The following is a 144,179-nucleotide window of genomic DNA, read 5'->3' as shown; positions in this document are numbered from 1 at the left end:
GTAACTCGCTAATGATATAGTTTATTTGTTGATGAAATAATTTAAAGTAACAAACATCCATAAAAACTTTCGCGTTAATAATATTAGTAGGATTCAATCAAAACACCAACTATAGCCGTGATAGTCCAGTGGATAAGACCTCTGCCTCTGATTCTGGAGGGCGCAAGTTCGTATGCGCTTCAGGGCATGCACCTCCAACTTTTCAGTTGTGTGCATTTTACGAAATTAAATATCACGTGTCTCAAACGGCGAAGGAAAACATCGTGAGAAAACCTGCACACCAGAGAATTTTCTTAATTCTCTGCGTGTGTGAAGTTTGCCAATCCGCATTGGGCCAGCGTGGTGGACTATTGGCTAGCCCCTCCCATTCTGAGAGGAGATTCAAGCTGAGCAGTGAGCCGAATATGGGTTGATAATGACGATGAAATCAAAACATATACCCAATTCAATCAAAACATATTATTAAAAAAAGATCAACCCCCTGTTATCAACAGAACAAAAAGCTGTCACAGCGTCCCCTCGAAACGCTAATGTCATACCACTTCATAATGTCTTCTCACAACGTTATATCGGAAATTAAAATCTACAAGAAGAGTATTCACGTAATCTACCGAAGCTCATAAACCCGCTAAATTTAATTCAAATTAAGTCCCCCGTAGCGGGAACCCTTATCTAACGTTTCGCGACAACCCAAGAAACTGGCCCCGAACGGCGCGGTATGGCTTAAACTCATCTAAATTACGTTGAAATTACTCTTGAGGATTGTATGTAATGTTTTGAAAATTCTATTAAAGGCCCGAATATTTATTTGTTTACGTTCTTCAGATTTGATATTTTTGAGATCATTATTAAGGTCCAGTGACCGAATCGAATAAAAAAACGTGTGCGTCTCGACGGAAGTTATAATTTAAACTAATTGCTTTCAATTAATTCATCATCATCTCCTTACCCTTATCCCACTTAAGTGGGGTCGGAAAAATATGTCAATCTTTTCCATTCGTTTCTATTACTCGTCAACTCATCATCCACTCCTTTTACACACATGTCCTCTTTCACACAATCCAACCATCTCTTCTTTGGCCTTCCTCTCCTCTTATGACCTTCCACTTGCACATTCAACATTTTTCTAGTAATATGACTTTCCTCTCTACGCATTACATGTCCATACCAAGCTAACCTTCTACTCCTCAATTTTTCTGTCACTGGCGCCACCTTCAGACTTCCTCTTATATACTCATTCCTTATTTTATCTATTCTTGTCACACCACACATCCATCTCAACATACGCATTTCGTTCACATGCATTCGTTTACTATCCATCCCTTTCACCGCCCAACATTCTGATCCATACAGCACGACAGGTCTTACAACCGTTTTGTATATTTTACCTTTAAGTCTAAGAGGCATTCGCGGGTCACACAGTACACCTGAGACCTGTCGCCATTTCATCCATCCCGCATTCATTCTACTTTTTACGTCTCGGTCCGCATTGCCATCGTTTTGAAAAAGCGACCCGAGGTACCGAAAATCGGAGCAAGCTGGTAGGGTTACATCATTTAAGGCAATTTTGGAAGATTGAGATGTACCGCCAAAGTCCAAGAATAAGTATTCAGTTTTCGTTTGACTGATTCGTAGACCAACACTTTCCAATTTCTCCTGCCATTTTCCCAGTCTGCTCTGTACCTCAGATGCGTTTTCTCCGACAAGTACAATATCATCGGCGAACAGCATACACCAAGGTGCTTCTTCCTGTATGTCTGATGTCAGAGCATCCATTACTAGGAGAAACAAATAGGGGCTTAAAGCCGATCCTTGGTGTAAGCCCACCTCCACTTGAAACTTGTCAGTAACACCAGCTTCTGACCGTATGCTCGTGCATGCATCTCTATACATTTCTTTCACTATTCTAACATACTTCCCAGGTATTTTCTTCACGTTCATAGCCCACCATACAACCTCACGGGGTACTCTGTCATACGCTTTCTCTAAGTCAACAAACACCATGTGGAGATTCTTTTGTGCATTCCTGTATTTCTCACACAGTTGACGCAAAGCGAAAATGGCATCAGTTGTACCCCGTCCTGGCATAAACCCAAACTGATTTAGAGTAACCTCACTCTCCTCTCTTATTCTCTTATCTATCACTTTCTCCCAAATCTTCATAGTATGTGACATGAGCTTTATTCCTCGATTCTGGACATCACCCTTATTTTTAAATATGGGCACCAACGAACTGCTGGACCACTCTTCCGGGATTGACTCTTCGTGCAACAACTTATTGAAAAATAAAGTCAGCCATTTCCATCCATCCACTTTCAGGCACTTCCATGCTTCGACTGGTATACTGTCAGGCCCTACCGCTTTACCACTTTTCATACTTTGCACTGCCATTTTTACTTCATCTATACTCACCTCTTTTACCACTGCCACATTCATTGATACATTCTCTAATTCGCGATTCCAGTCATTCTCTTCATTCATCAACTTTTTAAAGTATTCCTTCCACCGACCTTTTATTTCTTCGTCATTTGTCAAAACCTTTCCGGCATCATCTTTTATGCATTTCACATGTACTATATCCCTTGCATTCTTTTCTCTCGCTTTTGCTAGGCGAAATAAGTCTTTTTGCCCTTGGGGATAATCTAGGGACTCATACAATTTACTGTTTACTTTTCCCCTTGCAATAGCAACCGCTTTTTTCGCTTTCATTTTCTTCTCCACGTAAACATTCTTTTTAATCTCTTTCGAATTGCCGTCATAATCACTCACATTTTTCCAATCCTTAAATGCATCCTTCTTTTCTTTCAGTATATTTTGTATATCCTTACTCCACCACCATGTGTCTTTAGCTATCATACTTTTACCTTTAGTCTCTCCAAAAACATTCTTTGCCTCACTCCTCATGCACAAAGCTATTTCATTCCAGCATTCATTCCCCGATTTATTGTTAAGGTCATCCATGTCAATCATTTTGTCTACCACTCTTGTTTGAAACTCTTTCACACACTCCTCTTTCTCTAACATGTACCATTTTATTTTGGGCAGGGTCTTAGGCTTAGGCATAGTCTTTTGGATTTTAATTTTTATTTCCATTAGTAAAAGTCGGTGTTGTGATACTAAAGGTTCCCCCGGTATGACTTTACAGTTTTTAATTTCTTTAATATGGTCTCTTCTTATAAGAAAATAGTCAATTTGTGTATTATGATTCCCACTTTTATATGTCATCAAGTGTTGATCCTGTTTTTCAAATAATGTATTAACTACTGCCAGATCAAAAGCCGTGGCTCCCTGCAGCAGGTTTTCTCCCTCCCGATTACGGTTTCCAAAGCCCCGACCTCCATGTACTCTCTCATAACTTTCATTGAGTCTTCCTACATGACCATTAAAATCTCCCCCTATATAGACCTTTTCATTATTTGGGATAGCTATCATAACTCCGTCAAAATCATTCCAAAACTTCTCTTTCGTCGCATCATCACAACCTGTTTGAGGCGCATATACACTTACTATATTGGACATTACATTTTCTATAATTAGTTTGACTACTATAATTCGATCATTAACTCTATTTACATCTGTCACACATTTTCTCAACTCATTATCTAACACTACACCAACCCCATTCCTTTTGCCATCACTCCCGCAGTAAAAAAATTTAAAACCCATCCCGATTTCTCTAGCTTTTGAACCCTTCCATCTCGTTTCTTGCAAACAAGCAATGTTCACACGTCTCCTTTCTAAAACATCCGCTAGCTCTCTTCCTTTCCCAGTCATAGTTCCTACATTCCAGCTTACCATCCTCATTCTTACTTCCCGGACTTGCTTCTTACGTCGCACCCGTCCGTGATGCAACAACCCTTGTCCATTTCCCACAGGCGCCGGGTGCTGCACCTGCGCGTCGCTTAGGGGGTACGCCCTAACCTTCTCACAAAATCCGTTTCCTTGTATTGAGATATTTTTTAAATGTTTTGGCTAGTAATTTTTGTGACCGGCCGCCTGCCTGACGTCAACCCTCCTTGGGAATCCTTAGAGTTGTGGATTTTTTTCGAACCGCCACCCACTAGCGACATTTTCCCTTAGTCGCCTTTTACGACATCCACGGGAGGATATGGAGCGGTCCTATTCTTACACCGGGACCGCACGGCGTAATTGCTTTCAATTAATTACTGAATTAAATTAAGAATCCTCTGTTGAGGTGAAAAGCAACAATACAATTTGACAGCAACTTTTAAAATAGTCTGTGGTCATAAAATCAGTCCGAAGTTCGCTCTGTCAATTGGAAGTGTCAAACGTGCCAACTTCAGTTGTAACGCCGTTATATTACCAAGCGGTTTATCCATCCATAAAAAGTTGTCACTTCAAAATCGACTTTTCTTTATTCTAAAATACCTATTTTGCAAGTTTTTTTTAGTACTGGACCAACTGCCAAACTGCCAACTTTGCTCTTGTGGTTCCGCGGTTATAGGGTTATACCTGGAGTCTATTCTTAGATGCCGCCGCGCGATGAGTGGATAATATTGTATGATTATTCTGGGTGCCTCGCTGTTTTGTGTTTTGGAGAAATAAAGTTAATTATTTATTGTTAAACCAATATATACTTCTATTAAACTTTGTTATTTATTGTTTATTTAAAGTTTTTCAATAATAAACAAATCTATTTCCAAGATGCCACTGAAACGTTGTATGAATATATTAGATGGACCCCTTTTAATACTGCTTAAGAGCTACGTCGCTGGAGCCACTTACAAACCTTCTCTACTCCCAGTTTATACAACATTAACTCTTATTTCTAACGCAATAAAAACTTTGTTCATAGTAAATATAAGATGGGAATAAACTTCCTTGCATTTTCCTTGAAGAACATTCTGTTTGTGGCTTTATCTTAAGAATGCGGTATTTTGTGCAACCTGCAGGTATTTGTGTTACCTTAGACATAGAGTAAATAGAATGCATCTGTTTGTTTTAGAAAAAAAAAATAACATGAATTTTTCAAGTAGATGGTTGAGTTTTTATAAGTACAATGCTTTGTATAGTCTCTCTCTCTCTCTATCTCTGTATATTTGAAAAGGTTTTGTTATAGAATGAGAGCTTGCAACGGCTAGATATTCTTCAATTTAGAAAAGCTGCAAGTTTGACAGCTAATCAGAGCTAATGTTCCTACTATAGATGAGTATGGTAGTCAACTATGAATAAGCTCACCTCGAGTAAATGAAATAAGGTACTTAATATATTTTTTTTTATTTAATTATTTATTTATTTATTTATTTGGTCCACCAGTGACTGTCGCAGCATTTACACAAATACAATCTAAAAAAAACACAAACACAAGGCTCTGCACAATCAAATGAAGGTAGACACGGCATGCACATTTCCGTAATATAAAAATAAATTATATTACGGAAGAGACGATTACATTAAATTAATAATTTTTATTACTAATATTTTATTATCTAATGTAATATGTATATATAAAATCTCATGTCGAAATCTTTATGATCGCTCTTCTTTATATGTCCTCAACCGATTTTTTTTTATATATGTATTTGGTTAATAGATTGGAAAATTTTCTTCGTCGTCCTTCACCCCCTATTTCATAACAATCTGATTTTTGTATGAAAGATATATTATATATGGCAGGACAACATTGGCGAGTCAATTAGGTATACATTATATTGTTAGTTTGTACATTTTGGTGTACAATCAATAATTCATTCATTTATTTCCCTGACATTTATTTTAAGAAATTAAATATCACGTATCTCAATCATCGTGAGGAAACCTGCATGTCTGAGAATTTTCTTAATTCTCTCTACGTGTGTGAAATCTACCGATCCGCATTGGGCCAGCGTGGTTGACTATTTGCCTAATCCCTATGATTCTGAGAGGAGGCTCGTGCTCAGTAGAGAGCCGAATATGGGTTGTAAATGATGATAGGATTTATTTTATTTATTGACAGGATTTAAAAAAAAAAATGAAAAAGATTTCCTAAAGGACAAAGACACGGGTATATGCTAGCAATGAAATAACATTTTCAATAGCCACTTCGCAGTAATTACGGCAAAGATAGGAATTATTTATGTAGTAGCGCGCAGTGGAAACGGCGCGTTGTAAATATTGTGTCGATGTTCTTGAATTATTACCTATTTTCAACTGTAATATAAAAGAAAATATTACCAACGTTACAGTCGTTAGTATTACAAATCACCCGTGTTTTTTTGTTCGGTAATTTCTGTTGTTATCTCTTTTAATTTTATTGTGAGATAGAAAAACTGTAGCACTATTGATTTTATAGCTTAACATGTGTTACGGATTCGTCTCTATATCGCTTTACTAGCTAACGCCGCACGGTTTCACCCGCGTGGTTCCCGTTCTCGTAAGAATACGGGGATAATATATAGCCTATAGCCTTCCTCGATAAATGGGCTATCTAACACTGAAAGAATTTATCAAATCGGACCAGTAGTTCCTGAGATTAGTGCGTTCAAACAAACAACTCTTCAGCTTTATAATATTAGTATAGATCTCTAGTATCTATATAGAGAAAGACACACTCAATTTTGAGACTCGCATCTACTGTTGTAAATTATTCTCGTCCCCGTGGGTAAACATATATTATATCATATGTTACCCGCCGATAGTGTAGTGTTCCATTGGTAAAAGAATTTTAAAAATCGGTTTTACCGTGAATGCGTAAAAAGAAACAAACAAACTCTAATAGAATTTATAATGTATACTGGTCGCCCGCGAGTTCGTCCTCGTGAAATTTAGTTATTAGAAATTTTATTTTCACAAATGACTCGGGAACTATGGATTTTTCCGGAATGAAAATGAAGCGTATGTGTTAATCCAGAGTAAAATCTATTTCCATATTAAAGAAGCAAATACACTAATTTTCAAATTTGTGTAATATTTATAATATGTATGGATTTCTCTTTGTTTGTGACTTAAAGTAGGTTAATAAATCTAAAACCTTAATAAACCCAAAGGCTGCGATAAATATAATTAAACCACAAAATAACTTAATATGAATGTAAGGTGTACTTCTCCGAGGTTGAAATATGAAAATTTTCCAATTAAAATCACTCGCACACTCACTTCAAAGGCTTTATTTCACCGTATAATACGCGCCTTTCCACCGAATTAATGCATTTCCACCGTTTCTTACCAACACCTCACGCCGCGTTTCATACATTAGTCAAATTAATTGTAATTTGCGACACGTTCTAAAGGTAAAATTTTAATTACACGTAATAGAAATATTTTGAAAAGCTTAAGCTACATTTACACTGCATTATCTTGTACCTGTTTTAAATTATGCGTCTTAACCCTCATTCGCACGAGAGCTTTTTTAACGGACGTTAATAAGCGTTCAAATACGACAAATGCATACCCAAGTGTATGTTTGCACGACAGCGTTTTTAAAAACGACGCTTTTTTCGAGCAGTGTTGCATTTTCAATTTTGGGCGTTGGAAATAGCTAACTAATAACTTTCATTTAACTTCACTTTTGAACGCTTTTTTAACGTCCGTTTTAAACTCTCGTGCGAATGAGGGCTTAACATACAATTTGCTATATTAATCTTTTTATAAACAACGCATGTATATGCCACTCTTTATTCGCCGTGTGAATTTAACTATTAATCGTGACAAGCTTTAACTTTTAATAATTATTATCTTTATTTTTAGTAAGGTTTTTAGTGAGCTTGGAAATACAAAGAATCTTTCATAAGTAACATGAAAATTTTCATTACTGCTTTGGAATATCAAGTTCTTGGATTATTACACTCTGTTGGGTTTTTTAAAAGGTAGGCACGACGTTTAAGCCTAGATTTTGATTTATTTTCAAAAGGTTCAGAATTTTTTTAGAGAATGTAGAAAAGCACGCCTATAATGTGCTTATAATGTAAATAAATCATTCAATATAATCCTCATCAATTGAAGAAATATTAATAAAACAAAATTAACAATTGCGTTTTTCTAATGAAAATGACATTTTTATTGATAATAATTAATATAAAAGAAAACAGATCCAGTTGATTCCGTTAAAGGCATTCGTTGTTGTGTCTACCGTTGTTGTAATTTCGGATAGTTGTTGTAGCTGCCTATTTCACAATAAAGTTATAGTAGTCCTTAGTTGTTGTCATATGCCAGACAGTCCGCCTCATCGGTAGATCGTGAGATGTAACGGAATGAGTCGATCATGACCAGCGATTGGGGTGCAGCACGGCCCCATAAGACAATCTGGAACAAAATAATAAAGTTATTATTAAATATTGCTTTTAGTATTCATTATCAGACTATTTTATTTTATTGGCTCAAGCTTTCCTCCTAAGATATATAAAGCGGGCCTCCGTCCTACGTTCGTTATCAACCCATATTCGGCTCACTGCTGAGCTCGAGTCTCCTCAGAATGAGAGGGGTTAAGCCAATAGTCCACTACGCTATCAACAATGCAGATTGGCAGACTTCACACACAGAGAATTAAGAAAACTCTCTGGTATGCAGGTTTCCTTACGATGTTTTCCTTCACCGTTTGAGAGACGTGGTATTTAATGCACACAACTGAAAAGTTGGAGGTGCATGCACCGGACCGGATTTGAACCCACACCCTCCGGAATCGGAGGCAGAAGTCATATCTACTGGGCTATCACGGCACCGGCTCCGTCCTTAGAGGAGAGATAATGAGAAACTGCAACGGAGTTCAATGCGGGTTTAGGGTGAAGGAGTCTCATACTCTACTGACTGAGTGATAGCCCAGTGGATATGACCTCTGCCTCCAATACCGGAGGGTGTGGGTTCGGATCCAGTCCGGGGCATGCACCTCCAACTTTTTAGTTGTATGCATCTGCTCCTCGAAAACTTTTTCATAAAATTTAATATGCAATGGGGCGATAAATCGGTCAAGCTAGGTTTAATTTTTGCAAAATATATCAAATATGAAATATCGGACAAATCTCGGTCATCCAGGTACTAACTATAATATTGGTCAGGATTGCTATGTGGCAATAGGAACAAATCTGAGTTATCAGCTTTTTTTTTGTTCTTTACAAGTTAGCCCTTGACTACAATCTCACCTGATGATGCAGTCTAAGATGGAAGCTAGCTTGTTAGGAGGAGGATGAAAATCCACACTCCTTTCACCACACTCGTTTCTACACGACATCATACCGGGATGCTAAATCGCTTGGCGGCAGGTACGTCTTTGTCGGAAAGGTGGTAACTAGACACGGAGGCCTCCCACCAGCCAGATCTGGACCAATTAAGAAAACCCAATCAATCGGCCCAGCCGGGGATCAAACCCAGGACCTGCGTCTTGTAAATCCACTGCGCCACGGAGGCCAGTCAAATTATAATAAAAAGTGTACTCACATAGCCTCTAAATACAGCAGAGCTATCATGTTCCACAGTAACTCTTATGGTCTGCCAAGTCGGGTTGCGGCTTGGCAAGAGGGCTCCCAAGCCAACAAGGAAGTCGCAGCCTCCAAAGAAGTTCTGCCTTACTTCGATCCACACATGATCAGTCAATGACGTTGCGTTCATAAATGCAGTCACTTCCAAAACTCCACCGTTTGAAACCCAAAAACCCTCCGATCGCATGCAAGTCCAGTTAGAATTCACCGTGGCAAAGCGAGTACTTTGTGGGTGCGGGCTTTGTACATTCACAGCGGAATAATTCTCGATATTAAACATGTACTTCTCTGAGCAAAACTCGTCAGTAGTGTTGGACATCTCCCCAAAACCTAGCTCGAAGTTCTCCGTTATACATCTTCTGGCGAATGTGAAGCTGCAGAATGCGAGTAACAATATTCCGTACTTGTACATGATAATTGTTTATATTATTATTGAATAATTAATTGTCCTGTCTGACGAAACTGTTTTAATGTTTGTAATTAATGAATATTTTTTTCGACTTCACTATTTATATGTTGATTTTTGGTTTGAGAGCCAGTGGCAAAATGTTTAAAGTGTTGCATCATACCATCATCGAGTAACAAACACAGTTGAAAATAGATTTTGCGGAGCTTGAACGCTGAAATTAATATAAATAAAGTATATTTTCTATTATTTCTTAAGATGTAGGAAAATTTTTCTATAGTTTAACTTACTTACTTATCTTATTGTCAAATACTTAAGTATAAAGCAGAAAAAACTGTTATCAGCCGCCATTTTTCAATTTACCGCGCCATTACTACGAGGTAGTGTAGTAACAAGAGATCTATTACACAACCTGTTTTTATTATTCCTGGAAATTTATTTTGGTAAAACTAACAAATTGCTGGATCACTAAATTTAAAATATTATATAAATTAAAAAAAATATCATGTTCTAGGTTGATGAAGCTGCGATTTTCCCCTGGTATTCGTACATATAATTTTTACAAACTTCAATTAGGTACATTGTTGCGCGTAATAAAACATACACTGTCTCTTAAGCTATTTGATGACCTAATCGATGCTTATTGGAAATAATTGGTAGACCTGATTAATATCGGATTAACAGAGATATGATCCATCATCATAATGCTTCTGTATGATAATTAAAATTAATAACAATTACCGTATTCGTTGAAGTATTATTGTTATCTGATACGTCATTTTACAAGATTTTAATCTTAAATTTTGAATTTTAATCGTAAAATAAGATCATCATTTTAAGAAAATTATTCGTAATACATTTTTTAAATAAATATGACTTCACTTATAATCTTTAAAGTAATCTATAGGTACATGATTATGATAAAAATTGTAGGTGTTTCTCTATAAAAAATGGAGATCAAAATAAACACTTCTTTGTCATTTGTCTGTTTGTTTATATTAATTAATAAATAAAATATTTAATTTTTTTATTATTACCATTATCGGATGCCTACTACAAACTAATGTTTGGCGCTAGGGTGGAGAAAAACAGACATATTATTAATAAATTATATTATATTAAATTATTTAGGCTATATAATAAGGTTTAGGATTGACGAGCTCTCTCATATGGATAGGGCTGTGATATTACCAACTTCCAAACTCCAGGCTGCTTTTGAAAGGAGAAACAAAGCCAAAACCTTCGAAGCCTTCAAAGCCTTGGCAACCGTCGGAAGGTTGCTGATCTCTCGGTATTTTACAGAATATATTTCGGTGAGTGTGCACAGGAGTTATTTGAGCTCGTACCATTACCTTTTTACCATCGCACTGCAAGACACCGGGTTGATTTCCACCCCTATATCATTGACATCCCCAGTACTCGTACGAAGCGATTTCCTTCTTCGTTTCTTATTCGCAAGGCTAAGGTATGAAACTCTATTAGACCGATTTTAATAATTTAATAGTGGAAATCTACGTTATTAGCGAGTAACATGGGCTTTTTTATCTCTGTGTTACGGGGACTACACGGGTGAAACCGCTTGGGGTATGCTTGTAAAAATAATCTTTACTTATTAAGGTAAATATTCGAGAAGGTATTAAGTTGACAATATCGGCTTACGAGGCCAAATATTTCGCTCACATCTGACATTACTTATTGAATTGGTAGAAAATTGTAAATGTGAGGAAAAGACATAAATATTTTATTGCTCCATACACTCTCATTCCTCTTCGAATATCCTTTTATAACGGTAAGAGGCTTTTTACATTTACATTTAATATGAAAATTAATTCTTGCTACTTTTATTAGAAAATGCCGTTATAAAAATATCTTGGGAGTTGGGAGTAAAATGCAGAAGTATTTTAAAAAATTCCTTACAGTCTTTTGAATTGTGGAACATGAAAGCTGATACCTAATAGCTACTGATTAAAAACTGCTATTTTTCAATAGCTATTATAGATTGTCGTCTAATGCAGTTAATCAAATATTGTGAATTAATGTCGTCTAATGCAGTTTTTAATCAAATATTATGAATTAATGTCGTCTAATGCAGTTTTTAATCAAATATTATGAATTAATTTCGTCTAATGCAGTTTTTAATCAAATATTGTGAATTAATATCGTTTAATGCAGTTTTTAATCAAATATTGTGAATTAATGTCGTCTAATGCAGTTTTTAATCAATAGCACAGAAAACATATGTACAAGTTGTCAATAGCTATTAGGTATGTCTTCTAATCCTTCTTCTATGTTTGTGTTTATTTTTGATTTAAAAGTTTTAGTTAAATTCAATTTATAAAATAATTATCAATAGGTTTAGTTTTAAGGTGATTGACTTAAGCAACCTTTTAACTAAATAAAAATGGTTTTCTTCCTATTGAAAAGAGATTCTTAATTAACTTACCGAAAGACTTAAAGAAAAAAAGTTCTGTATTTGGCTTGTGTGTAAAAAAAACTGATTTTGTACCTATGGATCGTTATTGTTATTGATTAAATTGATATTTTTCACGGAATGCTTACAGTTAGCAAGCAGTTAGTTTTACTAGAAAATAATTACTCTAATAACTAATATCTTTTCCTATTGTTTTCACGTTTATTCTTTACAAAGAGTACAAATATATGTTTATTCTCTCAATAAGTTCAAATTTTTTATTAAACGCAAGCATATAGAAAAATCTTAGTGTTAAGGATAATTTAGAAAATAAATATGCTTGGTATTGAATCGCACAAAAAAATAAATCCTAGTTGAGTCTGTTGTGGGCACTTCTCGGACCAAGGCATTGATTTTCTTATTTTTGTTATCCACTTCTGAGTTTCCTAAAAGTACGATGTATTTACCGTTCAATGATATTAAATAGGAGCTTGATTCGTCGTCATCAACCCATATTCGGCTCACTGCTGAGCTCGAGTCTCCTCTCAGAATGAGAGGGGTTAGGCCAATAGTCCACCACGCTGGCCCAATGCGGATTGGCAGACTTCACACACGCAGAGAATTAAGATAATTCTCTGGTATGTAGGTTTCCTCACGATGTTTTCCTTCACCGATTGAGACACGTGATATTTAATTTCTTAAAATGCACACACAACTGTAAAGTTGGAGGTGCATGCCCCGGACCGGATTCGAACCCACACCCTCCGGAATCGGAGGCAGAGGTCATATCCACTGGGCTATCACGGCACGGAGCTTGATTATAAAAACATTAACTTTTTAAGCAAAAAGCTAATACATTATTCACACAAAATCGTCTGCGATTATCATCAGCCTTAACATAATCAAGTCTGGGCCCATAATGTGTACTGTAATGTCTTAAGTAATTTTGTTGTCTTGATGTTTAGATTAGACTAACGCGTTTTGCTAAAATACCCGTTACTTTGTTATGTAAAACATTAAATAAAAAGCAAGAAAATTGTTTACTTTGCATATTTATTAACATTAAAAACGGTTTTAGAACATGGAGAAAAATACTATATAATTCTGGATACTTTTAACAATTCATGATAACGAATACAGAGAAACATTAAAGAAGATACGAGTTACTAATATAGAAGGAATATTCCGATTTTGGGAAAAGCCGCTGTGTCTAAGAGCCAAAAGTCCAAACTCCATAATAATTAGTTTCCACACTTATGTTTGGTAGAAGCATGGTTTGACAAACTTATAGCCTTCATAAAGTGAGGTAAGTCTGGCTATAGCAGGCGATCGTATTTGAAGTCAAAATTCAATAGTTTAATCAACTGTTGACAACATACAGTCCAATTAATAGCTTGTATATCAAAAGTTAAGGTCAAATTCAATTCAAAAGTCCAAGGTCAAGGAGCTTTCTTTCGTCCCAAATACACTATCTCTTTTATTGCGTTGGTACGAAAGAGATAGGACTGGAACAACTCTGTTGCCATCGGATGATATTTTCTCTTTTTCTCTTTACGTGGTCGCATGTCTCATGTCCACTGGTCTAATCTATATATAAAACGGACACCCGCGACTTCGTCCGCGTGGTATTCAGTTTTTCACAAATCCCAAGGGAACCTGACGGCCTCCGTGGCGCAGTGATATGCGAGGTAGATTTACAAGACGGAGGTCCTGGGTTCGATCCCCGGCTGGGCAGATTGAGATTTTCTTATTTTGTCCAGGTCTGGCTGGTGGGAGGCTTCGGCCGTGGCTAGTTACCACCCTACCGCCAAAGACGTACCGCCAAGCGATTTAGCGTTTCGGTACGATGCCGTGTAGAAACCGAAAGGGGTGTGGATTTTCATCCTCCTCCTAACCAACTTAGCCCGCTTCCATCTTAGACTGCATCATCACTTACCATCAGGTGAGATTGTAGTCAAGGGCTAACTTGTAAAAAATATTAAAAAAAAAAAAAAAAACCATGGATTTTTCTGGGATGAAATGTAGCCTATGTGCTAATCCAAAGTGAAATCTATTTCCATTCCCAATGTTAAATCGCTTCAGAAGCCGCAGCGTAAAGGAGGAACAAACATACACACACAATTATAAACAAACTGTGGCCTTCACTTTAGTGTGATGTGGGATACCAGTGCGAAGCTTGAGCGGGCCGCTATGTTTCATATACATAGGGGTATAGGGATATAGGGACAGAGAAAGCGACTTTGTTTTATACTATATAATAATAAGGAAAGTATCCTGTTGCAGAGGTCTAAAATCAATAATATAATCAACTGTCAACAACATACAGTCTAATTAATAGCTTGGACGTCAAAAGGTAAAGAAAAGTCTAAAAGTCAAAGAACTCTCTCTTTTGTCCCAACGCAACGAAAGCGAGAGCAATATATTCGAGGGTCGTATGTTACGCCCCCAGGTCTATTGTGGTGGTACATTTCAAATGCAACCTCAAAATTCGTTTATTTCAATTAAGCTAAGACTAATTTTTCAAAATTTTACAAGCATTTTTGAAACGTCAACTTAAGTATGTCATGATTTAATCATGATAAATAAAGTAAACAAGCGACCGAGAGACCGACCGACCGACGCGCTCCATATAAATTCATACTAAGCAGTGGGTCGCGCGACCCGGTCGCGGTCGCAGGTCGCGATTGCGCGTCACGGTCGCCAAGAACGGAATGCCACCTTTACGAGCCGAACGCACCGAGAAAAGCCCACAACAAACTCAGCCAAGGTTTATTTTTTTTTTATTTCGGTCTAAAATCGATAATTTTACCAACTGTCAACAACATATAGTCCAATTAATAGCTTGTATGTCAAAAGGCAAGGAAAAGTCCAAGGTCAAAGGCGCTTTTGTTGTGCTCGCTCGACACGTAGTCAATTTCCCGCGAGTCCTGCGGGGTCGCGGGGCGGGGGTGTCATCTATCATATTCATTTTGACACGCACATGTGTTCTGCGAATTGAACACTTTCTCTTCAACGCCCGGTGTGGGACAAGGCACAGGGGAAATGTTTTTTTTTAATGTTCAATTAAATCTATTAGTAATCTTTTGATATCATAAATTGATTTTTTGATAACAGAGGATATTTTAAATTAATGGTCACTCTTAAGCGACTCTTGGTGCTGTGGTAGTTTTTTGATTTCAGTGTCTACCACACAACTCTTCTACATTGGATCTCTTTAACCTTCTAGTCTTACCAAGCTTATTTAACAATTTGTGCAAGATAGCAAGACAATTCGCTCTTGCGTTTAATTGTATTAAGTGAACCATTCTGGAATGTTTCAATATTGGAGTGACTGGCTCCACTTGGCTCAACAGAGCACGTTTGCCGTCAGTTCTGGTATTTAGCATCTGACAGTGATGGTTAAAGAGCCTAAGCCTAAGAACCTATGATGGGTATAGGGTGATAATTTAAGGCCTGGTTGACCTGGTAGGCCAAACCAAACCTGGTAGGCAGGTATTAGCCTTGGTTTACTGGGTCCAGCGTCCCTCTATAATGGAGATTGAGGAGGATGAGATAGACACACATAGAATACGCGATATTATTTGCCATGAGGCGAACATCTAAATCTGGTGCGGTTTGTTTGAAGGTAATCCCTCATGACGGGCGACAGGATTCAGTTTTAAAATATGGACCTTTTATTTTATTTCACGTTGCCATTCTTTTTGAATGTTGTTGAGTAAATTTTTGCCATATTTCTTCTTAATGTTATCTTGTATATAAAAATGAATTGCTGTATGTTAAAACTTTTGAATGGCTTATTTTGTTTAATTTTAGTGATTTAGGAAAAAAAAAGGAAATTTAACAAAATCTAACGACTATTCGACGGCCTTCGTGGATTTACAAGACGGAGGTCCTGGGTTCGATACCCGACTCAGCCGATTGAGGTTTTCTTAATTGGTCCAGGTCTGGCTGGGAGGCTTCAGCCGTGGCTAGTTACCTCCATACCATTACGTTAAATCGCTTTGCTGGTAGAATGGTGAAAACCACCACCGATGCCTACAATCAGACCAGACCTGAATTAATTTAGAGAATATAAAAACCTAAACTAACCCAAGCTCACGAACCTCTGTTGGGCACCACACCACTACAAAGAGATATCTACTAACTGCGCTAGAGAGGTCATCAAAAAATGAATGGTCAGGATGAAATTTGGCATAGAGATAGGTACCAACTGCGCTAGAGAGGTCATCAAAGAATGAATGGTTAGGATAAAATTTGACATAGAGATAGCTACCAATTGCGTTAAAGAGGTAATCAAAAAAAAATCAAAAAATTACCATTAATTTTTTGATGACCTCTCTAGCGATGAAAATAACAAAATAATCAGTCTGGTTTAGCACATTATCTAGTTATATTCCGATAAACTTACAGGAATATGATCTACGCGAATAAAACAGCGGGGTCTATTTGAAAAATATTCCAGCTCTTTCTATTGGAATCGTAAATAATAAGGAATTTACAACAGAAAATCGGAATTCGCGGAGTGCGCGCTACCGATTCTGTCACATGTCGGGATCATTCCCCACAAAAAGAGATTTATTTCACACGCCCCCAATAGAGGGGTCCTAGTTGGGAACAATTGGGGGCAAAAGGGGGGCAACACTAGACCAGTCTGGACACACGCGATAAGTATTTCTTTGAGTTCATAATATAAGTTTCTCGCACGTCGGAATTTAACAATGTTATAATTCGTTTCATAATGATTGTATTGAAGGTAATAAAAGGTAGTATTGAAAATACTACCTTCCAATTGTTTAGATTCTCTGTTAATGTATAGCGATTTGGCTTTCCGTAAATATAATATGTCTGTTTTTTTTTTTTATTGCACATTGGTTAAATTAATTTTGATAAATCTATATAGGTATTTTATTTTTACCTAATTAATTTTTAATATATTTATGTGTGTGAGTATCATTGCGAAAATATTGTCTGATTCTTAAGAAAAGTAATTGATAAAAAACAAGTAACAATTTAAAATTAATGAAAGCCCGTGAATGTTATGAATTTTGGTTTCAGAACTTCTTTATTTCATAATAGAAAAAAACGCCGATATCTTTGGACTGGCTTTTTTAAGAATCATTTTTTAAAACCTCCGTTCAAGACAAAAATAAAACCATTTCATAATCGATTAGTCAGATTTAGAAGATCGATTTTTGAAAATGTCACTTACCCTATTGATTGTCATTACAAGTTAAACCCATTTATTGCTTATTAGTGTGCTGGTGTGTGTATTGTGATTGTTTGTGTTTGTATGTGTCTTTTTGTATTAGTTAAGTGTTTAGCTGTAACAAATGTAACTTGAACAGGCCAGACATGTTTTATTATCAATCATGTGAATATTTAGAACACAATACAACTTTGTGACATAGATCGTTTTTAAGTTTGACGTACTTACGTCGAATTAAAACGAGCTAAGTCACAAAGGACCCCAAATAATTGTATAGTAACAAAACAAATTACTCTTATCCTGTATTACACGAAGATAATGTATCCAACTTCATGTCTAATTACGTAGTAACGTTCAACGGGCGGTTATTATTTTTTACGATCGCCCCTAATGAGCGGGGGTGTAGTATTTCGGTTATTTTCATTATGTTCTCTATAGTGATGTGCCGTACATCCGTATCCGTACGCATACTTATCCGCAGATATTTGAAGGAGAAGAAAGAGCCGTATTAGTTACTTTTTGCGGATCTTTTAGCTTCCTTATTGTATATCAATAAAAATCTACTACTACTTATTGTATATCGCACTATATCAAACACTACTTAGTTTAAAAGTGCTATAACGCGGTAAACGAGTATTTAAATAATGTAGAAAATGAGAAATAAATCGGTCTCCCTACCACCTACACTGACAACAAGGCTTCTGTATTGTAAACATCACGTTAATGCATGAATGCTTCAATAAATAAAGAAAAAGAAAGAAAGAAAGAAAATAAGTTTATTCACTTTTTAGTGTCACAAACAGTACATCCTATCTTAGATATTATATGACTGTCTGTGACACCAAACAGAAAGGGTTTACAGCTCAGCATTAGCCGTTCATCGCAGGAAAGCAATGCCCAGCGCTGATTTTCAGCTGAGACCCTGGTGACGTCACAGTCAGTTATAATTACAAACTAAACAACTAATCAAAATACTTTTAAAACATTCAAATTAAAAATTCAGATAATAAAACACAAAATAAAAACCACTATCTTATAATTTTTCTTCTTTGTAAACATTTTTAGCTAAAGGAAACACGAACTATATCAACGAGTATGCTGCACAGTGTCACATTAACTGTTAACTAAACAAATGAAAGAATCCCGCAATGTAAGTCGAAACATGTCCTGCTTGTCATAGTCGTCGTGTTTACTGTTGTTTCAAGTAGTCTTAGCATGCAACCATGACATATCTCGTGAAGAGAAATAGACAAAATGTCGACCAATCGCGGCGGAGTTGTCTCAATCCCATCCCAGTTTCGCTGCAATGCAATGCAAAAAGAGACAGCTTTATTTCCAGTTGCGCCGATACATATCGCTGGTCACAAGTTAATTAATAAGGCCTCCAGATACTGATGCTGATAGATTATGAAAGTAAAGACACGTATCTATATCCGTATTCCCGGACCTTGACACCAAATATTCGTATTCGGATCCGTGTCCGCGATACGTTTTTGACGATCCGGCACATCACTAGTCCTACGGAACGGGGGTAGAAATATATTGTCTGGCATCCACACTAATAACAGAGTATACGAGTACACGAAATCCTAAACTGTGCTTGTATAATGGATTTAGAGTCTGTCCAAATTAATCTCTAAATAGTATAAGACAAAGTCGCTTTCTGCATGCATATTTATTACCAGCTGACGCCGCGCGGTTTCACCCGCGTGGTTCCCGTTCCCGTAAGAATACGGAGATATAATATAGCCTTCCTCGATAAATGGGCTATCTAGAAACTGAAAGAATTTTTCAAATCGGATCAGTAGTTCCTGAGATTAACGCGTTCAATCAAAAAAACTCTTCAGCTTTATAATATTAGTGTAGATACTACGCTTATTTCTTCCTGGACTATTTTAGCGGACTTTGACGGTTTCCCTTAAATTTTATATGTTAAAAACTTCTATACTATATTAACAGAAAATTGTTTGTAATTTTGTATACTGCATTCTCTTGTTTTTTTTTTCATTATAGTTTATAAATGAATAATATACAAATAATAGGAATTGCCTTCAAAAAGAACACACACAATGTTATTTCTTGTGTTTTAAAGTCAGTTTAATTTTCATCAACCCATATTTGGCTCACTGCTGAGCTCGAGTCTCCTCTCAGAATGAAAGGTGTTAGGCCAATAGTCCACCACGCTGGCTCAATGCCGATTGGCAGACTTCACACACGCAGAGAATTAAGAAAATTCTCTGGTATGCAATCACGATGTTCTCCTTCACCGTTTAATTATTTAATTACCGTGATTTAATTTCTTAAAATGCACACAACTGAAAACCGGACCGGATTCGAACCCACACCCTCCGGTATTGGAGGCAGAGGTCATATCCACTGGGCTATCACGGCTCTCCACTGGGCTACAGGACGTATCCCCCGCAAATAAGGACATTTAAGTGTATTTATAAGAGAATCGTAATTCAAAACGACTTTGTCTCAGTAATTAGAAAGTGGGTAATAATTTTAAACATCCCTATAACAAAGATCGATTGTCGGGAACTCGCAAACTTTCCAACTCAATTTGGGAGTTTCCAATTTGTTTGCGCGGATCTCCAACCGATATACAATATTGTTTCGTTAATACTACTATCTGACAAGTTTAAGGGCTGTCACTCCTTTAATTTACAGTTGGATTCTATATGTACTTAAAATTTTCAGATTAAATACTGAAAAAAAAATGGTGGCGTGCATTCCAATAAATATTAAGTTCCAAGATTATATAACATGTCGAAAGATATTGATCACTTTACTAGCAATGCCTTGCAGCTTTATCCGCAAAACATCTCGTTTCCTAGGATATATTATCAAAATCAATAATATAATCGGTATAATCTATTTCCATTTAAAATTTCAGTGAAATCGGATTAGCACGACTAATCTCTAACGATGATTTGTATAACTCGTAAGTGCAAGTTTCAAATTCACCGCTATCTTTCTCATTCTATAGTATCGTGTTAAACAGAGAGAGATATAGGTGAATTCGAAATTCGAACTTGCGAGTTATAAAAATATCGTTGCAGTAGTTACGGTGTGAAGGTGTAATGCAGGATGCGAAACGATTTTATACCTATTAGATATGTCACGTGCCCACAAAATATAGCAAAAATTTATCCGAATTAAGTATTATATTTTTTACAAAACGGAGGTCCTTCGATCCCTGGCTGGGCAGATTGAGATTTTATTAATTCCAGGTCTGGCTGGTGGGGAGCTGCGGCCGTGGCTAGGCTAGTTACCACCCTACCGGCAAAGACGTATCGCCAAGCGATTTGGCGTTCCGGTACGATGTCGTTTAGAAACCGAAAGGAGTGTGGATTTTCATCCTCCTCCTAACAAGTTAAATCGCTTCTATCTTAAACTGCATCATCACTTAATATCAGGTGAGATTGTAGTCAAGGGCTAACTTGTAAAGAATAAAAAAAAAAAACTTACATAATAGTTTTTACACTTCCTAGACACACAATGTGTACTGCAAAGTTTCCTACACTAAGAGAGGTGGGTGGCTGTTTAGTGCACTGGCACATCCTCAGTCAGAGGAGGCCAGGGCGCTGGTACAGCCTTATAGAAAAAGTATTAAGCAAATTAATTAAATTATAAGATTAGTATTGTTATAAAGTGATAGCCCAGAGGATATGACCTCTGCCTCCGATTCCGGAGGGTGTGGGTTCGAATCCGGTCCGGAGCATGCACCTCCAACTTTTCATATGTGTGCATTTTTAAGAAATTAAATATCACGTGTCTCAATCGGTGAAAAAAAACATCGTGAGGAAACCTGCATACCAGAGAATTATCTCAATTCTCTGCGTGTGTGAAGTCTGCCAATCCGCATTGGGCCAGCGTGGTGGACTATTGGCCTAACCCCTCTCATTCTGAGAGGATACTCAAGCTCAGCAGTGAGTCGAATATGGGTTGATAACGAAGTCAATAGTTAAAGTTTGTTAACGTCAAAGGGCCTTCAAACGTTGTACATAAAAGTGAATTGTCGGGGATTTATTAAAAGGTAACACCCAACTTCAAAATTGCTGTGTAGCCGTGCATACGTCCCGGAAGTTTGTATCGAAGTTCCTTGATTACTGATGTTCAACTCGCACTAAACAATGGCGCATTGATTGTAACTTCAGAATTACCGACTGGAAATATCCTGTTTCATCTATGCTCTATATGAGCTCATAGACGCCGTTATATAAATAAAATTTAAAACAGTCAATTTGTGATTTTTGATATCTCGTGCGGACTAGCGGAGCGCTACTTCGTTGGCATGAAACTCTATGTAAGCTTTCAACTACCCCTACCCTACCCCTACCCTACCCTACCCCTACCCTGCCCTACCCTACGCTACCCTCTACCATACCCTACTATACCCTTTGTACACTTAAACATTCATGATATCACCCTAGCGCCCTCTAGTACATAAGCGTACTGAGCACTATTAAAATATAATATTTACAAACAGCACTTCAAGTTACCACAAACTGTCTATATAGCAAACAAACACCTTGTAAGTTACCTATGTGTCTAGTTTAGCCTACTAATACTAATAAATGTGTCTATTTCTATTATTATATATATTTATTTAGAAAGAGCTCTAGATTCCATGGATAATGTAGGTATTCATACAGGACTATTTTTTACTTGATGTTACGTTAGGTTACACAGCGTCCAGGTCCAGCATGTTATCCCACGCGGCGAGTGGCGCTCGGGCGCCCCTGGGATCGCGGCGCCCGGGTGCAACGCACCCCCTGCACTATAGGTAAAGACGCCTCTGCCTCTTCATAATATTAGTAAAGATATTATGTACTAGCCGACGCCCGCGACTTCGTCCGCGTGAAACTCGACTACCCATAGCCTACCCCTACCCCTACCCTACTCCTACCTACCCCTACCCTACTTTTCTGGTTGATTTTTTACACCTTGTGTCCGAAAAACCCAAATATCTTACGGAACCCTCTTTTTTTTCAAAATAAAATGTAGCCTATGTTACTTGTGGATAATGTAGCTTTCGAATGGTGAAAGAATTTTTAAAATCGGTCCAGTAGTTTTTGAGCCTATTCATTACAATCAAACAAACAAACAAACAAACATACAAACAAAGTTTTCCTCTTTATAATATTAGTATAGATAATGTAAAAACGAGTTTGACAATTTTTGACGGCCTCCGTGGCGCAATGGTATACGCGGTGGATTTTTAAGGCGGTACTAGGTTCGATCCCCGACTGGGCCGATTGAGATTTTCTTAATTGGTCCAGGTCTGACTGGTGGGAGGCTTTGGCCGTGGCTAGTTACTACCCTACCGGCAAAGACGTACCGCCAAGCGATTTAGCGTTCCGGTACGATGCCGTGTAAAAACCGAAAGGAGTGTGGATTTTCATCCTCCTCCTAACAAGTTAGCCCGCTTCCATCTTAGATTTCATCATCACTTACTATCAGATGAGATTGTAGTCAAGGGCTAACTTATACCTAAAGAATAAAAGAATAGAGTAGGTATATGATTTCTGATAGAAGATTTTGAATTATGTATCCTAATCACATAACTGATAAATATTAGGAAAAGAACGATCAATTAAGCAAGATTAACTTTTGTACATAACTATTATCCGCTTACAGAAACATTACCGATAACTGATCGTTCCACGAACTTATCCAATCTAGCTCATAAGATTATTATAGCTCCACAATAATTCATTAGTTCTTACAACTTTATTAGTAGTTCTTAACTCAATGTGCCTACGGGTTTTGTAGCTAGATGTGCAAAAATATTACTTACTTATATTTTTTACACTTTATCTTTAAGGCAGTCATTGGTCCACTGTTTAGAAACACGAGGTCCTAGATTTGTGAGTTCTGGGTCGGATGATACTGAGCTTTTCTTGCTTCTAAGAAATTTCAATAAAATGTGATAGTGATTGTTATTCTTAAAGTTCTTTTACACACCATAGTTCTTTAGTATTTTTCTAACCCTGGCGTAAAAAAGAGGGGTGTTGTAAAATTTAGGTGTCCGTCTGTGCATCGTAGCTTCTAAATTAATGGACCGATTATGATACCGTACTTTCTTAGATATATATTTACAAAGCCTTTGTTGTCTATACAACCCTGTATATCACGGAAAAATGTATGGTCGCACCGAGAATTTCAAAGAAAACCCAAATTTGACTTATGATTAGATTTAATATTAAAAACTACAGCTAAGTTACAAGTAAGTGCCTGTTTACTCCAAAGTTGGGAGTAAAAGTGTTAAAATAATTATTACATATTGTGAAAGAGTAGGTGACGCTCATACAAAGGAATGCGGCCGAACAATGGGTGCAATCTTGCACTTTTGGCAAGGGCTGCCTCACGTACTCGCTGCAGGGTTGCCTCGCGTAACACCTCCCCCCGTAGAACAGCGCCTGAACACCTTTGATGTGAAGGAAGCTGGGGGTTGATCAGGGTCAAACCTTGTTCTGACTTCAGGGACTACAATTTCCGTTGGTGCTTCTTTAATAGATTCTTGGATACGCCAGTATTTCTTATAAATCAGGAACGCAATAAAGGACACACCAATTCCCACGATTATGAGATATAGTGGTATGGTTGTGTGGTATATACTGCTTTCGGTTGCTTCTAACTTTATATTTATCGGATGCTGCGCTGAAACTTTTGTGTTGATCTCATGTAGATGATTAAGGTTGATGGTATTTAACTCTATTGAAGTTGGTGATTGCAGCTGCGGTGATTCCTCTGAAGTTATATCCATAATCTTTAGTACTTGGCCTTCAATGTGATCGTTCATATTTGAGATGACGAAGTCTGATGTAGTAATAGAGCAACTCTTCGGAATAGTTGCAAGGTAGCTTCCTTTTAATTCTTTGAAGAGATCCTGTCCGCAGGATACACGCACTTTAGAGGGTGTGGGAAAGTGCATAGTATAGTGTTTCTCGTCGAGCTCGTCATAAGCTGGGCGATGAATAGTTACTCGAGCCGCTTTGCACGTTGTTAGCTTCTGTTGCTCAGTGATGAGTTGATGGATGCAATCTTCAGTATCTCGGTTCTGCATTCCGCTGTTCTCGTAGCTGATGTACCACTTGCTGGTCTTCGGGCATTCAGCCTCTATGTACCTGAATTCTTTGTCGTATATTGCCAGGAATGGGGAAGGAGATATAAGGATTTCATTGAACTTATTAGGAATCATAGATAATCTAAACAAGGTATATATTTGAGGAAGAACTATTGGGAATTTAAGAACTATAATAATTTTATTATCTTTATAATAATAACCTACTCTAATTATTTCATAATATTCTCTAATATCAACCTCAATTATATTGTCGCTGTTATACAAACTTCGCAACTTGCTGAATATATTATTAAGCGATTTTCTCTGAATAATTGAATGATGTAAAGTCGACACTTTAATAAAGGCTAACACATTTTGCAATCTAAGTATCTCTTGCGAAATCGCATCGACGTTGTCGTCGATTATTAAGAATGTTTGTGCTAAATGTGCATATTTAACTAGGTTATAGTCACGAGTAGCATCTGCCTGACTAATTTTGTAAATTAACTGTTCAATTTTTACCTGATTTTTCGTGATATTATCTATTATGTTCGAGTATTGAGTCATCCATTCCTTAGAGATGCTAACCTGATTATTCAATTCTGTTACTAACTGATTTTCGCTAGATTTAAGATCTTTAATCGCTTGATTATAATGCAATGCATCTGTTTGATCTAGGTTACCCGTTATACTCTTAACTATACTACCAAGTCCATCTACTAATCCTCGTTTTGTACGATGTATTTCGAAGCTTTGTAATTGTTCAAGCACACTATAAGCTTTGTTAGTTAAGTACTGAATATGGGGTGAAAATAGTGAGTTAGTTTTGTTACTAAGCACTGGTTCTATGGCATCTAGTTGGTTAATTACCGAATTAACTTTAGTCTCGATGTCTTGTAGGTTAATGGATTGGATGAATGAATGATAGTGTGATATGATTCTAGTAGGACCTAGTTTGAAAGGCAAAACACCAGGGCCTTCATCAAGGTTCTCAAGTTTTACTTCCTGCGTCCATACAGTTACTGGCAGGAGAAGTAGTAGTATTAGATGAGCCCTGTAACAATTGATTATTTTTAAGCACTCTTTTAAGTCGGGACTTAGCAACGGGTCCTCGGCTTTTCTTAGTGTAAATGTGTATCGGTAAATTGGCAGTGATTTCGTCACGCGTATAGCGTGGGGCCAATTTTTGTCTAGGAGCAATGGGATTTTTAATGTAAACCTGTTGCTCAGGGGAGTACTCTACTTCTGTTTCGCGATTACTATTGCGCTTATTAGTCATATCTGCTCGTTGTGAGGTACATGATTCATGAATTAAGTTATAGACTTTAGTCATTTTATATTTATGGTCTGTCATGTATTGCTGTAAAAGATGAGATGAAAGGTCAATATCAAATGGATCTCGTGGGTCAAAGTGACCAGTAATAATTTCTATTGGCTTACACTTAGTAAAACTGTGTATAGAATTATTATATGCTAGAAGTGCGTAGGGTATGAGATTAGTAGTTGCTTCGCTCTTATGTTCAAGTTTTAGTATGCGTAAATGTTCTAGTAAAGTTGAATGAAATCTCTCAACGATACCGTTTTCGTTAGGTGTGTGAGGTGCCACTCTATGATGCTGAATTTTATGAAACTTAACAAATTCTGTTAAAAGTTGATTTACAAATTCGGGTCCGTTGTCAGTCACTATAGTGATAGGTAACGAATGATGTGTGCAATAGATAAGAAATGCTTGAATAACGCTAACAGCTGTTCCATCGCGTAAGTAATACGCTTGAGCATATTTTGAAAACGCGTCTACTATGGTTAAGAATTTATCACCCTGTATAGTTAGTATATCCATGTGAATTAACTCAAATGGTTTACCGGGTGGTGGTACGATTCGAAATTGTTGTTTTATGGGATTTCGATCATACTTTGCCTGTCCACAGATAGTACAACCACTGATAAATTTAGTGATATGCTCTCTCATTTTAGGCCAGTAGTATCTACGTGACAAGGCTAGAAAACACTCGTTAATACCGCGATGGTTAGTTTTACCATCATGATGCTTGTTAATAATCTCCTGTTGTTTAAGGTATTCTGGAACATTTTCTAACTCTTTCCTTACAAGAACCAAGTTCATGGCTGAACTTTTAAAGTTATTTTGTATGATAGCTGTTATTCTAGTCATAGCGTCAGAGGGATTGATGAGTAAACCTGTCTTTATCTTAGGATTTACATATTCTCTAATCGCATTAATAACGTCTTGCTCTAAGCTAGATTCGGATAACTGAATAGATGTTTTAGTATGTGTATCAAAAGGCTTACTAACTACAGTCTTACCTTTGATATCACCCACGATATTAAAGATAATCTGCTTAGTGAACTTATTTAATGGTTCCTCTGAGATTGGTACTTCCAAGATGGGGTTTTCCGCATCAGTATGAACTGTGATGGTTCTAGAATCATCAGTGCCTTCAGAAGCCGTAAGGGTTCTGGAGTCATCCGACCTTATGGAAGGGTTTACAGCTATTGAACTAATTTCTTCGACATTTAACTGAATTCGAGATAGAGCATCAGCGTTTGTGTTATATTTGCCCTGTTTATAGACAACTTCGAAGTCGTATTCAGTTAATTTCAAGCGCCATCTTGTAAGTCTCGAATTTGGCTCTTTTAAACTCATCACCCATTGCAAGGGTTTATGATCTGTTAATATTTTAAATTTCCGACCAAATAAATAGGGTCTGAAATACTTGGTAGCCCATACGATGGCAAGAAGCTCCTTTTCTATTGTGCTGTAATTCAGCTCGCTAGAGTTCAGAGTTCTCGAGGCATAAGCGATAGGTTTATCTGAGCCAATAGTACCCTGGGATAACACAGCTCCAATAGCAACATTGGATGCATCAGTTGTTAAAATAAATTCCCTTGTAAAGTCTGGGTATTGAAGAATCGGGTCATTGGTCAAAAGTGTCTTGCAATGTTCAAAACACTTAACGTAGTTTTGGTCTAAGGTTATTTTAGAACCCTTTTTAAGACATTGAGTTAACGGTTTCGTAATACGTGCGAAATCGGGAATGAACTTTCTGTAATACCCTAAGAGACCTAAAAAGCGTTTTATTTCGGTAGGTGTTTTAGGAATAGGGTATTCCTTAATAGCCTTAATTTTATTAGGATTTGGCTTTACACCGTCTCTGCATATGACGTGTCCTAGGAAATCGGTTTCCAACTTTAAGAATTCAGATTTATCCATCTGTATTTTAAAATTGGATTCGCGTAATCTATTAAATACTTTTTCGAGATTAACCATCATCTCTTGTAGTGACGTGCTAAAAACTATGATATCATCTAAGTAAACTAGGCAGATATTATTCTGCAAATCTCTTAGCACATTATCCATGACCCTTTGAAAGGTGGATGGGGAGTTTTTTAGCCCCATTGGCATTCTAAGGTATTCATAGTGTCCTTTTTCAACGTTAAATCCTGTTTTCGGGATGTCAGTGGGGTCCATTTCGACTTGATGAAACCCACTTGCTAAATCTAAAGTGGTAAAATACTGACATTTACCTAACTTATCTAATACGTCCGTTATGTTTGGGATCGGATATTTATCGTTAATAGTTTTTTCGTTAAGCTTCCTAAAATCTACAACTATTCGCCATTTAGATTTACCAGACGCATCTGCCTTTTTAGGCACGACCCAGATAGGCGAACTCCATGCAGAATCGGATGGTCGAATAATATTCTGTTCTAGCAATTTTGCAATTTGTTCCTGTATTTCCTGTCGGTGGACATAAGGATAACGATAACTTTTGGTATATACAGGAACTTCGTCCGTCGTTTTAATACGATGTTTTATCTTGTTGGTGAATGTTAATGGTTCACCATCTATGTAAAATATATCTGCATAACGTGAACACAATGCCTGAAGGTTAGCAAGTTCCTCAGGATTCAGATGGTCTGTTCTAAGCTTAGATAAAACTTCGGATACGCGCTCAGGAGAGTTTTGTACATAATTACTCTCAATGTTAAAAAATTCACCTTCAATCGGTCTATCCATAGAAAATATTATGTCATTATCAGAATTATTATGTACTTCGACCCAACCACGATTATTCTCTACCGCAGTTACGCAATCGGTAATAGTGCAGTTACACATGATTTCATCTTGTACTAAGACATCTCCATCTGGGATATTAATAGGTAATTTCACTAACTTAGACGATTGAGCAGGAATTATGTCTTCGTACAAGTTAACGTTACGAGAATCGTAAATTTGTAAAGGTATTTTTGCGTTTCTCGTTGTTAGTACTTTATTCTTAAGGTCTCTGTTAGAATCCCAAGCAGTTAGTAAATCTAAACCTAGTAACCCATCGAAGTACTTATGAAAATCGTACACGAATAAAGTCATGTCGCCTTGTTCCTTGTATTCGTTAAAACAAGGTAACGTGATAGAATGATTATGTGAACTCGTGAAATTTGAATTTGTTACTTCGAATGGTTCATAGTTTAAAGGCCAATTATAGAAATAAGTTTGGACAGCTTGCGGGCTTATAAAGGATTGATTTGCACCCGTATCGATCAAGATTTTAAGAGGTGGATCTTTTATCTGAACATACATAAGCTGTCTTTGCGTTTGCAAATTTATTTCTATTTTTGCTTGTCTGTATTGGGACGCTTCTGAAAATCCTCCTGTGTAGAAGAAGGGTCCTCTACTTCCTCTACTGTCATGCTATCAGTGTACTCGCAATCGGCTTCATAGTATTCAGGGTATTGCTCGCATGTATAGTAATAAGGTTCGTATGTATAAGGTTCGTATTCGAGATAGGCATTATCATAATCGTACAAATAACCTAGCTCGTTGAGATTTACATCACGAGATTTAAAATAGTTAGACGGCGGCGGGTTGCCATGCTGTCTCCAATCGTGTCCAGTCATCGGCATTTGTCTCTGGACAAAAGGTGTTACATCACTCATAGGACGCGGGGAGTTATAATTGAATGTCTGATGCTGAGGTCTTGGAGGCATTCTGAATACATTACTTCCCGGTTTATAATTAGGTGGGGGTGCACGGAACATTTGTTGCGTACGTGTTGTACCCCTTGGTGGTTGTACCAGGCTCGGGCCAGGTCTCCAGCCTTGCGAACCTTGGCTCGTCATGCCATGCTGACGTGATGGTCCAGGCATGTTATTATAACCCGGTGTCATTGGAGGGTTAAAAGATTTTACTGGTGGAACATTGTTAAAGTGATTAAAAGGAAGTCTAAAATTCATAGTAGGTGGTGGTAATTGTCTGTCTGTCAAGTCTTTCTTATGCGGTCCACCGTCATTGCGTTGTTGAATATAGAGGGTGTTCAATTCCTCCTGTACGAATTGAAGTGCTTTTTCCATAGAATTAGGTCGCATACAACGAATCCTAGATCCTAGTGGGTCTTTTAGTCCTCGTAGGAAGGCTTGTAGCGTCAACTTGGAATATAATACCCTTTTCGCCTCGACTGTAGTTGGTATGGTTTCATGCAGACTAATAAAGGTAATTATTGTACTGAACAAGTCTTGGCATCTTTCATAGAACTCTTGGGGACTACTATTGCCTTGACACTGAAGGAATAAATCATTATAAAGTGCGGTCTCATCGCGTTGATCAGCAAAATTATTAATTAGTGCATTTCGGATACCGTGCCAGTTATCTGGAACGCCATAGGAGTTTATAAGCCTAGCAGCCGGTCCTGTTACTTTATTAAGGATGCCGTTAAATAGTGCCAAATTGGATAAATCGTTACCAGGCTCCGATTTAAAATGCGTTAATACTAATTGATCACACAGATTGATAAATCGCGTCAGGACATGTGGATTACCATCAAATTCGGGCACTAATCTAAGCGACTTGAAAATAGTATCTGTATCGTTCGACATGTCTATATTTCTATTCTTGTCTATTGTACTATTCCTACTATTTCTATTTCTAACCCTAGTACGTTGTTTCCGTGGATGGAAAATCTTGTAAAACTAAAAATAATTATTAAATTTTAATTAATTAAAAATCGATAATTAAACGCGGAATTAATAAAGGATAGGAAATACTATAAATAAGGATGGCAAATACTTTAAAGATTCAAAGTACTTACATTTGGTTTTTCTCTGATGAATCTATGTCCGGATTCTTCTCGGCTAACCACGATGTAGATTCGATGATCGCCGGGTCAGGTACTTCAGTTCCCTAATTCCCTAAGCGATTCTACCCAACTGCGCCAAAAATGTATGGTCGCACCGAGAATTTCAAAGAAAACCCAAATTTGACTTATGATTAGATTTAATATTAAAAACTACAGCTAAGTTACAAGTAAGTGCCTGTTTACTCCAAAGTTGGGAGTAAAAGTGTTAAAATAATTATTACATATTGTGAAAGAGTAGGTGACGCTCATACAAAGGAATGCGGCCGAACAATGGGTGCAATCTTGCACTTTTGGCAAGGGCTGCCTCACGTACTCGCTGCAGGGTTGCCTCGCGTAACAACGGAGTGTTTCCCACAACTTCAAGGTGTTGACAAGTCCACTTATAGGAGCCCTACACACCCGAACAACCTGTATATGCTGAAGATCCGTTAAGCCATTCTGAAGATATCGAAGTTTTGTTATTATTAGCCGGGACCAGGACCTATGCGGGTGAAACCACGGGCGTCTGCCGTCCATGGTTTCACCCGCATAGGTCCTGGTCTTTTGAGAATGTAGGCATAAAATATTGCCTGTGACACTCACAAATAACGTGGCTTTTATTGGTAAAAAGAATAGTAGATCTAGAGATTAACCCCTACAATCTCACCAACTCGTAAATTTTTCTCTTTATAATATTAAACTAAACTTAATTATAAGTTTCTTTTTAAATTTTCAACTTTATTTAACATAAGTTTTAACTTAACTTTTTGAATCATGACATACGAGTAACTTGACGTTTCAAAAGTGCTTGTAAAGTAAGCCTAATTGAGATAAATAAATTTGGAATTTTTGAATTTTTATAGATGAACAAAGTTTACCGGGTTAGCTAGTATTAATACAAAATATCGATGTTATTTTCTGTTTTGTATGTACACATTACAACAAAATAGAGTTATCTAAGCACCGATTCGCATGATCAACGTCGAAGATAGCCCTCGGCCCGATGTAATTTTGTTAAAGCGAAGTGTTTTAGGCCTGATCTTTCTCCCTTTACGTGCTCAGAATGTAGTGGAAACTATATTAGGTCAATAAGTAATACGGCAAAGATACGTGTATTTTATACCACTACTTCACTATTATCATATAATTCGTAAGTGGAATTTTGGATTTAAATTTGGTTTTGGAATTTATTTCAAGTAGGCCAGTTTAAAAGCACTTTTGAAACAGCTTTATCTGACTAGTGACTCTACAGCCAACAACCAACACAATAAAGGAACCTTTATGAAGACGTTACGCTATTCCAATACGCTTATGGTGGTGTTGTGGTGTAGTCACAGCAGCAGATTAAAAAGATGTTATTGAAACCGAGTGTGAACAGTTTATTTGACCCTACGGCCCAGTACTTTGTTAGGGTTTACAGACTCTCCCCGTCAAAATGAGAGGTTGCTTTGTTTTTAATATTAGGTAAATAATTTCATGAACAGTAAGGGATTTTCATACGATTGCTGGAAAGTAGAAAGCATACGACGCGTAGTCTCATGTTGAGTAAACATTGATACTTAAAACGAAGATACATACTCACTATTAAAATTTGTTTAGATTTTTAATACAGTTGAACAATTTTTTGTTGTTTAGTACAGTTTTTAGTCCAATTTGTTCTTTAGTACAGTTGTGAATTCCCTGTTTTATAACTTATTGACCTGGTTCCACTCAATAACATACACAGTAGGTATAAATTATTTGGTTTCCTCTCTGTTTTAATTTTCAAACCAGCGCTATGTTAGTCTAGACTGACTTATAAAAATAATTGCGTTTATTTAGCAGCAATGTAGGTAAAGGATAAAGGAAAATAAATAAAACGAATGAACATTGATATATTATGGCGTTAATAAGCAAGGCGGAATTCACTATCTCTCATAGACAGTCGTTCTTAGCAAATTACGTTTAATCTGTGTATTAGGTACTTACTATTATCTAGTACTACAAGATTTAATATGCCTAATTGCTTGCCACCACATGTGATTTTTAATATTAGCAATACACACGTTGAATTGATTGATTGTCCATTGATAATAATTGATTATAAAAAAAAAATCTATTGCATTTCAGATTCTGGCCATAGTAGTGGCGTCGTATTACATATCTTCTTTATGTATATCAATGTTGAAATAAGAATTTGGACAAGACATCCCAAGAAATCGAGAATCGGTGCTACGTGGGATGAATAAATGACGAGTAGCTTTTGGGCAAAAAAAACAGAACATTTTCTTGTCTACCTTGAGAGTCTGCGTCTTAAATTTTTTGTTAACTTTGCTAATCCAACCCACCTAAGTATTTTGGTGAACTTTGGTGGGTTCAAGATCTAGATGTTGAGATGAATTTCCTCTGTTTTTCTTTCCACAAAAGTGGGACATAGATACATGTAGCTCCTCGTTGGTTTAGTGGTTACCTCATGCAGCTACGTATAATGAGGACCTCATGATACGTAGCGTTCGAGTCTAAGGTCAATTTACAAAATTTTGGGCTTTTCTTTATTTTGAGAAACTTTCAATAACAGCCGGGAGTTGGGAACTTGGTATATATCATGCGTGCAGAGAACATTTTTATCAAGGGTGTGGCTAAGGGGAGGAGGGGGGGGGGGGTTATAAAATGTTTTCATCCAATAATCAGCTCAGAGGACGTCGTCGTATACTGGGATCTCTATATAAATTGTTTGGCATGAGTTTAACACGCCATGCATTTTCTCAGTATAGGAACTTGTATGTATTCTGTGGTATAGGTTCACAGATTAGTCCCAGGAATCCAGTAACGTAAGCTAAACAACTAACCTTCCTACACTGTTTATGTTGACAGAAAACTCGATCTAAACAACCAATATCTGCCAATCGGTATTTCGTCGAACAATACTGATTAAAATATCAGTGGAGTAGCTTGACTTGGATTATTTTTTCATTGGTATCATTTGACGACCTCTCTGGCGTAGTTGCTGGGTTCCAGGGTTCGAATCCAAGATAACTCAATGTCAATGTCAATGTTCAATCGTTGTTTATGTCATTGTTTTGCCTTCGTTGTTTTACAAAAATAATTGTGTACCCATTCAATGTCATCCGGTGGATATCATACATAGGTAAATGACATTTCTCAATTGATTTGATGTTTATTTTAATAGGTTGATAATAAATACCAAAATAGTGAATAGGCCAGCAGACCTCATTATTTTAATGCCACTAATAAACCAAGAAATCCATGGGAGGCTATGATGTTACAATCTATTAAATATTTAACGAATCTTCAAGGAAATGGTAACTAAGTCATCGTTTGATCTTGTTTTAGCACAAATAGAGAAAGTAAGCACATTAATATTTATAACTGTTTCCTGCGAATTAGTCCGCGTGGAAGCTTGTTTTTTTATTTCTCTTTTTCATTCGATTTCGATGAAAATATAAAGTTAATAATTCAATATATGCTAGGCAATATAAAGAGTAAAGAATCGGCGTATTCTTTGCCAATATTTTAACTACTTTATTTAATTAAAAAAGTCTGCTACGAGTATACTTATCTACTTTATAATAAAACTGTAGCAGGTCCCATTCTGTACATTGAAGATATTTTGAAAATTTTTGTTGAAGGGTATTAAATAATATATTTTTTAATTTTTTGTCAGTCTGTCTGAAGGTTATAGGACAATTTTTGTCACCAAAATTAAAATCAGAAGGGGGCGAAATAGGGGTTGAAAGTTTGTACGGAAAGTCTTTCATTTTACCCTTTAGGCGTAAAATACTAACACTAACACGCGGGACAAAATAGGGGTTCATGTCATGATTTTCACGAGGACAAAGTCACAGTCGTCCCCTAGTAACCTAATATAATGACTATACAGCAGTGGCGCACTGCACTTCTGTCTGCAGACATACATTTGTTACAAGCTCCTCGATTACAGGTGGTATTAACATTCATTATTTATGTTATTATCAGGGGAGGTATCAGTGTTGGTATAAATAGGAGGGTATTTGATCACTCGAGCTTAGTTGTTTGTTAGGCAGCGTAGACACCGTCACGCTGCCTTTGTGCAATAATGTTTTGTGTTGTAATTATTGATTATCATAAATCGTTTGGTGTGGGCATAGAGAACATGTCGGGCAGGGAAGGTGAGTGTTAATGCATTCTAAAGGGATTCCTTAATCATACTTCCTAGGTCACAAGTCCTGGGACCTGCTCGAGGTGTTCTACCACAAAATAATGATGCAATCACTGTCGCTGCTACCCATCACATCACACTAATCTTAAGACAAAAGATGATTGGAAAACCAAATACGAGTAGGTATTTCATTGTGTACAATTAGTTAAAAACCTTCTGCACTGTTAAACAGTAAACATTCAATTTGTGTATGAAATCCTAATGATTTGCGATTATTGGCAACAACATCGTTTGTGCGTCCGTCATTAACCGAACGTGTATGTAATGTAAAACAAACAGCCTATTTTATTATCGTGCTCCAAATACAGAATACAGAACACCGTTCCAATTTCTGAACACAAATACGAGTACCAATAATAATTTGATAGTTGGTGGAGTACCTATTTATGTAGTTAGTACTCTCACGGTGTGTGACTGTTGAATTTTCAAAATACTAATATGTTGGTTTTCCAAAAATTATTGTAATGGTAAACTCTTATTAAGGCCGCTCTGCTTTCAAAGGCCCACCGACCAATACAACATTGACTCCGGGAAACCAGGTATCATTATCAACCCATATTCGGCTCACTTCTGAGCTCGGAATGAGAGGGGTTTGGCCAAATAGTCCTCCACGCTGGCCCAATGCGGATGGGCATTGGCTCACCGTGGTATAGCTCAGGTATGTCATTGCTCCCCACTTAGCTATTATTTTTAATGAATGCGTGGATTTGGGTATCTTTCCGAACCTAATGAAACATGGCAAACTGTTACCACTTTTTAAATCAGGTGACAAAACTGATGTTAATAATTATAGACCAATTACAATACTGCCAACACTTAGTAAGGTTTTTGAAAAAATCATTTTAAATCAACTTTTAAGTCATTTTAATTTAAATAATTTATTTCACCCTGAACAGTATGGTTTTACTAAAGGTCGCAGTACAACTGATGCAGGTGCTAAACTTTTAAAACATATATATGATGCATGGGAAAATGCTAAGAATGCTATTGGTGTATTTTGTGATTTGTCCAAAGCATTCGATTGTGTTGACCATAACATTCTTTTACTTAAGTTAAGCCACTATGGCATAAAAAGTGTTGCACTTGATCTCATCGCCTCTTATCTTAGTGATAGAACACAAAAGGTATGCATAAATGATTCAAAGTCTCGCGGTTTTTCTAACACAATGGGCGTCCCACAGGGTTCAATTCTGGGTCCTTTTCTATTCCTAGTGTACATAAACGATTTACCACACCATGTTAGCGGCATCTGTGACAGAAGTAAAGATAATTCCGACTATGTAAACCGTGCCATATCGCATGTGTCGCATTGGTTCACTGTTAACAACTTACTTTTAAATGCAAAGAAAACTAAATGTATTGAGTTTTCATTACCAAATGTTATAAAATTAGATAAGTCCATAATGATCAATGGTGAAACACTAGAAATAGAGAATTCCACAGTTTTCCTGGGAGTGACCTTGGATTCTAAACTTCAGTGGGGTGCTCATACAGAGAAACTGTCAGGTAAACTCAGCTCAGCTGCTTTTGCAGTGAGAAAAATAAGACAGTTTACTAATGTTGATACAGCTAGACTTGTTTATTTTGCGTACTTTCACAGCGTAATGTCTTACGGTATTTTGTTGTGGGGCAAGGCTGCTGATATACATTCTATATTTGTACTTCAAAAAAGAGCAATTCGAGCAATATATCAACTAAAATCACGCGAGTCCCTTCGTCAAAAGTTTAAAGAAATAGGCATTTTAACAGTAGCCTGTCAGTATATATATAACAGTATAGTTTATGTGAGACAAAATATTAATTTGTACAAACGAAAAGGAGATCTAAACCCACGTCTTACTAGACACGGGCATAAGTTAGTTATTTCTGCATATCGTCTCCAAAGAGTTAAAAAATCTTTTGTGGGTTTGGGTGTACTCTTCTATAACAAGATCCCCAAGACTGTGATGGACTTGCCAATGCACAACTTTAAGCAATGTGTTAAAAAACATTTACTTAGTCGAGGTTACTACACTATTGATGAGTTCCTTAACGACAAAGGTGCTTGGAGGCCATTGGATCAGCTTCCACCTTCACACAGGAAATAAAACTATAAGAAATTGTAATTTAATTGTTATCAAATGTAAATTGTAATACTGTATGACTTTTTCAAAAGAGCAACTGTTGAGTTTCTTGCCGGTATCTTCTCAGCAGAACCTGCCTTCCGAACCGGTGGTAGAATCTTTACAAATAGTCAACTGACGTGTCAAAAGTGCTTGTAAACTGAGCCTACTTGAAATAAATGAATTTTGAATTTTGAATTTTGTATACCCCGTATATAGAGATGATGATTATCTATACTAATATTATATAGCTGAAGAGTTTGTTGGTTTGTTTGGTTGAACGCGCTAATCTCAGGAACTACTGGTCTTATTTGAAAAATTATATCAGTGTTAGATAGCCCATTTATCGAGGAAGGCTATAGGCTATATATTATTCCAGTATGCCTACAGGAACGGGAACCACGCGGGGGAAACCGCGCGACGACAGCTAGTGATGTATGAAGAAGAATCTGATTAAATAATTGGCTTAATAAAAGTATCTTGCTTACATTTTTATCAGTCTTTTTGCTCAAGAAGTTCGCCGGTGTACTAAAACGGCGAATTTACATTTATTTTTTGAGTTATTTTACCAATCTTAAGCCTTCAAAAAATGTCGTAAAACTTATACTGTATGGTCAACGATTTTTTAAATTAAAGACGAATTAAAAATGTAGAAACTGTAGAGACTGTTTTTTTTATAAAGTAATGATTTCATTATTAAAGTAGAATTATCAAGTTTTTTAGATATACGTACTTATGTAAATTGCCGGGTGGTTAGGGTAGACCAGGGCAGGGATGGGAATTCTCTTTTGTGTAACTGCTTTTCCAAAACGTTATTCAAAGTATTCTATACTATAATAAATAAATAACTACAGTGTTAATGATCAAAAATAAAATCTTCTGACAAAACCTGACGCGTTTAATGAAAAGTTAAGTCAAGAAATATATTTTCCTTACGAAGAAGTTTAATTAACATTACCAAGCAAGTTAGCTATTCAAGAACGTCTACTCGTTACAGCACTCGACGTTGTGGGACTTAATTGACAAGCTGATATGAAACCTTATAGAAACTCGGAACTCGATACAAAGAGGATAGCTTGTCAGGAACAATAAACAAGAAGTGAATATCCCCGATACTTAATATTACTTTTAGAACTAAAAATAATACCGCCTATTCTAAGCGTGTATAGTATACTCGTGTACCTACGTATATACATACAGTGCGTTTTTCCGGTATATGTTGCCTGTTTGGTCTGCTTTGATGCTCCAATGGTTAGACTGTGTTCACAGGGTTCTGGGTTCGAGCCTGAAAGAGAACTAAGTTTTTAGTTCTTTTAATAAAAATTCACTCAATATTGTCACACAAATGAAATCATAGAATTTCTTAATTCCAAAGATTTTTTTATTAAATAACAAACATACAAGCAAGTTATCCTTAATTGGTTCTGTTTTTCCTTGAAAATTCCTTGAAATTGAAAATTTTTTTTTAAGGGTACTACATGTAAAGTGGGGATGATTTTCACCCATGGTATGTGGTATTATTATCGGTATTTTTGTGCATTAAAGTGCTCATTTAATCTCCGGAACCTACACTACGCATGGCCCGACACGCACTTGGACGGTTTTTGTTTTTCATTAAATAACCTGTCACACACAATCAATCATAGGAATTATTTATTAATTAGGTGTTTTGTTTTATTGGACACTGGCCCATCAATAAAACTCTTTCACCATCAATATAAAATCCACGGATAAACCAACACGCATTCGGGTAATACATCGCTCACAACACAACAATGAAAAAAAGAGAGAGAGAGAGAAAAAAAAAACCGAGCGTTGTAATCGGCGAGGATCAATCTCTCATACAACCCAGCTTCACGGCCCATAAAAATGCTTCCCACGTTATAAATGTACCAAACAAAACCGACCCATTGTTTTCGATTGTGGCCATATTAAACCCGACCGCATGAAATATCTGACCGGTTTCCGTTTCCGGGGCGGGGATTATCGCCGAAATTACAATCAACGTACCTTTGTTCGGGGATGAACATCATTAATGAGTGGAGTTCGTAATGAGAACGTGTGTAGGCAGTTTTTTATTTAGATACAAGAGTTTTAATACGCGATACGTCGTGTTGTGGCAGGCGTCCACTGATCCGCATTGTACGCATCGGACGCATGGGGATGATGACTAGGTTTGAAATATTGTTTTTATAATAAATTCGGGTAAATAAGGTCAATGTTAACTAATTTGTACATAAAAAGCAAAGATTAACTGGATAATTGCAAAATAAATAAAATTATAAAATTTAAAAATCTATTAAAAATCTTTGATCGTAATTAGATGAAAATTCATACAGTTTTAGCTTTCTTACATTAAATGTGACATTTTTTAATAGATAAACTATAAACATAAACGCAGAAATAACAAAGATATTAGTAATTTTGTTTAAACGTCCATACAAATCTAACGATCATTAAGTGCCTACAACGTCATTAGTTCGTACCATTTTGTATGGGGCGTTTTTCAGGGATCCGCGGCAGCGCCGCAAATCTGACCCTTTAAATGCCTGTAGCTCCGAAAGTAATGATCGCAGATACCCTGTTATTTTTACAAAATTGCTTTACTATTAGCATACTCTTAATTTACATACAATTTAGAAAAACAGTCATCATCCCTAATTTCAATCAATCGATCCGTACGTTGCGGATCATTAGACGCACTTTTATGACTTTCTATACAAAGAACACTAGAATCCGTTTGATGCGATGTGTCCAATACGTATGATCAGTGGACATAATAGTGTTTTTAATAATTAATTATTTTTAGTTTTTAATGATAATTGTATTTAATGAATGTAAAGTTAATTTACCCAAATGTAAGAAGAAGCCTACAACAAGTTGTTGTTATGCAGTTATTTTTTATTATCACTATCTAACAAAATGATTGAGACTCTACACCCAGATTATCACAACACTTTCAAGGTTCTTTGTTGTTTAATAATACAAAATGATCTAATACATCCTCTTTAATGAAGTACCTATCTAAGATAAGACTATATTTTACAGATAAGATTGTAATGAAACGATAATTATTTTTACCGATGACTAATAAATTGTTTATCTTATAATGTAAATAAACATCTTATCAAAACATAAATGTGAAATGGAAGCCAAATTCTATATCAGAGATGTGTGTTGTTATTGATTGTAAAAAAATAAATTATTAAAAAGTAATCTTCACAAAAAAGTACTTAAACTTAGAATATTTAAAGCTCAAGATTTGAATTGACTTGTTTTTTTATCTTTAGTAATAATTTATGTAATCTTCAAATTATTTTTGTTATAAGAACGTATAATAATTAAGAATATAAGAAAGAATAAGAATAAGAAAGAATAAGAATAATAAGAATAAGAATACAAAACACTATAAAAATTAAAAAAAAAAATTAAAAATATATACCTTCCCTTACCTTATCAGCCGATAGGCGTCCACTGCTGGTATGTCCAGCAGTAGATAGTGGACGTCTATCGGCTGATCGGCCTCTTACATGGATTTCCAAGCACAACGGTCTCGAGCCGCCAGCATCCAGCGGCTCCCTGCAACCCGCTTGATCGTCGTTATCAAACCATATACGGCTCACTGCTGAGTTCGAGTCTCATCTCAGAATGAGAGGGGTTAGGCCATTAGTCCACCACGCTGGCCCAATGCGGATTGGCAGACTTCACACACGCAGAGAATTAAGAAATTCTCTGGTATGCAGGTTTCCTCACGATTTTTTCCTTCACCGATTGAGACACGTGATATTCATTTTTCTTAAAACGCACACAACTGAAAAGTTGGAGGTTCATGCCCCGGACCGGATTCGAACCCACATCCTCCGAAATCGGAGGCAGAGGTCATATCCACTGGGCTATCACGGCTTACCCGCTTGATATCACACAGGGTGGGGGTAAGGTAGGGGTAGGGTAGGGGTAGGGTAGGGTTAGGGTAGGGGTAGGAGTAGGGTAGGGTAGGGGTAGGGTACGGGTAGGGTACGGGTAGGGTAGGGGTAGGGTAGGGATAGGGTAGTAAAATGATTAGTGGACTGTTTATTAAGTATACGTTATTAAGCTTGCAAAAATATAAAAAGAAGGATGTAAAATAGGGGTTGAAAGTTTACATCGATTTTTACGCGGTCGAAGTCGCGGGCGTCCGCTAGTGATTAATAAAGGTGGCAAAAATTATAAACGCCGTTCTCAGAAAAGTAAAAAATCGGCACCTTAAAAACGTTAGACACTACAAAAACAATATCACGGATCATTTTTGCGCGGGCTTCATTAATAAACTTGATTTATTGAGTCACGCCGCTGCAGTTTTTCAAGTAGATAAAACATTTACGTGAGATAAATTATAGTAGGGGAGCCTGGGATGCTAAATTAGCAGTTACTAAAGCGTCATTGGAATCGATTACATTTGGTAGATAGAAAGAATAAATGGTTATATACTTTATTTGCTTTCAGCGGTGGGGAAAAAAACTACAGACTTTAAAGACAATTTTTATTACCTTGGCTTACAGAAATCATCAGAAAACATCAGCGATTATTCAGGAGACTAGTTCATTCAAAATAATTAAAAAATTAGCCGCTCTCGTGGCTCGATAACAGAAATATAAGGGTTTTATTTTGTAACTTTGGAACCCTCCCATTCCTTTATGTTACGCGCAAATTGTCAGATTTTCGAAATGCACGCCTTTTAGCTAATAACTCAGACTCACCTACCTTATCTTATTCTGAGTTTGAGTTGAGTTGAGAGGTTGAGTATTTCTGAAGTTAGTTTTTTTTATACAAATCCACCAATATTAAGGGCTCATACTTGGTGGAGGTACTGAACAATGTGCAAGGTATGTGATGTTATGTTTACCTGCCGCGCCCATGTAACTGCAAAAATCCCCTGTTCGGCTCTTCTACTATTATATTAAATGCTTTTACCGCTTTTTTGAGTAATCGGAAGAAATATAAAACTTTAGTAACCACAAACTTTTACACATTGGTTGTCTGGAAAGTTAATTTCTTGCTTTTTATCTTATTTTTTTTGTACAATGAAGTACCTACTATAAAGTTGAGATTTTCTTGATTGGTCTAAGTCTGGCTGGTGGGTGAGTGGCTTCGGCCGTGGCTAATTACCAACCAACCTGCAAAACGTGCCAAGCGATTTAACGGTCTGGTACGTTAATAAGTTAGACCGCTTTTATCTTAGATTGCATCATCACTTACCATCAGGTGAGATTCTAGTCAAAGGCTAACTTGTAAAGAATAAAAATATATATATTTCATTCATTCACTTATGCCAGTAGATGCTTTGCGGCTTCATCCGGAGTTCCCATTAGATAATATTGGGAAGAAAATATTCCCAACGATATTTGGTGAAGATGTAGCTTTCTTATAAAAGTAGTGCTATATAGGTGATATGTTTTAAAATTTTCAATAATCATCGAATATTTTCATTAAAATTCCACGCTACGTACAGTACAACAAAATGAAAAAAATAATTATCTAAAAGAGAAAAACTACAAGTCTGCATTAATTAAAATTTTAAAGTTTTCATTATTCTGATGCTCACACTCTGTACTTTAGCAGCTTGTCTATTTTACGTATCTAGTATTCTTGCCAGTGGCGTAGCGTGAAGGGGTCCCTGTGTCAAAATTTGTGAGGGGGGCCACAGAACAGACATCGCTAAAAGCTAATGCTTTTATCTGTGATCTGTGGGAGTGGGGGGGGGGGGTATTAGACGAGCGGCAATTCCAAAAATATCTATTTATTTTTCATTTACCCCTACTTCTTGTTTTATGTTGTAACATACTACACAAGAGGTAATACTTTTTTTTGGTTTCGATTATAGAAATAATTAAATAAACAATGAAAATGCCATGATACAAGTAGTAGGAAGTAAACATTTTTGCTTTCACTCGTAAGGGCCCCCTTTAGTCCGGGGGCCAATTATCATTGATACAGCTGATACGGCGGTAGATACGCCCCTGATTATTGCCACCATGCGAGTATTCTTGACACCATACCACATAGGCATGATTTTTATAGGTATCAAGTTACTCGTACTATAATCACAATAAAAAAAGACATAATAATAATAATAATAAAGCCTTTTTATTCCAATATCCTCAGTTTTTTCATTTTACATTGTGTTAGTGATTAATTTTTTTTACAAATGTACTTATAATATAGTGTTAGTTAATGTTAGTGTTTAAATTTAGATCTAAATTATTTGGGATATGGACCCCATTTTGGGTGTAGGCCTCCCCCAACCTTGTCCACCTTTCCCTGTCCTTGGCTTGGTCAATCCAATTTCTCCCCACTGCTTGAGCGATGTCGATGTTTTTTTTTTTTTTTTGACATCGACGAAAAAAGACAAAGTACTCAAAATAAATGAATTTTTAATTATGAATTTAGATATTGTTATTATTAATCGAGAATCATAGAACAGTTTTCGAACCAAAGTGATGAGATTTAGTTTCTAACTTGGTTGCTAGCCAATACAATCCCATTCGAACTTTCTGTTCCGGTATATCCTGTAACAGTTCGACATTTCTCAAATCTCTACCTTTAAATAAAACAATCTGAAAGAGATTGATCTGTGAATAAAACTTGTTCTGGATCAAGCTCGCTCTATTTTTGGTGGCCATTTATTTCTTTTTCTCAACTTTATCAATACACTGAAAGTTCTACCTATAGATTGGTGAATATGTCATCATTATTCATAGTTTAGCTTCAATGATATTAGATTAGATTAAGTAATCTATACTTATAATAAATCTGTAGAGAGGTCAATTCTGTACATAAAATATATTTCCAAAATAACTATCAGGGGGTGATTAGTGATCAATACTGATGTTAAAAATGCAATCAGTAAAATTTTTGTCTGTCTGTCTGTCTGTCTGTCTGTCTGTCTGTCTGTCTGTATGTTCTTTATAGAAACAAAAACTACTGGACGGATTTTAACGAAACTTGGTACAATTATTTTACATACTCCTGGGCAGGTTATAGTATACTTTTCATTACGCTACGACTAATAGCAGCAGAGCAGTGAAGAGAAATGTTGAGAAAACGGGAGAAGTTACTCAATTTTTTAAGCTTCCGTCGCGTGTACAGCCTTAATGGTTAAAGCTACATAGAAATAATGTATGCCGGAAATGTTCTCCTTAAAATTATCTATAAAAACACAACAGCATATATATATCTATCTTTTATGGTTGACTCACAATAACACGTGTAAATCCCGATAGCTTAGCAGTTCGGAGCTTTCTAATTATATTTGTCTACTTTTATGTTTATAACACTCATCACTTATCCCTAATAAGAAAGTTAACATTATTACCTATTCAATAAAAAAAGAATCATAAAAATCGGTAAAGAAACACCAAAGTTATACATGAAATACGCTAAGCCATCGCGCGTGAATACTAATTCATGCTTTAAGGATTATTTTTGTGTAACGGTTGCCGCGCTCGACGCGACTCGCGGTGGGAGGAATAAATAAAGAAGTGCAGCCTTAATGAGTAGGGTAGGGGTAGGGTAGGGTAGGGGTAAGGTAGGGGTAGTGTAGGGTAGGTGTAGGGCAGGGGTAGGGTAGGGTAGGGGTAGGGTAGGGGTAGGGTAGTGGTAGGGTTGGGATAGGGTAGGGTACGGGTAGGGTAGGATAGGGGTAGTTGAAAGTTTACAACGACTTTCACGCGGACGAAGTCGCGGGCGTCCGCTAGTATACTAATATTTATAGACGACATACCAAAATGTATAGCTATTAGTTTTTAAGGCTAAGTTTTACAAGTTCCTCGATTACAGCTGGTATTATCATTATTTATGTTATTGTAGAGGGCAGGGTCAGTTGTTTGTGAGAAAGCGTATGCACCGTCACGCTGCCAGTCGTGTTAGTGATTTTGTGCAATAACGCTTTGTGTTGTAATTATTCATGGTGTTTTTTGTTGTAATTATTGTATATCATAAATTGCTGAGTGTAGGCAGAGAGAACATGTCGGGCAGGGAAGGGAAAAGGGCATCTAAAGGGATCCCTTAAACCTACACCCAAGGTCATAAGTCCTGGGACCTGCTCAAGATGTTTCCTCTGCCACAAAATAATGATACAATCACTATCGCTGCTACATGTCACGTCACATAAGGCTCAAGAATGGCTTAATGGATTTAATTTTTCATTGTCACACTGGAGAGGTTCAGAAATAAAAGGACTATGATAACGCCCGAAGAATAGCCTAAATCTCAAGTATGGAACAGTTACTTGGATTCGGCATTCGTGACGGAGCTATATCGTTCGATAGCTGCGCTATACATGAAATGAAATGAAATGAAATTTATTGTTAAAATAAGTCCTTGTACAATGGTGCTGAGGACCCTGATTTAAGTTTGATAAACCTGTATCTCAGGATCCTCGCTCTTCCTACTTAAAATAAAAATAATTTTAACAATCATGAAGGATATGGATTAATAGAAATTAAAACTAACATGCAAGATAATTGTGTGTGTGTGTATGGGTGCGTGTCTGTGTTTTGAGTGGGTATCTGTGTGTGTTTGTGTGTGTGTGTGTGTGTGTGTGTGTGTGTGTGTGTTTTATTGTGATTCTAATTAGCTTTGTACCAGATAATCTCTAATAACTCAACATACGTAAATGTGTTTGTTAAAGGTTTTGTTTATTTTTCATTTTTTTTTTTTTAGATGATTAAATTTCTATTTAAGTAATTTTAATAATTCTTCGGTATCATACATGACTTTTGTTTTTATTCATTTCTAACACAATAAAGAATGATCCAGAATAAGTCTTTACAAGCAGCGTGGTGAAGCCGGTGAAGCCCTAAAAAAACATCACGCGTCTCCTTGACATCCGCTTAAACAAACTTTTTTCATAATTTTTTAAAAAATTTAGCACTGACAACAATTACGTAAATTAATATAATAATCAATAAAAATATTCCATTTTATTTCTTTAGTTTAGGTATATTTTGTGAACCGTTTTTAAAATAACATAAGACATCATTATTCTTGAATAATATTGACAATTACTAATGCGACGCTTCGTGTCGTACTGACTCGAGAATGTATTAGTTTTGAATTTTGTATTTAAAACGCCTACGACACCGTCATGTTCCGTACGCTCTATTATTCTTTAATCTGTAATTTCTAAATGAAAATTCAAAATAAAAGTTTGTCTAGTTAGACTGAAATTCAGAAAATTATAGGCTAACTAAAGGTTTACTTACGAATAGACTAATCCAAGGGCAAAAGTGCAAATATTATAATACAATACGATCTCCTGGCAGCAATAGTTACTCCGACCTCCAAACCACAATACTCCAGCTCTTGCACACTCCCCGGGAAGGAGGCAATGAATAAATTTCCGAAGTTCGTTACTACAATTGCTCGGAGTTTGTAGGCGTCCCCAAGGGTGCCGATGCAAATTGTTTTATAGATTTTCGAAACTTGATATTACTTTGTTTCTACTTGGAGGTTATTTTAATGTTATTTATTAAATAAACACACTATTTTTTGCGTTTCACTACCATTGATTAAAAAAAAAATATTAAATACACACTTATTGAAATCAATTTAGGCGTTTAAAGGTGCCAAACTTCACACAAATCCTCAGGATGTTTTTCCTTCACCGTTTGAGACACGTAATATATTTTAATTTCTGAAAATGTACATAACTGAAAAGTTGGAGGTGCATGCCCTGGACCAGATTCGAACCTACGCCAGCGAATCTATGGCAGAAGTCATATCCACTGGGCTATCACGGCTATTAAAAAGATTATAGTGAGTCAACCTTTAGATATAGACAATAATCCAAAAAAAAAAAAAAATCTATTTTTCAGTTTTTTAATATTAGTACACAGAGTAAAGATCATACAGAGTCTTTACAAGCAGCAGGTGAAGGCGGTGAAACCCATTAAAAACCCACGAGTCTCTTTGTCATCCGAATATACACACTTGTTTTCATAATTTGTATTTCAAAATTTAACACTAACAACAATTAAGGAAAATAATAGAAATAATAAAAAAAATGCTCCATCTTATTTCTTTAGTTTTTGTGAACAGTTTTCAAAATATTTAAAAACATAAGACGCTATTTTTCTAGAATAATATTGAAAGTTATCTTCTGATGCAACGCTTCGTGTCGTACTGAATCGAGAATGTATTAGTTTTTGAATTTTGTATTTGGAGTGGCTACAACACCGTCGTGTTCCATCCCCTTCATCTGCATATTATTGATTAATCTGTGTATTGGTGCAGAATATATGCAGCGATGGCCCAGTGGATATGACCTCTGCCTCCGATTCCGGAGGGTGTGGGTTCGAATCCGCTCCGGGGCATGCACCTCCAACTTTTCAGTTGTGTGCATTTTAAGAAATTAAATATCACGTGTCTCAATCGGTGAAGGAAAACATCGTGAGGAAACCTGCATACCAGAGAATTATCTTAATTCTCTGCGTGTGTGAAGTCTGCCAATCCGCAGCCAGCGTGGCGGACTATTGGCCTAACCCCTCTCATTCTGAGAGGAGACTCGAGCTCAGCAGTGAGCCGAATATGGGTTGATGACGACGATATGCAGCGATTCTTTTGATTGCTAGTGCGAAGTATTATTTGATATTTATCCGAAATAGAACTACAGGCACAAGTTATAAAGGAGTAGAAGTTCCTCACCGCAAGTTCGTCGGGTCAGAATTAGTTTATAGGCGCTAAACGGATTGCGGCCGAGTTGTGCCACGGTTTTATTATCTCCCCCATTATTTGATTAACCTCCTCTTTATAGAGGCTCTTTGTTTGAGTGTAGTTTCGCCTTATTTTCCAACTGAGCAAATACAGAGTCTTTGTGTGTTTATCTCTTACATTGGGGTTGGCTATTTTATTTATAAGTCTCTCAATTAGTTGACGGTTTTGTTATAACTGGTTTGTAGGAACATTGTGCAGTGATTAATGGTATGTAGAGCCATCAGATGTCAAGTTTTGTGGTGCTGCATTTAGTTAGCTAATGTAACTATGGTAAGTAACGGTGGTAACCTTTATAATGCTAAAGATAATATACGCTATCATATATGTACGTTCGCACATAAGAAAATACTATACTTTTGCTGTAACTGGTTTATTTTCTTTTCTACAAATTCGTAACATTAAATATAATACTTTGACTAATTCTTAAGGTGTTAGATTTTGTACACGTTGTAAGATTGATCGTTTTTCTTTGTTCGCGTTTGAAAGTCGACTTGTATTCTCTTCGGCGTTTTCTTCGGGAGTTACAAGCGCCCTCTTGTGTCCTCTCCGTATATCAGTTCGCGAATATGAATTTAGCGCGCGAACAATATACAAACATTTATCTGTAACAAAAACATAAAAATAATATTAATTAACTTTAGTAGTAATAATTGTAGTTATATTTTGTGCCTTTGTCTAAAAAAGTTTGTGAAAAGTAAAAATAATCTGCGCGCTTTTTCTTTTCGTTGTATTGTTTGAAAATATTAAGTAGTGATGAACTTATTAATTCAACACCGCCAGAAGTCCCAAAGGCAGGGGAAAAAGGTTTCTCTAAGCCTCTGGCCCAAAAAATCGACCTATATAGATAATTACAAGCGTGCCTGTATCTTCATCGTATGGAAAACAAACAAAGATTCAAATTCATTTTCTGAAAGTATGTACAAGTGTTTCCTCGAAAACATGTTACAAAACGTTGTATGATATACGTGCGCTTTGATACTTTACAGCCTCTATTTCCTTTTAACCCTCGCCTACGGCTCGGGCTAGCAATAACGCCTTCGCTGTTATTTTCAAATTACCGCACTTGTATCACAAAAAAAAATATAATAAAAAGCCTTTATTCTAGTACCGTTTTTCAATTTTAACTTACAATCTAACATTAATTAAAAAGAAATAATTACACTAAATACAAGTTGCGTAGGTCTCCCCCAAATCATTCCATAATTTCCTATTTCAGGCTGTACGCATCCAGGCCGTGCCACTAGTTTGTGAGAAGACGTCTCTACATCTCCTTTTCTGACGACCTCTTTTTCGTTTTTCGCCCCTTGGTACCCAGGTTGACGGAATGGTTACTTGTATCACAATGTACTACTTGACTCCTAAATGGACGACCGGTCGCCCATCGTATCCGTTACGTGACATGTAAAAAAAAATATAAAGTAAACTAAGGGCAATAGGTGAGCACAGTATCATGCTCCGCGCGATAGAGGAATAAATTTTTTTTTTTAAATGGCTTACAACGGTAGATTAAAACCGCATTCCCTGACTGTCGGCTTCTTCAACGCAGACGGGCTTTTCGATAAAATACTCGCGGGCAGCGAATGGTTAAAGTACTGACATACGATGTACGTAAGTTCAATGTGCGTATAATATTTGGTAAGCTCGCGTCGCTGTAACCGCCGATCATGCCAAACAATATTTCGTGAATTAAACCAATCATCGTGTTTGCCACCGACAGCAATAATCCTCACAATAAACAGAGTACGCTGTTGGCAGTTTGAGCGGTTAAATGGGACACGTAATATAATGCTATGACAACAACGCCGTTGTATTTGGATGCGCAAATGACAAACTGAACTGGGGCATTGGAAATTGATTAAAAACGGGAAATTACAATTTTAAGTGCTGGCTCAATATAACCGTTTTGCCGATGTAAATATTGGCTCGATACTCAAATGCGACGCTTCGCAAAGCTATAATGAATATTAGACATGTTTTCAAACATCAATATATCTTTTAATCGTGCACTTTTGATAGTGGTCGTAGTTGTAACCGTTTGCAATGTTTTAGTGCAATGATTGCTTCACTTTTGCCAATTGACTGCTTATTGGGAAATCTCTCCCTCTGTAATAAAAGTGTTGCAGCCTTGACTAAGGTTCCCCAAAAAGTTGATGGTCACATTCTGGACATTTCCCCTTCGACCTGGTTGTGTACTTATTACTGAACGCCCGAAGCCTGACTTCAAAACCCTAACCAAAAACCGAATAGAGAATAGCACCAACTTCAATCTGATCCGTAGGTAGAACATAGTAATATTATGTTATATTTCGCTTTTTATGTTTATTAGAAAAATAATTGTAGTTTTTAGCAATTCCTTATCAGCCGATAGACGTCCACTGCTGGACATAGGCCTCTTGCATGGACCTCCAAGCATAACGATTTCAAGCCGCCAGCATCCAGCGGCTCCCTGCAACCCGCTTGATATCCTCGGTTCACCTAGTGGGGGGTCGACTAACATTGCGCTACCCGGTGCAGTGTCGCCATTCCAGCACCTTGGGACCCCAACGTCTATCGACACTTCGAACTATGTGGCCTGTCCATTGCCACTTCAGCTTCGCAATTAGCTGAGCTATTTTAGAAGGCTCAAAGTCACCACTCAGCGGGCGATGGAGCGAGCTATGCTTGGAGTTTCTCTGCGTGATCGAATCAGGAATGAGGAGATCCGCAGATGAACCAAAGTCACTGCTTTGGTTCATCTGCGGATCTCCTAATTCCTGAGTCCATCCATCCATCCATCCATCCATCCATCCATCGCCCGCTGAGTGACTTTGAGCCTTCTAATAAGGCCTATAGTCAGCGACCAATTCTCGAATCCGTAGGTCATCACTGGCAACACGCACTGATCGAAGACTTTCGTCTTCAAGCACTGAAGAGTTTCGGACGAAAAGATGTCGTGGAGTTTCCCGAACGCTGCCCAGCCAGCTTTTAGCAATTGTATTAGTTTAATTTTTGTTTATCTAATATTATTGTAAATAGAAAGAAAGAAAAGAAAGAAAAAAGCTTTATTAGTGAATTATGCCACACAACACAATATGTTCTTGAACAATATCCTGCGATGTGTGGCACAACCCAGTAAACGGATCCAACTCAGCATAATGCTACATACTCTTTAAATAAAAAGAGCATGCAGCGCTTGTTTTCAGTTGGAACCGTTGACCAGATGCCGCCACAAACACAGCGCACAACAACCTTATTAACTAAAATAAACAATAATAATAACTTAAACTTAAAATAATACATTACAATTAACTAAAATAAAAAGGGAAAAACAATAAAATACCATACTAAAAAATAACAACGTGAGAAGAAAAAATATTAAAAATAAAATTATATCATATATACAAATGTATTTACAAATTTACGCAATTCTTATACAGTTATTTACCTATAAGAAAGAAAACTCCGCCACATGATGTTGGAATTCAATCTGCTTTTCAAGTAGAAATCTTGTGTTAGAAATAAAGATATTTCTAACACAAGACTACCAATTATGCAGTAATTACAGCACACTTCGAAGTTAATGCATTAATTTCAATATACGAGTACCTTAGCTAAGAGCTGAATCTTAAACTAGTTCATTTACAAAGCGTTAGTATGCAAGTCGTTTCCGCATGGAATGGTACCAAGAATGCGGACTGCATTTCTGTACTGAATCACTTAGTTCATTCTGTAAGCATAAAAAGCTAGCTTTATTCGTTCCCCCAAGGAAAAGGTGGCAAGAATGCAACTTCATTAGGTATGGTCATTAATTAATTAATTAATTAATTATTTCAGATAAATTTTACTGAGAAGTTTGAAGTAGGTTGTAAGATCTTTCAAATCTTTTTATTCAAACAAAACCTATTATAAACAAAATATTAGTTTATTTTAAATTGATTCCATTGTGATATGTACGAGTAAATTAGGATACAAGTTTTTTCTCTATATCTATATAACAGGTAAAAAGGCGTGACCTTTGCCTTCAATTCGGAGGGCATAGGTTCAAATCTAATCTCTAACTTTCAAACTGTGAAGGAAAAGCATCGTGAGGACACCTGAATAGTTGAAAATTCTTTACGTATAAAGTCTGTTAGGAGTCTCTCTGAAGGATAAAATCCGGAACTAGGAAATCCGTAGGAGAACGAAAATAATTGATGAAGCCCAAAGGATTAGCAAACTGAAGTGGCAGTGGGTGGGCCATATTTGTCGTAGAATAGATGTCAGCAGAAGCATGATATTGTGTTCTAGAGTGGAGACCGTACTAGCAAGCGCAGTGTAGGACGCCCTCCAGCTAGATGGTCCGACGACATCAAGAAGGTAGTGAGAAGGCGGAGGATAGTGTTTGGTGGCGCGCTCTCTGAAAGGCCTATGTCCAGCAGTGGACGGATACAGGCTGTTGATGAAAGTCTGCCAAACCTCATTGGGCCAGCGTGGTATATCAGCCTAACCCCTATCATTCTGAGAGGAGACTCGTGCTGACCGTATATGAGTTGTTAAGGACAGGCAACAGCCAGATATGCACCGGCGTTTACTCTAGTTTCATCTGTAGCACAAACAGCCGCATTGGAGTCCACTAACTTTTTATTATTATAATATAAAGTCCCGTTAATCGCACGCCGAAGCGCGGACCCGTAATCCACTCGCAAAAATTGTGCCAAATTACACAAATTGAGAAACAGCTTGCATTCATGACGGCATTTAAAAGTTAAACTCGTTTTCAGTTTCATTAACGGTTATACCTCAGATTAACGGCGTAATTATGTACGCAATTTGGCCGGAGACTGCAAATGATGTTTTATTTAAGATATTTTTTGGTGGGGAGAGTTTAAATGCACTTTCTATGCATTCACAGTATGCTTTTGAGCTAATCCTTTCTGCTTGAATTTAAACTGATCAGCTGGACTTGATAGCCCATTGGATATGACCTCTGCCTCCGATTCCGGAGGGTGTAGGTTCGAAACCGGTCCGGGGGATGCACTTTTCAGTTATGTGCAAGAAATTAAATATCACGTGTCTCATCGTGAGGAAACCTGCGTACCTGAGAATTTTCGCCATTCTGTACGTGTGTTAAGTCTGCCAATCCGCATTGGGCCAGTGTGGTGGACTATTGGCCTAACCCCTCTCATTTTGAGAGAAGACTCTCAGGCAGCAGTGAGCTGAATATGGATTGATAACCTAGCTGGAATTATTAAATTTAATTGGGTCGTTATTAGAAAATGAAAGACACTGAAATTAAGATTTTATTTACCTTCTCCCCTAATTGCTTAAAGTACTAAGTAGGTAAAATATTGATTAACACAATTTTTCAAAAATAAAGTTTTCATCCAGTCTCGAAGTTCTCAAAAACTCAAAAGCTTTCCAGCTTCACCATTGTTAGATTTCATAATGCATTTTGATACGACTCCGACCGGTAGATTTTGAGAAATCACGAAAACAAAAATTTGCGTAGGTAACGCATCCTTAGCAAGTTATCATTGATACGTAGTAGGTCAAGTATACATGGAGCTTAGGAAAGGCCCAGTTCATTCAATTTATAATACATTAAAATATCGGATAGAAGAGTGTTCGTCCCCGCACACAATCTCCTAATGTAACTTACGTAAGTAAGTAAGTACATTTTACGTAAACTGCATAACATAATAACTATGCAATACATTGAAGGTGCACTGTATAAATAACAGTTGGTGAGGATAAACGGACAGAGTGTTTGCGTTAGAAGCGCGACTGTTTGTGTAGAAGCTTGCTCAGGCCGGAGTGATTACTTACACAAGTAGACTTGAAACTGTTTGAGTGCCAATACAGTAACAAGATATTGTGCTGTGGTCTCGCGCAAATATCTTGACGTTTAGATGTTAAACTCCATTTTCCTTCTTCTATATGATAATTTGTGCTCTGTAATGGTAATTATTGGTAGGCATAAGTTGATCCACTCTACTCTCGACTCGTTCGACCACTGGATATGAACTTTGCCTCGTATCGACGTAATAATTATAGCCGTTACTGAAAGAACTGTCTTTACATCCTAAAACTTTATGATTTCATCGGCTTAAGTTATAGCATCACTGTGTTGGCACCGCCTTCAAAGTGATCAGAAGGTAGCACATACGATGTTATTTTTCGCTTTTAGTTTATTTTGTGATTTTGAAGTCGGTTGAATTTTTTTGTTAAAAAGATTTTATTTTTCTGTTTTTAGTGTGTCCTCTAATAAATGATAGCGCCACAGTACGGGAAATTTCGTTATTTTCATTTTAATACAAAATTAGTAAACCTTTTCATGAAAAATAAATGTAAAAAAATTAAAAATCATTTAAGAAATGACGAAGTTATGAGGTTACAAACATTAAAAAAAGAAAACAAAAACTTACGCGTCGAATTGAGTACCTGCTCCTTTTTTTGAAATCGGTTGAAAAAAGCCATAAAGAATATTAATACCTCGGCTATCATAGAACTGTTCGCAAAGTAACGGCGAACTTATCAGATTTAGTTCTCAACTTGGTAGGTAGCCAATACAATCCCATTCAAACTTTATCGTTCCGGAAAAGCCTGGGCTCAGTACATTTTGCTATTTCTTGAGTTCACTACCTTGAAATAAAACAATCTGATGGATATTGATCATCCAATAAAACTTTCCGGGGATTATAAACCTCCGAACTATTTTTCAAACGACTCTCAGAGGAAAAAGAACGTAGGTATTTCATTCAATCAATTACACGTCTGTTTACGAAAGACTTTTAATATGTATCATTGACAGACTCATTTAACGACCTCCGTGGGGAAGTGGTGTGCGCGGTGGATTTACAAAACGGAGGTCCTTGGTTCGATCCCCGGCTGGGCCGATTGTGGTTTTTTTAATTGGTCCAGGTCTGGCTGGAGGGAGGCTTCAGCTGTGGCTAGACCACCCTGCGGGCAAAGACGTACCGCCAAGCGATTTAGCGTTCCGTTATGATGTCGTGTAGAAACTGAAAAGGGTATAGATTTTTATCCTACTCCTAGCAAGTTAGCCCTCTTCCATCTTAGATTGCATCAATTCTTACCATCAGGTAGGTGGTCAAGGGCTAGATTGTAAAGACTAAAAAAAAATTGTGGAAAAATTAAAGATGAATTTAAAATATCAAGAAACGTAGCAAACTTTTTTTGATAATGTTTTTTTAATAATTAATTGTATCAGTAAAATTATCAAGATTTTTTTAGAAGTAAACTGCCGGGTAATTAGGGTAGGTCTGGGCCAGGGATGGGCATTCCCTTTTAGTTTATAACATAAAAAAATAAGGACTGTGAAAGTCCTTAATTTTTTATGTCAAGCCTTAATCTGGCCCTCTAGCAAAATCCGTTCTTCGCGGGCCTCTACCTACTATCTATAAACTACCTCCCTGCCAAATTTCATCTTTGTATATCAAGCGGTTTTTGAGATTTCTTGATTGACCTTTCGAATTTATATATCTATACTATAATTTTATAAAACTAAAGAATTTGTTTGACTGAATGCGCTAATCTCAAGAACTACTGGTCCGATTTGAAAAATTCTTTCAGTGTTAGATAGCCCATTTATCGAAGAAGGCTAATTATCTCCGTATTCCTACGGAAACGAGAACCACGCGTGTAAAACCGCGCGGCGTCAGCTAGTTAAAGATAAAGACGGAGAGTAAAGAATTCGACACGAGGATTTCACGGACCGAAGGCGCCACTTGCTCCCGCTATCTACCCCCTAATTCGGGGTACTTCATTAAAATACCTGAGTTATTGCGGCGCGCTGCAACAATTTGTCAAGCAGATAAAACGGTACGTGAGATGAATAGCCCTTAATGTCGTTCCTCTTTCCTGAGTAATTGCAGTCGCACCTTGCTCTGAGCTAAACAGAGTGCAAATTTGCCTCTAAATAAAAAATTTAATAGAATGAAATATATATTTTTTATTTATCCCAGTGTTTATAACCTCTGCTTTTGATTTATGTAGGTCCGAATCCGGTCCAGGGTATGCACCTTCAACTTTACAATTGTGGGCATTGGAATTAAATATCACGCGTTTCAAATGGTGAAGGAAAATCATCGTCAACAAACCTGCTTAACTGAGAATTTTCTTAATAACCTACGTGTGCGAAGTCTGCCAATCTGAATTGGGTGACTTTAGTCCTGGTATGGTGGATTATTGGGTGCATGTTGTTGAGTATCACCACCAAGTATTAACCCTCAAAATTCAAAAGTACAGTTCGTTGCATTTAGGATGGTGCGGGTGACAGTTCGTTTCACTCTTGAATATTATGAACGTCATACACGCGACTGTCACCGTACCCATGCTATCTGAAAAACACTTTAGCACACCAGATAACAACGAAGTGATCTTAAAAGTGTTCCGTATTTTCCTTTTGAGGTTCAAAATACAAAAAAAACAAAAAAGAAAAAGGTTAGGCTTTCTGCCCTGTCTAGTCTTCTCTTGTCTCTGGCATGGCGTTTGAAATGCGAGTTTTGAGCACTAAACGCTAAACGCAGACAACACAATTAACGCGCATTGTTCTGGTATTATTTCATCCCGCGCTAATACGATTGTACCCACTAAAGCGATCGCTTTGCATAACACGTTAGGCTAATGACGAGCCATTGAAACGCCGATGCCTAATGCTAATATAACGCAAACAACAATTGGGAATAGCATTCACAATCTATATATATATATATATATATATATATATATATAAAAGAAAGACGGGTTTGTTACAACACTTACAACTCGAGATCTGCTGGACCGATTTTCATGGTTTATGCTTCGTTGGATTTGTCTCCGCCCCGAACAGCAGAATACATCTTAAAAACAATGAAAAATTATTTCAGGGGTAGAGTAGGTGTAAGGTAGATGTAAGGTAGGGGTAGTGTAGGGGTAGGGTAGGTGTAAGGTAGGGGTAGGGTAGAATAGGGGTAGGGTAGGGATAGGAAAGAAGTGCACAAAAGTCAAAGCGAAGCTAGACCGGGTCCGCTAGTAAATAAATAATTGTGACAATATGAAAACCTAAAATGATTCCCAACATTGGTTTAGCGGTGAGAGTTCTAAGCTCTAAAGCTATAAGAATCAAATCTTTATCATCTAAGTAAGGAAAGAGGCTTTTTAATATCACATCACAATCACACTAATATTACCAGAATCTATATGAGGGGCATTATGTAATCGATACTGAAGCTAAAAATATTTTTTTTTCGACTTTTTGTCTGTCTGTCTGTCCGTGTTTTTTTTTTGTAATTCGGCCGTCACGCTGAAACTACTGAATGAATTCAAATGAAACTTGGCACGGTTTAAGAACATAATACGGAAAAGTTTAAAGGATACTTTTTATTGCGAAAATAAAATAAGAAGGGGGTGAAATAGGGGTGAAAGTTTGTATGGAAAGTCGTTCATTTTAAGAGTTACAGTCTTAAAATTTATACATAAAAAATACAAAAATAGGACATAAGGATTTAAAAATTTTTAAAATTCAAACTCTAAAGTGGTGAAATAGGGCTTGAAGTTTACATTGATTTCCACGCGGACGAAGTCGCGAGTGCCCGCTAGTATTACGATAAAGGCGAAATTTTGTGTGTAAATGTGTATGTTTGTTTATCCTTTACGGCTACTAGTATGTATATTTGTTGGTACATAAGAAAAGTAGATGTTAGACCATTTGCCGGGTCAGCTAGTCTATACTAGTATTATAAAGCTGAAGAGTTTGTTTGTTTGTTTGATTGAACGCGCTAATCTCAGGAACTACTGGTCCGATTTGGAAAATTCTTTCATTGTTAGACAGCCCATTTATTGAGGAAGGCTTTAGGCTATATATTATCCCCATATTCCTACGGGAACGGGAACCACGCGGGTGAAACTGTGCGGCGGCAGCTACTATATAAATAAATCACTTTTCATAAATTTGTGACAGGAAACTTTTCAAAGTATTGTTTGTTTATTTTTCTCTAAGTTATTTCAAGTTTCACCAGCACTCCCGTATTTCCAAACCCCCATAGCTTTAATGCCATATCGGTTAACATGCGGGCACATAAGTCACTCTCAATGGTAACCTGAAAAACCACTTAACCGTGGCCCAGCGGGGGTTGGTTGAAAAATGCTCCCTAACAATAAAGAACTGCTTAGTGGATATCTCCTGCTGTTTGGATAACGTTTTTTGTTTGTTGAGATTTATCCCGACTTACTTGGGAACGCCTGTGGATACTGTTTACCTATATACTACTATGTATACATATGTGTATATCATATCCTACTTCCTACTAATATTACTGCAAGCCCAGTGGATATGACCTCTGCCTCCGATTCCGGAGGGTGTGGGTTCGAATCCGGTCCGCGGCATACACCTCCAACTTTTCAGTTGTGTGCATTTTAAGAAATTAAATATCACGTGTCTCAAACGTTGAAGGAAAACATCGTGAGGAAACCTGCATACCAGAGAATTTTCTTAATTCTCTGCGAGTGTAAAGTCTGCCAATCCGCATTAGGCCAGCGTGGTGGACTAAGGCCTAACCCCTCTCATTATGTGAGGAGACTCGAGCTCAGCAGTGAGATGAATATGGGTTGATGACGACGACTTATATTATAAACGCGAAAGTTTGTGTGGATGTTTGTTACTCATTAACGCCGCTACTACTGAAAAGATTTGGCTGAAATTAACACAAAGGCTTCTTTTCATCCCGGAAAAATCCATGGTACCCGGGGGATTTGTGGAAAACTGAATTCCACACGGACAAAATTGCGGGCGATCGCTAGTATTATTATTAGTAGTATGTAATAAGAGTTTCTTAAAAGCATTAATTTGCTTTAAAGTTAGCATTCACATATTTTATACTAAAAGTCTATTTATTTATTTAGCTTAGAAACAATTTGTGTATCATTTCAAAATTAAAATTATGAGTTAACCTTGTATTAATATTAAATCGTTATTAAAAAAACATATAAATAATATAATTTTAAAAGGCTCTATCCGCGATTTTTTTATTGAGAAATAATAAAATATGAAACTTAAGCCAACTCAACCTAATTAGAATACAAATCAACCCCACATGAATTGGTGGCAAGAAAACAGGCTGCATTTCCGCTGGAAAGCCAGGCTGATCCTTATCATTTAGGATCTCTATCCTACAAGCTTGCAACTTCTTCAACCTGAGGTCATTGGCGTATCTAGTATTTCCTAGGGTTGACGCGGCTCCTGACATTCCGCTGAGGAGATACGACACTCAATATAAAAATTTCGTTTACAATGTTTGTGGACGCTGGCCTCTAAAACTGGTCTACTGATTATATTGCTTTTTCTTTGTATATTTTGGCGTCTATCATAGAATTTTAAATCAGTAGCCCAGAATTCTAGCGTGGGCACTGGACTCTTCTAGGGTGGGCACGGCCCACCAGGCTCCCCCGCTATATATGCCTATGCCAGAGGTGTCGTTACGCCAAATATGCCCGTAAAATTAGTCTTTAAACTGAAAGACTGCGCTTGGCCGGTAAAATATCAATTATTACTATTATTTGGAATCGCATTATTTAGAGATTAATTAACATTTCTAAATATTCTTCTTTATAAAAGAGCATAAAAGATTTTTCTTAATGTATCTTTTCGCCGCGGGAGATAATAATTTGTTGAACACGTGGAATTAATAGCCGGAACATGGTAGGTAGATAACTCGTAGATAAACCAGCGGGAGTTCTTTCATTATATTATCTTCTAGCTGACCCGGTAGACGTTGTTTTGTTTCATATAAATTTTGGGGAGGATATAAATTTAATACAATCGGTAAACGAGAGTACGAGTATTAAAAGAAAATTGAAACATTTTAAACAACAATTGTCAAGTCAAGATTATATATCAATTTGACAATAAGGTATTAGTAGATATTAGAGGTACTTGCTAATTGAATGGTCTTAGTTGTTGTAAGTTGTAACCATAAACAAAATATTATAGATTAAGTTATTTTTTAAGTTTAGTAGCAGATCAGGAAAGCGTCAAATCTCCGTTATTTTTGTGGTTGTCCGTGTAATTCTTCCTTTTATTGTAAACTATATATTCTTAGATAATTAAAATAAATAAATAAAAAAATACATGTCTGACACTCTGCCACTATAAAGAGAGATAGAGAAGAATATATCATTAACCAATCCAACAAAATGCAAAAATTCCCGTTCATAAAAGAAAAAATTAAATAAAAATTGCATTTTTAGTTTACACACGCTAGTTACAGCATCAACCGCGAAAAAATAAACCAACAACAATGTGTGGAATCACAAAACATTAAAATCGCGGAAGGCCACATTTTTCACTACGTAAAATATTATTTATTTTCCTTTATAATGTGTAGCTTAATGCTATGTAAACAAAGTGTTGGCATAAAGCTGTTTTCTCAGCGAAAATAATATTTTTATCATACCTATTCAGTACTCAGACGGCACGACATTTACATATCAATTCTGTGAAAGTGTCTTTGTAGTTACTTATATTGAATTACTAGTAGTTCCTGAGCTTACTTACTTCAGCTTTATAATATTAATATAGATTACCTGCTCTGCCATCCTAATTAAAAAGGGCACAACTAACATTTTGTAAATGTTGAGTGAATAGAGTTTAAAATATTTTTTCGTTTTTGTTGGAAAAACCACAACAAAACTTCGTTTTCCGAAATTCTGTAGGTAGCAATTTTTGCATTTATACATAAAATAATGGCAACATCATTTTTTTGTTTTTAATGCATATAACACATTACATCATTTACTTTTCTGATAGTGTTTAATTAGTGTCGTAGGCAGCCTAATGGGACCTCAGCGGCGTCAGGGGGGGGTTTGGGCGAGCGCAGAAGTATCGCCTGGTGAGACCCGAAGGCAGAAGCAGAAGATGTGGGTGGAACGTATCTCTAAGATCGTCTCTTCTGAGACTTGGTCCTCGGCTTAGAGGGCCATTCTGGAAGGGTGTTTTAGCCTAAGTGTATCAGTCCGAGGTCATGGGTAACATCATATATCGGGAATCTCGTCTTTGCCGGCGAAGACGCAACCAGAATTTTGTGTTTCTATAGTAATTGACGAACCAAGCAGAGTAAAAGAGAGAGTAAGAGAGTTGTCTGTAAAATAATTCATGACTATTTGTAGTCAGTAGATTTTATCTAGATTTATCAACAGATTTGCCAGTTGAATTAAAAATATTTTTGTATCTATTTAACTTTATTAGCCAAAAACCATTAGAATAATTAATATCTTCCCAGCCAATAGATAGGAATGAAAATTTTATAAACCTACTCGTAAACGAAAGGTTTCTAAAAACTGATAAAAATGTGAATAAATTTCTTGTGTACCCTCAAATAAATGAACAAAAGTTTCATCCCCGAATCAGCAGTAAAACGCACCTGAGCAGGAGTGAAACATTCAAGATTTTCACATTAAAATGTAATTTACACTCACTTCAAAGTGAGCCCGTCAAGTTGGCACTATCGGCGCTGCTTCAAATAAATCACTTCGCAGGCAATTACTGTTTCCTGCGAAACAGTACTCAAGCCTCAGTACGCTTGTGCACTACTGCCGATCAAAAAGTTCGATTGAAAAAAATTTAGCTATTTTTTTCAAGTTTCACCCTGTCGCCTTGAAAAGATAGACATTCTTGAAATAAATATTACATAATTTAACGTGCCGTGCATATATTAATTACATCATGTACTAAGGTAAGGCCAGTCATAAAGGTAAGTAAGAAGAACTATTAATAATGCCTTAGCTGTTGCTCTTTATTTCCATAGTAATCTGTTTCATTGTGGTCCTACACTACGTATGTATCTGCTAACTCTTATCAAGCTTAATGACTAAGATAACCCATAGTTTCTATTCCTGTTGGAATACGACGATTAAATAAATAGAAATGAATATAATGCAATAATAGAATGTAACTAATAATACTTTTCATTCGTCAAAAATTTTCAAAATCTGTTTTAATGGTCCAAGCGTGAAAACAAAAGTAAACAAACTCACATTCGCATTAATATTATAATAATTTATATATAATTAATATTATAATTAGTCATCATAATACAGTAACTATAATGTTACTGTATTATCCTAACTAATATTATAGGTTAAGGATAAGAACAAAAAAGGGAAACATTTGTTTCAAATATTACGTATATTATTTGGAAGTCTGTAATATCAACAAAATCAATAATTTTTGAAATTTACTCTCATGTGTTACTTCTATTGTATTCTATATCTCTTAACGAATTTATTTAAAAAAAAAATACTTTTCTTATTTTCTTTCTTTTTTTTATTACCGGTTTTGAATCGGACGCTGTGCACCAGTGCTCCCAGTCGAAATGATAAGGCCACGTCAAGAAGTTTGCGAACACTTGAAAGTAGGCGTCGAGTGTCCAACTTGTACCAACTGCGGATGTAGATAGACATTGTTTGAAATTTGTTTGAAATAAATGTGCCGTTTCCGTTTAAATTTAGAACGTTTGGAATGTTTATTTGAAAGTTGTCGTGAAAATCAAATTTATTGCACAGTTTTCATTGGACGATAAGAAAGCATGCGGGTATTGCGGGACATAGCGGGATAAAGCCAGCAAGGATGGTTTCAAATGAAAAATAAATAAATATATAACATAAACCCTACTTTGGTGGATGTTACGATATAAATAAATAGTAGCGGTGAAGAGTACATGCAAGTCGATTCCCGCCGGGTTACCTTTAAAATTCATACATGTTAATTGTTGTACTGTATCTAAATATATGAGAAACCGGAGTATCACGTTTTATGAATTTCTTTTTCTTTGGGCTTACCTATATCTAAATTCCATCCTTCGCCACTGATAAATAGATATTAATAGTTATCAAAATGTGTTTGGTAGTTTAGAAGTTATCTAAATAATATGTAGATGCAAGCAGTCATACTTTACTTTTGACTTAACCTCTAAAAGTCAAAAATAAAATAAAGTAGTGTAAAAACCATAGGAGGTACGTACCTAATATGGTATTTTATGATATTTCAATTTTCATAATTTTTTTTTCAAAATATGAATATTTTTTATCACTTTTAAAATCAAACATTACGTAGGTATGCCGTGATAGCCCAGTGGATATGACCTCTGCCTCCGATTTCGGAGGGTGTGAGTTCGAATCCGGTCTGGGGTAAGAAATTAAATATCACGTGTCTCTAACGGTAAAGGAAAACATCGTGAGGAAACCTGCATACCAGAGATACCATACTTAATTCTCTGAGTGTGAAGACTACCAATCCGCATTGGGCCAGCGTGGTGGACTATTGGCCTAAACCCTTTCATTATGAGAGGAGACTCGAGCTGCGAACGTGAGCCGAATATGGGTTTATTATGACGACGTAGGTATTGTTTAAAAGTGATAAAAAATATTCATATCCTGAAAAGAATTTATGAAAATTTAATATAATCTAACTGAAAACCTTTCCCCGAAAAATAATAATGGAATGTAACAGGAATGATTTTTAGAATGCAATTCAAATTTGGTGGAAACAAAAATATTTGTTCGTAAAAACACTCATTTTCGAGAGGGCGAGTTCAGATTTTTCCTGTCCGTTTCAAACTTTTTTATGGAAAAAATCTGATGATTGTTGAGAGTTGCGTAGTTTTTGAATTTTCTATTTGACTGTGGTATTTTTTGCAACTTAATTAAGCGCTTGTTTACGAACCTGATGTTAAAAATTACGTTGCAAATTGTAACGCTTTGAATGAGTTTAATACGGGTAGTTTACTGAAGTTAAAACGGAAAAATTATTTAATATAAAAAAAAAACAACAGTAATTTAAAACAAGTTCCATAATAAAATCAGTTTCTGAATAACGAAGTTACTTCTTTTATATTTTTGTAAGTTAAATAGTTGTATAATTTCATTGCAATTTAAAAAGTTCAGTTTGTATATATTGTGATACTTCGCTCCAAATTAACTAATCATTTTAGTCGAAAGGTCTCTCATAAGTCGAACTCTCCCCTAAACATAAATCTCTAAAGGATTTCCCTATAAAAAAGTAAAAGCCATCAGGATGGTAACTAGCCACGGCCGAACCATTTAAACATTTTTTTATCTAATTTTATAACAATTGGTAATGAAAACTCAATAAATTTAGTTTTCTTTGCATTTAAAAAAGTATATTATTTGCAGTGAAACAATGCGACACATGCGTTATGGCACGGTTTACATCTTCAGAGTTATTTTTATTACTCGTACATATTATTTACTAGCGGACGCCCGCGACATCATCCGCGTGGATTTCAGTTTTTCACAAATCCCGCGGAAACTGTCACAGACTTTTTTTTAAAACTTTTAAAGGGGAACAATTCTGTCATACATGATTTTTGCGAAACTTTTACCGTTTACACACCGCACGCAGCGTAAGCTTCAAATAGGATACAGTCCCCCGATTTCAAAACATTCTTCATTGGTGCTCCGCACTTATTAGTCTTAGCGTAATAATATATAGCCTTTAGTCTTCCTCGATAAATGAGCTATCTGATACTGAAAGACTTTTTCAAATCGGACCAGTAATTCCTGACATTAGCGCGTTCAATCAATCAAACAAACAATTAAGCTTTATAATATTTGTATAGAAGTAAAGATTACCGATGTTAATAAATTTTTCTCCATACCTACGCATACCTCGGACACGAGAAATCCATTAAACCGATCTGTTTGGATCATTTGTACAGCGTTTTGGGTAGACCGGAACAAGACTGCGTAACCAAGCTCTGTATCGCTATTCTGTAACGATATTTTTCGACTCTCATTTCGTAATCTACGTTGTCAACCCATTTCGGCTCACTGCTGAGCTCGAGTCTCCTCTCAGAATGAGAAGGGTTAGGCCAATAGTCCACCACGCAGGCCCAATGCGGATTGGCAGACTTCACACACGCAGAGAATTAAGAAAATTCTCTGGTTTCCTGACGATGTTGTCCTTCACCGTTTGAGACACGTGATATTTAATTTTTTTTAATGCACACAACTGAAAAGTTGGAGGTGCATGCCCCGGACCGGATTCGAACCCTTCGATATATTTCGTAATATACACAATATAAAACCTCAAACTACATTACAAAGCTATCCATTTCTAAAAAATAATTAGTGAGCTGAAAATGGTTTGCCAATGATGAATAATGATGACCTTAATTATACCAACCTGTATTGGTATGTCAATCTTAATATATAAATGCGATAGGTCACGAAATCACGTAGCATCATGAAATCTCGAAAACTGCTTGATTTACACAGCTGAAATTTGGCAGGGAGGTAGTTTATAGTTAGTAGGTTTCCACTCAGAAAACATTTGCTTAGTCGACTACACCATCGATGAGTTCCTTAATGACAAAGTTGCTTGGAGGCCGTTGGATCAGCTTCCACCTTCACACAGGAAGTAAAACTATAAGAAATTGTAATGTTGTCATAAATTGTAATTATAATATTATTGTATGTTTTTTTTTTTTTTTAAAAGAGCAACTGTTGAGTTTCTTGCCGGTTTCTTCTCAGCAGAATCTGCCCTCCGAACCAGTGGTAGAATCTTTACAAATACTTAACTGACTTATCAAAAGTGCTTGTATACTGAGCCTACTTGAAATAAATGAATTTGTGTTTTTTTTTTGAGATTTTGCGATTGGGCCGAATGAAAGAGGTCTATGAGCGTCCGCTAGTACTCTAGCTCTGTAGTGGGCTAAAATAGTCTGATAATAATGATGAAACGACATAGGTATTTAAAGAGCTACAAGAACCGATTGGTACTACACGCTCCAGTTCCCGTACCTTGCAATAGCCGGACACGGGAAATCCATTAATACGTCTTTTTAGTGCACTTGTACCGAACGGTTGGTAGCATCGTGCGATACGGGTATAGTTGAACTGTGGAATATTTCAAAGCTCCACCTAATTGGACATGGAACTCTTGATCTATTTCAGATATTCGATGGCTTGGTTGCATTGGGGCGGAATCCAATGTACTTGATTTCTACCTTCTGATCAGTTTGAAGGCGGTGCCAAGCCAGTGTCGTGTTTTAATTAAAGCTGTTTGTTTAAACGTGTTTAATTAAAACATCACTGGCTTGGCACCGCCTCCAAACCGATCAGAAGGTAGAACATAGGTAAGATGTTATTTTTTGCTTTTTAGTTAAAGTTAATTTTTGAGTTGGAAGTCGGTTGAATTTTTTTTATTAAAATTGTTTGTGTTTTTTTTTTATTCTTTACAAGTTAGCCCTTGACTACAATTTCACCTTATGGTAAGTGATGATGCAATTTAAGGTGGAAGCTTGTTAGGAGGAAGATGAAACCCCACACTCCTTTCGGTTTCTACACGGCATCGTTCTGGAACGCTAAATCGCTTGGCGGTACGTCTTTTCCGGTAGGGTGGACTAGCCAAAAGGTGGTACCTACTGTGTAAAAATATTTCCTCGTAAGCTACCTCTGAAAAAGACTTCACTATTTGCTGTTAAAATAAAATTAAACCACTGTGTTCATTAAAGTGTTTTGAATGAAAAATTTAGGAGCAAAGCCATTTTCATATACAATCAATACCTACTTTATTTTAAGTGGGTCACCTAGAAACTATTTTTACTTCCTAGAAATCACATGTCGTGTTCATGTCAGCGGCTTCCAAGATATTCATTTTGCACGTGAAGACTTTCCTTTACTCATGGCAGTTAAGTCCAGGATTCGTGGAACATTTTTACAATTGATTACTATCAAGTAATTTTCCGTAAGTAGCTTCATTTTGATGAAATACTCATCATTTTATATACGAAAATACGTGATTCTGGTTAGTTCCTAACGGCAAAGAAGTACCGCCAAGTGATTTAACGTTCCGATACGATGTCGTGTACAAACGGAAAGAGGTGTGTGTGGATTTTCATCATCCACCTAACAAATTAGCCCGCTTCCATCTTAGATTGCATCATCACTTACCATCAGGCGAGATTGTAGTCAAGGGCTAACTTGTAAAGAATTGCCGATAGGGTTAACTAGTCACAGCCGAAGCCTCCCATTAGCCAAACCCCTAGAGATTAGTTCACTATCAAGTAACATTAATAGCCGTGATAGCCCAGTGGATATGACTCTGCCTCCGATTTCGGAGGGTGTGGGTTCGAATCCGGTCTGGTTCATGTACCTCCAACTTTTCAGTTGTGTGCACTTTAAGAAATATCATGTGTCTCAAACGGTGAAGGAAAAACATCGTGAAGAAACCTGCATAACAGAGAATTTTCTTAATACTCTGCGTGTGTGATGTCTGCCAATCCGCATTGGGCCAGCGTGGTAGATTATTGGCCTAACCCCTCTCTGAGAGAAGACTCGAGTTAAGCAGTGAACCGAATATGGGTTGATAATAATGATGATGAAGATGAAGTAATATTAGAACATCGAACAGTATACTGTTAGATGTTCTAATATTACTTCTAAGTTGTCTAATATAACTTATAAGTTGACGTAGGTATATTGAACATGTGCCTAAACAATAAACATACATTATTTAATCTGATACCACATTGAACCACGCAACCGCGATACATAAAATCTGCATGCAGTTTTTACTCCGATATTCGATACATCGGTGCGCCGGCAATTTCTAATACAAAGCCTTCCTCCATACACGCCATGAAATTTAAATCAGGCCACAGGATACCAATAGGAACGACGAACAATGAACAAGTTTGTTGTGGAAACAATTTTCAGTTTATGACCACGCGACTATTAGTTCCAAAATATTACCCGATCACAATTGGACTAACAGCCTGTGCTAGTCACATTTACCACATGGAAGTTACCATAGATAATATAGGTTACCAAATATGGAGTTGTTTGAATTGTGGTGGTCAACCCTTAGTCGTCCAAGTGTAGATTTTTCCGAATGACTCGTCGACAAAGATAGTTAAATACCCAAATGAGTACTCGGACCTGCTACCTTCCAAAGCCACGGTAGAATCTCCATAATTTGCTTCTATACCAACTTACCCGTGATAGCCCAGTGGATATGACCTCTGCCTCCGATACCAGGGTGTGGATTCCAATCCGATCCGGGGCATGCACCTCCAACTTTTCAGTTATGTGAATTTTAAGAAAATAAATATCACATGTCTCAAACGGTGAAGGAAAACATCGTGAGGAAACCTACAATTCTTTACTTGTGTGAAGTATGCCAATCCGCATTGGGCCAGCGTGGTGGAAAATAACCCCTCTCATTCTGAGAGGAGACTCGAGCTCAGTAGTGCCAAATATGGGTTGATGACGAACGAACAAAAAATCAGCGCTGTATGTTCTTTGTTTATGGGGAGCATATAGCAATATGCTGAGCTGGGACCTTTTTCTAGGTTATGCCACATATCGCAGGGATACATATCTTAGATAATTATGATATGTGGCATAATGTAGAAATATATTTTCTTTCTTTCTTTCTTTCAACTAACTTACGGTAGAATCATCGGCTGGCAATGTTATAGCCTTCATTGATCTGGCTTCATGAGATATGGCTACTACAGGCTCGCGTTCTAAACTGGGTATCGGAATTCCGAACTGCCAGAAACTGCCGAATTTCCCCCAAAATCGAATGTTTTTTTCATAACAAACTTTCGAGTTTATAGCTGTGGAAAAACTGGGCGCTATGGAACGGGCCGCGTCTAGGAAACAAGTTCTGTTTAACCAATTTGGAAGCGCGTTTCAAAATAGTTGTTACTACCACCGGCTACGCTGTTGCAATTGGATTTCAAATGATGTTTTTGTTTCAAACTTCGCCCAATATTTTTTTTAAAAAGTTTCAGCGCAATTTGGTAAGTACTCATTGAAAGTTTAAATAAAAATAATAGTTTAAAAAAAAACTAAAAAACACGTTTTTAGCACGCACTTGAAAATTACAAAATAATTCGGACATTTAGTTTGATGATAGAGTTCCCTCAAGAGATCCCTTTAGATCGCAAATCTTTAGATCGCAGGTAAACAATAAACATAAACAATTTCAGTTCGTGACGAACGATAAATACCTATGCGAAATGGTATAGTTAAGTAGGTAATCATCTTTATTTAATACTAGCCGACGCCCGCGACTTCGTCCGCGTGAAACTCGATGTAAACTTTCAACTACCCCTATCCCACCCCTACCCCTACCCTACTCCTACCTACCCCTACCCTACTTTTCTGGTTGGTTTTTACACCTTGTGTCCGAAAAACCTAAGTATCTTACGGAACCCTATTTTTTATCCAAAATAAAATTTAGCCTATGTTACTTGTGGATAATGTAGCTTTCGAATGGTGAAAGAATTTTTAAAATCGGTCCAGTAGTTTTTGAGCCTATTCATTACAAACAAACAAACATACAAACAAAGTTTTTCTCTTTATAATATTAGTATTATTTATTATGAAAGAAAGCGTGGAACATTTTGTCCAAAATGAGTAAAGCTGTAAAAGTTATGTTACATAAAAGCCCAAAAATAATATAATAATAATACACGTGTAAGTGCAGTTACCATTTTATTCTCTAGGAACGGCGAAATCTTTTTTTTTATAAATCTTTTTAGCGTAGTTCTTCCCCGGACGAGCTTTGTCTCAAAGAACCCTGTCATATTAATGAAGTAAACATTATCACCATAAACCCACCTACCCGCATTGTAGCGTGGTCTGTCTGAGCTCCACATCATAAACTAGCTGATACCCGCGACTTCGTCAACGTGAAATAGGGTTTACACAAAGTGAATCCAACCAGTAGTCTTTGCGTGAAAGAGTCATCATTACCATACTTCCATGCCATGGATTTATCAGGTAAAAAGTAGCCCAATATTTTAGTCCAGGACAAAATCTATCTATATTTCAAATTTAAAAAGTTCAAAAGTTGCTTAAAGAGTCCCCCAATGATAATCACAACCCATAATCAAGGTGCAAAGTTCTCATCAATACAAATTAATCAAGCCCAAACACAAGGTAATGTATTTTGCCTCCATCATAACAAACATCTATATCAACTTTCGCGTTTATAAGTTTTATGTTTCGCGTTTATATATTAGTAGGATTTGCTATCGTGTTTTTACAACTTGGCATCGATACGACAATAAACTAACCATAGAGCTTTGACAAATAATATCATTGTTCACGATCATATTTTCGGGAATCACCGTTAGTTGACGGTAATTCCCCACAAGCCTGTCAGCCTGCGGGTGAGAGCGTCTTCTGAGATATTGACTCTGAGGCTCAATGCCTGTTACACGCTCAACCCGCTTGCGGTTAACTCTAACTTCGGATTACCCCGCCATAACATACAGTTGAAGCTGTTTAGTTTACGAGAATTTGGAGACGTTCTCACCTTCTTGTAAATAAATGACAATAGGTAGGTGTAGTTTATAGGACTGCATGTCAACAGTCTGTAGGCTGAAAAAATTCAGTATTGTTACCGGATGTTATCAATATTCTGACAGCCGGATACAGTCTGTGACACGTGACGAGCACGATGTCAATATACCAACTATTGCGTTGACTAGTCTATAAATACAAGCCTCTCGTGACAGTCGGGCTCAGTCTAGTATTACAGCGATAGCAGTAGGGTACTAAGTAGATACTGTACACAATTAAGTGAAAGTAATTGAGTGAACTAATTAGTGCTTAAGTAAATCGTGTGTAAAGTGTGTGCGTGCACATTACAGTACTTACCTTACATTCCTTGTAACTTCATTGATTTTTAACCGACTTCAAAAATGAGGAGGCTGGTGAAGTTGGCCGGTATGTTTTTTTTATGTTTGTACATTTGTACATCGATTACTCGAAGACGCCTGGACCGATTTCAAAATGTTTGTATTAAAGAGTAGCCTCCCCATGTGGTTCCATATTCAACATGTCTGGATCTGATGATGGAAACTTGGAGAAATTGAGGGGAACTTTTAAAAATTATATGGATTGCTAGTGTGTTCGCAATTTTTTTCGTTAAGTTTTTTAAAGAACTACAATTTCATGAAGGTTTTTGAATGCATCGATCTGATGATGGAGCCAAAATACATTTACAACCATTATCTTGTTGGCTTGGGCTTGATTAATTTGTATTGGTGAGAACTTTGCACCTTGTTGGGTTGTGATTATCATTAGGGGACTGGTGATAAAGACCAAGGTTAATTAAGGGAACTCTTTAACGGTTTATAGTAGCTACCTTGTGTTTGGCCTTGATTAATTTGTATTGATGAGAACTTTCCACCTAGATGGGTTTGGACTGTCATTAGGGGTCTGGTGATGATGACAAAGGACAGTTAAGGGAACGTTAGTAGTAGTAGGTATTTTTGAATTTAAGGCGGGGAGGGAATGGTAGGGTGTTCATTTTGTGTATGAAAGTAATTTTTTATACGTAGTATAAACATATTTTACACTAAAAATGAAAAAATAATAGTTTCAATAAAAAAAAAATACGTACGTTTGTAAGTCTGATATGAAAAATTCTTTCACTGTTGCAATCAAAAATTATCCTTGATGAAAATAGGCTACATTTTATTCCCGTATTGGGTCCCGGAACGAACCACGCGAGTGAAACCACGTGGCGTCCGCTTTATACAAATATAATAATAATAATATATTTTTATACATTTTTTTCACTTTCTGAATGGACAAATTGTTGGAAATATTTAGTCATCATTAAGCTCAAGTAACTTTTGTTGTTTATCTACTATGCGACTAAATGAAATTAAGCAAATTGGTGACTTTGTTTCCCTCAGCGTCAATGCGCTGGTGCCTTAACTATTAATAAAATCATTGGTACCCTGTACAAAGTTTTTTTTTGTTCCAATTTAATCTGCAATCAGTTTTGCAACTTTAATCAGATGTGATATGAGGCTGTTGGCAAAAGTACAAAGTATCTACAAGATATATAGATATCTTTTTTTTGTCTGATTTGAAAAAAAAAGATATCTATAAATAGTAAGGTGAATTTCGTTATACCTATTAATTATTATTAAATTACTCTTTTAAAACTGCAACGCATGACATATCCTTTAATTTACTTTATTATACCTACTATTTGATAAAAATCACAAAATTAAAATGCAAAGATACAATTTCATATTTTAACAGAATATTTACATTCTTAACAAGTTTGTACAAGAAAATTAAAATAAAAAAATCCCGCTGTGTTAATACTTGCGTATATTGTACGAGATGCGCTGCAAAAACTCCCATTTTTACGCTCTAGGATATAAAAGACGTATTTTCCGTTTTTATCTACAAAGCGCTTACCTAATGCTACGCAAACAAAACGGCTACGAAAAATTATTCCTCAGTTGTAGTAAAATTTTTCATTCGTTCAATAAAATGTTTGAAACAGCTCGCGTAAAGGATTATTTTCAAGACTAGCGGGACTATAAAGTTTCAAGACTAAAGTCGCCTTTAGCGGGACTATAAAGAACCTTTTACAGTTCTAAAACGCTACTATATGTGGCTAAATAGCAGCACATTAACTTAACGACCTCAGTGGCAGGTGTTGATATATACGTAAAGGAAAAGTATTCTTAGGTTCGAATGGTTGCTGTGATCAATTCAGGACTGTTGTACATACAAACTGAACTGAGTTCTTATACTTAGTAATAATTGACGAACCAATCAGATAGGCCACCTGATGGTGCACCGGGACCGGGTGCACCATCGGAGAGCTGGGCGGAGATATTATTAAATAAAATCCGGTGAGATAAAAATATAATTTGTATTCAATAATTTAATCTAAAATACTAGCTCGCGGTAGGCACACGAAATTTGTAGGGTCGTGGTAGTCCGTATTTTATCTGCTAATCTTTGATGTTGCTGTATGAAGTACTCCCCTGTTGTGATGCCGAGATGTAAGGTGGCACCAGGGCGCGGAGAACCCGACGGGATTTGGTTCAGGGCACGTCGGATGCGTAGACACGTGTACACGTAGATGATTCGATTCGTTGATTATCCTGATGTATAATCCGTGCCTCGAAGAATAAGAGCAACGGCGACGACGACGAAGACGACGACGACGGAGGCGTCGAAGGCGACGAACCCTGGAATCGATACAGTACCTAATTAGCGGTAGCTATATCAATTCGTCCTGGTGACCACTGACCGGCGGATGTGCGAAACAGGTTTGTACTTACACATAGAAGAAATGCCGGTGTGGTGGTAACAACCAGAACGAAGTAATATTTAAAACAAAATAGTATATAATAAGCTGAAGGCTAAATGATTCGAATAAATTGAAGATTTATTCGAATTGCGGGTCAGCAAAGAAAAAGTTGTATGAACATTCTAGAATATGTGACTAATAATTAATTTTACCGAATGTTCATGGTTATTGCACTAATATTATGATAAAAAAAGATACAATTCTTCTAGTATAATGTAAGTAAGCTAAAAGTAAGAGAAAAATAAAATACACACACAAAGAAGTAATGAACAAAGAAGCCGTGATGAAGGTGACATTGAGATATTACGTTGCATAAAGTATTTTAATGTGCCATTCAAAACTTACCCTAATGCGGGGAATCGCACTGCACTTACTAAGGAACAATTTGGGTTCACTTTAAAGGTTTTAATTTTTATAATTCGGGGTTTTAATTTTTATAATTCGGAACGTGCGTCCACTCTAATAGCGAGCGACACACTGCTCGTCGTTCAAAACCCGACGGGCATCGAGCAGAGCCCGCGCGGGGAAGGAGCGGATGACGCAATCGCTGCGTTCACGCAGGATTGTAACGTTACTCGCTTCTATGTTATTTACTTGCAATTTTTAAATATGTGGTACCATTTCGGTACAATGGTTAGTGAAAACCTATCGCAAACAAATCGACACTTCAGGGCATGCAAGCATTACAATCAAATGTAAAGAAGAAAAATACACGAAAACTGAATATATATTGTTAGTACCCTGTTCGTTCGTTCGTTATCAACCCATATTCGGCTCACTGCTTAGCTCGAGTCTCCTCCCAGATTGAGAGGGGTTAGGCCAATAGTCCACCACGCTGGCCCAATGCGGATTGGCAGACTTCTCACACGCAAAGAATTAAGAAAATTTTCTGATATGCAGATTTCCTCACGATGTTTCCCTGGTATGCAACGTTTGAGACACGTGATATTTAATTTGTTAAAATGCACGCAACTGAAAAGTTGGAGGTGCATGCTTTGGATCGGATCGAACCCACACCCTCCGGAATCGGAGGCAGAGGTCATATCCACTAGGCTATCATCATGGCTCTGTTAGTACCCTCATCCTACTAATATTATAAACGCCAAAGTTTGTATGGATGTTTGTTACTCTTTAACGTCACTATTACTGATACTGATTGACTGAAATTCCATATGGAAATGGATTTTACTCTGGATTAACATAGGCTACATTTCATGCCGAAAAAATCTATGGTTCTCGAGAGATTTGTGAAAAACTGAATTTCACGCGGACGAAGTCGCGGGCGTCCGCTAGTAATATGATAAACGGAGTGTATCTATTTTTTTATACAATAATTTGCAAAAACACTTAGATCTACTCAGCTTCCACTGTTTCATCGTATTAGTATACAATTTTAATAGTTTCAGTAATATTAAAAGCATTTACAATTCTCGCTCCATCTATTGTTTAGCTTTATTTTTTCCCCCGAGAGCAAAGTCAACAATAAAAGTCATTAGGGGTCGTGTCCTTACGCTTTCTACATTTAACTTCGTGAAAGCAAAACGCAATAATGTGCTGTGACAGCAGTTTTATGAGCTGAGTACTCTTTGGCGTGAGTGAGGTTTTATTGCAGTCAACGCACGGTATGGAGAGGCGTGACCTATATGGTATAGCATTTAAATGTTGTACATGACATCGTACAAGTTTTGTTGGTTCAACAACTTTGACCTTGTTTACGATAAGTGCATACATACGATAAAAAGTTTTTTTTTACTATTAAGGTGCTGATAAACTTGAACATACATGACAAAGCTCAACGAGTTGCGAAGCTGAAGTGGCAATGGGCGGGGCACATAGTTCGAAGAACCGATGGACGTTGGAGTCCTAAAGTGCTGGAATGGCGACCCCGCACTAGTAAACGCAGTGTTGGCTGACCCCACACCAGGTGGACTGACGACATCAAGCGAGTCGCAGGGATTCGCTGGATGCAGGTGGCTCAGTATCGTGATGTTTGGAAGTCCCTACAAAAGGCCTATGTCCTGCATTGGACGTCCATGCTGATATGATGATGATGATGATGAGACTTGAACATCCACGTCTAATGAGCATACGTGCGAATGTTACATCACAGAAAAATACGAGAACATTCTAGCAAGCAGATTTGATTGGAGCTTTTGGCCGAGCCAAGCTCCTGTCATCCCCGCACTCCTCTTGCTTTCCAGTGTGACAATCAGTGGTCTCGAAGCCACCGATTTTCCTTCTTTTTCTTTTTTATTAACATAACCAACCAGTGAGTATAAATTCAGCACACGCGATCATCAAGTCTGACATCTTCATGAAGAATATCTTTGACGAGCATCGAATAGAGCTTTCGCTAGAATTATCAAGATGTTTGTAGCAATATTTAGCTCTATGCTTGGCTCGGCTCGTTGTTCAGTTCGACAAACATAAAAACGGCGAATACTCGATTTTCCGTTACAAGTCAATGCTCAACAATGTGTCTAAAAATCACCGCAAAATGTAATTCGAATTTAGCTACTCCAAACACATGCACAATTTTTGGTTTACTTTCATTATAATATATTAGTGTTGGGTAGGGGTAAGGTAGGGGCAGCGTTGGATAGGGGTAGGGTTGGGTAGAAGTAGGGTAGAGTAGGTATAGAGTAGGAGTAGAGTAAGTGCACACAAGTCATTAGCAAAGCTTGACCGGGTCCGCTAGTTTCCTAAATATATATAAAATCTATTTTTGTTTTTTTTTTTTTAAATCTCGTTTAATTGTCTGATAAACTTGTTGATATTATATGAAAGAGTGCACGTAATGAAAATATTTTGTAACAATTTTAAAGCCTAAGCGACGTACTTTTTCCACAAATCTCTTATTTCCAGCTTTAGCCTGTATTTGAGCACTATTCCAGTCAGCCCGGTAACATTCCCGAGAGCAATTTGTACCTATCCGAGGTCGGGCGGATCAAAGGCAATCCGCTAGCAAGATTGCAGGATTTTTACTCGAGTCCCGGTTTTGCATTATCAACACCTTTCTTTTAAATTACTTTTGTTCCTCTAAAAGTTCCATTTAGTACGGTTCGAAGGATTTGTTTGAGTTCATTAAAATACGAGGTAATGTGTTTTTTTAAGAAATTGCTTTATTTAGTACTAGCTGACGCCGCGCGGTTTCACCCGCGTGGTTCCCATTCCCGTAAGAATATGGGGATTTATAGCCTATAGCCTTCCTCGATAAATGGGCTATCTAACACTGAGAGAATTTTTCAAATCGGACCAATAGTTCCTGAGATTAGCGCGTTCAATCAAACAAACTCTTCAGCTTAATAATATTAGTATAGACTCGCGGACGCCCGACGGACTTAGCCCAAGATCGAGCAAAGTGGGCGAGAAGTCGGAAAGCGGATCCCACATAGTGGGACCACGCTAAGAAGAAGAAGGACGCCCGCGACTTCGTCCACGCGCAAATTTAGTTTTTCACAAATCTCTCGGGAACCATTGACTTTTCCGGGATAAAAAGCAGCTTATGTGTTAATCCAGACTATAATATTGTATATCTGCTTTTAAATTCCAGGTGATTCAGTAACCGAGGCATGAAAGAGTAACAAACATTCATACCATCAAAATCATCAGGTTTTCGCAAATCTCGAGAATCCATGGATTTGAAAAGTAGCATAATAATCCAGAATAGCAGCATAATAGCAGCGGTAATCCAGAGTAAAATCTATAACCATTCCAAATTTCAAAGATTAACAAACATACATCCATACAAACTTTCGCATTTAATAGTATTAGTAGGATTAGTATAGTAAAGTTTGTCATCCATCCTATCCTCATACCATAAGTAAGTAAGTATTGATGGCAGCTATGGAGACTGGATCGTGGTGGTGTTGGCAGGTAGCCGGTATAAGATTCTATACCCTTAATTGCCGAAATATAAAACGGAGGTAATATTTTGAATAGCATAACGGAGGATTAAAATTCAAAAGCTGAAGCCGACAGTACGACGAGCGCCATATATAGCCAGTCGTTCCCGCCCGATCGTTACCCCTCTCTAACTCCCTACCCTTTACAGAAACAAGTCGCGCCACCTGACGTCATATCCGTCTCATTCTACTATTTCCTACAATATATAAATTATATATATACATATCTAATAAGTCATGTTAGTTAAAAGAACATAATATAGCAGAGTTCGGCCGCCAATTTGCAAGCAATAATTTGGGACAATCGTATTCATGCCCGAATATATGTAATTATGCCATCAATTACATCCCAGATTATAGGTTATGGTGATACAGATCATATCGTGTGACAGCCTTGAGTCGATTATGTTTGCCCAATTACATTGTTAGTTACTGTTCACGTTATCAATGGTGATTTATTCAAAGGGGTTGGGTTGTATTGTTGAGTTACGAGTTACTATCGCCAAATTATTACTTACTAGCGGACGCCCGTGATTTCGTCCGCGTGTAATTTAGTTTTTCACAAATCCCTCGGGAACCATGGATTTTTCCGGGATAAAAAGTAGGCTATGTGTTAATCCATGCTATAATATATCTCAATACCAAATTTCGGCTAATTCGGTTAAGTAGTCGAGGCGTGAAAGAGTAACAAACATTCATATCATTAAAATCATCAGTTTTCGCAAATCTCTGTAATAAAAATAAAAAATATACGTAAATACAAAATTATAACTAAAGACTCAGGCGTCGTAGAATTCATTCGAATCGATCGAGTATTGCCAGCGTGTCTCTAGAACAGAAATACAATAGTTTTATTTTGTTCGGTTTTTGAATACTCCCATTCCCTTTGTTTTAAATTCGTCAAATGCTTTGAAACGCACACTTTACCTTGATTGGATAAGTATTTCTGAAGTTGTTTTTTTTGTGTTGTTCTAAACATACCAGACGAGCTCAAGTTAATACAAAAAAAATCTTTTAGGCTCCTCTACTATCTATTATCTCCTATATTATCCTCTACTACTATTATCATCAATTTGGTATGAATAAATAACTAAAAATCACTATAAAATGTATATATAATTTTAAAAAAATAATATTGGTCAGTCAAAGTTTAGACAGTGTAATTGAGCCAAAGACGTCTCAAGTACGATTGTTTTCTGGCACGTCATCAAAACTTCAACGTTTCAAATTCTGGAAACTATTTGAATTACTGACCGATAGACGGAATCGACTCAATGAGAGATCTATTCCCCGAAACCAAGTAGGTACAATATAATGTCGTTGCCGGAAACACTAGAACTTACTGCTTCGTGTCAGTTAACACGCTTCAAACTGTCCCATTACGTTTCTACGAAAGGCTCTTTGGAACTGACCATCAATGCTAAACTTACTACTACCGTGATATCCCAGTGGATATGACTCCTGCCTCTGATTCCGGAGGGTGTGGGCTCGAATCCGGTCCAGGGCTGTACCTCCAACTTTTCTGTTCTGTGCATTTTAAGAAATTAAATATCACGTGTCTTAAACGGTGAAAGAAAGACATCGTGAGGAAACCTGCATACTAGAGAGTTTTCTTAATTATCTGCGTGTGTTATGTATGTGGACTATTGTCCTAAACCCTTTCATTCTGAGAGGAGACTCGAGCTCAGCAGTGAGCCGAATATAGGTTGATGATGATGATGATAATATACCTATAAGTGTAGGCATATATCATTGCTACACACTTAAGATACTATGAAAAACACTATGACTATATTCCTTTGCGATATGTCCGCTAACTAAGGCATACTTGAGTGTTAAGCCTCATGTATCTCATGTAGATAGGTACACCATACCAACCCATAAGATACGAACACTTCTATTACAAACAGCTCTACAATTACGAAAAATTATGTGTAGGAACAACAAAAACAGCAGCTGTATTTTGCAACGAGGCTGATTATTTGTACAAAAAACGAACCAGCCCGCGTATAAAAACACCAGTTCGCTCGTTCACACGAACCCCACTAAATCAGGCTAACAGATCTGAAAAACGTATCCGTTGGCACTATTCTCAATAAACACTGTCGCATTGATGTTAAGAGAAACTACACACATAAGATACTATGAAATACACCATGACTTTCTTCGCGATATGCCCGATAACTAAAGGCATACTTAAATGCTAAGCCTCATGTATCTCATGTAGATAGGTACACCATACTAACCCATAAGATACGAACGCTTCTATTACAAACAGCTCTACAATTACGAAAAAGTATGTGTAGGATAGGAACAACAAAAACAGCAGCTGTATTTTACAACGAGGCTGATTATTTGTACAAAAAACGAACCAGCCCGCGTATAAAAACACCAGTTCGCTCGTTCACACGAACCCCACTAAATCAGGCTAACAGATCTGAAAAACGTATCCGTTGGCACTTTTCTCAATTTAAACACTGTCGCATTGGTACACGGCATATCGTTCGGTAGCTTATTGCGTTCGTAATGCTTGTTAGCTATCAGCTACACTACATATCAGGGCTTGGTTCAATTTATGCTGGGATGTACGAGTATGATTTATGACAGGAGTTTTTATTAAGGTACTGTTACACATGCTCTAAAATAGCATGCTAAAAACGTGCTATTAAGTATGCTCCATGCGAGCATGCTTATCATCAGATTACATTTGCTAGCAAAAAGCATGCTGTTTTTAAGTATGCTCCTGAATAAGCATGCTCAAAGCAAACATTTCAATTGCACATGCTAATTTGTATCTATCACTCTCTTTCTATAGTAATGTGTTACACAGGGAGAGATGAAGGTGAAGAGAATACAAAATAGCAATGCTGATCGACTAGCATATTCAATAACCAATATAATCGATATTTCAATATCGATTATATAACTATAACTTGATAAATCGTATTATGGAACTGCTCTGATAAATTATACTCTGAGCCATGATAGCCCAGTGGATATGATCTCTGCCTTCGATTCGGAGGGCGCAGGTTCGAATCCGGTCAGGGGTATGCACCTCCAACTTTTCAGTTATGTGCATTTTAAGATATTACATATCACGTGTCTCAAACTGTAAAAGAAAACTTCGAATTCTCAAGTATCAAGGTCGAATCCGGTCAGGGACATGCTCCTCCAACTCTTCGGTTATGTGTCTGCCAATCCGCATTTAGCCAGCGTAATGGACTAAGGCCTAACTGCTCTCATTCTGAGAGGCAGACTCGTGCTCAACAATGAGCCAATATAGGTTGTACGTGATGATGATGATGAAGATATTTGCTGATAATGCAGGTTTCCATTGGTAAATGAAATTTCAAAATCGGTTTAGTCGTCAAGACGTGAAAGCGGAACAAACTCACAATCGCATTAATAACATTTGTCGGTATAAATTAATTTGGCTACGAAAGCAAATGGTCGCTAACTATGGGCTTCATAAGAAGGCTCAGAGTCACACAGCCGGCGATGGAACGAGCTATGTTTGGAGTATCTCTGCGTGATCGAATCAGAAATGAGGAGATCCACAAAAGAACCAAAGTCACCGACGTAGCTCAACGAGTTGCGAAGCTGAAGTGGCAATGGGTGAGGCACATAGTTCGAAGAGGCCCCAAAGAGCTGGAATGGCTACCCCGCACTAGTAAGCGCAGTGTTGTTCGACCACCCACCAGGTGGACTGACGACATCAAGCTAGTCGCAGGGATTCGCTGGTTGCAGGTGGCTCAGTACCGTGATGTTTGGATGTCCCTACAAAAGGCCTATGTCCTGCAGTGGACATCCATCGGCTGATATGATGATGATGACGAAAGCAAATAGCTTTTTTCCGCTATCTCTCAAAGCTTTTTTCCGCTATCTCTTATACCTTTTTCCGCTATCTCTCATAGCTTGCGCGCCTCTCGTATATCCCCGAGGCAGCAATACTACACAATACCGCTCCGTATCAGTGTTGCCTGCATCTGTTGGCTGCAATTGTCGCCGTTCCGCGCGATCCATCCATCTGTGCCCTAATATATATTTACTTCATTTATTTACTCCCTGGAAACTATCTAATTTATGGGATACAGTGGATTGGATTTCTTATAAATTACATGAGCAGACTTGAAGAATGCCTTTAGCTTATTGTCGCGAAGAATTGTAGCGTTCTTTGAAACAAAGTCTAAGGGATATGCCACGTTAGCGCGAAGCGTTGTTGCAACGATTTAACACATTGTATGTCACATCCACGTTTCGATGGCCCACAGTGTCCAGTGCAAGAGGACACCCATTCATTCTAAATAGTAAATCATTTCTATGTATGTGTATTACTAATACTATGGTTATTTTTGTTTTACGCCACCTGCTGATGTCCTTGAGTTTTCCTAAACCGAAGGTTGCCTGGAAGAAATCGCTACTTAGAGATAAGGCCGCCTTTTGTATGCTGATCTCTTCTTAATATGTTTTTATTTCACTTATATTTGTCTTTGTGGTGTGCAAATAAAGAATATCTATCTATCTATCTAAATCGAAAGTAATGAAATGTAGCAACGGAGCTCCGTTGAACTGTCGCTGCGATAACCTAACGCCATAATGTGGTATGTCATTTAAAATATATGTAAAACAACGCTGCGACGTCGCAACAGATCGTGACGCACTAATGGAACATTTCTCTTACGAGTAAGTAGTTATCTAGCTATAGCTATCTCAAACCGATTACTTTCTATAGGACCTGCCCCGCTAGAGGTTAGCGTTCTGTCAAAAATGTATGATCATGATCTAACATTTACATCTACAAAATCGATGTTTAATCGTGTTAAAATTACACGTGTATGTTATACCATTTAAAATTTATAGTTGCGTGTAGTGTAAGGACACATAATATATTTATTGGTGTTAAATATTTTCTATGTGTGAGTTTACTTCGCCCTCCTCAAAAACGGCAGACAATTTTTTTTGTGAATTTGAGTGCGATACAAGTCCAATAGAATGTTATTGGTCTGAGGCCTCGATGGAAGCTTTGAAGTTTTTTTTTATTTATATTTTTTTTTACAAGTTGGTCCTTGACTATAATCTTACCTGATGGTAAGTGATGATGCAATCTAAGATGGAGTCGGGCTAACTTGTTACGAGGAGGATGAAATCCACACCCCATTCGGTTTCTACACGACGTCGTACCGGAACGCTAAATCGCTTGGCGGTACGTCTTCGGTAGGGTGGTAACTAGCCACGGCCAAAACCTCCCACCAGCCAGACCTGGACCAATTAAAAAAACCTCAATCGGTCCAGCCGGGGATCGAACCCAGGACCTCCGTTTTGTAAGTCCACCGCGCATAACACTGCGCCACGGAGGCCGTAAATAAGTCGTATTTACGTACTAAGTTGAGATATAAGTTGACGTAATAAACTCTGTCTTTTCACAAGTCCAGACCGGCGTCGCCATACCAATTTGCGAGGCATATTGCATTACGTCTCTCTCCTAGCACCTGTCAGGGAGTCGCTTGCAATATCCGTTTGAAGTCAGTTGGACTTGACGTTGGAGCTTGGAGCTTGGCGGCATTTTCGTAGCAGATTTATGAACGTTTAAATAATCAGTAGTAAATTAAGATGTTTAAAAAAATTATCCTACTTCCTACTAATAATAAAAACGCGAAAGTTTGCAGATCTCGCATCTAATGTTAAGTAACGAAGCAGTCTAAGATGGAAGAGGTACAAATTTATACCTATAACTACCTCTGACGGTTTTTTCACGGTATTTTACTGAAATTCGCTTGGCGGTACGTCTTTGCCGGTAGGTGGTAACTAGACACGGCCGAAGCCTCCCATCAGCCAGGATCGAACCCAGGACCTCGTGTAAATCCACAGAGCATACCACTGTGCCACGGAGGCCGTCAAAAATGTTAAAATTAATTAGCAAAAACAACTAAATAATTTTCACAAAATCACAGAAAAGTGAGCACTAAAATTATACTACACACAACAATGAGATTGCAAACAAGTGCTAACTTCACGTGGATTGAAATAAAATTTTCCGAATTTTCACATCCGAATTCCGCACGCAAGACAGGAAAGTCCACGAAATAACTAAATGTTATTCAAAATGCCAATAGCGGTCTGCGGTAACCGCCTACGGAGAAAATCAGCGTGTTTACGAGGAATTCACCGTTCACCCTCATTCCGTATTCACCCCCGTTTCCACATGTTGGCCGCAACACACAAGTGGAAACTTGGAGCGAAAAAAGCTGGTAATGCACTTAAGTACCGGCTAAACGCTGTTTGAAAATTTGCATCTGCCTATTTGGGAAACGCATTGTGGGCACGCGTATTGTAGCTACATATTTATTATCATTATCAACTTACAAGTTTCATTATACAGGAAGAATTTGTTTTTAGTACGGATCACGTATTTTTTAATTTTTTTTTTTGTGTGTGAATAGAAGTCTGCTAATCCGCACTATTTACCTAACCCCTCTCACTCCGAGAGGAGACTCGAGATCAGCAGTGAGCCGTATATGGGCTGTTAACGACGATAATAATGATGACATATATCTATGCAATACAGATATGCAGTGCACTATAATGGGCAGTACAGCTCAAATATTGGTTTAGCTAAAAGCGCTAAAACAGTTTGCAATGGAAGAAGCTATCAATCTTGCTGTCGGTACGGGCTGCGACATTAGAGCTGTATCACATCGACTGCGTTTTGACAGTCGTAAATATTTAGTTCTACCTAACTGCACTGTTGTTATAAAAATAGGACACTGGTAACTGGCTAACGTCTATCATTCTAGTCTAAAATATCAAAATCCTAACAGCTTAAAAACTAAACTTTATATACCTAAGTAAGTGTATTCAAAAGATAAAAGTAAACAAAATAGATTTAGAGAGGTAACTGGATGACAAAGAATAGTAACACGTTACGCTTTCAGCTTAAGCAGAAAGAACTGCGTACCTAGATAATATTAAGTGGGTACTATTTTTACATGCACTTTAGGCAAGTCAAACAATTTGATAATTAGGTAGGGAAACATCAGGCAATTTGTGTGATATAATGTAATTGCTTTATAATATCATAAAAGTCCTAAGTATAAATAATATTTGAATCAAGTTTGTAACAGAATAAATTATTAGTTTTTAGGTTGGTATCGTTATCAACCCTTAATCGGCCTACTGTTGAACTCAAGTCTCCTCTCAGAATGAGAGGGATTAAAGCCAATAACCACGCTGGCCAAATGCGGTTGGCAGACTTTACACACGCAGGGAATTAAGAAAATTCTCACGCAGATTTCCTCACGATGATTTCCTTCACCGTTTGAAGACCCGTGATATTGATTTTTTTATAATGCACACAACTGAAAAGTTGGAGGTGCATGCCCCGTACCGGAATCGAACCGACACCCTCCGGAATCGGAGGCAGAGGTCATACCCACTGGGCTATCACGATTAGGTAGGTATAGGTAACAATATTGTATCCAATTAACCGTTGCTTTAGTAAAGTTCTTGTGTGGAGACATCTTTATAGAGTGACGTGTTAGGAGAGATAATATTAAATTCAGGGGCTGGACAACTAGCGATGACACACAGAATTAAGTATTCCAGAATATATTACTTAGCTAAATAGAATATTTGTCTGTTCTTTGCCGTATGATGTATTAGGTCAGCGAATTAAGGTTCTCAGAGAACTTAGCTACTTTACTTATTAGTAGATAGTAATTTAGTGGACCAAGCAGATAAGCTCATTTGAAATCTGAAGGTACCTAAGTGGATAACGGGAGAAAATACTCCATTTTTACAGCGATACCTACTACTTTAAGGGCTGGATTTGAAAAGTCTAAGGGCAGACGAAGTCGCGGGCGTCCGCTAGTGTAACATAAAATACAAATACCTAGCTACATAATGAAAAAGGATAGTAGTACCGTACCTAGGTACTTACTTACTTTTTCCATGTCCCATTATAAAATGCAAATTAATACAAAATTGTGGCTTCGTTCTATGTTTTAACTACTAAATGTAAAATAGGTATTTAGAAAGAACCTTCTTCTATACAAAATATTTTATAAATATTAAACAGTTGAAGCAGGAAATATCTACATTACAGATATGCTACGAATGAAAATTCAAGTACGATTTTTTTCTCATAATACTTTTCTACGGTACGACTCAAGTTTCATTCTGACACCAAGAAACCTTAGAAAACGTAGACTCGACAAAATTCAATTGAATATTGTTGAGTAAACATTTTTTGAAAATTGCACAAAGTCAACGTCGATACGTTTTATCAGGTTGAGATGCAAGGTAAGAGTATGCTAAAGCTTGGCAAATTCGTTGGTAAAACTCCCGACGGTCCGCGTGGGTCGGGAGGGTAGCGATGCTTCGCTCACACGACTTCATACCCGCGCAGTCCTTCCCTCTGCCCCCCGCACGCTCGACTTTACATCCGCGCGGTCCGCAGCGCCGGACCGAGGTAAATTTTAGAATGGAGCGAGATCCAATTATGGCGCCTTTCCTGTTTGCTCCTAACATTATATACTAGGGACGTCTGAAAAGTTCGTAGTCTAATTTATATCGGAATGTCATACATTTTTAACCGACTTCAAAAAAAGGAGGAGGTTTCTCAATTCGACCTTTCGATTTCGATTCGATTCAAGCCGTTTAAATCATAAAGATTTTAACTGGATTTTCAGATACTTCTTTCAGATACGGCTTTAAGTAACACAGCACTAACTTGGTACCGCCTTCAAACTGATCAGAAGGTAGCACATACGATGTTATGTTTCGCTTTTAATTTAATGGAAACCTTTTTATGATTTTAAGGTCGGTTGTTCTTTTTTATTATTTTTTTTTAAATTACCCTCATGTTAAAGCTACATTATTCAATGTATAGCTATTCCCTTCAAACAAATCGTGACTAGGTACTCGTATTTTTTAACATGAAAAAAAATCGAGTATCTTAATCTTAATAATAAACTTAATCACTGCAATGAAGAACTGGAAGAAGAAAGGTTTAGCAAAAAGGCCGGTGTAGAATAAAGCTCGCTTGGGTAAAATGCCCAGCCATAGCCACAGTCGAAAGCCCTATTACAAACCCCTGGCCGGAGGCCGGTGTAAAATAAAGTTCGCGGCCAAAGACCGCGCGTTTTTTGCGCTTGGGTAAAATGCCCAGCCATAGTGACAGTCAGAAGCCCTATTACAAACAACCGGCCGAAGGCCGGTGTAGAATAAAGTGCGCGGCCAAAGGCCGCGCGTTTTTTGCGCTTAAGTAAAGTGGCAGCGTTTTTTGCGCTTGGGTAAAATGTTCCAAAAAGGCAGAAGCAGTTTTGCGTGTTGGATTCACGGGATGTAATTACGGTGGATTACTAAAAAAAGGCGTCAATATAAACTCTGCTTAATAGTGAAATCTGCTGCAATGTTTCAGAGGACAAATTAAAGAAAAATGGCCATGGTCATTGAGAAGAAAAGTTTTGTTTGTTTCATCAGGATAATTTACGAGTTTCATCAGTATAATTTAGAATTCTTACCTTACCACCATATTCATATGATCTAGTCTCGTCTCCATCAGACTTTTATCTATTTCCGAAACTAGAAAAAGCACTTATCGAGCTCAAAATTTTTATGAAAGTGGTCTATGCATTTTCTAAGAGTTTAAAGAAAAAAAATAGCTGGTATAGAAATGTTTCCAGGCCAACAAAATAAGTATATTGAGCTCTAAATAAAGTTGAAAAATAAATTAACTAAAAAATTATAGCTTTGTAGTTTCCTGGTTTACTTAGGCTACGAACTTATGGAACGCGAAGATTTTGACCATACTCAGACCAATTGAAAATCAGGCACAATACCGTCTCTCGATCACGTAGTGCCCGGGTGCAATCGTCACCCTAGCGCCGCTTAGTACCTATAGAACCCGCGCGGCGAGTGGCGCTTGGGCGCCCCTGAGATCGCGGCACGCGGGTGTAAGGCACCCCATGCACTACTAGCTCACGAAGCGCCCGGGTGCAATCATCACCGTAGCGCCCTCTATTACACGTATATACCCGGGTTAAAATCAACGCACTCCCTGCACCATAGGTAAAGAAAGACGCCTCTATTAGAAATAAATTCGCGCACGTCGCGTTCATCTCTTCGCTTTAAATACAGACGATCGATTTAATTTATTTCTTTTCGACCGTCTATATTTAAAGCCTTGTCTTTACCATTTCGGCGCCCCCTAGGATTTGGCGCCTGGAGCGACCGCTCCGTTCGCCGTATGGACGGTCCGGCCCTGGCGGTCCGTTCCCCCCGTCGCCCGCATATAATGGGTGTGTTATTAATGAACCTGCCAAGCTATAGCAAGCAAGTGGTGGGGACGTAATATTCTAATATCAACAGGTCTATTCTGGAACGGAGTTTTGTTTATCTCGTGAGTGCGAGTTTCGAATTTACCTTTTTCTATTCTCTTTTTAATTGACGGCCTCCGTGGCGCAGTGATATGCGCAGTGGATATACAAGACGGAGATTCTGGGTTCGATCCCCGGCTGAGGTTTTCTTAATTGGTTAATTAAAATTCAAGCGACTTAGCGTTCCGGTACGATGTCGTGTACAAACCGAAAGGGCACACCCCTTTCAGCCTCCTCCTAATAAGTTAGCCCGCTTCGCTTCCATCTTAGATTACATCATCACTTACCATCAGGTGCGATTGTAGACTAACTTGTCATCATAATCATCATCATCATCATATCAGCCGATGGACGTCCACTGCAGGACATAGGCCTTTTGTAGGGACTTCCAAACATCACGATACTGAGCCACCTGTGATCACAGTCAAGGGCTAACTTGTCAAAGAATAAAAATCAAATCATCATCATCATCTTTCAAATCGACTGTTTATGTAAGTGTATGTTGCCCCGCAGCATACACTATGAACGTCTCAATACTTACGCCTGAAAAGTGAAAGGGGCGCAACCGAAGAGCAACAGGCCGCGGCGTGCGCGCCCGTACGCATCTGCACGCTTTTGGCGGCACGGTGAAAGGTGCGCAGAATAGGTTGCCGCACAAAAACGTAACTCCGTCATTCGTTCGTCGAATTTTACTGCCCATATTTTTTATACCGGGGGCTTTATATGAAAAATCTTTCTTAAGTCTTAACTCTAAAAAAAGGAGCTTTCGACTGTATCTATACAAATAAATCCAAAAGCAATACAAGATCTTATTAAACTCAGGCGAGGCACGTATTAAGGGTTCGTACGTGGTCACATTCACTAACAAAATAATTACGTTACTTTGGGGTCACGAATTGTCCCTAGCCGTACGCTTTAAGGTTTTTACGACTGTTATCCTTAAATTAGGTTCACCACCGACCTTCATTTTTTGGGACTTCTTTTGATTTTAATTCAATTTTGTGTACAAATTGATTTGACAACTCCTATGTGTGGTACAAGAGTTAATTTAGACTCAGACCAAATACCTATGGAATTGTATCGTACCCAAAAAAACCAACAAAATTGTCTGTCTTTTTTGAGAGGGACGAGGTAAACTCACACATCGAAAATGTTTAGTAATGTGTCCATGAACTACACACAACTATAAATTTGATTCGAACATGATTTCGAAATTGTTGACCGTTTTATGGCATTCAGTTACACACACCGGTATTTTGAAGGAGCTGTTTACACGACGAAAACCATTCCTACAAAGTTTGATTCTATAGAAACAGTTTTTAAAAACTCACTAGATCGTTGATCTTATACTTTGACAGAGGGTAACGTCTCGCAAGGCATGTCCCTCAATAATTCGTCTGAGTGTAGATCTTCTTCTTGACCCTGCCGTTTTGACACGGTCAACTTAATATTATATCACCCTACCGAGATATCACGTAAAATCAACATGAAAATCTATGTACTTAATTAACCAACAAGTCTGAGCCAGTGTGAATGGGGCCTCAGATCTTGATCCTGCTGTTTTAACACTGTCAACATATTATGGTCACCCTACCGAGATATCACGTAAAATTAACATGAAACTCTATGTAATTATATAACAAGCCAGTTTGAATGGAGCCTAAGTTCTTAACCCTGCCGTTTTAACACGGTCAACCGATCGAGAAATATCTTGTTAAATCAACATGTAAATGTAATGTAACTAAAAAGTCTGAGGCAGTGTGAATGGAGCCTAAGATCTTGACTTGTTTTCAACACTGTCATCGATAATTATGGTCACCCTATTGAGATATCATGTAAAATCAACATGTAAATCTACTCTTATCTACGTAAACACTCAAAGTTCCTTATCAATTACATATTGTTTACGGATGCTACCTACACGATAACAGTAGATATTATATTAAAATAAATTATTTTTCTAGAAACTTCTACTATAAAGGGGAAAGCAGAATTTCTCGCTGCCAGAGTCACTAGTTTGTCATAATGGAAATAAATAAAACACATTATTTTTATAATATAAGTAAAAATGCTATTTATTTACTTTGTTGTAAAGATTTTCATAATACAAAAAATAAGAGACAAAATCAACATTTTCTTACACGAGTGAGTGTTAAGTTTGACATATTCGATGCATTTTTAAAAATGTCATATTTTCGACCCCAGATAAGTATAAAATGTGTATACTCTATTATCGGAAAATGGTTTTGGTTATAGTGGTAGGGTGGCACTTGTGTGAAACTGAAGGAGAGTCAGCAAAACAAACATGTTTTATAAATTATTTTTTGTCAGTGAAATTGATAAGTAACAGTTTTTCGGTAAACGGGTCTCGATATGACACAGCCTGTATGACACTGAATTTTCTACAAAGCGTTTCTGTTGTGTTGACTTTCCTCTAGCCTATACTAATATAATAAAGAGGTAAAGTTTTTTTGTTATTGTAAGGGGTAAACTCTGGATCTACTCTAATCTATCGATTTTGAAAATTTGATTACCAACAGTAAGCCACATTATATTTGAGTGTCATAAAGTGCATTTTATCCCTGTTTTCTCGCGGGAACGGGAACTACGCGGGGCGTCGGCTAGTTTAAACATACAAACGTGTTTGTGCAACCTTACTACTACATCCAAAGATAAAATGTCTTCCGAAAATAGAATATCTATAGAGTAATTTCTTATACAATAATAGAACAATTTTCCTAACAATACAAATGAATGTAACAACCAAAATTCAGTGGAATGTTTTGCTATAACACAATTTAAGTCTAATTCATAATGTCAGATTAATTTTCAAAAAATCCCATTTTTAACCGACTTCCAAAAAGGAGGAGGTTCTACGTTCGGCTGTATGTATGTTTTTTTTTTTTTTTTTTTTTATGTATGTCCGGCGATAATTCCGTCATTTGTGGACCGATTTTGAAAATTCTTTTTTTGTTTTGAAGGGTTTGATTCCAGGGTGGTCCCATTTTTTTCATGTCAGGATCTGATGATGGCATCCTGGAGAAATCGAGAGGAACTTTCAAAAATTGTAGGGACGGCTAGTGCGTTTGTTAGTGTTTCCATAAGGTATTTTGAACCACTACAATTTTATGAAGGTCTGGAGTTGGTCTGATGATGGAGCTGATACACAGACGATGGAACTCGTCAACGATTTAAAGCAGGTACCTTTTGTTTGGGCTTGATTTATTTGTATTGATGAAAACTTTCCACCTAGATGGGTTGTGACTGTATTAAGGGTCTGATGATGAAGACAAAGGACAGTGAAGAGAACTCCTCGACGGTTCACAGTAGCTACCTTGTGTTTGGACTTGATAAATTTGTATTGATGAGAACTTTCCACCTAGATGGGTTGTGACTGTATTAGAGGTCTGGTGATGAAGACGAAGAATAGTTAAGGGAACTCCTCGACGGTTCACAGTAGCTACCTTGTGTTTGGACTTGATAAATTTTATATTGATGAGAACTTTCCACCCATATGGATTGTGACTGCATAGGGGGTCTGGTGATGAAGACAGAGGACAGTCACCTTTCACGTTTTTCTGAATATTCATATTACGTGTGGATAAAGGGGGTGTGAAATTTTGTACATTAGTTAAGGTAGTATTTTTAAAATTGGGATTGTAGGACTTAGATACTTATCATAAGAAAATAACGTTTCAACTAATTGCTCATTAATTTTTGTTCACACTCAGTTAGGTGTGCTAACACTAAAAATTAAAAAATTAAAATTTTAATAAAAAAAATTCAACCGACTTCCAACTCTAAAATTAACCTAAACTAAAAAGCAAAAAATAACATCTTACCTATGTGCTACCTTCTGATCAGTTTGAAGGCGGTGCCAATCCAGTGTCATGTTTTAATGAAAGCCGTTTCTGAAAGAACCACAGAAATTGTGTAATTTAAATGGCTTGAATTAAAACATCACTGGCTTGGCACCGCCTTCAAACTGATCAGAAGGTAGCACATAGGTAAGATGTTATTTTTTGCTTTTTAGTTTAGGTTAATTTTAGAGTTGGAAGTCGGTTGAATTTTTTTTATTAAAATTTTTTAAAGTTAGTCGTCAGAAGTAACATAAATTATTATAGGTACTTAGCAATTTCAATTTTGTCTTTTAAACAATAATCATGACCTGCATTAATAAGATAAGGCATGACATTACTTTTAACGCATTTTTATACTTAAATAAAGAATTATAGAATTGATTTTACAATTAAAACAGTATAATTCAAATAAAACGTTCACAACGTCATACTTCATTAACATAATTAAATACACTAGAGGTAAAGTTATAATACTTCGTTAAGTCATTTCTCTTATAACTACAGAGAAAGAAAGACTCTATAAATAAATAGTTTCTTTGTTTCTTGTTTATAATTTATAAAATATGAGGCACTTCTTTAATGAAAATTGTTTCAATAGAGGCGAGATTCCGTTCCATTCATTATGATCTAAGATGGCGCGTCAATGAGTTTAAATTTAGAACGCGAACTTTTTTTTTTTCTAGATTCTCGGCACTGGGTTATAGCCCTATTTAGATGTATGATATCTTTGTCTATTGGCGACGAAGACAGCGATGTTCATATTTTATATTCTCATAAATAGCACGCAAATTTATGAGTCATCTCATGTCAAGTAAAACACCATCCGTATAATATTAAGTCTTGGGTTTAATTTACAAGACTGGAGTATTGAGCATTGGATGCATTGACGATTGCATCGAAGTTGCGTACTGTACCACCTCAGTTTTAGAAATTGGAAGACTGTTTCAAACCGGCGATTGACAGAATGTCTGATGCTGTGACGCATCGCAAACGCAACCGTAACCGCAACTGGGAACGCAAACTTTACTGTAATAGCAACTGTTACCACAAATGTGAACGCAACAGTAAACGCAACCGTTAACGCAATAGTGCGCTGTAAAAGCCAAACGCGCAACTTATGATTTATGAGACGCAAGATACAGTCTTATACTAGGATATAAACTTAATATTCGAAATTTAAAATAAATTGAAGATCTAAGAATAGTATAGACGTGTTACTATATTATATCTATGTCATTACTGCTGCCATATCTTCTGAGCGGCTTGGAAAGTGTTGTGCATGAGCATGGCTACAGTCATCGGTCCTACTCCACCGGGGACTGGGGTCACTGCACCGGCTACTTTGACTACCTCTGGATTCAAAATTAAAAAAAATAAATCATTGAGTTTCGTTGCTTTATGCATTTTTTTTTTAATTTTATGGCTATTTTGCCAAAAATTAAAATTACTATTAAAATTTTTTTACAAAAATTAAAATTACTATTAAAATTTTTTTACAAAAATTAAAATTACTATTATAATTTTTTTTAACAAAAATTAAAAATAGGTATCTAATAATGTGAAAATAAAGTCTCTGGTTATAACTATCGTAAGCCATTTCCAGAAATGGCTTACGATAATAATTTACAATCAATTTATGCATACAGCGATATATTTTTATGTCTTAGATGTTCTTGTATTTTGAGCAGTATTCCTTCTTACCTATTATTCGCTATTATAAATACTAAGTATAAATGCACATTAAATGATGTGAAAAAAAAAATAAAAATGATTAGTTCCTTCCCCTTTCAGTTGGGACTAGTAAAATTTATTAATTAAGATATAACTAAGATATAACTAATATTATAAAGAGGAAAAATTTGTATTTTTATATAACAAACTAGCAGACGCCCGCGACTTCGTCCGCGTGAAAATCGATGTACATTTTCGACTCCGTCGCCCCTTCTATTTATATTTTCGTGTGTTTTATATATAAAAATTACAAAATCACAACCCCCGGCCGAAGGCCGGTGTACAATAAAGTGCGCGTTTTATTTTGCTTGAGTAAAATACCCAGTCGTAGCCACGGTCGAAGACCCTATCACGAACCCCCGGATTCGGCCGCGCGTTCCGTTTTTTGTGCTTGGGTAAAATGCCCAACCGTAGTCACGGTCGGAGGCTGTATCATAAACTCCCGGCCTAAGGCCGTACCACAATACAGTGCGCGGCCGAAGGCCGCGTGTTCCGTTTTCTGTGCTTGGGTAAAATGCCCAACCGTAGTCACGGTCGAAGGCTGTATAATAAACTCCCGGCCGAAGGCCGGGTCACAATACAGTGCGCGGCCGAAGGCCGCGCGGTCCGTTTTATATGCATCGGTAAAATGCCTAGCCGTAGCCACGATCAGAGGCCATATTACAAACCCCCGGCCGAAGGCCGCGTTTTTTTTGTTTGGATAAAATACCCAGCCGTAGTCACGGTCGAAGGCAGTATCGTAAACTCCCGGCCGAAGACCGCGCGTTCCGTTTTTTGTGCTTGGGTAAAATGCCCGGCCGTAGTCACGGTCGCAGGCTTTATCACAAACTCCCGGCCAAAGGCCGGGTTACAGTAAAGTGCGCGGCCGAAGGCCGCACGGTCTGTTTTTTGTGCATCAGTAAAATGCCTAGCCGTAGCCACGATCAGAGGCCATATTACAAACCCCCGGCTGAAGGCCGCGCTTTTTTTTGCTTGGGTAAAACACCCAGGTCGAAGGCTGTATCATAAACTCTCAGCCGAAGGCCGCGCGTTTCGTTTTTTGAGTTTGGGTAAAATGCCCAGCCGTAGTTACGGTCGAAGGCAGTATCACAAACTCCCGGCCGAAGGCCGGGCCACAATACGGTGCGCGGCCGAAGGCCGTTCGTTCCGTTTTTTGTGCATCGGTAAAATGTCCAGCCGTAGCCACGATCAGAGGCCATATTACAAACCCCCGGCCGAAGGCCGCGCTTTTTTTTGTTTGGGTAAAATATCCAGCCGTAGTCACGGTCGAAGGCTGTATCATAAACTCCCGGCCGAAGGCCGCGCGTTCTGATTTTTGTGCTTGGGTAAAATGCCCTGCCGTAGTCACGGTCAAAGGCCCTATCACAAACTCCCGGCCGAATGCCGGTCTATAATAAAGTTTAAAGCGCGTTTTTTGTGCTTGGGTAAATTGACCAGGAAAAGAGGAGGACTTTTCGTACAAACTTTCAACCCCTATTTCACCCCCTTCTGATTTTATTTTCGCTATAAAAAGTATTCTATAACCTGCTCCGTATTATGTTCTCAAACCGTGCTAAGTTTCATTTGAATTCATTCAATAGTATCAGTGTGATGCCCGGTCAACAAAAAATAGGGACAGACTGACAGACAAATAATCGAAAAAAAATGTTTTTGAATTCAGTATCGATTGTATAATGCCCTATGATAATTTTTTTTTAATTAATCAAAAAGTTCTGTAATTTGACCTGTTACAGTTTTATTATAAGTATAGAGTATAGATAAGTATTTAATAGCTATTGCGCCAAATTCGTACGTATAAATACGATAAAAAAGTAGACAATGTGACTATTTAAACAACTTGTGAACTTTTAAGTAGTTCCTGAGATTAGTTTCGCGCGTTCAACCAAATAAACAAACAAATTGGTCAGTTGAGTATAGAATATGTGCCTCAATATCGATATTACACAGTTTTAGTGGAAAACTCGTTTCTCCAAATAACGCCTGCGAATCAATTTGAGCAATCCGGTTTATTCAAGATAACTCTTTTTCTATCTGTCGGATTTTAATGAAACAAAGCCTATATGTTGCCCTGAACTTTGCTTAATCTATTTGTGAAATCCGCGTCAAAATCCGTTCAGCAGAACCAGATAATAGCGCGAGCATACAGACAGAAGGACAGACAGACAGACAGACAGACAGACAGGCAAGAAAATCAAAAAAAATATTTTTGTATTCTATTGCTCATTTCTAATCGCCCTAACTTGATTTTAGTGAAATTTGGTCAAAGTACAGACACTCGATTTCTACTCTTTTATTATAGTATAGAAGATAGATAGATAGATAGATATATGCTGTTGCGACATTTTTTGTAGAAAATGATGTGTTCTACAAAGTTGTTGTACATTATTTTATTCTAACATCAATAGTTTTTGCAGCGCACGCTGGTAAAGAAAAACTTGGAGAAGGTTGAAAAGGTTTATTGTAAGTAAGGTTAGGTCCGATGACAAATTGGCAAGCTACAACCGTCTCGCGCGCATGTTGGTTGAGAGTGACGTCATTTCACGGTCGAGTGAATGACGCTGCTGTATTTGCAACCCCTTGGCCTTTTGAATAGCAATGACAATGCTTGAGGGATTTAGCAGACTTTTGGGAAGGCGCGAACACACGCCATGTACACCTTGGGTTACATTATTGGAGTTTCAGGAAGGATCCCTAATTTTTTGAAAATAAAATATAGCCTATAGCCTTCCTCGATAAATGGGCTATCTATCACTGAAAGTATTTTTCAAATCGGACCAGTAGTTCCTGAGATTAGCGCGTTCAATCAAACAAACAAACAAACAAACAAACAAACTCTTCCGCTTTATAATATTAGTATAGAAGTATAGATAAACTCGAAAATTTCTGCATCGATTTGAAAGATTCTTTCACCGATAGAAAGCTACACTATCAGGGAGTAACATAGGTTATATTTTATCCCCGTATTCCCAAGAGAATTGGAACTACGCGGGTGTAACCGGGAGGTTCTGCTAGTATCTAATACAGTCGGTAGATATTCTTACCGTCATAATCCACGTCGCCCACTAGTTTCGTCTTGCCTTGCTCGTCGGTGATCCTCGTGATCCCCACATCAATTACTGTAGCCCCGGGCTTAATCATATCGGCCTTTATGAGGTTAGGTACACCTACGACAAATAATACAACACATATTCACACAATCAAAATGCGGGTCATAATTAATCTTTCACTCTCTAAGTTAATTATTTTTGCAAGTAAAGTAAAACCAATACATGCTACTTAAAACATATTATTTTAAGTGTTTAGTAAATGTACCTACTATAAGTTATTTTGAATTGTTTTCTCCCAAATAACCTATATTGAACTGACTTCGCATGACTTATACAGAAATCTAGTAAAATCTCCAAAGTTACAAGTTTCCGAAATAGAGGCTACCAATTTTGCATCATATATGAATAGATTTAAAATTAAAATTGAACGTAAAAATTATCTATTAAAGGTATTTCAAAAAAGTATTTATAAAGTTATCTAAGTCAAAGTGAAACCTTAGTATATTAATTTCACATTATTAGGTAACACACTGAATGTGTGTGAGTTAGGTGGGGAGTAGTGGGAGGTCGAGTGCTAGCTATATAGGTGACTAGCTCATAGTGTAGACGGATCGAACACCACGACAAGTTCATACTTGTCTGACAAGTTGAATTTGTCAACCTTTTGTTTGACAAATTCATCCCTCATGGATTATTTTAATATAAGCTTGGAGAATATCTTGAGTGGAGAAGGAAAGTGTTAACTAGTTTTAAAAGACGTCTTTAACCCTACTTCCATCAGCCACAAGTCCGGGACTTCATTCAAGGTTATTCTTTGCCACTCGAGGGTTTATTTGTAACATTTTTAGTGGGAATTATTAAACCATTAGTTTTCCATTCAATAATTATGTTTTATTCTTTAAGTCCGCTCCTTCCGTATCAAACCGACTTCGAAACGCCCATTATTGCTTATTATAGCCAAAGCAAAACAACCTTTAAAGTAAAAAAAAAAACACACCAGTAGCTGTGACTATAATATCAGCATTGCGACAATGCTGCTGCAGCAGTTCTGGCGGAGTATACCTGTGACATACAGTCACAGTCGCGTCCATGCCCAGTCCGCTGTCGTGGTTCTTGTCACTGTGTAACATCATAGCTATCGGCAAGCCCACGTTCTTAGAGCGTCCCACGACGACCGCGTTGCGACCGAATGTTTCGATCTTAAACCTATTAAAAAAAAATTAAATGAAAACAAAAACAAAAAACATCAAAAACAACCCAAGTTGTTATAGCACACAAATCCATATATGAAAATTAAATTAATAACGAGTATGCTTTGGAAAAAAATACATTTTACAGTCTAATTAAATTATTGATTTTGAATACTAGTTATTGTATACTAAGAGGCACAATTATCCGCCCACTTTAAAATGACGCGAGTATAGTAAAGGGGACGGATAATTGTGTCTCTGAGTATATTTTTCTGTAAGTTTATCAGGATGTATAAAGTGTTATTCAAATAGCATGGGTAAGGTGACTCTGCCTACCCTAATCCATTACTAACGCATAAAGGACTATATTTGTATAATTTGTAGGTATGTATAGTGTAGTATAGTATATAGTTATATACCCTAGTAGTGTGCCTTGTGCACACCACTAGATAGAATTATAAGCCTATGTTCATCAGAAATAATGGAGGTTAATAATGGAGATTTTTTTTTCAATACTGTCCAGTAGTTACGGAGTTTTATTCAATTCAAACAAACAAACAATAAAATCCTTCCTCTTTAGAATATTAGTAGGTCCTAAAAAACCAATTATATTTATTCAAATATGGATTATTTATTTGGGAAATATTGAAATAAAATATGGAAATATTTAAGTCTGTAAGCCATGTGTCATCTCTATTTAAATAAGTTATGAGTTCCATGTAGGTATTTGTTTTAATAATATTTTGTTAAAAAACAATAAAATTCGAAACATTGAAATTAAATAAATAATTAATTAATATACACTATTATGCAAGTCCTTATCTATCTTAATTAACCATTTATTATAATGGCTGCAACAGATTTATTAATAAGCATAAGCAATTAATAATAATTATAAATGTAATAATGTTTACAAAGCTGTCAAGGCGAAATTTACATCCCTGAATTTGTGATCCTCACTAATGATATTATCGCAAATGTTTTTGTTTGTTTATTTCACGCCTTAACTACTCAATCATCAAGTAATTTTACGCGTTGCCAGGGGTACTGAAATTATAACGCGTGATAAAATTCAAAGCAAGCAAGCAAAAAATAGTCTTATATGAACAATTTTAGTATTAATACTTACTAATTTTTAATGAACTTAAAAAAGGGATTATTGCATTCGACTTGTGTATAATATGTATGTTTCCAAGTCCATATAAATGTAGGTATATATTATTTAGATTAATTATAATATGTGTGATTATATATTACTTAGAACCATAATATACCTACTTATATGGTTTCCATAATATAGCAATATTACACCAATACCTGTGATTTACAAGTTTCATTAAAATCTAAAATCTAAAATCAGCTTTTTTTAAAATCAAACAAGAATTTAAACTTTTACATTAATAGTATGACTTTATTATAAAACTGTTATCTAGCTTTTGTGTTAGTGATAACAGTCATTTGTGTGATCAATTTCTGTTCAGTCATGCTAGTGATTAAAATCATTCTTTACTATTTATAATTTTAGTTAAATTAAGAAAAGACTTACCTTTTTAGCATCTCTATAACAGCCAGCGCAGTAGCTGGAACTATAGTCGGCATATCCAAACACAACTGCCCAACATTTGTTATATGAAATCCATCGACATCCTTCTCAGGAGCTACGGCATTACACACCCTTCTCTCGTCAATATTATTCGGCAAGGGTAGTTGAACTAATATCCCATCGACTGTGGTATCTTCATTCAGCAACTCAATAGCTGTTATTAAGGCCTCTTCTGTTAAATTTTCATCGTATTTGAGAGTCTGTGCTTCTATCCCAATTTCGATTGCTGCTGCAATTTTGTTCTTTACATATGTATGACTTGCTGGATCTTCACCAACAATAATGCAACGGAGAGATGGAGCTCGTTGACCGGATGAAACCCAGTTGTGGATTTTGATTTTTAATTCCGCTTTTATCTCTTTCGCTAATGCTTTACCGTCGAGGACTCTTGCCATTATTCTGATAAAGAAAAAAAAAACTCAAAAAAATTCAAAATCTTCTGTAAAAAAATATGTTCAATCTATACTTTAAAACAAGTAAAAAATTAAGATTTAAGTGGAACATTTATGTTTAAAAGGGCTTGGTAATAGGCTAATAGCCCACACAACACAGAAAGCTTTTTGATTTTTTTATCCAACTGTCTATTCATGCTATTCTATGCTAAAAGTTAGCTTTTACAGGTACATTAAGCTTTGCTTTGAATAATATTATAAATTTTATTTCATAAAATTTTGCGACTATGAGTAGGTATGACAAATAAAAAGTTATCAAAATTATTTGGAACAGCCATGTTTAAAAACCAATACCATCATTATAAGGCAGAAACACGAAAAATAAATTATCCTACAAAATAGCTGGCATCTACTCTAGTATGACAAAAAAGAAAAAATAGCACAATAAAACCAAAAAAGAAATGTTATATATAAAGTGAAACTAAAATATTAACACAAATATTATAAAAACAAATGCAAAACACAAAAAAGTCTGGCATTAATTGTTAGTTTAATTTTTACCTGGCAGAGCCCAGAGTATCAATGTACGTGTGACTTCTCATTTTCGGATTCAGAACTGTACTGACAGTACGCAACCATATTCTATGCCTCATCGCCTACTGTTGACGTACATAGGTCATTAGTTCACATCATGTCATGATAACCAAACACGTTGTTTAGTTGTGAAAAATAACAACTATTAATAAAAAAAAATCCTTACTACGTATGACACTAATTGCCTGATGATATACCCCCTGTTGTGTCCGTCATACATATTTACTTTTAACAATATTTTTATGCTTATGCTTCTATATATAATTTGTTTGTTATCATCTCATATTCGTTCCACTGCTGAGTTGAGTCTCCTCTCAGAATGAGAGAGGTTAGGCCAATAGTCCACCACTCGGACAGTGCGGATTGGCAGACTTCATACACACAGAGAATTAGAAAATTCTCTGGTATGGATGTTTCCTCACAATGTTTTCCTTCACTGTTTGAGACACATGATATTTAATTTCTTAAAATATAGTTAGTTATCACTTATTTATTGGTGTAAACTATAATATATTATACTGTTATTTTATTGTAAGTACATAATACGGTTGATTGAATATCAGTCAGTAGATGACATGGCTCGAAATTAGCGAAAAGGCTTTAATGGCACTACATGTTGAAAGTGCGAAATGGTAATACCAATTTCTTGCTTACTACTATTTTTTGTTACTCACAGTACATTGAAAGTAGTCAAATTGATACAAGGACTATGTGAAAACTGAGAAGCGCTGCTACTCTAATAATAAGAAGACATAATTATATTGTTGATAGCAATTGGTAAATAGCTGCTCCATTTTGATCAGAACAAAGAGACATTTATGTTAGCATTCTCTGGATTCTATGTAGGTGCTGGATCAATTGTGTGGCAGAGTGTTTAACAAACAAATTGTAACTAAACAATTTTTTTAAGAGTTGTAGAGTATGTAGATGTAGGTATGTCTTTTTTTAAACAGCAGTTCTTGATTGAATGTGTGGTGAAATGGTGGTGTTTTCTTGCAATATTTCTAAACTATGGTTACTGTATAGTTAAGTACAGAAGGAACCTAATACCTATAATTTTTTTGTGATAGATATGATGTCCTGTGGCCTTTGCTGTAAAGTTAAATATTTTCCCTTTTTTAGCTAGTAAGTAGTTTAGTAGCTAGAAAGTTAAATATTTTCCCTTTTTTAATCAAAAAGCTCACAGGATTACATAAAAAAAGCAACAATATAGATTTATTCTATACTATATTTTCTTTACTTAAGATTTTATTAGAAGTGTAACTTATCTTAATATTTTTTTCCTTACAAGTTGCCTTGAAGCCTATCAGTGGAATTCATAGATGTTGTAGGGGGATCATTCACCAGCTGACTGTCAAATTCTCAAACAAATAGAGGTTAAATTCAACACTCAGCGGCTACATGATCCCCTGGGGGTGCCCCTATAACATCTATGAATTCCACTGTTAGTCTTGGCCATGTTAAAATATTTGTGTTGATAAAAAAAAACTATTTTCTTTAAGTTGGACAAAAGTAAGTACATATTTATGAGAATAAAATCAACAATAAACACAAATTGGTCAGTGAATTACTCTCCTCTAGATAAAAGCAAATTATTGATCAATTGAAATTCGGTGTGTACTGCTTATAAGCAGTTCTGGGTGCAGTATATGTGGATAAGGTTATCAAAATAGTGTCAAGTACTGGACCACAGCTGGTAAGAACCAAACTCATCTGTGTATACCGGTGAAAACTGCTCTTAACGTGATAAATATGACGATCAACATCAAATCAGTGACCTAAATATATAAACTTTAATTACAATCAAAATTGAGACACTAGACCACAATTGTACAAAATTGTTGTGTGTAATAGTGATTAAGGCTTTTTAAAATCACACTCAGCTAACAACACAAAACTAAAGTGTTTTTCAGATAGCATGGGTACGGTGACCGTCGCCTGTATGTTGTTTGTGATACATACTATTATTGTGACTACTTTCAGGAGTGAAATTGTCACCCGCACCATCCTTTAAGAAACAAACTGTAATTACTACTTATGTAACTAAAGTGAAATTCATCTGTTGGTAACAGATGATGAAGTATTATGTGACCTACTGGAATAAAATTTCTTACACCCTTCTTAAGTGGCATAACTTAACACTAGAGGTGTATCTCTTAGTAGTGTAACTCTGCTGGTATGTGTTTAACTTATACATAAGATCTGTTGCAAAGGAATAAAATTTTTTTAACCTTTACAGAGAAATATCTTAACATTTCATGGATTCACGAACAGCTGCTAGGTCTATTGTGCGGCAGAGAAAAAATCTCCAAGCAGAGCCCGGCCAGAACATGTAACGAAAGGCCTATGGTTAAGAAACTCCTTTCATGTTAACACTCCTACTTCTCTGTTAAAGTAGTTCTCCCAGCAAAATTTGATATGATCGTAATAGAGCATCTTTGGATACACATTCTAACATAGAACTGCAGTTATAGTGAGGCCTAGGTCTTTAAGCAGGTTATAGAGATTTTACTGATATTCCTCTCACTTAATTTAAGTATATGACTAAATTATCGTAAAGTAATTTGATGGTTATTTCAACCATGTAAAATACCACACTAAACTTCACTTGATGTGAAATGCTCTACCGGCGGCTTTATTTTCTGAAACATACAAGTTGAGCACCTTCAAAGCAAAGTGGAGGCATAAGGCAAGCGCACTTATCATTGCTTTCCATCAGGCATGATTGTAGTCAAGTGCTAGCTTGTATCACATAAAAAAATTTAGAGGCTTAAGTATGATTTGATGTCTTATTGTACTGGTTAGTTGGGATGGAAACCACACTTTTAATTATGATCTCGACCACATACTCTGTGGCTTCCAAACTTGTGACTTGCACTATAGAAGTTTTTGTTTTGATGCGTTGCATTTTTGTAATTTCCAAAACGAAAATCCTATGTAAGTACGCGGAATATAGACACGGAAAAATACTTTTTTGAAACCCAGTATGTATGAAGACGAAGCCCATACCAAGAAATAATACGTACAATAATATTTCGGAATAATTTGTTGATCCCAAGATAACCTCTTCGTCTCGTGCAAGACGTTTTTATGAGATAAGTAAAAACTTACGTTAATTTCTTAATGTGTTGTTGTTCAGTTCTCTTTAACCACTTTAACTTAATTGAAATAGAAATAACTATAAACTTTGGATAAAAAACTAAATGTTGAACCAAAAGTCAAAACGTCACCGCTTTATTATAGTATAAGTGTATTATCTATGATTATAGTGAAGTGAGAGAACTTGAGAACTTTGAGAAATGAGTGACACTGAGAATGACATTTGTCTAACCTCAAATGGGTTGACATTGACAATTGACATTAATTGCCATTTTGAATAGAACTAAAAACAAGTGAAAATTTAAAGTAAAAGTATTGAAATTTTTGCTTACTAATAAAATAAAAATAAAATAAAATAAGCCTTTATTGCTGTTTTTTATCATTACATACAAGTAGTTACTTGCTAACAAAGTTAATAAAATGTAGGGTTAACAACTAGCTAAAATAGTAATTTTCTATCCGATCCGATTGATCTCCCTTTCAAACAGCTTGTACATGTATCCTGCCATGTCTAACGTACGCATGCCAAACATGGGCGTTAACTGAACATCAACAAAATAAAATTAATGTATGTCAGAACAGTTTAGAGAGAAGTATATTGTGTGTAAGGCGAAGAGACAGAATCCAGTTAAAAAGAATAAAAGAAAAAACTAAGTTCAAAAATGTTTACAATGTATGTAGAAAATTAAAATGGCAGTGGACGGGACATATGTTGAGAGAAAAGAAAGAGAAATGGACAAAAATAATAACGGAATGGTACCCTAGAGATAGTAAACGAAATAGAGGAAGACAGATGAAGAGATGGGAAGATGATTTTAAGAAAAATTTTAATAAAAAAAATTCAACCGACTTCCAACTAAAAAAATAACTTTAACTAAAAAGCAAAAAATAACATCCTACCTATGTGCTACCTTCTGATCAGTTTGAAGGCGGTGCCAAGCCAGTGATTTTTTAATTAAACACGTTTAAATTACAAAATTTCTGTGGTTCTTTCAGAAACAGCTTTAATTAAAACACGACACTGGCTTGGCACCGCCTTCAAACTGATCAGAAGGTAGCACATAGGTAGGATGTTATTTTTTGCTTTTTAGTTAAAGTTATTTTTTGAGTTGGAAGTCGGTTGAATTTTTTTTATTAAAATTTTTATTTTTTTATTTTTAGTGTTAGCATACCTACTGCGTGTGTAATGTCACAACCTATCTAAGTGGAAAGTTCTTATCAATACAAATTTATCAAGTCTAAACACAAGGTAGCTACTGTGAACCGTCGAGGAGTTCTCTTCACTGTGCTTCGTCTTCATCACCAGACCCTTAATACAGTCACAACCCATATAGGTGGAAAATACTCATGAATACAAATTAATCAAGTCCAAACAAAAGGTGACTGCTGTAAATCCTTGACGAGTTCCATCGTCTGTGTTTCGGCTCCATCATCAGACCAACTCCAAACCTTCATAAAGTTGTAGTGGTTTAAAATATCTTATGGAAACACTAACAAACGCACTAGCCGTCTCTACAACTTTCAAAAGTTCCCCTCAATTTCTCCAGGATGTCATCATCAGATCCTGACATGAAAAAAATGGGACCACCCTGGAAGTAAACCCTTCAAAACGAAAAAAGAATTTTCAAAATCGGTCCATAATTGACGGAATTATCGCTGGACATACATAAAAAAAAAAAAAAAAAAACATACATACAGCCGAACGTAGAACCTCCTCCTTTTTGGAAGTCGGTTAAAAATAGGAGGACCAGAATGGATGCGATTAGCAAAAGACAGAAATACGTGGAAAATATTAGAGGAGGCCTTTGTCTGTACAAGACAAGCTTACTAATACTAAATATAAATAATATTATTTTTAAGTACATCTATATACCTACGGTAATTAGATATTTATGTGTTTATTTTTAGCATTACTTGTTTTTGTACCTACCCTCTTTGTTCAGAGCTCCTACTAGCTAGGTACTTGGAATTTATTCTATGGCAAAAATCATTGTAGGTATTAGCTAGATAAGCAAACTATATAATTCATAGTTACTACCCAATAGACTTTAGGTACTTACAATAACTTTATGCCTGGTAAAGCGGTTTTGCTTTGGTTGTATTAGAGGACCTCAGCTGCTTAAGGTTAATAATGTTTAAAACTATTTAGCGTAGAAAATATACGCTGACAATGTCGTGATCATCCTCTCGGCAACAACACGATAAGAGCATAACCTTTGTCACTGAAGAGTTGAACATAATAATAATAGACGTGTTGCTATGAGTCAAGCAGGGTTCTAGCTACTATATTTTCAATGTAATATAGAATGTGAAATAGGTAAAGGGTAAGGTTTGCAATCATTTGAAAATTACCGTTTGTTAGATCTTTTACTCAAAACTATAGTACCTATTTCAATGTCAAACTATATTAATTCAGACTGCAATCTCACTTGATGTTACGTTAATCGTTTGGGGGTATGTCTTTGCCGGTAGGGTGTTAACTAACCACGCCTGATGCCAGCCACCAGATCTGAGCCAGTTAAAAAAATATTAAATCCTTAACTAACCGATCCGTCTGAGGAGATCCGCAGACAAAAAAAAGTCACAGACATAGCTCAACGATTCCTGAAGCTGAAGTGGAAATGGGCAGACCCCACAGCGGAAAGCGCAGTGTTGGTCGACCCCCCACTAGGTGGACCGAGGACGTCAAGTGGGTTGCAGGGTGCCACTGGATGCTGGCGGCTCGAGATCATTGTGCTTGGAAGTCCATTCAAGATGTCTATGTCCAGCTGTGGACGTCCATCGGCTGATAATGGTGATGATAACTAACCCCACCTGGGAATCGAATCCAGGACTTCTCTGTTAAGACACTAGCAACTGCGCCAGAGAGGTTGTCCAAGTCGCTTTTTGATTTGTTGGTTTTTCGTGGGTACCGGGTAAATTATGGTAATAGGCAGCAGAAATGAGGATATTGCAGAATCAAAGTGTCAGAAGTTAGAATGCCGACAAAACTAAGAGGTACTTGTCTTAAACAGTTTTACTAAACTCGCTCACTTGGGCTCGCCATTCTAGCACCTTGGAACCCCAACGTTCATCGGCTCTTCGAACTATGTGGCCTGCCCATTGCTAATTCAGCTTCACGACTTCGCTGAGCTATGTCAGTGACTTTGGTTCGTCTGCGGATCTCCTCTCATCTGATTCGATCACGCTGAGAAACTCTAAGCATAGCTAGCTAGCTCCACGCCCGCTGAGTGACTTTGAGCCTTCTAATAAGGCCCATAGTTAGCGACCAAGTCTCGGATCCGTAGGTCATCTAGGGTACTGGCAACACGCACAGTTCAAATTCAAAGATTTTATCTTCAGGCACTGAGGAATTTTGGATGAAAAGATGTCGGATTTGCTCGGCTGCGTCAAACGTCGTGGAAGGTGACAACGTTTGAATACCTAAGAGCAAATAACAGGACCAAAGACCTTATTATACGTTTGGTTATTTTACAATTGCATTGAACTACGTAGGTACGGTACGGTGGGCGCGGTCGTGACGCGGACGGTCTCGAGATAAGGCGATAGGTCAATGTCTGTGTGATTAATGATACACGAGCGAAACGCAATAAAAACATCTTGTTTCAAAAACGTCTCGACGATACTATAAGCTAGGGTTGGCACCACGGACTTATAAAATCACACCAAAAGTTCTAGCATGAATGTTTATTACTTCTTCACGCCACTTATACTTTGGATGAAATTTAGAATGGAGATAGATTCTAACCTGGATTAATACTACTTGTTATAAAAAGCCATGGTTCCCGTAGGATATGTGAAAAATAGAATTCCATTAGAAAAGAGCCGCGAGTCGAATTTTTTTCGAGATTAATCCCGAAGTATAATAAATATCTCGTTCTAGATTTTCGTTCACAGTTAGTATATAAATAATGTGTAATTTTTTAGGATTGATAAAGTTGGTAGAAAGAGCATGAAACGAAGAAGCTAACATAGGTACACACGCGCTAATAATATTACTAACAGACCCAGTTGTGCATCGTTTTGACTTAAACTTGACATTGACAAGTTAACCCCATTGACTTACTGGCTATTACTGTACCAATGAGGTTATAGCTTGTAGCTTATTGGTTTCTTGCGTAGTTACGCAACACCAACTGCATCAATAACAAACAGAATCTTTAGTCGCATATGTACCTATAGGAGAAGATATTGATTTCATGGCAGCCCTAATCACGTCCCACACGATCAAACGAATGCGATAACAATCCTATTTTCAGTATTGTTGAAAGTGACCGTAATTTGATATTTCTGTTGTGTCCATATTTATAGGTTCAACGAAATATAAAGGTTCAATCCACGTCGGACATATTTCAAATTCTGAAAACTGAGTATGTGACATGATTTTGAAATAATATTGCTGAAACAATTGCCGAGTTCTACTGAAATTGCTCTAGCCGGGTAAATGAATCTAGGTGTAGGGACGATATAAAATATAAAATGGTAAATCGTTTCGTTTATTCAACGAAATTATATAAAACATCATCAAATTTTACTTAAGGTGGTGTTAATTTGAATAGTTGTTAACAAGCATAATTTCCGTGTAATTTAGGTACATTTTTTATTTTTTTTATTTTTTATTCTTTACAAGTTAGCCCTTGACTACAATCTCACCTGATGGTAAGTGATGATGCAGTCTAAGATGGAAGCGGGCTAACTTGTTAGGAGGAGGATGAAAATCCACACCCCTTTCGGTTTCTACACGGCATCGTACCGGAACGCTAAATCGCTTGGCGGTACGTCTTAGCCGGTAGGGTGGTAACTAGCCACGGCCGAAGCCTCCCACCAGCCAGACCTGGACAAATTAAGAAAATCTCAATCTGCCCAGCCGGGGATCGAACCCAGGACCTCCGTCTTGTAAATCCACCGCGCATACCACTGCGCCACGGAGGCCGTCGATTATCCACTAGGTCTGAAAAGTCTGTGTTCTACATTGGTATTTGCTTTGATGTTATCCACACAATACGACTACAACCACAATATTATGGTCTGTTAGTGAGAGTCATCGGTTCGTACCATAACATGGTCTGAATCAGACCACAATTTACAATCAGTACCGATCGTTTGGTATTGCGTCGGAATAATGTCAACTACAGTAGGTATTTGCTTTGTTATGTAATGTTTGCTTGAAATATGATCGGTTTGTTAATAATCGTCCTAATCAGGTCCTTTCTATTTTCAAATCCTCGAGTTTAGCAGCCTAGTTGGTTCTGTGGTTTGTACTTGGTTTCGAATCCCGAGGTTCTGCATTCGAGACGAGCTAAGATTTTTCCCCAAGAAATTTTTTATTGAAAATTCTCAGCCCGGGGATGGGTTACACCGTCAGTTCGATCATTATCATTAATATCTAATTGTAAAAGAGTTTAACAGTATCATACTGCATGCCCCGGGCCGGATTCAAACCCACACCCTCCAGAATCGGAGGCAGAGGTCATATCCACTAGGCTATCTCGGCCTTTGGCATCAGTATCGATCACCCCCTGATAGTTATTTTGGAAATATATTTCATGTACAGAATTGACCTCTCTACAGATTTATTATAAGTATATATAGATTAATATTTACTGTGCTGGTAGGTATATAAAAGTAAATACTACCGACATTATGTTTCTGATGAAATTGTTGAAAAAATAAATGTCATCCCACAAAAGAGACCCGATCGAAGATAAACAAGATTGTTACGTTCGACTAAAAATACAAGCGCGTTATCAAAGCGAATGGAAAGTGAACCCAGCGAGACGTACGGACCGGCTCAAAGATACATCGGGCGCAAATCCATCGGTTCATTGAACTTTACATCGACCTAATCCATTGGTAGCGACTAGCGTTTAGGAACAGATACGTTCTGATTCTGCTAGGTGGGCTTAAAATCGTACAAAGCAACGCGAGATAGAACATGAGCATTCTTTCTTGTACCATCAGCCTATTTTACGGGCCAGACTTCTCTGCTTTCAGATGAGTGGATATGGAACTTAAAGTCCATTAATTCGATTAGGCTTAGGGTTCATTTACACGAGCAGCAACTGCTACCGACGACTGCAGGCGAATGCAGTCGTCGGTAGCAGTTTTATGTACATGCCTACATCTTGGATGACCTAGTGTTATAAGGTCCTCGATTACAGGTGTTATTAACATTAATTATTTATGTTAATGTGGAGGGGAGTGTTGGTATAAATAAGAGGGTAATTGATGACTTGAGCTCAGTTGTTTGTTAGGCAGCCAGTAGATACCGTTACGCTGCCAGTCGCGTTAGTGATTTTGTGCAATAATATTTAATGGTGTAATTATTGTTTATCATAAATTGTTGAGTGTGGGCATGGAGAAAATGTCGAGCAGGGAAGGTTGATGCATTCTAAAGTGATCCCTTAAACCCAACCCTTGCGACCCAAGGTCACAAGTCCTGGGAGGTGTTTCCTCTGCCTCAAAATAATGATACTCTGTCGCTGCTACCCATTACATCACACTAGTCTGGCACTGTTACAAAAAATATAAAATAAGAAAATCCAGTTTTCTCGCCAAACATTTTCGATATTCTAAAGAGCTACCTACTTATTCATTTTATTGAAGATGCCTCACTTTTATAAAATGTAAGATTATCGAGTAAACTTCAATGAAAAGTCTAGTTCCAAGATCTATAGTGATAGACATTTTGATGAAAGGTAAACATCTTTAAGAGCCATCGTGGAACCAATTTAAAAAGCTGTCTGTAATTAATTCATAAAAGTCCCTCAGATGTTTCTAACTAAGTAAGTACCTTATTAAAAAACTTGTTAAAATGGCAGACAAACTCTATGAATTTAATTATAATTGAATACCATTTTTTTACTGCTGTTTTCTTTCAAACAAGTTGATGAAGATGAAATTTTTACTTTCGCTACATTTAATGCCTGGGGGCATGCGCTTGCCAAACCTTCTTCAAATATAAAAACTGAAAATCAGCACCTAATTAGCGTTGTTAATTGCTCGTACTTACTTATGCAACAAAGCTTAGTTACCATGGGCTATCGTAGCCAGGATTTTATCTACGATTGGGGGGGGGGTTTAGCTACTTCATCATCATCATCATATCAGTCATCATCACGATACTGAGTCACCTGCATCCAGCTATGTGTTAATCCAGAGTAAAATCTATTTCCATTCCAATTTTCAGCCAAATCGCTTCAGTAGTTGCGGCGTTAAAGAGTAACAAACATAACATCCATATAAACTTTCTCGTTTGTAATATTCGTATTAGTAGGATTTTCACCTACCTTATGGATATTTTATAAAAACGCGTTTGGTAATCAGTTGAACAGAAAGAGCTGAAGCTCTATCGAATAAATATCTTCATTTTGTCAAACAGCCTAAAAATACGATTTTAACAACAAAACAGAATACTAGATCAATAATTTAGTTATTACATTAGTGATCATACAATGACACTTAATTTGACCGCTAAATGTAATAATACGCTTTGTCGAAGCGTTGCAGTAAATTTAAACACTTGTATTAATTAGTAAACTTAATTAAAGCAAACAATAGCTGAATAGGCAACGTTTGCTCTAAAATAGCTAATACTTCTATGCTATAATAAATTTACTGCTACATATTATATCGATTTTCCCAAGTTACTCGGACCTACTAACCTACTGTCATACTGTCATTCAATAATTTATCTATACAGGATATTGCCATAACTTCAAGGTGTTGACAAATTCACATATAGGAGCCGAACTGCATTACTAATTAAACTAATAAAAACATGTATGTTTTCATATAAAGTATTTCAAATATTTGTGTAACACACGTCTTTATCTATCCTTGCATTTTAAAATACGTAATAGTAGTGGTAAGACTGTCGATATCGAGATATTGCAACTGGCACTCTGCACTTCACTAGAAGGCTGCTTCATGATATTTTTCAATGAATAAGTTTGGCTAGGCCTATAAGGATGTGATTTATGGGACACAATTTAAAATCTATTTACAAAATAAATATTTTTTACTTAGAAAATATTCAATTTAGAATGTTCCTTAGACATAGAGTTGTGGGAAATACTTCTTGATTTAAGCTACTAGAAGAAGTGACATCGATGATTGTAAGTCTGGAATTTTGACCTGCTTTGACACAAATCTGCCAAACTAACTATCTGACTAACTGTTTTTATAAAATTACAAAGGTCTGGCTGTCACAGGCTCTAAGACTATTTATAACATAAGTTCTAATAACTATTGGGTGTAGGTTCGAATCCGGTCCGGGGCATGCGTCTCCAACTTTTCAGATAAGTGCATTTAAAGAAATGAATTTTTACATGTCTCATATCTATATATTATTAATATTATAAAGCTGAAAAGATTGTTTGTTTGTTTGATAGAACGCGCTAATCTCAGGAACTACTGGTCTGATTTGAAAATAATTCTTTCAGTCTTCGATAGCTCATTTATCAATTTATATTTAGGAAGGCTATAGGCCTTAATTTATCCCCGTATTCCTACGGAAATGGGAACCACGCGGGTAAAACCGCGCGGCGTCAGCTAGTCTTTCATTTACCAGAGAATTTTCTTAATTCTCTGCGTGTGTAAGTCTGCCAATCCGCGTTGGGCCAGCGTGCTGGAGCTCAGCAGTGAGCCTAATATATTGTGTGGTAGGTAGATGCCCGCGGTTTCACCCGCGAAGTTTCCGTTCTCGTAAGAATTCGGAGATAAAAAGCTTTTGAAATTCCAAAATTATGTGGCTTTTTATTGGTAAATTTTCTAAATCGATTCATTATATCCAGAGATTACTTCTTGAAACCACATAAACTCGCAAACTTTACCTCATAATAGATATAGACGCAGTTTTTTATTATCATCTCATCCCCAGCAATTAATTAATCCACAGTTTGCAATAGAAAAGAATGAAAAGAGAACTAATAAAGGCTCGCAAATTATTTGATCACGGAATGGAACAAAAGAAAACTATATTAATTCCCGCCCGCCGAAGTGAACATAATTCGCGTAGACAGTAGTAGGTACGTTCACTCACATGTGAATGGGTATTCATTCAGTCATTCATTAAAATCGATCCCGCACCCACGGTTGCATTTAGTCCAATATTACCTGATGAAAGGACTGCGAATGAGCTTTCCATTCACTCTTTTGATAATAACTTGCAGGATTCATAATTGGCTCTGTAAAAGATGGGAGTCAGTGTGCTAACTTGGTTAATTTTGAATTTAGTTTGTTTATTTCAAAACGTAGGTACATTTATAATATCATTAACAGATTATTTTTATGAAAGAGATGATTTGGGTCTTAGAACCACAAAGCTGCTTTAATGCGAGTTAGCGTGCTCAGGGTTATATTTGAAAGAAAATAAAATAAAATTATACATACTAGCCAAACTCCGGGGCAAATGAGAAGAAACAAAAGCCTCTTATCTCCTACCTGTAACCTAGATTTTATTTTCTAAGCCCTTCCTAGAACTCGAACGTTAAATAGACACAATAGAACGTTAAATGATGACACTATAAACAATTATTTCCGAGCAATTAAGACAAGATAAAGGAAAGAAATTTATTAACAACTAGCCGACGCCGACGTTTTAACCGCTAAATTCCGTTCAAAAAAAATGGGGTAAAAATACACTTTATGGCACTCACAAATAATATGGCTTTATAGTAGTTAAAGAATTTTCAAAATCGGTTCAGTAGATCCAGTTATTACCTCCTACAATACCACAAAGTTTACCATTTTATAATATTAGTCTAAAAAACTAATAAGTTTTTAATAAACAAATACAATTTCAATATAATATTGTTTTGCCGGTTATAATACAGTATCTTGGAAATTGACATGTTTAAAAAATAAATGAATAATAAATAAACTCGAAATTGCAATGGAAAGGAAATTAATTCTTTGGTGGCGCGATAGTATTTCAATTATTATTCGTTCCCGACCAACTCAACTGATACAATTGAAATGTTTTGCTATCTGTTTATTTGTTTAAGTCTTCCAAAACTATTGACCTTATATTTCGTATGGTAAGATAAGTTTAAGCTTTGATTAATTGAAAAGAAACCTTATGAATTATATTATACCTAATGAAGAAAGTATAGCGGAACTCGAAGCAAGAGAAAAGCTTGTGAGTAGGTAAGGTAGGTAACTTTTGACGATCTCCGTGGCGCAGTGGTATGTACGGTGGATTTACAAGACAGAGGTCCTGGGTTCGATCCCTGGCTGGACCGATTGGGGTTTTCTTAAATGGTCCAGGTCTGGCTGGTGGGAGGCTTCTACCACCCTACCAACAAAGACGTACCGCCAAGCAATTTAGCTTTCCGGTACGATGTTGTGTAGAAACCGAAAGGGGTGTGGATTGTCATCCTCCTCCTTACAAGTTAGTCCGCTTTCATCTTAAATTGCATCATCACTTACCATCAGGTGAGATTGCAGTCAAGGGCTAACTTGTAAAGGATAAAAAGAAAGAAAAAAGAAATCGAAAGGAGTGTGGATTGTCATCATCCTCCTAATAAGTTAGTCCGCTTCCATCTTAGGTTGCATCATCACTTACCATCAGGTGAGGTTGCAGTCAAGGGCTAACTTGTAAAAAAAAAAAGGTACGACAATAAGTCCGGCTTAAACTAATAACACCCCTATTACTTCGAGGATAATAAATAGCTTTAACGTGAACCTAATAATGCATTAACTACATATCAAATTGAAGTAAGATGTCAATATTTCAACAAAATTACCAGCCATTGCGTGACGTAGCTTACAGCGAGTTACAGACAGAAATAGCTTTCCGAGCTTCCCATGAATTTTAGATGCCTCAAAGAACGTTAGCCGTCCCCGATAATGTTTCTGAAACCTTCAAACCATTGAAAGTCCTAAAACAATTGGTGAAAATATTAAGAAAACTCTGTTAAACATTTCTATGCAATCAAGAAAACCTTTGAAGTATTTTAGTATTTTAACCAAGCGTCTCTAGCTCACGTAGTGCCCGGGTGAAATCAAAATTCTAGCGCCCTCTAGTACTGTGCTGAGCACTGTTAAAATAGAATATGTACAAACAGCACTCCAAGTTACCAGAAACTGACTATGTGGCAATACCTTGTAAGTAGTTTTATTTACCTATTCGCTAAAACTAGACATATTTATTTAAGAAGAGCTCTAGATGTTATGCAAAATGTAGATATGTAAACCTGAGTTGTTTCTAGCTGAAGTTATACGCGCCCAGGCACGCCATCATATCCCACGCGGCGAGTGGCGCTCGGGCGCCCCTGAGATCGCGGCGCCCGTGTGAACGCACCCCCTGCACTATAGGTAAAGATGCCTCTGATTTTAACAAAATTACCATCCTTTGCGTGTCGAAGCTTACAGACAGAAATAGCCGTCCGTGCTTCACATGAATTTAAGATGCCTCAAAGAACGGTAGCCGTCCCCGATAATGTTTCAGAAACCTACAAACCATTGAAAGGCCTAAAACAATTGATGAAAATAAAAAGAAGGAAACTGTTAAACATTTCTTTGTGATCAAAAAAAACCTTTGAAGTATTTTAGTATATTCAATGAATAGAAAATTACAAAGGGAAGTTATATTAATACTCGTACTTTTTTACTTTGCTTATTTGACCCACTTGGTTTGACCTTTAATGTTTTTTGACCTTTATTAGACCTTTCCATGAATGATAACTGTGATGACGGTGAATTCAATGAAAATTCAAAAGTTTTAAAATTTTTACATAGAAAGCTCGTAAACAAGTTTATTTTTTTATATCTATACTTATAATTACTATATCTAAAAGATTTTACTTATACCATTTTTAACAGCAAACGTTAGCGTGGCATAACGGATGACAGCGCCATCTAGAATCTATATTTGTAATACGAATCTGTACATTTTGTACATTCTGCATATTGAAGATATTTTGAAAATTTTTATAATCTATAATTTTAATAATGTTGGGGGGCATTATATAATCGATACTGAAGCTAAAAATATTTTTTTGCGATTTTTTGTCTGTCTGTCTGTCTGTCCGTGTTTTTTGTTTGTTATTCGGGCATCACGCTGAAACTACTGAATGAATTCAAATGCAACTTGGCGCGGCAACTACTGAATGAATTCAAATGCAACTTAAGACCATATTACGAAAACAAAATGTGAAGGAGGTGAAATAGGGGTTGAAAGTTTGTATGAAAAGTCCTTCATTTTTAGAGTCACAGTTTTAAAAATTTGTTTTCAAATCAAATAAAAAAATACGAAATATAATTAAATTCAAATTTTTTTTTTAATTCAACCCCTAAAGTGGTGAAGTAGAGCTTCAAAGTTTACATTAATTTCCACGCAGACGAAGTCGCGGGCAGTCCTTTTCCTCCGTCGCCCGCGTATATATATCATGAGAGTGTCATCAACGAACTTGCCAAGCTATAGTAACCCAGTTTGCTACCAGAATCAAAATTTTCGTAGATAAAAAAATTGAGCCTCTCATTAAGATGAAGCTACTCACGGGAAATTTACTTGATAGTAATTAATTGGACTATACTTTTTCGTCTCTAACAACGAAGTTGTTAATACAGTAGTATTAATACAAACACACGTCACAGCACTATGTTTATAAATCTGTAGTAGTATGTTGCTTAATCCTATGGTATGTAATCCAAAGATCCAAGAGATTTATCACAAATCCCTAAACTAACATTCCCCGACACGTAAGTGGACACGACAAAAATGTACAGCACACTACGGTGGCGCATTATTCTGCATTTTATCACAGTTGGCTCGCTTTACTGCAGTCATCAATCTACGGTGTGCACATGTTTATAGCGAGCACTTTAACAACAACACTTAGATAATGGTCACTTTTGTTACACATGGATAAGTGGGATAAGCGGTTCACTCACTGTGACCGTTTGACGTTCTATTTTTAAAGATACATAGTGATTAAAAACGAGAGGTATGCGATAGTTTGAGCTCGGAGACAATATAAAGAAAAGGAGATTAAGAAAAAATATAATGCGAGGGTATAATTGAAATTTTGGAAGGGAAATGTTAAGGTGACCAAATCCGGGACATTCTCAATAACGCTCAATGAGCCGGACAAAATTTTGTGAAATTATAGATGTTATTGCGCGTAGCAACAACTTGCGGTACAGATGGCTTCAGTGTGCTCGTGGCGTTCAAGCCGTCCACATCTCTTGTTGTGTAATTCTTTATGGGTTACTTGGTTGATAGGCGGGGAGAATGACTTGAGTGGAAAAGGGGAGTGTTTGATATAAGTCAAAGGTACCTTTAACCCTACACACATCGTTCACAAGTACGTGACTTCACTCAAGGTCATTCTCTGCCATTTTAGGGTCTTATTTTGGTTACAGTTTAATTTGTTAATTAAGTTGTTCTGACAAGTGTTGTGAATCATAACCTTTGTTCGACATTAATTTTCTTATATTTGTAATCACTTTTGAGTCCTATAATATAGATGAGAGCGGGTGAAGCATAATCTACCTTGCCTATCAAAAGCCTACCTTGTAATTTTGTTTGTTTGTTGTCCTGCTTACTTTTTCTATAATCAGTTATATAAGTTTCAGTCATCACATTTCATGTAAGACATTCATCATCATCATCATTAACTAGCCGTATTCGGCCCACTGTTGACCACGATTCTCCTGTCAGGCCTTAGTTCACCAAGCTGGCCCAATGTGGTTAGGCAGACTTTACACACGTAGAGAAATAAGAAAATTCTCAGGTATGCAGGTTTCCTAACGATGTTTTTCCTTCACCGTTTGGGGCAAGTGATATCTAATTTCTTAAAATGCACATAACTGAAAAGTTGGGGGTGCGTGCTCATCGGATTCGAACCTACGCCCTCCGAATCGAAGGCAGAGGTCATATTTACTGGGCTATCACGGCTTTCTAATATCAATATAATCATCAATACTTACATACAAAAAAATGGAAGTGTTTGTGCTTATAGCTAATTACAGGACATAAGGTTTTTAAAAGTTTTTGTCTGTCTTTCTGTCCAGAGATTAACCTGGATTTTTTGTAACAGCTGAACTAATTGGAACGGGACTTTACTAAAAGATAAAGGAGGTTATGGACCAACATGCAGACTACTTTTATCCCGGAAAAAATACAAGTTTCCCGCGGGATTTAAAAAAAACAGTATTTCGTTTGCTATATAATCATAATATCTATGGGTACATAATATCTCGAAATACGATTATGATTAAAGTAACAGTATGTTGTTACTAAATCCGGCTTTACCTCGTTGTACACGTGACGGCCTTTGCGTGTCTACATATCCAATTACCCAACACACGTATCTTCGTATCAAATTCATTTTCTTTGTTTCTTCGTACATAACCTTTGAGTGACCTAGCTACAAATTGTACTTAATGTATTTTGATGAATTGTTTATGTTACGTTCCTCCTACGATAGGACTGGATAAGGGCAAAAGGTTAACTTCTTAAACTATTGCTATGATAAACAAGTAAGTACCTCGAAAGAATTGTAACTACTTAGGTAAAGTAAAGTACCTAGTTTTAACGTATTTTGAAGAATAGTGTTCTGAGTCTGTTTGACATCAGTACCTTTAATATTCATCGCTTAATTGGAAACTATGGAAACTGAAAGGTTTGTAGTTTCTTTTTGGTAAATAGAGATTCAAATAATCCATTAGGTATCTGGTACGAGATAGTTTTAAGCCTGAGTTATAAACCGTATATATCTTCAGTGACTCAATTAGTAACTACTATAATATTAGAACTGAGCTCCCTTAGGGTGCTTTTCCACCAGATATGTGCTATGCAGCTATGCTACGAAGATGTGAAGTCTATGCTACGAAATTATGTGACCATTTCCACCAAGCTAAGCTATGTATCTGTGCGAGCTACGAGTATGCGATATATCGATAGTAAGGAAGCCCATAGTACGCATCCATAGCGCGCATCCATAGCAAGCATCCATAGCACGCTTCCTTCCATATAAAAAAACATATCCGTTCGAACGAATCCGTTTCCACCAGTGCTAAGCAATGTGCAACAATGAATATGATTCGTGGATATCAAACGCATCCATAGTAACGTAGCGTAGCGCATCTCTGGTGGAAAAGCACCCTTAATTTATTCATTGCTAACTTTATTTTTGTTTTTCTTTATCTTTTTAATTTTTTGATTTTTTTATACTAAGTTAATATTTTGTTAAATATACCCAATGTAAGGATGTTGAGTTTGCGGTATTAATACATAAGGATGTATGTTCTACGAGTATACTTTAATAAGTTAGGTTAAGTTATTGTGTCAGTTTTGTTAACCAATAAAAACATATATGTTGTTTTCTCGTACAAGAAGTTCTCTTTGTTTCTTGTGAGTGTGGAGCCTTAATGACTAACTTTCCCACTAATTTTAAAACTTTTTACTTTCTAAGCTTCCAATGGGCTAACGAAAGAGAATCCTCCACACATAAATTCTCCAGATAACTGTATCTAGTAAGTTAGCACTGCGCTAAGTTATTGCACTGTTTTCGCTGACCATTGACGTTAGCCTGAACAAATAAAGTTTCAAATTCAGTTAAACTTAAAACGTCTCCGCGCACAGTGCAGTAAATATTTAAAGTGTTTGCTAAGAAGAGAGCTCTTATTTATTTAGGCGACATTTATACGATACTAAAGAACGCCCCGCGGTTTCACCCGCGTATTTACAGTTCCTATGAGGACACGGGGATAAAATACATCATATGACAGTCACAAATAACGTCGCTTTTTCGTGGTAAAAGAATTTTCAAAATCGGTTCAATCGAGAGATTTACCACCACCCCATCAACACCACAAACTTTACCTCTTTACCTATAGGTACTAATATTATGAAGAGGAAAGATTTGATCGTTTGTTTGTTTGTATGTATTGAATAGGCTCCGAAACTAATGAACCGATTTGAAAATATCTTTCACTGTTGGAAAGCTACACTATCCATGAGTGCTTTAGGCTGCATTATATTTAAAAAAAAATAGGGATCCTTCCTAAAACTCCAATAATGTAACCGATGGTGTAAAAAAAATACTTATAATATTGTTCACATCGTGTGTGCTGCAAAAAATATTGATAATAGAATATAATAATGTACTACAACTTTGTAGAACACATATTTTGTACAAAAGTCTAAATCCCGACAGCATATGCCTAACTATTATAGTCATAACAGAATAATTGTTTTTATTTAAAAAAATTATTAAAAAAAATAATGAAAATATCGCCGCAAAAAAAGGCACTTTTTTGTATCTTGGTATTATTTTTTATCAAAATAAACTACTTCAGATTCAAGACTGCTTCAAAAACTTTGTATAACTTTTTAAATTATTCAATTCGAACATTATCAAAAGCTTATAAATTAGTCATTAATATAATTATAGATAACATTTGCTTAGTTTCAGTATAGTATTTTAACAGACTTCAAAAAAAGGAGGAGGTACCAATTCGTCGGAATCTTTTTTTATTTTTTTATGTATGTTCACCGATTACTCGAAGACGCCTGAACCGATTTGAAAAATTATTTTTTCGTTTGAGAGGGTATGCTTTAAAATTGGTCCCATAGTAATCAAATCAGGATCTGATGATGGGATCTTGGAGAAATTGAGGGGAACTTTCAAAAATCGTAAGGAAGAAGATATAAAAGAAAAATTTCAACTTTTTTTTTATTTTTTCCATTAACCATTTTATTAATACCCAGTTTGGACAATACAGTGTGTATAGATTTTACTACTAATAAAGTAGAATTCGTACTTTATACACAAACTATATTCGCAAACTTCCATAAATGAAGTGGATGCAATTTATACTGAAAATTTGGATTAATAACCCGTCTCAGCTGTAGTTTAATTGCCAGTTACGACTGTTACTAATATACTTTAGTTTATAGCGTTTGTATTGTGTAACTTCGTCCACTTCTGCTAGGCATCCAGGCGTTTGGAACTCTCGTAATTTTAATTTTGAGTTTTCGATTTTAATTATCACTATCTTATAACATTCAAAGTGTAAATTAAACCCTAATTGAAATAAATTAATTTTGAATATATAAAAATTTATTTATTTTTCTATCATTCACGAAAAGCCGACGAACCTATGCGACAACGTGCAACTGCACGTTGTAGAGTCAACATCTGAGGATGCTCCGGTTTCTGAGGATGATAACAAAATAAATAAATTTCTATCTATTCATGATGAACTTCCGCCAAGTAACGCCTGCTTCTATCCAAAATTAACTATGACTTTGTCTTTGACATAATAGTCTAAGAGTCAGTGAGACCTAGACCTTAGTCATTTAAGTTTTTAGTCATAAAATAAAAGTTTGAACTTCTTGTGACAGAGCTCATCCGAGAAAGTATCTAATGCTACCTACTAGGTGGCTGAAACAAATAGGTATCAGCGGTTTAACATCATATCAGCTACTGGCCGTCCACTGCAGGACATAGGCCTTTTGTAGGACTTCCAAACATCACGGTCCACAATTTGTATGTTCGGTCCATAACTACAAAGACTTTTGCTCTATACTATTTTGACGACCTCCGTGGCGCAGTGGTATGCGCGGTGGATTTACAAGACTGAGGTCCTGGGTTCGACCCCGGCTGGGCCGATTGAGGTTTTCTTAATTGGTCGAGGTCTGGCTGGTTAGTCACCATCCTACCGGCAAAGACGTACCACCAAGCGATTTAGGTACGATGCCGTGTAGAAACCGAAAGGAGTGTGGATTTTCATCCTCCTCCTAGCAAATTAGCCCGCTTCCATCTTAGACTGCATCATCACTTACCATCAGGTGAGATTGTAGTCAAGGGCTAACTTGTAAAGAATAAAAAAAAAACTAGCCATCGCTGAGCATAGGGGTTGGTCAGTGCTGAGCTAAATTTGTCCCGCCGGTGTCGATACCGACATGTAAGTACGATTGCTGTATAGATTAAATCTATTTAAAAACTTCAAAATCGATAAAATTTAATGGAGCCTTTTATAATGAAAAGGCAGCATATTATAGATTTTCGGAAACAATCTAAAACGCCAGTAGCTACGTGTACCTTCTCACTTAAAAGAAGTTTTTCAAAGCTAACTAATTAAGAAAACTTGTAACGAAGGGAAAAAATTGAGACGCTCAAAGTCGATGAATTAATTTAGTAAAATTGAACTTTCTCTTTTCTTTTGTGATTGCTATTTTTTCTTTCTAAAGAAACTTTGTCTTTAAAAGTTATTCGCCCTATATTGAGTTTGGGGGTCATTGTTTGATTTGATTGTATTTTTTTCCTTTTTTAACCAATTAATAAAATGGCATGGATTTTTATACTTTTATTCATATAATTTACTATCCGCGCGCCACAGTGTTACCCGCGAAAAATAAGTTAAATTACGTGTAAGGTTTATTTATTTATTTATTTATTTGGGCCACCAATATAATTATATGAACCCATACAAAATATTTTACAAATAAGGTTAAAGCTTAACACATGTAATTTTATTTATAGGTAGCCACAGCATGCAAAGTCTATGTCGTACGAATAATATTCACGCTCCATACATTTATGGGCTCTTTTTGAAAGTGCCGGCCAACAAAAAAAAAAAAAAAATATATATATATATATACGTCATCAACCCATATTCGGCTCACTGCTGAGCTCGAGTCTCCTCTCAGAATGAGAGGGGTTAGGCCAATAGTCCACCACGCTGGCCCAATGCGGATTGGCAGACTTCACACACGCCGAGAATTAAGATAATTCTCTGGTATGCAGGTTTCCTCACGATGTTTTCCTTCACCGATTGAGACATGTGATTTTTAATTTCTTAAAATGCACACAACTGAAAAGTTGGAGGTGCATGCCCCGGACCGGATTCGAACCCACACCCTCCGGAATCGGAGGCAGAGGTCATATCCACTGGGCTATCACAGCTCTATATGGTATATATATATATATATATATATATATATATATATATATATATATATATATGCCATATTAACTATTGCTCCAAATTTATTTTGATTTAATATATTATTATCTAAGTGTAATATATCTTCTACTTCTCTTTTTATGTGTACACCCGTCTTTATGCATTATTCCTTGTATTTATTTTCTCTTTTTTCGATTGGTTGTCTGGAAGAGATCGCTCATTAGAGATAAGGCCGCCAGTTGTACATTAGTTTTTAAGTTAATTTCTTGCCTGTTATTATTATTTTTAAAAATCAATAAAATGTATGGAGATGGCATGCCAGTTATACAGGTTAAATGGCATGCCATCTCCATACATTTTATTGATTTTTAAAAATGTGCCTGCCAATAAAATTCTTACAGGTATCATTTTAACTGATCATTTAGACATACTTTGTCAGTTAGTATGGCAGACACGTTGTATAAATGCTCTGATCTAAGTTATACAGGTGTATCTATTTGTAATATCCATATATTTTCTTGATTTTTAAGTGCCAACTATTAAAATGGTACGTATTATTAGAACTGGCTGTAATAGGAACGCGGAGTAATAGTTAGTATAATACTACAAACGTTGTAAGCCTGTTCAATGATTCTTAATTTCTATGCATTTTATCGATTTAAGCAATACAGTTAGTTGGTAGGTATGACAGAAACATTGTATGATTGCTCTGATCCAAGTTATTTGCGTTCGATGATTCGTCACTTATGTTTTTGTTGATATCTGAATGTGATGAGGAACAATAAATAGGTAATAATGATGAATACTTAACTAATAATATGAAATAAATGTCATCATGATGACACAGCTCTTACAGCTGTGTCATCATTATTTGTTATGTTCTTCCTTCTGGACCGTTTCTGAACTTGGTCATATGATTCGCCGTTGTGCGTGTATTTGTTATGTTATTCAAGCTTGTAAACCGAATTTACCATTACTTGAAGAACTTAATAAAACGTTTTTATTTCTCTCAATGCACAATAACACAATTTTTAGTTACATTTGCACCATAATGTTGAATTTGTTTAAATGCTTAGAAACATTATTTCTATATTTTATTATTGCTTTTATGTTTTCCAACTTTTTCGGAAATCAATGAATGAAAGTTATATAACTTGTTTCAGTACTAGAATTTTTCTGAAGAGTGTGCAACGTGTTACTAACTATTGCTCCTAATGACTAGTTTTAATGTTAGGTACCATATTTTAGGTGAACGGTACTTTAAAAAATCAGTAAAATATATGGATTTGACGAATCATCTAAACAGTATAACTTGATTCGGATCTATACTACAACGTTTATGCCTTAGTAACTATTACTGAAAATGGCTAGTTATAACGATAAATAGCATTTACTTTGTAACTTACAAAACTCCATCAAATACATTGAAGTGATGAGACATCAAACCTGTATAACTTGGTTCAGAACAATCTTGCAACATTTGTACCATACTAACTATTACTCCAAATGAGCAGTTTTAACCTTAAGTACCATATTTTTGTTAAACGGTACTTTAAAAAATCAATAAAATAAATGGATTGGACGAATCATCGAAACTGTATAACTCGACACAAAGCTATACTACAATGTTTATGCCATAGTAACTATTGCTGAAAATGGCAAGTTATAACAATACGTATGATTTATTTTGTTTGCGGGCACTATAGAAGTGACGAGTCATCGAACCTGTATAACTTGGTTCAGTGCAGTCCTACAACATTTGAGCCGTAGTAACTATTGCTTTAAATGGACAGTTCTAACGATACGTACCAGTTTTTTTTCTTGGCGGGCACTTTTGAAAATTGACAAAATGTATGGAAATAACGAATCGTCGAACCTGTATAACTTGGTTCAGAGCCCTCGTACAACTTTCATGCCATATTAACTATTACTCCAAATAACTAGTTCTAACGATTCGTGCTATTTTTTTTCGTTGGCCGGCACTTTCAAAAAGGGCCCAAAATGAATGATCTCCTTTGACAAATAGAAAGAAAAACACAAAATATAAATTTAAATTTACACATTTTGATAAAAACCAAAAGAAAAAAATTATACAAGAACTTTAAAATTATTATAAGTGGAGAGAGAAATTCTTAAACGTAAATAATTTCATTTTACAAATTATGAAATTATTTAGGTTTGTACGCGTAATTTAATTTTAACTACAGAATTATCGATTTTAAAAATAGGCTCAATCAACTCATGGAAAGTAGTTATGGGGTGGTCACTGCCGAGGCCTCCAACCAGCCAGACCTGGTAGGTCAACCTGGTAGGTTAAGAAAACCTTAATCGGCCCAGTCGGGGATCAAACCCAGGAACTCCGTGTAAATCCACCGCGCATACCACTGTGCCACGGAGGCCGTCAAAACTGAATTTAAAAAGATGATGAAGAATACGAAAAAACTATTTATTTCTTTAACTTAATTTTCTATACTAAGAGGAAAATCTTTGTATGTTTGTTTGTTTGATTGTAATTAATAGGCTCAAAAACGACTGGATCGATTTAAAAAATTCTTTCACCATTCGAAAGCTTCATTATCTACAACTAACACAGGCTAAATTTAATTTTGGAAAAAATAGGGTTCCGGAAAAAAACTCAAATATCTTAATTTGGGTTTTTCGGACACAAGGTGTAAAAAATCAACTAAAAAAGTTACTTATTTTGCGTACGCTGCCTAAACTATAAAAGGTAGAACCAAAAAATGTTCTAATTAATTGTAAATCTTACAAATATATTATTAGTGCGTAAGGTATATTATTTTATGAAACGTTTCGTGGTACTTTCGAATCGTCGTAGGGTAGGGATAGGGTAGGATAGAAAGTTTACATCGAGTTTCACGCGGACGAAGTCGCGGGCGTCCGCTAGTATTGAATAAAGTTAAGTAGTTTGACTTCAAGAAAAACTATATCACAAGACTTTTTCATGAAGATAGTAATTTTGCCTTGAAAACTTACTCGTACGTCCATGAAAGTAAGTATAACTCGCAGCACTTGATGAGAGTAACTTAGTAACTTAGTACGGCCGTCTTGCTGGCTAATATTCAATTAAAACTTTATAATTTCTCCCAAACTGTTAGCAATATTTTCCATTTACGCCGACTTTGAGTCGCAAATAACAATTTGGCCGCAATATTCAGCAGATGCCTGTGATTAAGTGGCATAATTTCAAAACACATAATTTTGGCCCCGTTTCACTAAACGTTGTACGTAATTTTTTACGCCTCTTAACTGGTGTAACTAAAAAAAAGAATAAAGTGCGAGTCGGAGTCATGCACCGTGGGTTCCGTACGAATAATACATGCGCACTAAATTACAATACAAAATAAGAATATTAAAATAGGAATTTAAGCTTCTAAAGTCATAAAGGTCCAAACTCCATAATAGCCTATATGATTATATTAAACTTTCAATCCAAAACATTAAGTTAGTCTTCAAAATTGAAGTCAATGAACCCTCTATAGCTTAACGGTAAAAGCGGTCGGACTCATCACTGAAGGGTGGTGCTTCAATCCTCACCCTGTTGGTCTATTGTCGTACTTACTCCTTGCACAGTCTATCCCAACTAGTTGGAGGGGAATGGGAATATTGATTATATTTTAAAAAACATGGCAAATATTCTTTTTTTTTTTAAAACAAACAAAAAGTTTTTTTTTGGTAGAGTCAATCTGTAAGAAAGAAAGAAAATATTGCTACATTATGCCATAAATCACAATTATTTCAGAACAATACCCTGCGATATGTAGCATAACCTAGAAAAAGAATACAACTTAGCATATTGCTATAAACTGCCCATGAGCAAAGAGCATAGGTACATTTTTAGCTGGGATGCCGTTTCAAGGTACACATAGTGCTATAGGTTTTTTTTTACATACAAGCTTATTTTGAGACATAGGAGCATGACAATTGTTATCTATACTAATGTTATAAAGCTGAAGAGTTTGTTTGTTTGATTGAACGCGCTAATCTAAGGAACTACTGGTCCAATTTGAAAAAATCTTTCAGTATTAGATAGCCCATTTATTGAGGAAGGCTACAGGCTAAATATTATCTCCATATTCTTACTGGGACGGGAACCACGCGTGTGAAACCACGCGGCGTCAGCTTCGTTAAAATATATTTAGGAGATCTCCATTAAATACATCATTTTAGATCGACAGAAGTGCAATAACGGTCGTGGTTTGGGTGATGTGGTACATTTTCCACTTTAATTGCTTTGTTTTCAAAACTCAGCCAAACCAAATAGCTTGTTTGTACAGCCCAGTGAAATAGTAGGCGACATTTTACCGCACAGTGCTAAGCTGTTTTAAATATTCGATTCGTGGAGCAATAAACATTCTTATATATCACTGTAAAGCCAAATGGGAAACAGAAAACGTGCTAGCATCGTATGTCAGTTTAAATACAGGATTTTTTAAGTATAATTTAATTGCTGATTTTTAGGGTTTTTTCAAAACTTGCCGGAACCCTATTGCTAAGAAAGTATTGTTTTATTTTTCCATAGTAATGGGTGTAAGGGGGAGGCTAGTACTAGTCAGCCTCCCCAACTGCCAATCTCACCTGTTCGTGGTGCACCCTGCAGATTGACTGACGAGGCTTTGGCGACCGACTAAAAATGGCACAGGCCGGTTTCGGGCATTCTATGAGCCTATTATCCTATGCATGAAGCCAAAACACAACAGTCCCTACTCACCGGTGGTCCTACTATTCCTGGTTCTGGCAGCGGTTTTGGGGTCCCAAGGAATGGCGTCCCCGCACCGGAAAGCGCAGTGTTGGTCGACCCCTCACTAGATGGACCGAGGATATCAAGCGGGTTGCAGGGAGCCGCTGGATGTTGGCGGCTCGAGACCGTTTTGCTTGAAAGTCCACGCAGATAATGATGAAAATAGGGTAGTTGACTCATATCAAATTTAATATAAACAATATTAATTTCGTGTAGTACATGGAATAAGGGTCCGAAATATATCAATATCAATTAATAAAAGTTTTTTTGTTTTTAATTATCAATTTTAAAACTTAATTATCACGTATTTTTTTTAAATTTACCAAACTTCAAAAAAGCTGTCGTCATTAACACCATGTGTTAAACGTCGAGCTAATTGTTAACTAATATTTTTGTCAAACGCCCTATTTGTATGGGATTTATTATAGTGACGTCATGAAACAGTTGAAATATAGACTGTCATGGCCGAGGGGCGTTTTGGCTCGTATTGTCAAAAACTTATTATTATTATATAATGATTTATTTATTTTGCTATCATCCGCGAAAATTCGGCGAACCCATGCGACAACGTCACCCAGGTCCGACAAAATACTCTCTACGTACGTTTCACCCCGAAACCGAAGCATCCTCAGGAGATGTTGACTCTACAACGTGCAATTGCAAAGTCCACTTTGCAATTGCAATTGCAAAATTGCAAAATTGGATGATAGCAAAATAAATAAATCATTATATAATCATGATGAACTTCCGCAAAGTAACGCCTGCTTCTATCCAATATTTAAAAACTTATTATTGTCACGTCTCAAAAAAATACGAAAACAATTTTTTAGTCGATAATGTACTATTAAAGACCATTTAAAAAAGTTAATTTTCTACTTCTCTAGTTTCAATGAAGTATATAGTTACAAAAGAACATGTTGTACAAATTTACAGTTGCGAGAAGAAAATTCGAACCGCAAAGAAAACTCCGTATAATTCTGTTTAATAACACATCTCAAAGACAATTATTTTCACCGAGTCACTTTCATGCAGACTGTATAAATTTACATAGCGAGTATCTCAACGTTCAAGTTAAGTGATCTCAGTGGTAGCTCAGACTTTCGAAGCTTCTAGAAATTCCAAGTCACAGTCAAACTTTAAAAAAATATTATGACTCAAGTTCATTTTAATGTTATTCAATATGAATTGATTTCCATGAAGTGTGCTTTAGAGTTATTCCTCCCTCCTTCACCATTTTACCATCGTACTGAAAGACACCGGGTGAGTTTTCATCCTTATGTCATTTACGTATGCGTATTACGGGCTCGAATCTGGTCCGGGCATGTACCTCCAACATTTAAGTTGAGTGCTTTTTAAGAAATTAAATATCACGTGTCTCAAACGGTGAAGGAAAAACATCGTGAAGAAACCTCCATACCAGAGAATTTTCTTAAATCTCTGCGTGTGTGAAGTCTGTCAATCCGCATTGAGCCAGCGTGGTGGACTATTGGCCTAACCCCTCATTCTGAAGAACTGAAAAAATGGTGGAATAAAATAATCGAATTTAAACTCTTAAGCAAACAAGTGTATTGCATTCGTATACAAAATTTTCGCTCCTACATTTTAGATTTTCTATTAAATGATATAATGTCTTCCTTTGTGACAAAACAACATAGCTAAGTATGGCACAAAACTTGTTATAACACAAATTTTCGCACAAAACCGACTTCGTTTCACACACGTATAATTTCAAGATAAATTTCCAACTTTAGCAAAGCATTAATTCCGCTTTGAATGCGACACGTTGCAAAATCTTTAAAATGATATTTTGAGAGCGATATTAAAATGGAGAGGAAATTAAGCCTGCATTTTACTTTAATATATACAAAATATAGTGAATGGAATTCAATATGGACAACGTAATAACTGTATTACTTAGTTCCCGAGTAACATTTAATATAAGAGTTAAAACAAAACGATTAGAGGTGCAATTATACATCCATTAGAGTTTATTGCTCTTATGTCGCTTTCAGCTGGAGCTATTATATAGTTCTAATATAATTTTAGTTCTTATCTATATAATATGCTTTTTTTATTTTCCAGAAAGGTATTATAATCGACGGCCGCGTGGCGCAGTGGGTAGTGACCCTGCTTTCTGCATCCACGGTCGTGGGTTCGATTCCCACAACTGGAAAATATTTGTGTGATGAGCATGGGTGTTTTCCAGTGTCTGTGTGTATTTATACAAAGTATTTATATGTAGTATATAAATGTATATGAAAATTATAATATCAACTATCTTAGTACCCATAACACAAGCTACTCTGTATGCTTACTTTGGGGCTAGATAGTGGTGTGTATTGTTTAAGTATATTTATTTATATTTATTTTATAATCGTAAGCTATCTGTAATATGCTTGTATTTTTTATTTATTTTTATATTCAGCAGCTATCCTATTACCATATCACAAGCTACGCTTGTGTGCTTGTGTACGTAAATCATTATCAACCTATGTTTGGCTCACTCCTAAGCTTGAGTCTCCTTTCCAGAATGACAGGGGTTTGGCTAATAGTCCACCACGCTGGTCCAATGCGGATTATCAGACTTCACACAAACAGAGAATTGAGAAAATTCTCAGGTATGCAGGTTTCCTCACGATGTTTTCCTCCACCGCTTGAGACACGTGATATTTAATTTCTTAAAATGTACACAACTGAAAAGTTGGAGGTGCATGCCCCGCAGGCAGAGGTCATATATTTTTTTTTTATTATTCACAAGTTAGCCCTTGACTACAATCTCACCTGATGGTAAGTGATGGTGCAGATAACTTGTTAGGAGGAGGATGAAAATCCACAACCCTTTCGGTTTCTACACGGCATCGTACCGGAACGCTAAATCGCTTGGAAAATCATACTAGGCTTAGTCATATCCACTGGACTATCACGGCTATATATATAAAACAAAAATATCACGTTTTTTTTGAAATCACGTTTAATGATATCGTTTAGTGATTTACTGACGACTTAAAACGTATATTAACGTTTTAAGTCGTCAGTCCACTTAGTGAGGAGGTCGACAACTGTATTTTGATCCAAGAATTCCCTTGTTTTCTAAATATGAAAATAATTTCTGCGCCTAATATTAGCCGTGAAAAGGGTATAAAAGGGAAAATAGGAATACGTCGACACATATTTATTAAACTGATCAAGCGCATTCATGCACGATAACGTGGAATGGATATAATGAATGAACGGCTGATGTTCAATTCAAACTTATTCATATCCACACGATTTATGTTCACTTCGGGGAGCCTTTTTTGTTTCACAACGTATGGTGCGATCAAATAATTTGATTTCCATCATGTTACGATGTGTAAGCTTGATTAGAACCCCTTTGAACGGAAGCGCTAATACGTTTTTGCTACGAATATTGTTTCTAGCGATAAAATGATATCGATAATTTTGAAACACATTCATTGGTATATTTCATCATGTAGGTTTAGACCTATTTTAGGGGGTAATCTCGGAATCTACTGAACCGATTTTGAACATTATTTTACCTGTTTTTTTAACTTAACAGTTTCATTGTTAGTTACCAGAATCAAGAACTAACGTAAATATAAAAGTTGATGCCATAAAAAACAACACTTGTAAAATGTAGCATTTCTCGCAATCAGTTATTCTACCGCAAAAAGTTGTGAGATCCATGTAATACCAAGTCGTTTACTTTATTCTGTCCGTAATTAAGGGATTTTCTGTTTCAAGTTTTTGCGTAATTAGCTAACCTTACAACGTCTTAAACCATATCAATATTAAAAATCTTTTAAATTTTAAATAAATAGATTGACTTGGCCATCGCATATACCCGCATGTTACAAGTAACACATATTATATTTAATTACATTGCTTAGAGCGCTTGCCAAGTCGATCTATTTATTTAAAGTATAAAAGATTTTTAATATTGATATGGTTACTTTAAGATGTTGTAAGGTTAGCTAATTACGTAATAACTTACACTGGCCTGAAGACAAAAGTCTTCGAACAGTGCGTGTTGCCAGTGACGACCTATGGTTCCGAGACTTGGTCGCTAACTATGGGCCCAATAAGAAGGCTCAGAGTCATACAGCGGGCGATGGAACGAGCTATGTTAGGAGTATCTCTGCGTGATCGAATCAGAAATGAGGAGATCCGCAGAAGAACCAAAGTCACCGACATAGCTCAACGAGTAGCGAAGCTGAAATGGCGGGGCACATAGTTCGAAGAACCGATGGACGTTGGGGTCCCTAGGTGCTGGAATGGCAACCCCGCAATAGTAAGTGCAGTGTTGGTCGACTCCCACCAGGTGAACTGACGACATCAAGCGAGTCGCAGAAATTCACTGGATGCAGGTGGCTTAGTATCGTGATGTTTGAAAGTCCAGACAAAAGGCCTATGTATGTATATCTATGTATGTAGTGAACGACCATCGGCTGATATGATGATGGTGATGATGGTAATGGAACTGTGACCAAGTAAAGGCGTTAGCCAGAGAGACATGGTTAAGATTCCCGCCGTTTTATAAATTTTCGATATTGCGTTTATTCATAAAATTCAGTCGAAGCTGCTACGGTTTTTAATAAACACATTTTATATTGTATGTTCATTGGGCATATCGAAATATTTCTTGGTAGTCTGAAGCTCGTGGCAGATTATCTTTCGCGCCAACAAAGTTTCGATCCACAGCACCAAAACGTTATTGTGTCATACAAGTTTGCGACAATGTGTTACGATCGCTATCTAGCGAGCGACGCCGCAACATTATGTCGCGGTACTATCCTTTAGCACTCTAAGCCGTTTCGGTTGCCAACTTTTAACACGATTGCTTAACATTTTGGCAAAGATATCGGTATGTGACTAAAGCTTTTCAGTTTGTTTCATAGACAGTTGCAATAACCAAATGCGTTAAGCAATTTATGTGTATGCAATGTCATGCCGGTTTTTAGGTCATCGGACCACTCGTTTAAAGATGTATGGCGGTGCTTTCGTAGTGGTCGTGAGTTATTACTTGTTTTGTTGGTGAACGAAGCGTATTTTGCGATGTATTTGTTAGGTACTTAGTTTATGAGTGTAAATTACAGAAAATGTATATACTTATTAAATATTTCTTTAAATTAAAATATTTTGACAACCAAAAATGGACAGGGATGGAAGAGATCAATTAACGAAGCGTACACTAATGTAGTTGCATGTAGAACTAACTTGTCATTCAATCATCGATCTCCTATTAAAAAGTGGATGCATAATCAGCGGCCAAAAACGTCCCCACTCAATGAATGCCAAACACAACTTTTTGGCACTCAATTCAAGTAGTCGCATTTGCAAATTCAACCTTAAACTCAATCCTTAAGGTTGAATTTGCTCTGAATTTGGGATTTTATTGAATATTGGACTATATTTAAAGGCCTTTCGGTCTGAGAGGAGACTCGTGCTCAGCGGTGAGCCATAAATGGCTTGTTAATACAATGCATATCTGGCGCGGCGCAGCGTATCGTTTCTGTTACGATTAAACTTATTATTGATTTTAAATGCGTTTAAACAAAGTCGAACATAAATTACCAATTATAACAGGTGACTCGAGATAGATGAATTTATTTGAACACCAGCGATGTCAAAAATAATAGTTTAATAATATTAACGTAGCCTTTCGATGGATGGAGTAGCGGTGCAGAGTGCCAAAAATATAGACTGATCCGTGGTCATTTTAGAACCAAGCATTGTTCTTTATAAGTAACAAGTAACAAATGTATTTATGAATATATTTAATTTAATTTATAGAATTTAATTTATTAATTAATTTTATTTATTTCATTTCGCTTATTATGGGGAGTAATGAGGGAAATGGCTAAGTTATTAGAAGCTCTTATTGAGGTTTAATACTAATACCTGTGTATTCTAGAATTTAAACTATCGTGAGTGTTATTCATATTAATTGATTATGAAACACGGCTAAAACTCACGTGATATTAGGTCGGAGTATGCCCGACTAGTTTCGAACCCATACGGGGCCCTTAGTCATGAGCTGGTTCTTGCATCGCGGCACGATCCAAACTGAAGACCAGCTCATGACTAAGGGCCCTGTATGGGTTCGAAACTAGTCGGGAATACCTGTGTAATCTCATATCATGAGGGTATCACAGCTGTTGTTATAACATGAATATTTGTTACAAAAATTAGCCACGCTTACTAAAATACATAAAGTATTTTTTGAAACAGCCTTAATAATCGAGCCAAGATTTGGAATTTAGACGACATCAGATAAGGCTTGTGCCAGGAAGTTAAAAAGTTTCACAAACCTTTCGTTCATCGAACATTCTGACAAAGTTCTTGATATATTACATTTCGAATTGCATTATCAACAAAATTTATGTCCTCAATAAACTCCCCATTTGGGAAGATTCTAGTTTTGTAGTAGAAGTGTTTAATAAGTCGAGCTGCAATCTTCATCACTTTTGTAGTCTTATGGAATGTAGTCTGCAATGATAGGAGATAAACAGAAAATTCTACGAATGTTAACAAATCTAAACTTTTAAGATAGACCTGATAGTAAGAATCGTATCAAATTATAACTTTACCCTAATATACTATATAATATACTTTATATAAATAATAAAGGCTTGCACAGATTTCACAAAAAAACAGGGTTGCTATAGGGGTGTCATAGCTTTGCAAAAAAGGTCTTTTCAATCGTTTCTTCATTATCTTTCTAAATCTAAAGTAAATGACTATACATAAGAGCCTTATTAGCCGAATTCAAATAATTTATCTATGTATTTATTCATTAATATTTTATCTTTATTTTTCTATTTTGTTTTCTGTTTTCGTTGACAATTATTTAATAAAACAGGAAAAAATATTAAGGTTTACAATTATACCATCGACTGGTGGATTTATTTAATTTTGTAAACATGAAGTTAGTTAAAAATACCAATATTAATTTCATATTTAATAAGTGTAAGTAATATTAAGTGATCTTTTGTGATATTCAATGTTTGTATGTCAAAAAGTCATTACCTAACAAAAGGCTGAAAAATTGTTGTCAAAAAATATATCTCACGAAAGAACATAGTTCCTATTCGGAGTAATAAGAGATTTACACCATCCCCGCGACGAGTTGACAGGCGGGAACCGAGGGAGGCGCCAAAATAACATATAGATACCACCTACTCGGTTATTTATTATGTTTACTTTACACGCTTTGTTTGCGTTCCTACGATGCTAATATAATTCGTCTAAATATTTTGTTTAAAACAGACAATTTGTTGGATATCTCAGCTCGTTTGGAGACGCAAATACTCGTTAACGTCGTAAAACCGAAATATACTACGTTTTTTAGAAATCAAACTATCGTGAGTCAAATAGCAGCCATTGGTGCAGTGTTTAGGCTTATTATGGTTAGACCACGAGGTCGTGGGTTCGAGTCCTTGGTGGTACAATAAAATACTTAGCTTTTCTTTCTTAGATTTTCAGTAAAAATTAGTTAGGAAGTTAATAGTTGTGATAAGACCTAGTGCTTCAAAGAGCACGTTAAGTCGGTCTCGGTCATTATTATTAACATATTGTGATGAAGAATTTATTATCACGCTATGACGCATTGTAGTTTCGTGTTGGGTCTAAGCTCCATATCCCCTCTCGTATAAAAAGGGAGGCCTATGTAGTATAGTAGGCTCTTAAAATAGCTTTAGCGATTTACTAAATGAAAATCGAGTTTTAAGGGTCTTATAAACGTTGATTAAACGACGAATTTTGACGATTACGACGAATAAAATAAGAAAATACTATAATTAAAAGTTAATTTTATGAAATTGCCTACAGTTTGTGGAAATCAAGATAATTAGTTTTTCCTTATTTATGAAACATTAATGAGTCTAGTAAATGCCTAAATACGATTAGGTATTTGTCTATTTTTTTTCGTTGACATAACATATCAAGAAGCTATAATAATATAATATATTTCCTCCTACAGTTAAATATTATATAAATAATTTTCATACATAGTTTATCAGTATATTGTTTTGGCTAGTGGGAGGCTTCCGCCGTGGTAAGTTACCAACCTACTGGCAAAGACGTAGCGTTCCGATACGACGTTCTTTGGAAACCGAAAGGGATATGGATTTTCAACCAACTCCTAACAAGATAGCGCGCTTCCACCTTAGATTGCATCGTTACTTACCATCCGGAGATATTGTAGTCAAGGGCTAACTTGTAAAGAATAAAAAAAAGTAAGATTAAAAGGCAGTTAAAAGTATAATAATATTATCACTAGAGAGTAAGATCCGAACGAACCACGAAGCATGATTTTTATTAAGTACTGACTTAGTATAATAATAAAGCATTTTAAAACGCTCTAGCTTATTTATTGTTCCACCTTCTTCTAATTCACCTCAACTGTTTGCATGTTCAGGTATCGTTAAAAACTGTCTTTGACATAATTACTGTGTAATTTCTTGATACATTGCGCCGTTCCAAATTGAAGTTGTAATTTCCTAATGGCAACACATTACACGTTTATACCAATCGACATGAAGAATTTACATTCATTTTTGTTATAATGTTTTGTTGTAATACTATCTCGTATCATCATTTTTTCATCATCATTATCAACCCATATTGGGCTCACTGCTTAGCTCGAGTCTCCTCTCAGATTATGAGGGGTTAGGCCGATAGTCCACCACGCTGGTCCAATGCGGATTGGCAGACTTCACACACGCAGATAATTCAGAAAATTTTCTGGTATGCAGGTTTCCTTACGATGTTTTTCCTTCGCCGTTTAAGACACGTGATATTAAATTTCTTAAAATGCAAACAACTGAAAAGTTAATAACAGACAGACTAACAGAATAAAGAATGATTCAGATTGAGTCATTACGAGCAGCGTGGTGAAGCCAGTGAAACCCACAAAAACAAACGTCACGCATCTCCTCGACATCCGCATATACAATTTTTTTTCATAATTTGTATTTCAAAGTTAAACACTAACAACAGTTACGTAAATTAATATAATTATCAATAATTACCATTAAAAAATACTTCATCTTATTTCTTTAGTTATTGTGAACAGTTTTTAAAATATTTAAGAACATAAGACGCCATTTTTCTTGAATAATATTGAAAATTACTGATGCATCGCTTCGTGTCGTAGCTACTGACTCGAGATTGTATTCGTTTTCGAATTTTGTATTTGAAATGGCTACGACAACGTCGTGTTCTGTGCGCTCTATGTACATGAATTCTTAATCTGTGGCCTCAACGTACAATTAAATTTTCTTTTACAAAAAAAGGAAATAAATACAATTACTTTCTTGTAAATCTTCTTGTAAATTGGACCAGCACCACGTAATTGGATAGCGCGCCACCGGCCACGAGCAAAGCCGGCTTTAATTGTAGCCAAGATCTCTGATTCACCAGCCGTGGCTGGTCCGTAATTACTCTATGTACTAATTACATTTTATATGGATAAAGTGTTTTGTATGTACGTGAGTGGACGATGAAGAAGCCTTAATAGCAATTGTACATATCTATAACGATATCTATATTAAAATGAGCCATTTTTATACATTTATTGTAAGATAATTTAAGCAACGATTATTAAGAAAAATAAATTATTTACTTAAATAATAGTTGACTTGTATATGTTACCGTTAAATTGCAAAATACGTTAATTTATAATTATAACACGTTAAATTGTAATCAGTATTTTCAGTTCACAATATGACGGCAGATTATAACATCACGAGTGAGATTATAAACCAACGTATTTTACAATATAACGGTGAAAGAAAGAAAGAAAGAAAATATCTTTATTGCTACCATTATGGCACACATCACAATTATCGGAGAATATTAAAAACCCTGAGATATGTGGCATATTTATATTGATTGATACTTACATCCCAGGAGTTTAGCAATGATTTGCCTAGTTTTCATATTATTATAATTAAGACATATTAATTTTGCCCGAGGGAGAAAAGTTCCTTCTGTACTTCTATTGATTGTCAGGCCCAGTCTGAATTGTGCGGACTTAAATGACTACTTTTGACTTCAAAGTCAGCAGTTATAAGAACACTTTGTTGTCTGTCTGTCTGTCTGTCTGACTGTCAATACCCTTTATTTCGAGAATTTGTGGAGGTATCAAGTTGAAATTAAAACTTACTCAGTCTACGGTCCCATGACGTTGTGAAAAAATCAAACTTCTAAGTTTACGTAAAAAAAATGCGGACGTCAGCAAAAAGCGCATATTTCAACATCTTGACATTTCTCTACTATAATTAACCTTGAACTTACAACACAAAGGTTTTAAACGCGCCCTTCATTCTTAAGTAATGCCTAACTCACTTTCACTTTATATTTATCAAAGGGTTGTAATGAAAAAAAATAATGAAAAGTCAACTCTCATAAAACGGGGTAGGTACTTAATTGTAAATTGAGATGAAACCTTGTGCTTGACGTTTCAATTTTCGATAACGGAACAAGTTAGGTAGGTAGGTGGGTAGGTAGGTGGGTAGATAGGTGGGTAGGTAGGCATAACGTTAATTAATGAAACAAATTCTCAGATTCTTTTCGCCGTGATGAGGATCAAGGTTGACTTCTAACAGCGAAAATTGTATTTTAATCATAATTATTCATTTGCTCATTTAATTGAGTACTAAGTTAACTTTTTTTCTAATTCCGTACCTAAAAACTCAAAAGAGGATTTCTTATTTGATTACTTCGTTGTCCGTCTGTCTATGAAGATAAATTCAAGTGGATCCTTTTATTAAATTCATCAAGAAAAGACAATCAAGATTTTTTTTAACTATACTTAATACAATAATGTAATCGAATATTTTTCATTTTTTTTTTATTCTTTACAAGTTAGCCCTTGATTACAATCTCACCTGGTGGTAAGTGATGATGCAACCTAAGATGGAAGCGGGCTAACTTGTTAGGAGGAGGAAAATCCACACCCCTTTCGGTTTCTACACTACATCGTACCGGAACGCTAAATCGCTTCGTAGGGTGGTAACTAGCCACGGCCAAAGCCTCCCACCAGCCAGACCTGAACCAGTTAAGAAAACCTCAATCGGTCCAGCTGGGGATCGAACCCAGGACCTCCGTCTTGTAAATCCACCGCGCACACCACTGCGCCACGGAGGCCGTCAAAATAAAAATCTCATTTAAAAATCGTTATTAAACTACACACAGATGTACATTGTACACACGGCTTCTAGTTGCGACATAGGCTATCAACCTTATAAAAATCGTGAATTTTTTTTTAAATCTTTTAGTAGCAAAGCATTTACTTAATCTAGCAATTTACATAAATGTAAGTATGAACTCAACGTATTAGCGGTCGATTTTCCTAACGTAATAAATAAATAAAATGAACAAGTCAACTTTGTTCAAAATGGGTTAGGTATTATTTGTTTAAATAATTATTTTCTTTGTTTAATATGTGACTAAATAAAATCAAGACAATTAGCCACTTTTGATTGCCTTAATTTCGAAGCGTTAGTAACATATCTAATAGTATAAAATCTTTGGCTGTCGGTAACAAAATTTCGTTCAAATAGCAGTTAATATTTGGTCGGGATTTTGTATTGCTAGTATAAATGATGCATACTTCTGGCAAGCTACACCCGGTTGGAATCTGTAGCCGTATTCGTTAAAATATATCAATATCCCTATAATATCGAGTATAAATTTACTCAAGATAACTTTAGTAGTGTTTTATTTTCAACACGTAAATAGAAAATTTAGAAGCTTGATATGATCTCTGCTTAGATTAAGAGGTTGGTTCGAATTCAGTCCTGGGAGGCTATTCTGTAACGATATTTTTATCACTTCGACAGTGTGAGCTTCGAACTTGCATCTATCGCTCTCTGTCTATAATATCATGTCGAACAGAGAGAGATAGAGGTCAATTTGAAACTCGCACTTGCGAGTTATACAAAACATCATTACAGAACAGGGCACCTCTAACGTTTTAGTAATGTGCATTATGAGAAACTCGGTCAAGCTTCGCTTTGACTTCTGTGCACTTCTTCTCTATCCCTACCCAGACAGACAGACAGACACACACACACACTTTGACATTTATAAAATTATTGTAAACTTGTAAATTTGGTGAAATTGTCATTTGAATCATAAAATACTTAATAAATAATTTGCATGCCAAATTGGCAAGATACATTTACCATCTACATCTACCGACCACCTGTATATATAATGCATGTATCTGCAAATAAATAAATTGATTGATTGATTAAATATCACGTGCTTCAAACGTGAGAAAAACCCTCGTGAGAAAACTTACATACCTGAGAATTTTCCTAACTCTCTACGCGACATCTGTCATTACTGGGCCAGCGTGGTGGACTAACAGCCTATTAGCCTCTTACATTCCGAGAGGAGACTCGTACTCTAGTGCACAAAATATAGGTTGAAAGTTTACTTTAAAAAGTTAAAAACGTATAAAGTTCAGACATATAAAGTGGACAGATGTGACGCATGTATTTTAAAATTACAAATTAATTGACAGCATCTTGTTTAACGGAATTAATTAAGCGAATGTCGGCTCGGCTGACGCGAGTGTAAATAAAAGGAAAATGCAATATGTCACTAAAAGCACACACGGCTCGCTCGTGTACATAACGTTACTTTGCCGACGCGTTTATATTCAAGCCTTGATGTTTTGACTGATATATTGTATATTAAAACAAGAGAAAGAGTTATTTGTTTAAAAAAATGTTATAAAAGAAGATTAAAAACGCGAAATCCCTATAAAGTATTGACATTTCAATTAATATGTAGGAATTATATTTTACGTAGGTACGACTTATACTCGTACGTACGGATTATACGTAGGAATTATACGTACGAATTAGATGTACGAACTATACGTAGGTATTTACATTCGCACTCTTTTATTATTTGAATACACTTTTTATATTGCTTCTCGACGGCCTCCGTGGCGCAGTGGTATGCGCTGTGGATTTACAAGACGGAGGTCCTGGGTTCGATCCCCGGCTGGGCCGATTGAGGTTTTCTTAATTGGTCCAGTCTGGCTGGTGGGAGGCTTCGGCCGTGGCTAGTTACCACCATACCGACAAAGACGTACCGCCAAGCGATTTAGCGTTCCGGTACGATGTCGTGTAGAAACCGAAAGAGGTGTGGATTTTCATCCTCCTCCCTAACAAGTTAGCCCGCTTCCATCTTAGACTGCATCATCACTTACCATCAAGTGTGATTGTAGTCAAGGGCTAACTTGTAAAGAATAAAAAAAAATTGCTTCTATCATCACTATAACTTAGTATTATATTACATACTTACAAACGTGATGCCAAAAACATCTCCTAATTATTTCACCGCGGCTAGTTGCCTCGACTGGTGAGAGAAGGGCTGGCTATTTTTTTATGCTACGGCACTTTTCCATCACTATTCTTGCCACCATTCTTGCCACCATTGCCTCATGTATAGTTATAAGAATAAGTTAGCTTTAGTTTGCCATTGTATTGTTTTTAATAAAAAAAAATATTTATACAAATTACGGTAATCAAAGGAGATGGGTCCATCATCATATCATTAAAATTTTAAAAATACAAGGATTTTATTAAAATCTAAGTAAGTGAATAAATCTAACAAAATAAAACGTAATAAATAAAATTAAAACACAAGTTTATGAGTCATATCAAGATGACGCCCTTAAAGCAACTATGACATGACAATTGACAGCAAACGGCAAATCGACTACTGCATTTAAAACGTCATCAATCCGCCATTATAACCCATATCGTGTTAGTAGATTTGTATAATTGAAAATAGTTTAAAAATATTTTCTGTTATTTCCGCCAGGGTACAATGACTGGTCCTGGGCTCCATACGATTTTGGACCATCTTTTTTATAGAAGAATTTATAATAATCAAATTTATATGCGTAACTATAGAGTTTTTCGTAGGTAATTATTAAACACAGTCAAGCATACCATACGTTTATGTTTTAGACATTTGTCAAGCCAACCCAACACATAGGAATTAGGGTCATGGGGTTATTGATTTTACTATTAACAGCGGTAAATATAGGTAAACGTGAATTATTGCTTAGTTTGCGTGTCGGGTAGAGGTGGGTAAAATGTTTATATTAAATTACAGTAAAAAGTAGCTATTTCTCTTAATGTAGTTTTTATTTATTGACAGCCGTGATAGCCCAGTGGATATGAGCTCTGCCTCCGAGTCCGGAGGGTGTGGGTTCGAATCCGGTCCGGGACATGCACCTCCAGCTTTTCAGTTGTGTGCATTTTAAGAATTTAAATATCACGTGTCTCAAACGGTAAAGGAATAACATCGTGAGAAAACCTGCATACCTGAGAATTTTCTTAATTCTCTGCGTGTGTGAAGTCTGTCAATCCGCATTGGGCCAGCGTGATGGACTATCGACCTATCCCCTCTCAATCTGAGAGAAGACTCGAGCTCAGCAGTGAGCTGAATATGGGTTGATTTGGATTGGATTGTATGTCTATTTTTGCCAAGCAGTATTTTTTATATGCCATTTCTTTTAATAAAAAATTAAAGTAGCCGAACGAACCACCACCTCTCGGTGACGAGCTCCTTTACCACTGAGTTACCTTACCTTTACCAATGAATATGCATGGAATTTTAAAGGTAACCCGGTGGGAATCGGCTTGCATGAGCTCTTCGCCGCTGCTAAGCACACACATTATACAAACTGGAACATTGTTTTAATGCAGCCTTGTAATTGAGTCTTTAGGATAGGTAGTATATTTTTTAATCTATGAAGTACTCGCCACAACTTAGACTACTTAGTGTTAACACTACTTGTATTCATCATCATCATCATTATCAGCCGATGGACGTCCACTGCTGGACATAGGCCTCTTGCATGGACTTCCAAACAAAACGCCAACGAGTCGCCAGCATCCAGCGGCTGCCTGCAACCCGCTTGATGTATTCGGTTCACCTAGTGAACCTAGTGACCAACACAGTGCGGGGTCGCCGTTTCAGCACCTTGGGATCCCAGCATCCATCGGCTCTTCGAACTGTGTGGCTTGCCCATTGCCACTTCAATGTATTTATTACTTTGAGTAAAAAATATTTTTGAACTTTTTTCAACAATTTTAAATTTTTGGGCAGAAATCAACAACATTTTCCGAATCAAAACTTGAGTCTAGCTGTACCACCTACGTAGCTATATCTATACCTACTCGTAGATATCAATCTTAGCTGCAAGATAATTTTTTTGGGCAGAAATCAACAACATTTTTCGAATCAAAACTTGAGTGTAGCTGTACCACCTACGTAGCTATAGCTTTACCTACTCGTAGATATCAATCTTAGCTGCAAGATAATTTTTTTGGGCAGAAATCAACAACATTTTCCGAATCAAAACTTAAGTCTAGCTATACGTAGCTATACCTACTCGTAGTTATCAATCTTAGCTGCAAGATAATTTTTTTGGGCAGAAATCAACAACATTTTCCGAATCAAAACTTGAGTCTAGCTGTACCACCTACGTAGCTATAGCTATACCTACTCGTAGATATCAATCTTAGCTGCAAGATAATTTTTTTGGGCAGAAATCAACAACATTTTCCGAATCAAAACTTGAGTCGAGCTGTACCACCTACGTAGCTAGCTATAGCTATACCTACTCGTAGATATCAATCTTAGCTGCAAGATAATTTTTTTGGGCAGAAATCAACAACATTTTTCTAATCAAAACTTAAGTCTAGCTACAGGTAGCTATACCTACTCGTAGATATCAATCTTAGCTGCAAGATAATTTTTTTGGGCAGAAATCAACAACATTTTCCGAATCAAAACTTAAGTCTAGCTATAGGTAGCTATCCTAGTAGTAAGTATACCTACTTGTAGATATCAATCTTAGCTGCAAGATAATTTTTTCGGGCAGAAATCAACAACATTTTCCGAATCAAAACTTGAGTCTAGCTGTACCACCTACGTAGCTATAGCTATACCTACTCTTAGATATCAATCTTAGCTGCAAGATAATTTTTTTGGGCAGAAATCAACAACATTTTCCGAATCAAAACTTAAATCTAGTTATAGGTAGCTACCTACTCGTAGATATCAATCTTAGCTGCAAGATAACGAGAGTTTCACGGACAGATTAGAAAGCTTAAACCGCAGGATTATTTTATAAGCTACCTTTATTACGCCTTTACGCTGCGAGGCTGCGGTCTTTTAGATTTTATTAAAATACATAAACTTATATAATAAGCTTCAATAGCTTGGAAATGAAAAGTTCTAGGTCAGATTGTCTTTTCCTTCTGACATTATTGTAATACTAGTGGAGACCAGTGACTTCAGAGTATATTCAATCTATTATTTCGTATATGACACATACGTCAAAGTTTGTGAATTAGCCTTCAGAGGGCCTAGTGGCAGTTTGATACTGTTACTGTCACGTAACGTAAACGCGAATTTCTAAGGAATTGAAACAGCGCCATCTAGTGACACTACTGCACAACTGTTTCAATTCCATATATATTTTTTTTTTTATTATTTACAAGTTAGCCCTTGACTATAATCTCACCTGATGGTAAGTGATGATGCAGTCTAAGATGGAAGCGGGCTAACTTGTTAGGAGGAGGATGAAAATCCACACCCCTTTCGGTTTCTACACGGCATCATACCGGAACGCTAAATCGCTTGGCGGTACGTCTTAGCCGGTAGGGTGGTAACTAGCCACGGTCGAAGCCTCCCACCAGCCAGACCTGGACAAATTAAGAAAATCTCAATCTGCCCAGCCGGGGATCGAACCCAGGACCTCCGTCTTGTATATCCACCGCGCATACCACTGCGTCACGGAGGCCGTCAAAAATTATATATTAAAAAAATTATATAAAATTAGATTAAAAAAAATATAAATTTGCGTAAACGTCAACGTGATAGTAACAGTATGAAAATATTGAAAACTCCCACTAGGCACACTGCTGATCGTTTATGTCGTAATAGAGTAACGAAAAACATTGTAGCCTATATTACATGTTGTATTTTACTATGTTAAACTTTAATAATATTAGTAGACAATGCCGTCTGGCGATAAAATGAAGCATCACAGTCATATTTCCCTGACCAAGTTCACTACTAGAAAATTATGGAATTCTCGCCAAATTTCTAGTCCATTCTGAACAGGAGGCATGCTACGCAATGTTTTATACATTGTGTACTCAGACCAATTATTTTATAGGACCTTCCTCGCTAGACGTTACTTTTCTGTCAAAGTATATGATCAACGATCTAATGCGATTATAAGACAGACAATTTTGTTCGTGACTATGAGTGCGATACAGGTCCTTCTATAATTGGTCTGAGATTGTGTAGCATGTATAAAACATTGCGTAGCATGCCAACATAAATCTTAGTGGTTCTATTAAACCTACGCAATTATTGTTGCAACTTTAGAACGGGCTAGAAGTTTGGCGCGCACTATACCTACTAGATTTAAAAAATGCGCTGCTAGCAAGGCCGTTGATTCTTTCTTCCTAAAAAAATCATTTACAAGAAAATTACCCGAATACAATTTTCTGGTGTAAACAATAAAATCTCCCGTTGCCCCTTATAATATTTATCCCCGAGACGTTGCCGAGTTGCTGACCCGCAATCCAAGTTGTAACTTAACTATGAGGGGGGAAATAACTTATGTAGGGAGAGTGAGTGGTAGAGTATTGTGCGGCCTCCGTGTGGTCTAAGTTATGAACTGATCGCGGTATTACTTAATCCAGTAGATGGACCCTATGTATAAGTATGTACAACTTACATAGTACAAACATATTAATATTAGACTAGTATTTAATTGATATTGTCAGTAGCAGTTGGCAGTTGGAGAGTTAGTGATACACCAATATGCCTCGTCAAAAGTCATTC

General features: G+C 36.5%; 3 protein-coding genes across 11 annotated transcripts; all 3 read right to left on the bottom strand.

Annotated features, from left to right (window-relative positions):
- Positions 1-7,977: 7,977 nt before the first annotated feature.
- On the bottom strand, positions 7,978-9,752 carry LOC112054563 (uncharacterized). Its single transcript, XM_024094395.2, has 2 exons — positions 9,370-9,752; positions 7,978-8,241 (listed from the first exon to the last, which is right to left on the bottom strand). The coding sequence occupies exons 1-2, from the start codon at positions 9,727-9,729 to the stop codon at positions 8,131-8,133; spliced, it is 471 nt and encodes a 156-aa protein (XP_023950163.2). The 5' UTR covers positions 9,730-9,752; the 3' UTR covers positions 7,978-8,130.
- Positions 9,753-23,610: 13,858 nt separating this feature from the next.
- On the bottom strand, positions 23,611-27,166 carry LOC128198925 (uncharacterized). The gene is made up of 2 exons (XM_052886689.1): positions 26,900-27,166; positions 23,611-25,743 (listed from the first exon to the last, which is right to left on the bottom strand). Exons 1-2 carry the CDS (start codon positions 27,164-27,166, stop codon positions 23,803-23,805), a joined length of 2,208 nt encoding a protein of 735 aa, XP_052742649.1. The 3' UTR covers positions 23,611-23,802.
- Positions 27,167-48,042: 20,876 nt separating this feature from the next.
- LOC112056541 (bifunctional methylenetetrahydrofolate dehydrogenase/cyclohydrolase, mitochondrial) lies at positions 48,043-102,792 on the bottom strand. Of its 9 annotated transcripts, none has more exons than XM_052886421.1 (7): positions 102,611-102,788; positions 99,467-99,564; positions 98,457-98,912; positions 96,718-96,926; positions 95,715-95,837; positions 56,424-56,500; positions 48,125-48,286 (listed from the first exon to the last, which is right to left on the bottom strand). In XM_052886421.1, exons 2-7 carry the CDS (start codon positions 99,556-99,558, stop codon positions 48,257-48,259), a joined length of 987 nt encoding a protein of 328 aa, XP_052742381.1. In that variant the 5' UTR covers positions 99,559-99,564; positions 102,611-102,788; the 3' UTR covers positions 48,125-48,256. The 9 variants fall into 9 exon arrangements, 8 of the variants coding, with proteins under 8 accessions (XP_052742379.1, XP_052742381.1, XP_052742380.1 ...); XM_052886420.1 differs by lacking the exon at positions 56,424-56,500 and adding an exon at positions 80,599-80,740 and having other exon boundaries at positions 48,268-48,286; positions 102,611-102,789; XM_052886417.1 differs by lacking the exons at positions 48,125-48,286; positions 56,424-56,500 and adding exons at positions 72,344-72,679; positions 80,599-80,740 and having other exon boundaries at positions 102,611-102,792.
- Positions 102,793-144,179: the final 41,387 nt, after the last annotated feature.

Source organism: Bicyclus anynana, chromosome 17 (genome assembly GCF_947172395.1).
Source record: "Bicyclus anynana chromosome 17, ilBicAnyn1.1, whole genome shotgun sequence".
NCBI classification, from domain to species: domain Eukaryota; kingdom Metazoa; phylum Arthropoda; class Insecta; order Lepidoptera; family Nymphalidae; genus Bicyclus; species Bicyclus anynana.
Note: the sequence above shows the minus strand (reverse complement) of the source record. Positions and strands in the feature narration are given on the sequence as shown.

Coding starts and splice junctions, on each gene's coding strand:
- LOC112054563 (XM_024094395.2), bottom strand. CDS start 9,729: ATGTCCAACACTACTGACGAGTTTTGCTCAGAGAAGTACATGTTTAAT. Junction 8,242..9,369: donor CTGCTGTATTTAGAGGCTAT/GTGAGTACACTT, acceptor ATTTTGTTCCAG/ATTGTCTTATGGGGCCGTGC.
- LOC128198925 (XM_052886689.1), bottom strand. CDS start 27,166: ATGAGTTTAAAAGAGCCAAATTCGAGACTTACAAGATGGCGCTTGAAA. Junction 25,744..26,899: donor CGGAAAACCCCATCTTGGAA/GTACCAATCTCA, acceptor AAACAGAAGTAG/AGTACTCCCCTGAGCAACAG.
- LOC112056541 (XM_052886417.1), bottom strand. CDS start 99,558: ATGAGGCATAGAATATGGTTGCGTACTGTCAGTACAGTTCTGAATCCG. Junction 96,927..98,456: donor GTTATAGAGATGCTAAAAAG/GTAAGTCTTTTC, acceptor TTTTTTTAATAG/GTTTAAGATCGAAACATTCG. Junction 95,838..96,717: donor TATTATAGTCACAGCTACTG/GTGTGTTTTTTT, acceptor TATTTGTCGTAG/GTGTACCTAACCTCATAAAG.